This window comes from Eucalyptus grandis, chromosome 1 (assembly GCF_016545825.1).
Source record: "Eucalyptus grandis isolate ANBG69807.140 chromosome 1, ASM1654582v1, whole genome shotgun sequence".
NCBI classification, from domain to species: Eukaryota; Viridiplantae; Streptophyta; class Magnoliopsida; order Myrtales; family Myrtaceae; genus Eucalyptus; species Eucalyptus grandis.
Window position 1 is genome coordinate 52753465 of NC_052612.1, and position 137596 is coordinate 52891060.

Below are 137596 nucleotides of genomic sequence, written 5' to 3' on the forward strand. Positions count from 1 at the left end.
TTGAATTAACCTCAAAATTGTAGCACATTTGATCCCACGAAAATCGCAAACAGCAGTGTTCAGTAACCAGATCTGTAGAAAAATCCACTAGATTAAACTAAACCACCCTCATTGGTGCTAATCTAACCAACTAGATTAACACTAATTCATATTAAGGCTAATATAACCAAAATAGATTAACACTAATACATCTTAAGACTAATCTAACTTAAAACTAATCTAATCAAGTTAATTAACACTAATCTAACCCATAAGCATAATTAACAATCTGATCAAGGATTAACGAGTTAACTCACCGAATTAGGACAGCGGCGGGCTCACAGCGACAGTAACGTGAAGGCGGTGAGATCCCGAGATTACCGCGTCTCCGACGGAGTTCAAACGGCGAAGGAAAACAGCCTTACAAGGGCTTGGTCAAGGGGCTCGGTTCTGTCCTGTGGTTGTTGGTCTGGGCTGCTGGTAGTTGGTCGGTGCGGGGACGGCAGCTGGAACGGACGGCTGAGGTGAGGACGGCAACAACGGAGGGGAAGCTGGAGACGCTAGGGTGCTGCTGGTCAGGACGTTGCAAGCGTGGAGATGGGCGTGTGGTGGCAGCTTACGGAGGTGGGGCTGGACTTTAGAGGTGATGATGAAGATGTGTGGAGTCTGGCGGACGTGGGGTTTGGATGGTGCGGCAGCAACACAAATGGGAAAAACCAAACCAGTGGGAGACAAGGGGAGGTTGGCGGCAGAACCAGAGAAGAGAAATGAGGGGGAGAGATGCAGGCGTGAGGAAGGAGTGGGTGTGCGTGAGAGAGGGGGAGGGTTGGTCGGCTGAAGAAAAAAAGGGGGGAAAAGAAAGTCAATGAGCTAGCCAAACCAATGAGGAGTTTAGACAAATATCTCAAACACTCATTGCTTTGGCCTTCAAAGTCTTCGTCCCCACAAGTTAAGGGCTCCTCCAATCCTAAATTAGCCTTCAATTTCCCTAAAATAATCCATCTTGATAGCCAAATTAGCTCAAACACCCTCTCATCCGCATTTCCATTTCTTTTCTGATTTGTCCGAAATTGATTCTCCACAAAAATTCTGGACTCAATGAAATTTCTCCGAAAGATGAAACGACGTCCTAATAATTAATCGTGACATGCTTGAACGTCCAATTCTTGAAACCGAATTCAATTTCGTGGTTAAAATCGACCGAACGTGATTTTAGTATAACCTAACCTACCGGGTAGCTTTTAGGGATTCTAGTGCGTTTGACCCGTGGTCAATAATTTTCAATCTACATTTGTGCATCTCCGACTCGTAGGCGACTCTCAGTTGTCATAAAATCGCGATGATTCAATTACGAGTCCCGAGTGCACTATCAATAGAAAATTAGGTTATAATTGTTCGACGCGAATATCGTAATCGTGTGGAAACACCTACAATTCGACTACGTGATTCTATCGAATTGACCTATATCTGTTCGCTAATTGATTTATAACGGTGTCGTATTGACCCTTGTCGATTATTATGGTCGAGCGGTCGATTTCCGATCGAATTCCCGAGTTTGTCGCGTTTATATCCCTTAATGGCTTCACTTGATAGATTAGTTAACTCATGAGGAGCCAACTCAGAGTAAAATGACCATAGGCACGTTGACGAAACAACCATTTCTATATCCAAATCGGGATCGAATTTTAAGATGTCACATATCAAAAAATTGAAAAGTTGAGTTATTATGATTATGCAACTCCATATGCTGGTACTTCAACTTGCGTCGCACGAGGAGAAGTTAAGACTATCATCCAACTATATTCATCTCATGTCCATCTAGGACAACTTCAATTCGATTCCTGAGTATCCATATATTAGAATTATCTCTAATTGAATTGCCATTCTTCTGTTTTAGTTGTTTCTAGATCCTTAATATTATTTCATTTTTGTTCTGCAACTGTGTTAATGTCCTCTTTGTTGCTTCACTTTTTTAGCTAAATTAAATTGAACCATCACAGTAATATTTAAGACGGTAATGCAGAGCTTATTATAAATGTAATTTAGATTGAAGCTGTAAAAACTCCTGTACTACTTGATTTAAATAACGGCATAGCTAATGAGAAATTGCTTCTTCTTTTTTTAATTTAAAAATGTACTGACAGAGGAATACGCATAATAATTATTTTAGTCAAAATTCTACGAGTTCTATGACTGGGGAAATCACTAGTTTCAAACCCGTGACTATTTTGCGTTATTATTCTTGAGCCATATTAATTAATAACTAACAACAATTTAAAAAGTAATAAGTTTTAATAACTTGATTCATGCCCTATACTAAATTGTAGTCATTAATAAGTAATGTCATAATTGCATTAATTACATACTAATTGTTTTTTTTTTTTTTTTTTTTTTTTTGTGCTGGAGGAACCGGCTTGCAGCCGACAGCCGCACCGTAAACCCTCAGGTGACACTTAAGCAGGAGGAGCCACCACCCTTAAGTCACACTTAATACACCTAGCGCCTCCCCTGGGTTTTGAACCATTCACCTCTTCGTTGAGGATCAGTAGAGTCTTAGCCAGTGGAGCCACCGCGGCCGGTGGTATTACATACTAATTGTTCTTCATGTGATAATCGAGATTATCATTGATTAGACGATTTGACTATAAGTAATTTGATATAGATAATGACAACACATCGTAAATTAACCCAACTACCGAGTTGAAGACAATCGATAAAGGTCGAAAAGAATTGCACAAATCTGAGCCGCAATCTACTCGCCCTCACGTCACTCCAATGAGATCAAAACACAGAAAATCATTGAATCCTCAGTTTGGCTTTTGGGATTCAAAACAGAGAAATCATTTGTGGCAATTGTTTCAAACAGGAGCTTTTGGTTGTTTATGCTGTCACTCAGAAGTTCACATGTCACAGTGCTTCTCATGTTCCAACTGTTGCAACCCACCCTCGTATATGGATCCCTCATGAAGGCAATACATCAATGTGCATCACGAGGACTAGAAAAGTGTCATAAAAGAGAGTGAACACAGCAAAGAACCTGTAGAGAACCTATAAAGAAGTAAAGAGCTATGGTATGCTTGTGCATAGTAAGAATACACTATTTGCTTGCAGCTTTTCTTTTGTGCTTCTGAAAGGTAATTACTTTATTTTGGCTTTTGTTTCGGTGAAGCAACTTTTGCTTGCTTCTCAATTAATTTATTATTCCTTCGTCGTAGGAGTCTGCGGGAAGATAGGTTAGCATTCATTTTATACTTTCCAGCATTTGTTTTGAAAGTGATCAATACACTTCACAGAATAAGTATTCTTTTCTTACGCTTGCTGTGTAAATCAGTGAGTGCTCACTTTATAAGCAAAGCAAAATGTCACCTTATCTTTTTCAAGAATCTTTTTAGGATTTTCGAGAGCGCGATTAGTTGTTTCAAAAAAATTTAGGAAGTATAAACATCTCATATAGAGTTCCTGTCACTCCCGTCAGTGCAACTTATAGAATGGTGAGAACCTGAAAGGAGTGACATGTTGTAAGACCATATATATTTCTAGCCTTCTCTTCTGCAATGTTTAGGAGACCATGAAGCCAATTATTCCAAACACTTAAATTATTATGTTCCATGAAACTTGATTAATAGGAAGAAAATATCATATTCAATGCTCAATTAAAACATAAACACTAGACGAAAGTGGCTTCAATACCATCTCAAAGGATCAAGCCAAAATTTCGACGTTGTATCAAAAAGCTGAATTTTTCTTTTTCACCAATCTAAAAAATGTGATTTGGAAAGCTACAGTCTGCATTTCCTCTCTATTTTGCGGTTTGATTATACAAATAGGATGATTGCTGGATATTTGGAAATAAGGTTTTTAACTAAACCCTATTTTCAACTTGACTAATTTGCACTCATGCATGGATAGAAGAAATATCATATTGGTTCCAAGCGTTTTATCACTCAACCAATTCCTTGGACTTTCATAGTAAGTTCATTGATCATGCCATTCCAATTCAATATATTGTATGCCGTCAGATGAAGAAATTCATTATGTACTAAACAGGGTACTAATTGCAAAACCACAAAGTTAGATATACTAAGAAATCTAATTGAAACTCTTTTAATAATTGATGTGGCAATAGTCTATTGAGTGCTTGAACCAGCTAATTGTTTAATTTATGGATCTCAATTACTTCAACATCCAATAAAAAATCATCACATCAGTTAGTAAAAGAGTTTTACTAAAATTTTGTGGTAAATAAAAAATTTATCATGGCAAAATTTGTTGAGAGTTGTCATATATATGAGGGTGAAAGGGTAGATCTTTAAATTAAAAGGTGCAAAGCACAATTGAAGCAAGGAATCAGAAGTTTTTAATGATATTTTCAAGTTATTTCTCATCTTCTAAATGTATTTCTACTATTAAGTACAATTTTTTTGTTCGTTTTTAAATAAAGTTGTAAGTTTAAATTACAAACAATGGTTTAAAATTCATTTAGAAGATGAGAAATAACTTGAAAATATCATTGAACAGTATGTATTATCGTGAACAGTATGTATTTTCGTGTTATATTAGAATCATCCATAAGAACAAAGAGGGTCATTCCGATCTCACAAGGAAGTGCACTTTATTTGATTGAAAATTCAGGCAAAAAACTAATACAGTCAATAGGAAGAAAAATTGGTCTGACCTTCTTTTGAGAGATTACCAGGCACCAATAATCCCTAATTTACATATATTTTCAGTAGAATTTCCGAAAAGAAGCTAAATAACTGCAACAAATGAATCAAATACAACCCAAGACTCTTCTTTTTTTGTGTCATGGCTTGCATCGTTAATAAGAGACTACTCATACTATTTGCCTCAAATGCACGGCAAGACCGCATTTCCATGCATTGGACTCAGATCCTAGCCTTAGCCGTCATGCCTCTAGTTCAAGCTCGAACATCGGGTGAGAGACCAAGCAGAGATCGGCAAAAATCATATCATCGGTCTCTGTGCCACAGCTGAAATCATGGCACTCGAAGTGCGTCTTTACTTCATCTGGGAAGCTGACGCACTGAGGCAACTCGGACTCCCGTGATGACGATGAACAGTCGACAGCAGATGTCATCTCCATCATCTCTTTGAATTTGGATGACTGAAGCAGAAGCCCTGGGGCTGACGTGGCATTAGCTCGGTGCGGCTGAGTTGGCAATGTTTCTAAACTTTCGATGGGCACATCTGTGTGTTGGTTTTGGAAGTAGCTTATCCCAAGTTGATGAGAGCTTGCAGGTAAACTGGAATTAACAAGGCTAAGGCTAGGGTTAAGGTCAGCGTTCGTGCTTGTTTGACTTTGGATGAGGTTGTTATTATCATTGGGTTCAAGCCCTTTGATGTAACGGCTCGGGTCGAAATTGGTGACAGCGTCAAGTCCGCGGTACTCTATGGCTGCCATGTCATATGCAATGGCAGCTTCTTCTTGGGTAGCTGCAAAGTTGAAAGAAAAGAAAACATCACAATCATGGGATGGCGAAATTGATGAATGTCTGATGAACATTGGCCACCACATTATGCATTCATACAGAACTAAGTGTCAATTATTAAGGTACGTTTTAACAATTTTTTTCCATATGGATGAAGAGCTTTCATAAGGTTTTCATCTGTAGTTGTTTGTTGCAGCTGTACCTTTCTAGCATTCATACGACCGGCAAATTTCTTCTTCTTCTTCTTCTTCCTCCTCTTTCTATTGTTCTTGTGCAAAGAAATTGTCATTATATCCATATATGAGTGATTTTTCTTTGTTTTATCCATGAAACCTTTGTGATTCTCATGATCCTTGATGGGTTTTGCCATCTTCTGAGCTCTATATTCAATCATTGATTTTTTAGACACATTCAGTTGACAGTTACCAAACTAACTACAGAATTTCATGTATTTGTCATTTAAGTTAGTTACTACCTTTGGCCAACCGTTGGAAAGGATATCTACCTGTGTCTGTTTCTGTGTGTATTATAGTGGAAGGACTACTCTTTGACTGGTTATCACGTATAAATCTCTTTAGAAAGCAAAAGTCTTGTCTTCTCCATCGTCTGCGGATAAGATATGGACTGCTTTAAGATTTTCTAACAGGAAACAACAAGCAACATTTTGATGCTGCGATGTCCCAACTGTTAAATTAAAAAGCTTGGACAGAGTCAAATGAGAATGTAAGAAAGGGACGCTAAGCGAAATATACAGACATCTGGCCTCTTTCAATTTGCACTTACTCGATGGTCTAATTAAGTATAAGTAAGAAACAATATGCCAATAGTCCAAAATTTGTTTCCTTTTGTTCTTTAATCCTTGAGCAGTACGATGAGATGAAGTAGATGCATATAGTAATACTATATACTACAAGAGCAAGAGGAGATGGCAAAGTACCATATGTTCCGAGGTAGAGGTATTTATTTCCGAAAACTCTGCCGATTCGAGCTTCCCATCTTCCATTGTGATGATGTCTGCTCATTCATATGTTGAAAGTTAAAGTCAAATTCAACATATTATAGATCAGAACTCGCAAATTACTACAAGCATACAATTTAGAAAATTGTGTTAAGATCTCTGATGAGTATCACTGTAAAGAAAGGGCCGATTCCTGATCTTTGTTTGAGCAGATCAGATGCTTAAGTACCTCGCAACACCTCTGTATTTTGAAACTCCACGAGAGAAACCATTGCTTTTCCTGCAATTTTAAACCCGTAATTCAATGAATATCATTCTTCAAAGAAGGCCTCAAACTGGTAGACCCATACTTCATTCATAACTGGTAAATTGGTTAAACCTCAATGCATGCAAATATGACCTTGTACCTTCTCAATGTACCAATGTACTCTTCACGAGACTGTCCCTCCATTTCTTTCAGTTCCTTCTCATATGTGGATAGCTGCATCGTAATCGTACTTAATTTTCTGTAATCTTTTCTCACAAAGTGTGAGCGTGCACATAGTGACAAATGACAAAGAAATACCGGAAAATTGAGAATGGTTCCTTCACCCCAGTATTTCAGTGCAGCTAGGTCATAAGCACGGGCAGCTGTTTCTTCATCATCATAGGCACCTGCAAAGATCACATGAAGCATATCTAATGAATGAGATTAACATCATTTGACATGGGAAGCAAATGTAGAAAATTGTCGCAATCTTTCTTGGGTACGTAGAGATCAGTATTTCTTTCCATATTACTAATTCTGTGTTTCTGGGGCAACTGTGTGTGAAAGAGAGTAGAAAAGTAGATCGCGAAACGTACCAAGATAAACTGCATTTTGCAACCAGATTCCACAAAAACAAACGAACAAATCATGAGAAAAAGAGAGAACACATCAGTAGCATGAAAAATTGCAAGCTTCACAAATCTTAAGAAAAGTAAAGAAATAAGATGGCTTTGATGAATAAAAATGATCAAATACCTTGGCGTCCCTTCTTGTTCTGCGATTCATTCCAGCAATTCTTGTCCCACAAATGCGCTTCATATCTTCCGGTCCACCGATGCCTAAAACGAGCATCACGTCATGCACCCAACAAGCATTAAAAAATGCACAAAACTTCAAGATAAATGCCTAGGAGGAAAAAAAAAAGATTACGAGAGAAATATTGCAAGAAGGGAAATAAGTAGTGTTACACACACCTAGTGACTCCACGATAGATCGAGCTACGTTGAGGAGGAGATTCTCTGGGAACACTCCTCCTTGTTCTTTTCACTTTTGTCACACCACCGTTATTGCCTCTAACATTCTCATTTCTCTTGTTGTTATTCACATTGTTTCTCTGGTTTTGCTGTGATAGCTTCGCCATGGAAGTTGCACCAATGAAATGCAACCAAATTGTCAATTTACTTGAATAAAGAATAATGAAGAAGTTGAAGATGGCGGAACAAGAAATGGAGAGACTATGACTGAGTCTTACAATGAAGAGGGTTATAAAGGAATGACACTGAGCAACAGTTTGGAAGAGTGTGAACTGGCTATTACGTGTAGCCGGCGGCGAAACAGTTTCAATCGTGGCCGTCTCTAAACTGCTTCTATTGTCTATTCCCTCGTCTTCGCATAAATCTCTAGGCCATGTTCTGTTCTAATTATATCTCATTTCCTACATCTGTACTAGCTCCAAACATTGCTTATGGCATCTACACAATGTGAATTTGTTGGCTTGCGCCCCTTCATAATAATCCTCTGAACTTTTTCTTTCCTATTGAACTGTAGTGCACAACTGAACTACTCCAAAAATTGGAAAAGGTGAAGGAAGTAGTGCTCATAAATTGAAGATCAATGACATAACCCAACAAATAGCAACTTAATCTTTTGGGGGTTGAAAGGTTCGGAGGGAAGATTGGTTTGTCCAAGAATTGTTTGCATTTAGAAGCAATCTGGCAACCCTTTTCCCCTGTGGCTAAGGCACCCTCCTAACGTTCACAGATACTCATGGGCACCCCCATAGTTTCTCTGGTAAGACGCTTCAAACCAACGGCAACAGAACAAGACTTCCATTGATATGGAGGGAAAAAAGTTCCATGCTTAGGCAAGACATCAGATCATATTAGCTGCTTTAATTTGATCCAACAAGACCTAAAAATGCGCAAGATCTGCATAAATCAATTTTTAAAAAGTGTTAAAATATGTCTCGAGTTTGAGCACATCGAATAAATATAGTCCAAGTTAAATCGAAAAATTTTGAAGAACCTCTTTTAACTTTGTTTGTTCGTGCTTTAATTACTATGCACATGCCTCGTTCAAGAATGAAGAATGTGGCCAGAAGGAAGCCTGCAGCCGCTAGAGGGACAGTCCAGAATTGCTGCTTTTATTTAATGCAAATAGAAGCTCTTTGTCTTTTGTTTATTCTGCTGAAGTGCCAAGGGAGAATAGTGCTTAGGTTGAAGAGCTTAGGTTGGACTTCTTCAAGAAAGCTTGGGAGTTGGCGTGCATGAAGAAAAGCGCAATGATAGCATTCATTGCATGGGTCAAATAAAGAGGAAAGAAAGGTTGCACATGCATGCACGCCCATGGATTATGGTGGGCTTGTTTTGTCTTTTCTTTCATATCAGGAGTGACTCCCTCATGCCAAGTCAAAAAAAGAGGTAGCCACGTGAAGCCCATCTTAATTTACGAATTACCGACAATTTCTAAGAGCCTTTCTGTCATATCACACACTTCAATGCGTGTCTGACACTTTTGAACATTCTCCGACATTCAATTAACACGTGTCGAAAAATCCGATACTCGGTCAACTTTCTCGACACTCGAGTCAAAATTTCGACATATGAATTTCTAATACATGATTCCGATATCAAGGTCAATTTTATAAATTTTCAATAAATGAAATGTCAAAATATATATATAAAAAAATAAAACACAATAATAAAAATAATAAATAGAGAGAGAAGAAAAACATAGTCTTTTTTTCTCTTCTAACTTCCATTTCTTGTGATCCACAATTTACCTCTTAAGTTTTTTTTTTTTTTTTTTTTTCTCCTCTTCCGACATATCTAACATACGAGTACAGAATGTGGATTGCTTGTTTTTTCTCCAAGTTTTATATCAAATTGAAATAATGAATGATATTAATAAATGGTGGATTAATGTTTTTAGTATAAATTCATTCTAGGCTTATTTATTTATTTGTGAATTTGAATCTAATTAATTTGATTAAAATAATCATAAAAATGATAATTTATTATGTATATATGAAAATATATATTTAATATATATCATATCTTAACGTGTCAAAATTCTTTATTTTCTTTATTTTTTTAGAAACGACATGTTGGCGTGTCATGTCATGTCGCATGTTGTATGTCATCGGTACTACTTAGATCTTAACATATGCAACATTGAGATGGATTCTCTATAAAAGGCAAAGGAGCAAAGGAGAAGAAGGCGCCAAGTTTCGGTGGCCGAGAGAGAGAACTCTGAGACTGTAGAAGAGTGTAGAGAATTCTCGTAGGTGAGGGATTTTCTCGTTGTAAATTATACCATAATGTTTTAGCCAGTTAAATTATTGTGAGTGGAATTTGTTTAATTCATTGAGTGAGGTTTCACTATAAATCATGATGGACTAAACATTGTGTAAGTTATTTTGGTGTAATTTTGGGGTTAGGAAACACTAAAACTGTGTTTAAGTGTTCGAGTGATTGTAATCTCTAGTATATCTTGTAATCTCCGGTATATCGCTTATTTCTATAGTGGAATTTTGTACTGCTTTTCCCGTGAACGTAGGTTCCAATATTCTGACCGAACCACATAAATCTGGTGTTTGATTCCCTTTCCTTCATTCCAACTATTTTATCCGATTCGCTTGTCCATATTCTGCAACAAAAAGAAAGGAAAATCTAAAAAAGACCTAGCTTTCTCTTCAATGGATGCAACTAGTGGTAACAGGAGAAATAACCAATAAATTGAAACATAATATCAAAACTTTTGCACAAAATTGACTGGGCTCACTCGCCAAATATCACAATGAATTTCTCTAATGGATGGGAACATCGAGAATTAAATAAAGAAAATGATAATTTTGAAGTTTTGTTAATCTGACAACTTGTACATAAAGTGTCAATGGAATTTTTACTGAAATAAAATTATCACACATAAAAGCTGTAAAGCACAACTATTTGGATGGCCTAATCGACAATGCCACATAAATTCATCCACAACCTTGTTTCTCTGAGAGAAGAATGTCGCGGATTGCAGGTCCTTTCTAGTGTATACTTCTTGATGACTAGTTCTTGTCAGTGACACCCGATATGTCCTACTGTCTTTGATAGAAAAACCATAGGCATGAAACTCAAAATTGCAAGAATAGTCTGTCATCGATTGAGAAAAAGATAAAAGGGTTTTCATATGTGTAACGACCAGAGCATTATGAAGTGAAAAGTGAAAGGTCTCATTTCCTAAGTGACCAGTTCCGACATGAGAAGTCAGAACTCAGCAGTGATGTACCATTCCCAACTATCATATTATCATGGCCATGGTAAGAAACTATGTTGACAAGATTACCTGCATTATCTGTCATTTGAGCATTACTACCAGTGCCCATCTATCATTCTTCATCTCGTGAGTTTGAGATATGAAGAGCAGTCAAGCCGCGGAGTGTATTATTACTCTGATAACTGTGGTCCAAACGATACTAGCAATATAATGTATCATCCCCCTTCTTCTTTCAAACCTGACAGATGAGAGGTAGTAGTCCTGAGTTTGAACTTGGCGGGGCAATGACGATTTTGATTTGATGAGTAGTATTTTACTTTCATGAAAAGTGCCAATTTTTGTTTGAGAAAAGCCACAACCCCTATAATTAAATATGGATCCCCTACCTCAATTTCTGGGGTTATTCTTGATCCCTCCATATTGTCCCTGTGAGATCAATGTCGTGGAAGTGTTCGGGAGTACAGTTGAACTTCGCTTGTTTTGTAACCCATAGCTCTGAAGTTGTGCAACACGTCAATATGACATAGAAGAGGAGGCCTAAACACAGTCGTTTTAATTAACTTTTGGCTATCATAAAATCCTTCAAATAATCTAAGGACTTTATTAGCTCTTGACACAGATTTACCAATGAAATACAATTGATCACAAATAAATTTAAACTTGGGAAGATAAACAAACGATGGCTTATTTTCTTTCCTAATGAGTTGAAGTTGGCCAAGGAAGTCAAGTTCACAAGTTACCGAGCTTTGCTTGAAATGTCGATCTTCTACTGATGTTCGAAGTCCAACAGCATGTCCAAGAACTTCTGAGAGTATGCCCATGATCCAAGATTTTACAAGACAGTCGCTATGCATCCATGACATATATTTTGGATTATCGACTCGGGCTCCATTTTCTGATGTCTTAGTCTATGGTTCAGCTATTTCTCTAATGAGGATACAAAATAGGTCCTTACTTTCAATCAAAGACAATACCTTTGTTTCCAAAGCAAAGAGTTGTTTTCATTGAGCTTCCAATAATTGATATCTGAAGGAAAAGAGAATTTGGGGATTGAAGAAAGAGACGACATGGTTGTATTGAATTTTTTTATTTTTTATCTTTACAAGAAAAGATCGGTGTGCCCTTGCATGGCTGATAGCCTGATACCATAAAAATAAACAGAGAATTGAATAAATAAAGCATACTAATTTCATTGATAGTTTGTACAATATAAATAGAGAGATATCATTCCATTTTGAGAGAGTTGAAAAAGCACTATCTCGTTGAAAGGTTCTATACATCTGTCCTTTCTCACATTTTTTTTATTTTTTTATTATTTGAGGTGAATTCGAAATTAGAGAAAAATATTGTCACCTATACTTATGTTAGAATATGAATATAAAGATAAGAAATCTATCTATATGGAAATTTATAAAACTGAATCGAGGAATAATTTCCAAATGGATGCTCTGCTTGATGTATTGTCTTCATGCTAATTTGTAGAAGATTATATTCTATAACCATGCTGATATCTTGCTACTTGACTTATTACTTCAATAGGGTTACATTGTTCAGCTTTATCTTCAAGTCATCAAATTTCGAGGAATAAAGAGTTGATCTTATAAAAAAAAAAAGACCGGCTACGAACATGTCATCAAATCTCCAGGCATAAGCTCCGATCGTAATTTAAGCATAGCAGGAGAAGCCTGCAACATAGTTGCTGGTCATACTGCCACCAAACTTTTGAGATCGAAGAGCCACCTCTTTCACCCTCTTAATAACTGCTATCATTTCAGATGAGCTGTTTAGCTACGTGGATAGAAAAGCAGCAAAAGAGAAGCAGTTGTAGATGCATTAAAATTTATGTTGTGCAGTGAACTTTTCTTACAAACAGGATGAACTAGATATTATTAGTGCAGACCATCGCAGTCTTCATTGCTCAAACCATTACTGGCAGAGCTCCTGTAGAGTACAAATTTCCAAGGTTCTTCCCGTTCTCAACTACAACAAAAATTACAAGGACCAAAGACAGATTGAAAAACAATAAAGTTGATAGGAATTAGTTACCAATGAGCCACTTGATACATCCTTCTCGTAATGTCTCATATCCTCATTTCATCAGCCTATGCACAGTATTTTGTCATCAGATTCTTCTCTGATGCTGTGATAACCCAACGTCAAAAAGCTTCAGGAATTGCCAGCGTTCACTGTCATTTACAACACATTCAGTAGAAGAAGCAACATCTCCGGTTCACCCTGCACAGCGGCATTGCTGGATTGCTTCTACTGACTCAGCTCAAGACATCACAGAGCAGAGCCTCGAATGGGTGAATGTGTAGGAAAAAGGTTATTAGTAGCATTTAACTCGAAACCTTAATCATCTCCACTTCACCGTCACTGTAATCCCCCCAACATTTGATGGGTTTCTCATGATCGATTGCTATGTCGTTGCCCATCTCTTTGGTCTTCACAGAATCTTGAGTATCTGAGATATCATCTTTAGTCTTTCCCTCAGTCTCATGAGGAGTGTCCTCATGGCATGGCAAGTGATTTTCTGGCGCTGTTTCTTCAGTGGAGTGCTTCTCAACTACTACTTCTGCAGATGACTGTTCCACCGTAACAACTTCAACTTTATTTTCACCAACCGCCTCAGCAGCCATATCTATTGGTGATTCCACCGGACTAACTGCAGATGCAATGGAGTCATTTTGAGCAGTGACTGGAAGACCAGTGGCTGATGCTGGATATCCATTTGGAGGCGAGGGAATACCATTTGGTGACAGAGGAAAACCGTTAGGAGACAGTGGGATACCATTTGTTGAAGAAACCATATACCCATTAGGGGATACTGGATAGCCATTGGGAACCCAGGGTTGGCCAGGCACAAACTCAGCTGCATGTGGGTTCATTATTCTTGGAGGACTAAAGTGGTTCCCATCTCCAGCATGTTCGCCATTATGGAAGCCAGGTTTGTTACGGGAGACCCGATTTCCAGACCTATTATAGCCACCAGATAGCCTAGGACCATATGGGACCCTTGCTGTTGCGGAGTGATGAGGTGACCTACGGACAGGAGTGAGTATCGGAGGAACATTCAATGGTGGAGGCAAGATTCCTCCATGATCTTTGAGCCCCTGAACCGAAACAGAGCCAAAAAGTGGAGCAGTAGAAGGATTAAAGGGTGGTGCAGATGCAGAGAGTTTCTTGGTCATCTCCTTTCCAGTATCAGTTTCATCTTGCTTTCCTGCTTCAGCTGCTGAGGGCTTACCACTTATATCACCATTCGGACAATCATGCGGGTTTTTGTTTTCCTCAACCACCACTTCTTTGGTAGTGGATGCACTTTTCTCTTGCGATGAGCATGCATTTTCAACAGGAACTTGTGAAAGATCTACATCAGAGGAAGTAGTTGGGCCATCAGGTACTATTCGTGATGCATCATTTTTTAAACCAATCGCATCTGAATCTGTTGAGCTATCAGCTGCATCAGTTTCTGAAGCCAGAACACTGCTACCTTGTTGATGTTCTAGATAAGCGGCACCTTCAACCTCCACTGCCACAGCCTTTTCAACTGTTTGTGGAATGGTGGTATCCATGGCTTCCTCTGTGGCTCCTTCCTCTAATTTTTCTTTCTCTTCATTTGAAGCATTTTTTGTTATCTCAGCATCTAGACACTTATTCTCTGCAGCTTCTTTTTTAAGTTCCTGATCATCTACATCTTGAGATACAGGTGCCTCATTTAGAGCCAACTCTGCTGCAGCTGTGTCTTCGGAATTCTTTTCTTTGGGCAACTGTTCTGCAACTGCCTTCACTATAGATCCAGGTGGAGCCAGAGCAACTTCCTTATAGGAGAAAAGCTTCCCAGTAGCCTGAACACTGATTGGACAAGATAAGGAAGACGTCTTAGTAGCTTGTTCACCTGGGGCTGGGCTAGCAGGTGCAGACTTGGGGTTGGGAGTCCAACTGGATGAGGCGGTAGAACTATTGACCTTCGGACTGAAGCTTGCACTTTTCGCAAACTTCTTTGTAGCAGGCATGGATGGCACAATTGAGGTGGCCGATTCATTAGTGCTGATTTTTGATGGTGCAGTATTATTGGATTTCACACGGTATTTTGAAGACTGTGATACATTTGTGAAGTTAGTGTTCAGTTTTGCCAGGCTTGGCCTTCTCGAACTAGAAGACCTACGAGCGCCGGGTGAGCGGCCTTTAGGGATGGCCTCCTGCCACCCTTCATCTGAAGTGTCGTCGTGTACTGGTTCATTACTGATGCCCATTATCAATTGACCTGGTAAAGAAGGATCTTCCTTCTCATTTGTAGCCTTGGGATGTTCAGCTTTGTTTTCCTTATCACTTGAGTTCTCTACATGAGGATCATTCGGCGATAAGGTTTCATCTGTCTGATAATCCTCTGATGCATCCCAGTTCTGGTCAACTTTTTTCACCTGCAGCAAAATTATCAATTAAACCAAGAGTAGCAAAGACATTTATGGGAGAGTAGATATATAAAAGCTGGTTCTGACCTTAGCACGAGCCTTTTTCTGGGCATCCCTCGCTTTCATGTCTGCATCTGGAGCTATGAAATCAAGGAGGTCTGACACACTGAGTCAAAAGAGAGAACATCACATTATTGCTTTATCATACAATACTGGCAGCATCATAAAGAAGAAGCTATAAATTCTAGAGTTCTTTGACTCGACATTTAGACATATATCTCACATTGTATTCTATAGCTTAATCTTTTGGAGTAACCGGTCAAGCAGATAACTTTATCTTGGTATCAGAGCCAAAGATCTTGAGTTTAATTCCTCACATCCCCTTGTATCCTTTCTTGGATTTTCCCTCCATTATGCACAGTGGGCTTAAATAACTCTTCTACTTACACATACCGTGTTTGCATTCTTGAGGCCTTTGTGTGAGGAGTGACCAGACTTCATGCCATACTCTAATAGCTTAAACTTTGGTAATATACAGTCGGGCACAGAACTTTCATGCGAAATGGAAAGTCAGCAAATTATAAAGGAAAAACCATGGACACAGATTAGGTTATCAACATTATGAATTTCAAAAGGGGAAGCAAAATCATTTCAGGTTAAAAATGGGGAACCATAGATTTTAAAAGAAAACAATGCCAATCACATTTTATGAGCATCTATTCATTCAGCACTAATAAGTTTTGGCCAGAACAGTGATCAGTATACTCACAAAAGAACAGTGAAAAGAATAGCGAGGCCATGTGCTTGGTTATAGGGAAGACATAAATTTTCCACACAATTTTACCAACACAAACTTTATCACTTCTCTTATCTGGTCAGAAAAAAGATGAGAAGTATAGGATGGACACAGATGCAAGAGGTTGATACCTCAAATGACCTTTACTGGAGATTGAGGCATCCGGCTTTGGTGTACCATTGCGAGCAGCTTCTTGCTGCTCTAGAGCCTTCGATTCAAAATACTCAAGCCATGCAGCCGCATCCTAGAATTTCATTGATTTATCAACTCAACAACTACGAATATCAAATAATACAAGACAGGGATTTCTCATTATAAAGTTGGCGGTACCTGTGTACGTAGATCCTCTGATCCAAGTTTGGCCTGCAGTATCTGTAAGGTAGTTTGTTCATGCTGAACACTCAAGGAGTAGGCCTCCATCAGAGAGAGAGCAATTGCAATGGCGTGATAGCTAGCAGCAGTCTGGAAGGGAAATAACAAAGGCAAAAAAGGACGGTCATGTTATTGTCACAATCTGCCAAAACTTTCCTGTTGAAACGAATTTTCAATGGGTTACTGGACAAGCTCATTAACACTGATGATAGAGAGATTAGTGGTGAGTTGGTTCGGCATAGCAGTTTTAAACCTTCTGCTCCTAATACTACAGCACACAACTATTGCTAGAAGACCTTGTCAATGTTGACCGCCCAAGTGTCAACTACAATGATTTGTTCATTAAGAAGGTCCAAAATTGGAGTCCAAGTAGAAACTAAAATCTTCACCCCCATTCTTTCAAGGGATGAGCACACTATAAGTCTTAAAACTTGTCATGAAAATGCAATTGAGTCTTAAAACTTTCAAAAGTGCAATTAAATCCTAAAACTTGTCATAAAAGTGTAATTGAGTCATAAAACTTTCAAAAAGTGGGATCGAGTCCTATAACATGTCATGAAAGTGCAATCGAATCCTAAAATTTTCAAAAAGTGCAATCAACGGAAGGACTTGATTGAATTAATTTGATAAGTTTCAGGACTTGATTGCACTTTTTAAAAGTTCTAGAACTCAATGGACTTAATTGTACTTTTTGAAAGTTTTAAGACTCAATTGCACTTTTATGACAAGTTTTAGAACTTCCAATACATTTATCCCTTCTTCCAATAAAATAAAGTTTTTCCCAAAATGCCACTAGCAAGTGAATTTCAAATTATTTATCGAGGGAGTTGGGTGGCACGGGGGCAGGGGGAGGGTGGGAAGAGAGAGAGAGACCTGTATATGATCAGCTCCAAGAAGTCTTTGGTTGCACTTTAGAGCCTCATGGAGGTACCTAAGGGCAACGTGAACATTTCCCAGACCTTCTTCCATCATTGCTACGTTGATGTAGGTGGCGGCAGTATTTGGATGAGATGGACCGCAGGTTAAGTGCAACAGATACAAAGCACGATTCACGTACCTAGAGTAATGAAGGTTCGACTCAAAAGTTATAACATTAACTTTAACATAGTCAGACAATGGTCATATGGTTTCATTTAAATGGATTCTCTCCGGCGTCCATTATTCTAAGGAAAATATATCTTATTGCAGAGGAATGGGAAAGGAAAAAGAGATAAAGCCCTTAACTAAAGCTTATCTTGTTTAGAATGTAGGTTAGATATTCTGGGAAAAGAAAGTAGAAGCATACTTCAAAGCCAACTCTGTGTGTTGAAGCCGATAGTAGAACACAGCGAGGTCCCCATAACTCTTCATGGTATCAGGATGATCAAGACCGAGCTCCCTCTCATTAATATCCAATGCTTTCTGTTGATAGATGGTTGCCTATTCAAGGTAGAAGATTGATAAGTTCATAAGAAACGACATGCTATTAAAGCAATCTATTAGACAAGAATCAAACCTTCCACCACAGACAGTATGTCTCATCTCAAAAAAGTATTACTAAGTGAAGAAAAAAAATGTAGAGAGTATAGGTAGCAATTATCAAATCTTTGTAGTAGCAAATTCTTACAGAAAAAACTAATCCTCTTTCACCCGAACAGCGATCAGATTTACATCTTTTAAATCCAAACAGTTAAAAGTACAAGGTCTCGGAAAGAAATAAATGAAATATCTGTCAGTTTGTTACCTAGCCAAAAAGTCTCTTTCCATCAATTACCACCTTATTCAACATATTGAAAGAATCTCTCTTTTTTCCCTTTGTCAATGTCTAGTAAAGCAGTGGGACTTCAAACAGATCAGTGCCCTCACCAAAATTTAGCTCTGTTTTTTTTCCCAGAACCACTTTCAATACTTTCATACCAAACTTGAAATCTATTTGATTCTTGACTGTAAGATAGATGCAAAATGTGTAACCAAGAATGCTGCACAGTAACTCAAGATGTCAACAATAACTCACTAGAATGAAGGTGATTGTTATGCTGTCGATTTAGCTGTTTCTGTGTGGAATGTTCATTCACTTGAATAAATGAGTAGTTGGTTCTGATGAGAATCCGCCTAACTAAGATGAAGTGTGGATAGTCTAAATTTGATGCATAATTATTCGATAACAATATTGATATCCCAGTTTGTGATGACGTGGTTCATATCAGATCATAGATATCTAGAGGTGAACTCTTCATCTGGTTGGGTACTTAATAATGCACATACCTGATTAAAATCACCAGTATGGTAGAGCACCACAGCCAGAAGACTATACGCTCCTGCTGTCATTCGATGATAAGGACCACATACAGACACCAGCTTCGACAGTGCCTTCATTTTTCAATTAAAAAATCGTCAGCTCCAATGCAGATAAGTTTACAATATGATGCCAGAAAAAGAGCAGTCACTCACCTTAGTACCATAATTGACAGCATCCTCCAGTTTTCCTTTGTCCAAGGAAGTCTTGGATGATTCTAGCAGAGTCCGTCCATCCGCAGATGAACAAGCAACATGCTGCAGGAACCAGTCAAAATCCAAATAAGATCCTAAAAATAATTACCAATTAATCTTGAATGAAAAAAAAACTACTTGTTTGTCACCTTATAAACAGGAACCATGCTTATGATATCCGATATCCTAAATGGCAAAGGTGACTCCACATCATAGTCCCTTGGAACAAGCTCTAGTCCAACCTGTTGCAAGATTGCTTCAATTACATACGTGCACGAGCAATACCATGAGATCCAAAAGAAACTTGAGTAAGAGGGCATGTTATCATACTTTGTGGCACAATCCACGAAGAATAGCAAACTTCCTGAGATCCTGGCAGCTCTCTTGTTTCCATCGCCAGTTAAACCTTTTAAAAAGGAAGCCTTCCACCCATTTCCATTTTAGCTCATCATCACTGAGAGTGTCTGTGTCAGCATTTTCACTTGATGGTGAGCCTAGCAGTATATTTAGACATGAAGCAACTGAAGTAGCCACATCAGCAACATTTTCAACGGCGGCCACAACGGCTTGTAGGATATGCTTGTATGCTCGAACAACCATCTCATGTATACAGAGTGACTGCACATGAGGAAGCTTATCGGCAAGTTCAACCTAGCACGATGCAGGAAATGAATCAGAGTGTTAGGCTCCACAGTGTAAGTTCTCCAACAGCTTTCGTTTATGTAAAACATGCACAATCAGTCAGTAAAACCTTCATGTCCTTTTTTGGGCCAGAAGGTAAAGCCAGATTGACTGGGGTAACTTAGATAGAAAACGTTCCTATCCATTCAGCTAATTAAATAACATGACATCAAAAGATAGCAAATTTTGAAGTGTCTCTCGATCCCTTGCACATAGAAAAAAAAAAAAAATCTACAGGACTTCTGTCGAGGACATTTGTTAAATGAGCATAAGATGTAAACGTGAATTTACAAAAAAAAATTAAAAGAATGGTATTGATTTGGTTACCACACGGCCCAAGGAGCACATTTGCAATCCTCTGGTGTGCATAAAATCAGTCAATGTCCTCCCATCGACTGGTGAAAGCTCAAGGGAACCAAAATCTGCCACCTAAGAAAATAGAGAGATACCAATCAACCATTATGAATATGTTTATATATATATTGAAGAATTCCAGTCCAGAAAGCAATTTACCAGCTTTGGAAGGGCAGTATCAGCATAATATTTGTGTGCCATTTCAATCAACTCATCTGGCGACTGCAAGAATAACCACAGAAAAATTGAATGCACGTGTATAAGGTGAAGGAGATGAAGCTTTTTCACCATGCACATGTATTAGAGGATGGCACGGCTTGACACATAAAGCATTTCAGATTATCTGGTCTTCAGGGAATAAATTGGACAAAAGAGCTGAAAAAAAGTCGGACACGTTAAATAGAACGGTCCTTGCATTAAACAAACCTTAAGGTGCAGACCAGTTTCTGATTCTTTAAGACGCAAATATGCTGCCTCAGGAAGCAGCCTTTTCCACATAATTTCTTTTTCTTCCTCTTGTTTCTCTAGTTCCTTCGGATTGATGCTGTTTGATTTGTTGTCGGTGTCATTGTTGCTGCTAATAGGAGCTTCCTTTCCAAGTTCAGAGTTGCTGGTCCTGACATCAGTCTTTTTCTTTATTTCCTTAAGCAGGCCACCCTGCTTACCTAGACCTTTAACTGCTGGCTCAAGCTTAGCTTCTTCGGTGCTTTTAGCATCATTTTTTCCAGAAGCCTGATTTTGCAAATGTTGAACCCAACATGCCCCTAATTCCCATCTGATAGATCTGGTGCATTTAGTGGGCTCTTCCTGCAACTTCAACAAACTTTCCCTTAAGACCTTCCTTACCAGAGACCTTGCAGAGCGTAAATTTTCAGAATCTGAACTTTGTGTCCGTAGAACAGTGCTGGATGACTGAGGTGAGGATGACTTGTGCAGAAGCATCCGCAGGCTGATGGTCAAAGTTGAAATGAGCACCCCGGTCAATAACTGAGAAAACTATCAAGATGTTTAAGCAGTACACAACAAAAATTATGTACTGACCTATTGACATTTAAGGCATTTGCCCCTCCTTCAGGATGGTCTTCAATGTCAATGTCCTGAGGAATTGCGTTTCCCTCCCAATCTACCTCAGCTGAGACTTTAACAATTGCTGTATAGCCACAATGCCTAACCACCACAACACCTAAAGTAGAAGTGTCCTACAAAAAAAAAAAAAAAAAAAAAGACTTGCAAATTAATATATGATCCACTACATAAAGAAATTACATTTTCAAATTGCATGCCCCATGTCAGAGGAAACATTCAGCTACTCACATGTACTGTAGCACTCTCATCAGCAGTTATGCCCTTAAGTAAGTTTCTCTGAGCAAGGTCGTCTTGAGATATGCCAAGGACCTGACTCCCATCATTTTTACAGTCCAGCTTCAAACTTGCATCAGGGATGTCCTTAGTCACCTTAATAACTAAATCCCCAACTTTTTCTTCATGCGACATTGAAACAATCGGATCAGATGTGAAGCAATTATTTGCATCAATGAGGTGCTTGATTGCCGTGACGGCTTTAAAAACAGAAATGTCGACAAAGAGACTATGAAGCAAAAATGCTTTGCGATCACGGATTTGCCTCTCCTCTGATGTTTTACAGGGCATTGCCGCCAAAATGGCAAACTCTTTTCCCCAGGGTCTGTAATCATGTCTGCCATCTCGTCCATGACCACCACCATTTCCTCCCCAATTTTCATCTTCCACGGGAAGCGCTGGGAAGACTGAAGGATTATCAGCAACAACTGGAGGAACGACCCACGTGTTTGCTCGGAATCCATATGGAAGATTTCCAAACTAATATTGAACTCAGGTGAGTTTATTGTCTTGCGATGTCAATAATTACCAGAATTGCAAATTCAATACAATCAGATGTACGCACCTTATTGTGCTCTGTGAAAGCCTTCATGAGAGCTTTGTATGCCTGCAAGCATAGTATAATAAAAATGCTAAATAGGTGATGGCTACTTGCAAGTTTCTATGATCTGAGATGTTGAGTAACACCATAAGAAATGAGAAGAAAAACCAAATAATTAGAATATCAAAGAGGGCCAAACTGAGGGCAGAAAACAAAATTGACAGCAGAACACAGGCGCAAGATAGTTCATATGATTTCTAAGGCTTACCGCATCAAAAATCCTGCTATTCTGTTGAAGCAGACCAACCAAAGTATGACTTATAAGAATGCGTTTTCCGGCAGGATAAAACCCTTTCTTTGAAGCTACAACAGTCATTGGCTTCCCGCTGCAAATCCGCACCTGCATACACAGTTACAGCCAGAAATTCACTCCCAAGGAACGGAAATCTCAGAAGCTTATCGGCATAATCCATATATGATAGAAGTGGTGGAGTACAAGATAACTGGAAAGGAGTGAGGTCCTCACATCTATCTGGAAGAAATCATCTTCTGTCTTATCATCAAGGAATGGACGCGTTGATCTCCGGATGTCTACAGAAGAAGCCAAAGAAAATTATCAAAGAAAGCATCATCTACTTCAACGAGAACACGCAATTTCATCAAACCAAAGGGAAGAACTGGAAGACAAAATTAGAAAAGCTGAGACCACCAATGTCCCCCTCTCTTACTCAATAGTACTACATGACACCAAAAGACACCAAAACAAAGCACAAAGCATCATCCAGCCCCATCTCATTACCGAAAAGTTAAAGAGAAACACAGCGAAAAAAGAAAACTCACATTGAACCGGAGGCGTGAGATGTGAGACTGAGAAGAAATCATAGAACTGCCCAAGCCGGGGCGGCGGGCAGAGTGAGACCGCCGTATCCCCCTTGTCAGCCACCGCTGCCACTGCACCAGTTGGGTCGGTCTTCTTCTCGCCTCCCAGTTTGAGGCTCGGGTCGCAGCCGGCCGCTTCTCTCTCACCGACGTCGGGCCCAGGACCCTGAGACGCCGCGCCATCGCCCGGGTTGTTCGGCTTGGAGGCGGGGTCTTTGGCGGCGGGTCGAGCTTGGGCTTTCGGGGACGATGATGAAGAGGAGGAGGAGGAGGAGCCGAAGAAGGTGGTGCAGGCGACGATGTCGAGGAGCCTGCGGATGTGGGAGATCGCGAGCTCTTCGGTGTAGTCCTCTGCGAAGATTTCCAAAGAGACGAAGGGGAAAGGCGAGAGTGAGTGGGAAATTTTTGAATTCGCCAGCTTTTATAGTGGGCTCCCAATTTTTGCAATTTTCTTTTTTTTTTTTTAATCTTTTCTTGGTTCGAAATTGATTATTGCAATTTATTATCTAGAAAAAAATTTGCATTTGGAGAATCCAATAGTTAATCAGCATCAGGCTTTCTTCCCCTTATATAATTTTTAGAAAAATTGACAATCATTTTTTAAGTGTAATTATGATTTGGTTTATGCAATTTTCGAAATAAGGTTTTTTTTTTTTTCCGATTTCTCTATTTAAAAAAATCGATTTGTTGTGTTATAACGAAATGTTGTGTCCAAAGATAAACGACTTAAATGATCTATAGCTTGCTCTCGGCAATTTTTCGCTTTTTGCTTGTAATTTTCCAATTCAATTTTATAAAGCCAAAAAATTTACAGGAAAAAAGAATATGATCGTATGTGTTAGTTTTTCTATACTTTTGTAAGTATCAAGTGCTCCCCACTATATTAAAATAAATTTCTGAGTATTTGCAAAAATATGCAAAAAAAAAAAAAAGTGAAAAATAAAAGTCATTCGATTTAGCGTTACCTTCAACAATGGTAAGATGACAAGGCTTGAGGGGAAGAATGTCGGCCGAGTCCTTGAGCCTGGGCCCTCGAACCTGTATATATGATTGAAAATACTCATTAACACTCAAATAATTTATCTCATGGGGTTCATATAGTGTAAGTTAAATTCTAATTCTCAATATTTGATGTTTGACTAGTAACAAGTTTTGAAAAATACATAAATATCTTAAATATTGATTTTTTTTCGGGAAGCTAAACAAAACCCCCCAAAAGATAATTTTTTTTTTTCTAAACACATATGGTCTACTATCACCAAAAAAAAGAAGTTGCTCTTTTTTATTTTTTTTTAACTTCCAGCCAAAAAAATGGGGGAATGCAGACATGCTAACCCTAAAACCTAAGGAAAAAAACACAGCATGTGGCGACATTATTGTAATAAATGGCAAATGGAACCCACCTCAAAAACCTAAAAATTGTTCAGAAGCAGACGAAAGAAGACGAGGCGCAGAGAAGAAGAGAGCGCTTGGCTGTAATGCAATGGAACGTACCTCGTGAGATAGGGAGAAATTGGTCAGATGACACGTCTCGACGTGAACCGCTAAAAGCTTGCGCACGTCCAGGATCCTGTCCGTAGATATGCCCTGTCGTCAATCCAACGAGAGTCCAACGTTAGTTTTCGGTTCATTTGCTTAGCTTTCCACATGAAGAAAGCCATGCCCGTACCCCACTTATTGAACTGTTCACTCGGGCTAAAAAATAAAACATCCTTGCACAAGCTGCTGCTGCTGCTGCAGACCAGTCACTGTAAAACTGTACAATGATGATGACAACATGGGTCCCGTTTCGCCGAACTTGCTTTTTGTGATTCTTGAATCGTGATTAGTTTCGTTACGCTAAGACGGGGCAAGAAATGCTATTATGCTTGCCGATGGAATATAGCTTTCATCTTACTAAGAGAAGTTTACTTTGTTTCGAAGCAAATTATCGAAGAACTTAGCTTATCTTGAGCAAGTAGCAAAAGTTTCGTGTCGAAGTATCGCCTCTCGCACTTATCGTTGTGTTTTAGGTACGTGCGCATATAAGTGAGGTCGCTGAATTAGGCATATGGTGGCGACTGATGTCGCATCGCTGTCAGAAACCACGACAGTCTCCCACGTTACCAAAGACAGTGGCGTTGACGCTTTGCTAATTAGGACACAGCAGCGTGAGGAAAAGTTCAGACCTTGAGCGTCACTTGCGAGTCATCTGGTGTCTCCACAGTAATCTCCACCACAGTGGGCAAAACTGCACAGTTTAGTACCGCAGAATCATTTAAAGTTGCTGAATCAAACGGGTATCTAAAAGACTCGCAAGCAGACAAAGCTGGGTTAGGAAGGGAGCTAGGAAAACATTTTCTTTTGAACAATTTTCTAGAAGTCCAAGTAAGGTTGACATGCCAGAATCTTAATTGAGCTCACTGCTCACAATCGGGGTACTAAGTTAGCCTCGGTTGGAAGTAATACCGTAAGGTGTGCTATACCTGCCTACCCGAAGTAGCCAGAATCAAAATCCTGACTGATGTCTACCTTCCTTCACTACTATAAGACTCCTTAATTTTATGTTTATTTTTGTCTTCCCGAGAAAGAGAGAAGAAATATAAAAGTGACATTGCGGGATCTCCCAGATGGATCTCCCGCGCCTATTTCTTCCCATAAGCCTTTTAAAGACTTGCCCAACATTAAACTTTAGTGCTGAAATAATCTTGTTTTACTTCTCTCTTTCAGGCAGTTGCTAAACTATGTGATGAAGTGGAAAATATATTTAAAAAATAAAAGAATCAAGTATCAAAAGAACGAGGAAATGAAATGCAGAGTAGATAGGGGGTAATAGAACAGAAAGTAACAATGCAAAACGGACCTTTCTCTTCCTTCTTCTTCTTCTCTCCTTTGGCTTTGTGTGGTCTTGCTCTGCCTGCTTTGGGAGCCATTTCGCATCCGGGGGGAGATTGAATTCACTGCTGGACTGGTTCTAGGACTTTCCTCCAATCGGTCCTCCCGAGCGACGGTGATAACTATGGAATTCAGATTGAACTTATCGTATCCACAGCTCCAAGCTGCATGCGAAAGGAGCTCGAAGGAAGAGAAGAGAAAAGAAAAGAATCTCTGCCCGAAAATCTCGGACGCTATTCGCTTCTGCTAAAGAAAGAGGAACGGGAATCCGCTCTCTCTTTGCGCTCCAAAGTCCCAATTCAAGAACTCTGTTTTCTGGGGAATACAGCTCGAACCCAGGTACCGATTCCAATGCAAATAACAAAAGAGAGGGACAAAACAGAACTTTTTTTTTTATCTCAGCAGCTCGAAGGAAGCAGGAGGAACGGATACAGAAGAAAGAACCCAGTCAAGTAGCCATATTTCTTGTATTTGCCTCGGTGCAGCAAGCGCCTTTACATGTGAAAGAAGACATGGATGGCTAGAGAAAGTGACGCCGCATTGAGTAGAATTGGAATGAATTGAATGAAGTGCGGGAGGTGGGCGACGATGTCCTTCGAAGGGTGTGTGTGTGTGTTTTAAAGACCGCGAAAGAGAAAAGCTGGGGACAGGGTACGAGATATAGAGAGAGAGAGAGTTACGAGAGGGAGCGAAGATGTTGTCTCGCAGGAGGATTATAGAGAGAGAGAGAGAGAGAGAGAGAGATGGGGGATAGGATAAGGTGAGCCAAAGGCCAAGGAGAGCTCGCATGAGCAACGCGCGCGCACGGAACGAGAGAGAAGACGCTCAGCGATTTGAGGCCTCTCGTTTCTTTGCTTTCTTCACCCTCGACGACGCCTCATCGCCTCCTCCTCTCCCCCTCTATCTTCTGCCAGATTTGTAGGCCTGTCATTGGAAAGCAGAACCGATGATGACCTCGGCTTGGATTTGCTCTCCGGGCCCTCTCTAGCCACCTCACACGTGGCCTCCGATACTACCGTTCGGTGATTTCCCAGTCTTACCCGGAGGTAAGTGTCGTCTAAACCCCTCTCGACTTACGGTAGCATGACCGACAAAAGTACCTTAGTCTATGCGAAGAAAATAGCCCTCCGGCACGATGATAAAAGTCTTTATAGACCTCCCTACCCCAGAAGGAGAGGGGTCCCGAACATGGCCCCTTGCCGCCTAATTCATCGCACCGTTTATGACACCGGCTTCGCGGCGGTACCTTCATCTCGAGATTCATCCCTCCATGTGCGTTTCTGTAATTAGCATGTGTTTGTACTGGACAGAGGTTAAAAAGATCGTTACCTAGTGTTTGGTATTCCACAAATAAAAAAAAAAGAAGGGAGAATTCAATCACCTATGAACAATCGTCCTGGACCTAAGCATGTCCTTAAAAGGGAGATATTTTTTTTTGTTTGAACTCTAAGATGTAAAATTTCGGGGAGATATTATCACCTATGCAAATTCCCACCCATGCAAAGAAGAAAAAATTAATCTTAGGGAGGAAGGTAGACTCTCCGTCTCTTCTTGGTAAGAGGCTACCATTGAGTAGGTAGGTATAATAGTTTCGCCTGCCTATAGAGATGAGGTGGAATTCGAAAGAATTCTTGCTGGGTCGACCTATATTTCGCATAATATCAATTTAACCGATTTGTCAACTCAATATGCTCAGTTGAGTTGACATTGTGTTCTCATTATGTTTTCATTAAGGAGCTTCTGCTATGAATATTGAGTACTTTTACCAATCACCTGAATAGAAATGTTTAACACGTTTGTGTTATTTTTTGAACACGCCCAAAAAAAAAAACGTTTTTGATTTTTTATTTATTTTCATCTAGGTGGTGGGCGATTAAATTTTTAATTTTTTTTTCCCCAGTAGTGCTTGCAATAAGTGTCCTCTCCAAAAGACCCCTTACTGTGGTGGGGGGGTGACGTACATGCCACCTTCTCTTCTGTGCATCTCCAAAAACGCAGCACTCTTGTCTGAAAATATGGAACGTGTGGGGACTCGGCACTTTCCGGGCACACACTCGATTTACCGTACAATCTTTACGACGTGTGGTAAGGCGTCGTCAGAAATGGTGACGGGATTACGACGCTCCGGTCCATCGGCGATCGAGTCCAGGGCGTCGTAGCGTCGTGAATGTGTGGTACAATCATACGTTGAAAATCTCTTCGCTCGTGATTCTGAAGAGAGATACTTGGGAGGGTGTTTTCATGCCGGTGTGCTCTGTTCCGTTGATTATGTCTAAGAAATTGAAGACTTGTATTGATTTTTTTTTTCAACTCCGCAAAATCTTACGGAAATTTTTCGAGGAGATTTATAATATGTATAAAATAATCCGATTGTGACGATTTAATACGTTTGGATTGCTCCATATGCATGAAGTACATACACATGTGAAACGAGACAACAAATTTTATTAGGTCCATCTAATAATACTAGAAAGTAAGCGGCTACTATTAGTCTCGGATCATTATATTGGGAGAGAATTCAATTACATAATTAGCTCAAAGCCCAAGTATCCCCGTCTATCTAGGGATGTTTGGCTCTCGATCCAATCCAATCCCATCTAGGAATCGAGAATCAGACCACTTGATCCTAGAACTAGTAGACACCGAGCTTGTCAGCCACGGGAGGGTTTGGTTGGGAGGCCAACCACTAGGCGAGGGGGAGGCGGAGGGCCGAAGCGACCGACCGATGTCGCAAACGTTGTTTACGCTAGACGAGAGTTTGGGGTGAGGAGGGAAGGGAAGGACGAGGGTCTGGTCGGAGGTATGAGTGGGGCGGGAGAGGGTTAAGGAGAGGGATGTTCTTGGGAGTGATCAACACGGCGAGGGCGAATCCTTAGAGGGAGGAGCTGGTGGGTGAGGTCCAGGTGCAAAAGCATGTGGCCCTGTGCTAGGAAGGGGAATGGCAGTACAATGTGGAAGTGGAGACTCCACGGACATGAAGAAGATGAAGAAAAGATGTTCATCTTGATTTCTTTATAAAAAAAATCGATTCAGTCATATTCTCACTCTGAAATTGGGAATCAAACTACCCTTCACTGGTTCCAATTTTATGGAATCAAGAACCGAATCGATGCCTTTGATAATCGTCTAGAAACCGATCGGTTCAGTCTAGTTTGGGTGGTGTTCTCGTTGCACACCCCTATATCCATCAACAATGGTATATTAATTATTTATACACCTTCAATGGACTTAATAAAAAAAAATTTGCATCCCATTCTTTGAGGATTTTCCAATAAGAGTGAAAGGAAAAAGAGGATAATTTCCAACAACGCCTAATAACTCATTCAATTTTCCTGGGAAAGAAAAGGCAAATCTCACTTTTCCTTTGATGTTCAAAGGCAAGTTGAATAATTATCTTAAGTTATGACGAATAATGAGAGGAATTACAAACGAAAGTATATGTCACTATTTGTATGGATAAGTGCACTTAAAGTATTAAAACTTGTTATAAAAGTGTAATTGAGTCATAAAACTTTTTAAAAGTGTGATCAAATTATAAAACTTGTTATGAAAATGCAATTAAATTCTAAAACTTTCAAAAAGTGTTATCAATAGAAGAATTTGATTTGATCAATTTGATAAATTTTAAGACTTTGATGGAACTTTTTGAAAATTTTAGGATTTTATTGCACTTTTGTAACAAATTTTAAGAGTTAATTACACTTTCCGAAAGTATTAGAACTAAATTGCAATTTTATGACAAGTTTTAGGACTTCTATTGTACTTATCATATATTTGTATATTTGAAAAGAGTCTCGTGTTACAAATCAAGTGAAGTCAAATTACTCAAACCGTAAAATTTGGAAAAAAAAAAAAAGGATAGAAAAAGGGAACCTAGAAAAGGAAAACCATAACCGAATAAAGCACCGGCAAACATATTTTTATCTTCCACAATATGTCAAGCGAGGCATCAAGCATTGTCACATGATGCATCATACCACGAGCCCGGTCTCATGAAAATCTTAATGGAAGAGTACTTGTGCGCCTTTTATACCTGTTTTGAGAAAAATATTTTCCACGAATTTACTGAATATATTTACTCGAGTGACTATGGAGTATGAGTTATATAGCTCGTTCCATGTGCGTGCACTCTATCTGAGGATGCTTTTTCAACAACAAAATACCTGCCGACAAACTTATATGACATGAGCAACATGATATGGTTTGGTCTCTCTATATTTTTTGTGCTGTCATTTCAATGTCAGTAGATTCCTAACTCAAGCATCACTGACCAAATGTCTTCTTAAATTCCTAAAATTGTGAATAGTGCTAATCACAGTAACTTTCTCTAGCGCATCTCCCTTTATTAAATTTTAATAAAGGTCCATAGATCAGGACCAAAAGAAATCAAGATCAGAAGTGGGAGGTTCTACACTAGCTTTCACCAGCGTGCCGGTCCTAGTTGTCGAGAAATCACCTCTTTTAGAATACCCATGATTCATCAATTTCCAACTAGAGGTTTCTCGGCCGAACAACGTGTCGCCTCCAACAAAACTACCATTCTCAAGCTTGAAAGGGAGTAAGTATCAATAAAGTATTTAATATATCGTATTTGTGACAATTCAATCATAAACCTTTTATTTGTGCTAATTTAATCCAAATTCTTTTGATTTAGAGTCAATTTAGTCATTTCGACTAATCTTGATTGAACATTGCTAGCATGGACATCGGACGTCTTACATGACACGGTCGACACTTACGTGAACTTTTCTAATAATATTTTAATTATTTTTGAACTTTTTTCTTTCTTTCTTTCGCTTTTCTCTCTTTTTTCTCCTCTTTCCTCCGAATGAGCATTGGTCAGCAAGGACTGGCCTTGCTTGGGCAAGAATGAGCATTCATGAGACTGCTCTCGTTGGATCTAGCAAGGCCAAGCGCACACCCAACAAGGATCAACCTCACCAGATTTGGCAAGTTGCCTTGGCCTATATGAGGTTTGGCCTAGCTAGTCCTCACCCAAGCCGGTGCAAAGCCCGATGAGGCTATCCTCACCTAGGCAACGCTTGACCTAACAAGATTTGGCAAGGAAAAAAAAAGAAAGAAAGGAAAATTATTAAAAAATTAAAAATAAATAAAATATTTCTAAAAACTTGTCCATGCTAGCATTAGCCATGCCACGTAGGCCAGTTAAAGAACACGTCAGCAGTATTCAGTTAAAATTAGTCCAAAAGACTAGATTGATTTTGGGTCAAAAGATTTACGATTAAATTAACACAATTAAAATATTTATGACAAAATTGTCATTAATGTTATAAGTTTAAGACATTTTTTACGGATTTCCCAGCTTGATAGACATATAGAGAGTGGTGCTTCTACTATCGTCAATATGGTTAAGCGGATATATTTAACCTGTCCGCGATTAGTATCGTAATTAGATGCTTGGACTTTCCGCTTCAAGAAGCGAGATCCCCAATTTGTAACTCCCACCCTCGTCAAATTTCTTGGGTCCATTCACTGGACTCACAGAATTATACGAGTTTTTCTAATGCAAAGGAAGGATCTTTTAATTGCATCACTTGCAAAACAAAAGGATTTGAAAAGAAACGTACCCTTTTACTATATACATCATGCAACATCACTTAGAATAATCACATGCATCATTATGTATATTCATCAACGGGAACAGGAAGTATCGATGCGAAGAAGTGTTATATTAAAATGGGTCATTTCGAAAAAATTGTGCAAGAATGGGACTACTAGCCTTTCTGAATCTTTACATACTCAAAAGGTGAATACATGTGGCCAAGGGCATGAACGAACACGATGGTCCACAACCAAATTCCATATGCTTGGCTCATTTTATCAAATGTGTAGACTTTCACTCAGCCGAGGTGTAATAATGCCATCTCCTCAACCAATTCGACTTGCAAGGAAAATGTGAAAAGGCCCCCCTTTCCTATCGCTGTCGACAATACGTTTGAGGGTAGATTTTCATCGCTTGAAGTGAGACAACCTTTCAGTCCTCCATTTGTCCTCATCTTTCAATTCGAAAAAGGGCAAAAGAAGACAACAAAAAAAGCTAGCACTTTTCCCACCGCTTCGAAGCCAAGCTACTTCTCCATAGGGCCGCCGTAGAGATCACCTCATCTCGGACTCGACGGCCGGCCCGTCCACGATTCCGGCGGGCTCGGACAAGAATTGGGTCTTCCTTGAATGGCCCAAATGCAATAGCTACTAACTAGCTATTTTATTCATGTGACATCCTTGCCAATCGACCACCCTGCTAGTGCTCTTGCATTGTTCCTTTCCCTTGACTTGCTTCATTCTCTTGGAAATGCTTCTTATGGATTACCGTTGACATTCTCCCTTGAACAGTCAAAACCACATTGGTTTGTCGGCTTGTGAGGCAATCCAGTGGGAATGGGAATTTGACTGTGCATTACGGAAAAACAATGATTCAACGTTATCCACATGTTGGCCCACGTAGATAAGAATCATGATAATAAAAGGCAACATTTATCCACGTGAGGGAAAAGAAAATTATTAGGTGATTTGTCTTTTTCGCCCCAAAAAAAAAAGAAAGGATACACAATTAATTGAGTACAATTTACTGCCATGATGCTATAATCCCCTAAAAGAGAAACGCATATTCTAATTAATCATGATAATAAGCTCTACACTTACCTCTACATGGAAACTATGCATCAAAGATATGCTATTATAAGGTAAATCTGTGGTGTGAATAAAAAAAAATTAAAAAGGAATATTGTGGTTAAAAGACAATCCCTTTAAAAAGCTAGAAAAGTCAAGCGTACAATTTAAGAAAGGATACACGATCAATTGAATGCAATTTACCACCATACTGAAGGGAATCTCCGATAAATATAAACCTCAATTAATACAATAAAAAAGAAAAAACAAGCAAAGGAAACATATGTCCCAATCATCTCTACATGGAAACTATACATCAGAGTTCTGCCATCATAAGGTAAATTCATGATGTGAATCAAAATATTCGAAAAGAAATCCATTAACAAGTTAGGAAAGCCCAATACGTAAAATGACACACTCGCCATAAATTTTTATCTTTGTTTCCATTTGTGGCATCACTTATTGCGTTGAATTTATATATCGATCTTTAATATATCCAACGTTTTCCATATCTATATCTCTTGGGAGAATAATTCGATTTGACCATCTTTATCTTAGATAAGAAATTCCCTAAGTTTGGCAGGGTACCATATCCAAATCCCACCCCAAAAAAGACAAAAAAAAAAAAAAAGAAGAAGGGAAAATTAAATTACGAGGGGCCAGCTCATCCTCAATTTCAACAGTCTTACAAGTCGGCGGCTTCCCCCCCCCCACCACCCCAGATCGGCCGCCACGTGTCGAGTCAAAACCAACCACCGCGCTGTCATCTAACGTCGGGGGCCGCGGGCCCCGCCAGGGCCCATATTATCCACCAAAACGAGTCACGCGCCAGGACACGCGCGACGCGGTTTGCGCATGCCGTGTACGCGAATTCCAAAAATAGCCCCCCATTCCCGCTATTTAGCCCCCTCGCCCCGCCCCGTTTCGGTCAATTCCCCCACCCCCCACCCCCGCGGGAAAACGACAAAGCGAACAGTCCACGCACGTGCCGGGAGCCGTTCGGCACGTGCGCGATCCCATTCTTCTCTCTCTCTCTCTCTCCATCGCGATCGACAAAAGCGCCCATTTCTAGGGTTTCTTTCCTTCATTCGCCGAGCTCGCGATCCGTGCCTGGGCGCGTCGAAGCGATCCTCGTTCCTCGGGTTGTTGACTTTTTTCTGCTCTGGTTCGGTTCGATTCCATGGTGCAGTTGATGAAATCTGGGGATTTCGGAGCGGATCGCGGGGCGGCGCCTTGCGGCGGCGGCGGCGGCGGCGGCGGCGGCGGCGGAGGAGGCGGCGAGAAGAAGCTCCCGGTGAAGCTCGAGATCGTGGAGGATCCGCTGGAAGAGGAGTTCGGGCCGCTCAGCAAGCGATCGAAGGGATCGTCCGGTTTGGAGCAGGTGAGGTTTCCGGGCGTTCGCCTTGGTTTGTTTTGGCCCTCAAAAATCGACGGCGAAGAAGAGAGACGAATATGGAATAACGAAAAGAAAGAACTTTTTTTTTTCTTGGCGAAAAAGCTTCTTTTTTTTGTGTGTGTTCGGAGTAGATTGGGAGCATAGGAATTGGGGGTAGGATCTTCAGATGAGTTGTGTTTCATCATTATTTTGGGGATTGGAGATTGAGATGATTGGAGGGGTTGACTTGTTTGGATTGCACAAGCAGTAGCACTTCCTGTAGTTTAGTAAAATTGGGCATATGCCTAGGCCTCCTTTGGAAGCTGCCCCGTGATCAGACACCGCCCTCGCCTCCAAAATTTGTCGACTGTCCCCGGAACGCCGGAACTGGCGTTGCTGCGATTTTTTATAGGAATCACGGCGGTGTCAGTGCAGGGGATCAGGGGTGTTTGTGCGGTCTTGGAAAATTAGGGAATATCTGCGGTATGCCGTATGTCAGTTTAGAGAAGATATTTGCTGTGGAGGTTTTGTCGATATTTCATTGTATACTCTGCAAAAAATTACTAACTCTGGAGTCTAATTAATTCTTTTAATAAGTGACTTTTGACTCTTTTATGGCTCTTGCGGTTTGGATTTGTGGATTCTGCAACTAAAGAAAGATGATGTTAGCTAAACCTGCACTTGTTCTGCATTTCAATTGATTGCATAATTTCCTTGTGAATGAGCAAAAAGAATTAAGGAGGATGTTAGTTGAGGCTGAGATTTTTTTTTTTTTTTCGGCTTTCGAGAATGGTTGGACTCTTGATCTCACTACTTGTCTGCGTGATCATTTATTTTCAGCTATGGGGTGCGGGTGCCAATGCATTTCCAGTTCAGCCTTCTGAGTACAATCCCCTTGACGAGCCGAGCCCTTTGGGTTTGAGACTAAGGAAGAGTCCTTCGTTGTTGGATTTGATTCAAATGAAGCTTTCTCAGGGCACTTGTAACTTGGCAACCACTCAGAGCGACAATCTTGTTCACGAGACTAATAAAGATGGTAAAAGTAATGCCTCCTCTAGTACAACTGACAAGATGAAGGCTTCAAATTTCCCAGCTTCGCATTTGAGGATTGGAAGATGGGAGGTACTTGTTATGGTTTGACTTTTGAATATCTCTTATAGGACTGACTATCAGACTTTAATTGGCTCGGCTTTTTGAGGAAAATTTGTTTTGTTTGGTTGCTAGTATAAGTCGAGATATGAAGGTGATCTAGTAGCCAAGTGTTACTTCGCAAAGCATAAGTTGGTCTGGGAAGTCCTTGAGGGTGGTCTGAAGAGTAAAATTGAAATCCAGTGGTCAGATATAATGGCCTTAAAGGCGAATTGCCCAGATGATGGACCTAGTACATTGAAAGTTGTGGTAAATCTCTCTCTCGTCTCTGGTGTGCACTCGTACACCAGTTTAATCATGTGGCTATGTAATCTTTACTGTTTATAGAAATAGTGATTTTTCGCTCTCTTTTTTTATATATATATTTTTTGGCCTTTGTTGCAGCTTGCCAGACAGCCCCTTTTCTACCGCGAGACCAACCCACAACCGAGAAAGCACACTTTGTGGCAGGCAACCTCTGATTTCACTGATGGACAAGCGAGCACTCACAGGTGAACAAAGTTTCCTCCAAACACCTTTCTTTAGTTCCCTTAGCTCTAAGATAAGTTTCCATCATTAGATTGAGTTCTTTTTTTCTTCTTGTGATTACTTGTGATGCCAAAAGTTCTGTGATCCTCTTGTTATTTGAACAATATCCTCTGGGATCAAAAGCGTATTTCTTTTTATATTGCAGACGTGCATTTTTGCCATATGTACTTAGTATGAATTTGTTCTTGCAAACTCCCGCTTGTTACATATGCTGTTTACCTTATGGTATATGTGTTACTTCAGATAGTTATGTCCCACAGTTTTAAGGGCAGATTGCATAAGTTCATTCGTCTCTTACTGAAGCGCAGACTGTTGTTATAAGTCATTGGTTTAGTGTGCTGATCTTTTTTCTTTGGTGGGCAAACAGGCAACACTTTCTGCAGTTTCAACCTGGTCTTCTATACAAGCACTTCGAAAAGCTTATCCAATGTGACGTGCGGCTCAATTTTTTAAGTCAGCAGCCCGAGGTAGTCTTGGAATCACCTTTGTTTGACACACGACCATCTATTTTTGAGGATCTAGAAGAAACCAAAGGCTGTGGTTTTGATAATGGCACAAAAGATGAAGAATCAGGAATATCCGACTTGCATGCTTCATCAGCAGCACAGTCATCCTCTGTGAAGACAGAGATACGGGAACGCGTTGGCATAATGTCAGAACATATGTCCAGAGAAGCTCCTTCTCCCAGTTCAGGTACATAGTAATCTATTCATTTGCCTTTGATAGGTCATGATTCATTCACTGTTCCAAGAAAATATAGCACTCTGGTTTTAGGGGAAAAAGGCATATTTCTATCTCTTGGATATTTCCTTACTTGCGGCAATGAATCTCAAATGGCTTGGAGAAAGTTCTTGTGGGTGTTGCACATGATGAGAAGTGACTGAAAACTAAATTGCAGCCTTTGAATTTAGTGGTTTTATCCTGAAGGTGGCTATTCTGATCCTTTCATATTTTTTTTGTCCCTTTCTAGTGATGGATGCTCGTGTGATTGAAGGAAATGGAACTCGTGATGGACTGGAAATAAAGGCCATGAGAAATTGGGACCAGATAAAAGTGCCCGGTTTACATCCATCGATGTCAATGAGCGATCTAATGAACCATATTGGAAACTGTATCACTGAGCAGATGGGTTCTGGCAATACTTCTAATGATGGATCAGGATGCCCGGAGATACTGGAGGACATTGCACAGTACCTGCTGAGTGACACCCAGTCAACTATGGCGTCCGATGAAAAATCCCTCATGGCAAGGGTGAATTCTCTCTGCTGCCTCTTGCAGAAGGATACTACCCCCGTTCAGAACCTGGCTGGTGGAGAAAGCTGCGAGGACAAGCCTAAAGACACGAAGGATGCTGCTCCTTCTGGGGTTAATAGCAACCCCCTTGCTAACTTTAAGGCTCTGGAAGAAGAATCAAAACCAGCAGGGATGTCAAGGAAAGACTCATTTGGGGAGCTTCTGCTCCATCTTCCTCGGATCGCTTCCCTTCCGAATTTCTTGTTCAACATTTCAGAAGAAGACAGTGACAGTAATTCTAGATAGTCAAGGTTATGTATATTCTCTAGAAGTTTCGGTATCTGCAAAATCAGATGACCGCCCCAGTATTTGCGGAAAGATGTTTGTTGACTGTGTGTGGTGCCTTGTTAGGGAAATGCATCCTTCTGCTTTATCTTGTTCGGCAGTATTGGGATTCTGAAATTAGAATTTGATGAAGAGTCCTGGTAACCGTCCGTTGTAAAAAGTTATGCATTAGTTTCTAGTGGTATTGTTCTCCTGTGAAAGACCCTGTGATCCAATGGGATCTGTAAAACTTACGGCTTCTCAAGGACGCATATGCTTTGGTACTTTTGCCTAAAGCTAAGTAAAATCAAAGGATCAGAAGCCACATTTTTCTGGCTTCACTCCACACGCGTGCTCTCTCCAAGGAGAGGGAACTAACCGTAAGATGTTCATCATAAGTCCTAATTCAGAGAGAACCGACTTGTTTAGGCAAGGAATAACCTTCCTTCTAAAAAAGTCAACAGCGCTTTTAAAGGAGAACCTACTCAATAATAAATCGTGCAAACACATATGCGAACTGACGATGGAATAATTTACCCATGAGCTCACAACTGCTGAAGCGTGGGGACTGTTTGCCTGATATTCACATCTACCTATAAAGAAACCTAAGGAATAATCTTTATGTACAAATGGGAGATTCGAACTCAATCAATTCTTCGGCTGTACAGAAAACTAATCAAGTTAAACAACTCCCACCAAGAGAAATTCCACTTTGACCAATAGAAACAATCAAACCCCTTATGTACACTTATTTTCTTCCATCATGTCTGTCTCTGTCTGCAGCAGGGATCAGGAAGTGGGTGCTGAATGAATGGCAGTATCAGGTAACATGGCTATGGTCACTACGAAGTATTCACAGCCAACAGGGAGACCATATGGATTCGCAGTCGACCCTGAAACATTTAAGGCAAGCCGGTCAGTCTCTGCGTCAGAAGTCAGTTGATCTACTACAGGGTCTGCCCTACTATGCTCCGGTCGGTGTGGAGAAGGCAAGGGCTTCACAATTTGGCGCTCAATGTGTACGATCAGCCCAACAATGTAACTTGGTTGGCTTGGGAGATGGTCCACAAACAACGCCACGGACTCAGCAGACAAATAGTAATTCAAGCAATTCCTATTTATAGCCTCGTAGTGCCCAGCTGAGTTGAGCACAAACGCAGCTATCTCATGGACCTCCAGGCGGCCAAATGATATCTTTTCCTTGTTTGCCTGTTGAAAAACCACGCATTCATTATTAGCCTAAGCAGAAAAAATAGAAAAATTATCGACGTGTTATCAACAAGAATTACACAACCAAATCCTCACAAAGGACTAACCATCAAGTTAAACGCAGGAAGTTTAGGGGATACGCAACAAAACGTATTTCTGAATCAATAGGCAAGTAGGTAACATGGATCACACACTGAAAGTCTCCTATTTAAGCGTAGCAAAGTCACTGTCTTAAAAAATCCTCCTGTTTCCCTATTTTCTCTAAGTCACTAGCTAAAATATCATCAAGAAACCTATGTGCTAGGTCCCAGAAATGAGCCAAAGACAACAACTGTGAACCAAAGATCTAGATCTTTCCCGAATGCATTATTCCTCCCCATTCCTCTGTCTAGATTCACTTACAGGCACACACGACCGCATGCACATGTACACCCGCCCATTCATAAGGAGAAAATCAAGAAAATAAACCACTAAACAGTCCCTTTAGATGGTTGAGAAGGGGGGGGCGCTGCAATTGGACCCTAGTATCTTTCATCACATCAGACACTGTCCAAAAGAGTTGGAGGAACCACCACAAGTTGAAGAGGAATTACCTGTTTCTCAAGCTGATGCTTTTTATACAGTGTCTTAACTTGCTCCTCCTTTTCTTCCAACTCCTTCCTCAGCTGCTCATTAGCAGCTTCGATTTTTTTTATCTTATCAAGCAGCTCTTCATGGTGCTTAGATAGGAAACCAACTCTATCTGCAAGGACCCTGATACACTTTCGGAAGTTCGCAGTACCCTCATCTTCATTTTCAATTGCAGAACTGGAAAAGGTAATTTAAGCAATTTTTATTGTTATGGTACCACAAAAATAAAAGCAAAGACAATCTAAAACATGGGGAAAAAAAAAGTCTGCCATCTAAAATAACGTGAGAAGTGAATGTAATCTTATGGACAAGCGGAACATTATCTGATGAGAGCTTTTTCCAAGAAACTCACTTGGCCAAGGATTGTGCCAAGGCACGCAAGGAATTAGCAAAGGCAGGGACACCTCCAGAAACATATACACATGTCCTCAGCCTTTCAAAGAGACCGCCCATTTTCACAGCAGATGCACGAAGGGCGTTGTACTCTGAAGCTCTCCTATCAGCAGCACAAAGATGGGTTTGGGCTTCTTCTCTTGCTTCATGCAAGCAATTCTCCAGGTGAGCACAATTCATCTAAATCAAATTCACCAAATGAAAGGGGATTAGCTAGAGAATATGAAGATCAATGATAGAACAGACTGCAAGGGACAACAAATATGAGTGAAGATGGTTTAGCAAGTGGACCACCCAAAGTTAAGACAGAAGTCAAGATTCCTAAAACTGAAATACCAGAGTCAAAATTTAATGAAACACCATTCTCCATATTTAGGAGCCCTTATTGTCAGCATCAAATCAAAAAGCATAAGGAAACCCAAGAATCTTTCCACAAGACTTTATGTTGCATCTTAGTCATATAAAGCCCGTTTAAAGAGCTCTATGCACGTAAGAGTGGCGACTACCAGTTCAATCACTTCAATTAAGAGAGACAAATGGAGGATTACATGTCATATCCTAAAAATACACAAAAGAAGCTCAACATCTCTGCAAGTGCACAAAGACACAAGCATACACATATGCATGGGTATATCATTATCAGCAAGTGCTAGTTCCTTAGCTGGAAACTTTCTATACCACGTTTACAGAAGGGAATGTCAAGTTTAGAGATAGAAATGGAAGTGAATAAATCCAGAGACAGAAAAAAAAAAATAAACAATGCAACAAGAAATAGCTAAGCAGTTATTCACTAGATATTACCTGAGACTCATCAAGAAGTTTCTGTCTCGCCTCCAGTTCTCTCCTTAGCACAACTAATTCATCCATTACAGCTTTTAGTCTATCTTCTGTTTCATTCACTAGGTTTGACTTGTCAGCCAGAGCACTCCGTAATTCTAGTACGAGATCATTATACTCATTAGCATTTAAACCTGCCTCAGCAACTGCATCACGAGACAAGACATTCAGAGGCTCATGCATACTTTCAGCAGCACAACTGTTTGTCGATGACATGCCTAAAGGTCCAAGCATTTTATCCTTCTCATCATTATCAATGACATGCAGTTCTTCTCGGTGTGGCTCCTGCATTGATGAATCCAAATGCATTTGAAGCAAGCCAGATGAATCCATCATATTCTCATCCACTCCTTCTCGAGCTTTGCCTGATTGCCTAGTAAAAATTCCCAGCTTTGTATTAAGTGAATTCGAAATGCAGGAGACCTCATCCATAGAATCAGCGGCAGATGTGCACGGCATGTGAACTTCACCGCTGCCTATCGTGTCAAGCTTGCATCCTTCAGCCCTTGCACCCGCAGAATTTTCATACTCAAAGGCATCCTTGCCAGTTGAAAGCTTCTGCTCTATTGAATATCGATCAGATAATTTCTGCTCCAACTCCTGAATTCGTTTCTCATAGGAGGAACACTGCAATTGTTTCTCTCTAAGTACAGATTCAAGATGTTTGTGATACTCATCTTTTTGATGCAAGGCTTCGGCTGTCTTTTCGGAAGCAGTCTTTAGTAGCATGTCGCGACTATTTTCATTAAGAGACTCAAACTCGATATCATGCCGGAGTGAGCATATCGTAGCAATTGCAGAAGCAAGGTCTGCCTTCAACCTCACATTCTCAACTTCCGTCTTGCTCGTCCCAGCAATCTCTACCAGCTCACTGCCCTCAGGAAAATCCTCTGAACTTTGAGGGAATTCTGTGGAAAATGATTCTGCAGAATTCAAACTATCATTGGACATGGAAAATGAACCTTTCATGTTTCCGTGCTTCTCGCCCCTAGAAAGACCTCCCGCTAAATACTCAGGAGCATATCGATCAAGATCCGAGATGTCAATATTCAGCAAACCAGCATCAAAGGGCATGATATTCACATCACACTGGTTTGGCATATCATATAGTCCCATAGAGTATAATACTTCTTTAGGTAGATATGAACTTTGTGCTTTCGAAAATTCTTCTCGTCTCCTAACCTCAGCATCCCTCTTTGTCGCAAGTCTTTCAGCTAACTGTCCAGCCATGCCCATGTAAAGTTTCCCAGAAGCCTTTCTTCTGACAACTTCAGCAAGGCAGGCTCTATATGCAGGGCCAATCCCACGAACTACCTTCAAGTCCTTAAATAGATCTTCCTGGCGCGCCATTGCCTCCTTGAAAACAGGAAACTGCAACTTTATATCTTTTATGAAGTAAGATATGTAGGTAATCCGCTGCATATAGCTATGTACAAAGGAGTTCATCTCATTCTTGTTCTTTTTGCATAATTCAAGCAGCATATGGATCGATTTGTCACAAGCTTGCATTTTTGGAAGATGATTTTTGTCATGGACATCATACATGGGACCCAAAGCTGAAACAGCATCATGAGGACGAAGAGAAGAAGATAATTGGCAAGACAAGCAATCATCCACCAGCTTCTTGACAGTATTCACATCTTTGCTGCACAAATTTTCATGTTTTTTCATAGGTTAGCGCCATTAAAAATATATAAAGAATGCAATGAAAATGGCATAGTCAGGGCACAAAAGTGCCTACATTATGATAGACAACCCTTTTTCTTTTTAATATAAAAGATAACTAGAAAATAAGAATGAAATATATTCAAGTATCTTCATCATATAGATGTGATACGATAGTGCAGAAATACAAACATCATCATCACCAGAAAACTTAAACACAGTGCCTATCAACATGACGCCAGCCCTAACAAAAAGGTTCATCACAACAGAATCAGTAAAGAATGGTGAGAACAGTGACATCCTTCCAATCTACTCCTTGAAATCTTTCGAAGAAACCATGTTCAAGCATCGCAAGCATATACGTTAAAGACCATACATATAGCTACCTTTTCCAATCAAATCAATGTAATCAATTATAACAGAAAATGATGCTCATTGTAGATAGTACCACGAGTCTAGGAACTTTATTCCAATACATTCGGAAAATTACTTTGGCAGGAATGACCAAAAGCATAGAAAACCTCGGCACTGCAATCTACGGATAACAAAATTAATTTGCCGTAGTATACTAATAAGGACATCATTAGAAGAGCAAACAGGGGAAAGAAGAGGGAGAGAAGGGGGAGGTTGTGGAGGAAGTCGTCAATCAGAAACCAACGAAAACAGCCGGTAAACCAAAATGATTAGAAAAAACAAAGATGATGCTACAAAGGCTGTTGATGTAAAGAAATTCAAACCTCAAAGACTGCATTATGCTCTTCTCTTCATTTATGTAACGTTGGTGCTCCTTAATCCTCTGTTCCAAGTTCCTGACAGGAAGGGAGGCTCTGCTAGAAAACAAGTCTTCGACCTTGCCCTTCATTTCCTGAAACATCTGCTTGAATTGAGAAACTCTATTCTCAAACTGCCTGTGAGAATTGCTACAGTTCTCTGCCATCTTCCGCAAATGATCCTCCTTCACGAAATCCAGTAAGCATTTACGTGTTGGTGTCAGCAGTTGAGGGTGAAGTTTGATTGACCTCAGTCTATCTAAATCCCTCTCGAAATTCGCCAAAAGATCAGAATGGACTCGCTGCTGCTGCAAATAACGCTTCATGAATTCCAAGTAATTCTGGTTAATTACCCTATAGTACTGTTCCAAATTGCTTCTCGCGACCTCCAGCGCCCTTTCTTGCACCTTCTGCTCCCTCGAGAACCTCCAACAGATCTCATTTTTTGCCTGCGTTTGTCTATATATGGTGTTCCCACAATTGTAATGATATCTAAATCGCCGCTCATACGAAGGAAGAGCCTTCAGAGCAGGATCAGAAGCATTGTCCAGAGGATGGTGGTCATCCGAGGAAGACAGCATTGCAGGGTCTGTGATTTCGACGATGTCCACTTGCTCCGGTGGAGGAGGTAAAGAATTAGTAAGCAGCCTTGCTTTGTTGAATATGAACACCTCTCGTCCATCCGAGGGAAGCTTGTAAGATGAAAGCAATCTCTGTGGCTCAAGCTTCGTGTCCAAGCAGAGGACAAGCTGGTCATTGAAGTTTACCCCGGAGACAGATTCGATGAACTCCATAACCGCCCCAACAGCAGTGTTTCCATTGCAATCAAGCTCAAAGGAGCGCCCATTTTCAGCAATATGCACAAGCAGCTTGCCTTCATGAACTGCAACCTCGGTGACACTCGAACTCATCTTTTTATGGAAAACAGAGACTCTACACCACACGGGCTCCAATTAAAGCAACTCAACTACCGATGCTATAATCCCAAGATAAGGAACGCAGCAAACGGAGCTGACGGGTCACCAGCTCGAACTGGCGTCCGAATCGCCTGAAAAGGAAACCCTAGCCAGAGAGGGCAAAGTTCGACTCCAGCTTTATGAGAAAACGATTAAAGCGACGGCTCCCAGATCAAGTATCCAAACAATACTCCTCCACGGAGAGACACAGAGAGAGAGAGGAACGCATCCGACCCAATTTTCAGATACAGCACCAGGAAAGGAATTGCTATCCGACTAGCATGCCATCATCAAAAAGATTCGGAATTGCGGCATACCCAACATCCGAAACCCTCCAAAGAAGCGAAAATTTCGAACCTTTACAATCCTCGGAACACCGTCAGTGGAATCCCTAACCAAACACCAATCAAACCCTCGTACGCCCACAAGACCACACGATTCCCCCCCGAAATCACGACCACTTTTTCCGGCGGACCGAGATCCGACCAGCTTCAGCGAACCCCGAAACCGATCACGAGCAATCGCACCGCCACGCCACCACCCCCACAAGAAAAAATCGAACTTGATGAGCAAGAGGAACGACCAGATCAAAACCGCAAAAGGGTCGTCGACAATGGAGAAGAAGGTTACAGAGGAGGAGGAGGTTCCTTTCGGAGATGGGCGATTACGTGCGGATTTGGATTGAAGTGGGAATGGAATTATCCTTATGGCTAAGAGAGCACCAGGTTTTGTACACGAAACCCCTCTTGTGTATTCTGGTCGATTGCTTTGTCTATTTATCCATCGAAAAGAAAAGAAAAAGAAAACCAACGAGGAAGGGCCTTAAAAAAATCGAATTTTGATTCGTGGGTTGTTTCAATTGTTGCTTATGGAGGGACTACGTGTGCTGCAGCATCTCTGCAGATGAACAGGAGAAGGATTAGGAGACGAAGACGATTTGCTTCAGCAGCTCTAGTCGTTTTCTCTCTCTTTCCCTTATTTGGTGGGGATTTCCGGGAAGGGAATATAAATAAAATATGGATGAAAGAGAAGGCTTCAACGGGAAGTCACGATAAAGTTTCGAAGTATACTTCTGCGGGCACAGCTCATCTCTCTCTCTCTCTCTCTCTCTCTCTCTGTTGATGATCCAAGATGTGGGAAGAGCTCGGGGGAAAGACAAGCCAACGCTGCCCTTTTTCCCCTCTTGATAATTTTCCTCCTCTTTTTCAGGATGGACAGGTTGATTATTGAATTTACCATAATTTCTTCTTTGCTCTCTTTCTTTCTCTCTTTCCCATGTCGTTTGGGTTCTTAGGGCCGGCTAGAAAGTCTGCATTTTTAACGCTCTGCTTCGCTTGCTAGTTATTCGGCTGTCAACCCGACCTCGGGGGGTCGGGGTTCAGGATCCCGGCCTCCATATGGGTCGAATCAAGATCTGTCCATCTCACTCGTGGATCACATACACACGAAAGTTCTTTATTCGAAATACGGTATAGAGAAGTAAGATGGTTTATATTGAATTCACGATTAGTGTAATCTATTCGATGGAAATTGAATGAATAATTACATGATCTTTAAATATTTTTGTAGATAAATATGAAGTTAAGGTATTTTCGCATTTTTCTTCAATTTACCGTTGTATTCACTTTTGTTTATACCTCAACACTCAATAGTAATGATTCTCTTTGAAAAAAGCACAACTAATTGAAATTGAAATCGGATCGTTAAATTAGTTTAGATTTCGATTCTTAAAGTACTGTTGATTTATTATATTACTGGGAAACTCTCACATGGCTGAACTCATATTGTACATTCATAGCTCAAATAGTACATGACTCATCATTCATTTTTAAGGAAATTAGTTTCATCACTTTTTTTTTTTATGCATCTCTACCAAGTTACTTTCTTTGAGAAATTTTGATTTCTAAGGTCATTCATGGTACTATTCGAATTCATCCATGTTTATGTCAACTCTAATGACGTGTTAATCCCGGGGGAGCATGATGGAAATTGCTGATGAAGAAAGAATGGGGCAATGGCCCATGGGGACACCATGTTGACATTTTATTGCATGATAAAAATCTACGATTGAAATTGCCACACGAGAGTTACATCGTTCATCATATTTGTCTTTTTCTAATGATTAGGCTATTTAATTAATCTGGGGACCATCAGATTCTCCACCTCCTTCCACCAATCGTCCGTCATTACGAACTAAATTACATTAAGATGTGCACGTAGTTTCCCAAAGGAATTAAAATATCTCCATGTCATTCTTTATGTGATTTAGCTAGTGCAGATTGGGTTTAAATATTTAATCTTATAAAGTCAATGTTGAGAGAACGTGACTAGGATCATCACATCCAACTTTCAATGGTACATATTGATGAAGCCGATTTTCTAGTAATCGCATCTTTGAGTTGATGGATTCGATAGTACCAATCTTCATGAAAATGTTGTAATTGATTATTAAACTTTTTTTTAATCATTAACGACTTGTTTGTTTGAGTTTAAGCGAAGGTGGAAAGGTGCTCTTGCTTCTTTTCCACCAAAATTCATAATATTAATTAAATTTTAAAAAATGAAGAAAATATAAGTGCCTTTATCTGTCAACATTTGCATTTTGTAAAATTTTCAAGAATTTCAGCTTTCAAAATTATCGGAATATGTAGGTCGCAAAATTTTGATTAAGTGAAAAGTGAAGATTAAAAGTCAATCCAAAAGTAAGGGAGCCGATGACCTTAAAAGGAGAACGGTGAAGCAAAAAATCAATCCTACTTGGGGAAAGTGGCCTTTTTTGAGAATAAATTATCTTTGAAAAATTATAAATAGATACGATTAAAAGGTAAAGCACCATTCAGAAGAATTTAATCTCCTTAATCTCTGTATACAATAAATCAAATTTCTTATTTCTAACTTGTTGAAATAACTATTGACAATAGGAAATAATTTCTTTAAATTCATTGCATTATAACAAGAATCATTAGATCATGATGTGAATGAAAACAAAGGCCTACTAATGAAAAGACATCTATTAGCTGAATTTTCTTTTAAGAAAAAGAATTGGAGTTGCGATTTTTAAAGTCTCGACACGAAGGTCCTATCTTCAATGGGTTCAAAGGGCGAATTTACGACCATATCGATCTTGAAAATTGGAAAAAAAAACCCAAAGTGGGGAAATGAAATTATATCGTACAATTTGCCGACTGAACCGTGAACATGAGGAGGCCGACAGGAACGGATTCGAGAGTGAAACAACCCAGAAATTCGCAGAAGACCAATTGGAAGTCGTGGAAGATCAAAGCTAACTAGTGGCAAGAGAAAAAGACAACCTAGCAGTTGTACTACCGCTACCACGGTCCATATCACATCGCTATCGCCGACGACGTGCGTTCTCAAACCGAACCGGGGATTTTGTCCCGGTTTGCGCGGCCAATAACGTGACGAGAAGCTTTCATGGCCTCGTGCATGCATGTGACTGAATCACTGTGCTGCTGCAGGAGAGAGAAGAAGAAGGGAGAAGAAGAAGATGATGATGATGATGATGATGATGAAGAACGAACGGTGGAGTTGAGCGTGGGGTCTCTGTGTGGGGTTGGCACTCGGTCGTTTTCTTGTGAGTTTCCTGGTAATTTCTATGGCTGCTGCTTCGCTAGTGAATTTGACTCTGAGCAGAAGCGCATGTAGATTGTTGGCGGCGAACCTGCGGAAGATTCGTTACCGTGTGTGTTCGGAATGCCCTGCCTGCACCGGCAACCAAGTCGTGTCGCCCATTGTGGTAAATAAGATAGGGTGTCGTAGCGAAGGACATCTACTAAAGGACCTCTTTAGTAGATGTGTCGTTTGAGGATGGACTATGGTAGGTCCTAACCGGTCCGAAGATGGTGGAGAATGGACACCGAGGTGGCCCCATCAATCTAAATCGCCTACATATTAGTTGGCCATCGTGGTCAAGTTCCAAGCACCATCATTTGAAACTCTCTCTCCCTCTCTTACTCTTATTGATTGAGAAAATTCAAATGCCTTGGCATTTCTGTTTGGCACGAGGGTTTGATCATGAAAATCGAATGAGTCAGAAGAAGTAGTTGTAACGACAAAAAAAGTTGGAATGATCGAAAAACACGGTGCGAAAAATCAAGAGGGACAAAATTAGACTCGTTCGCATCGGTCACTACCTTGCAAGTTGCAAGTAGAGCTGACCAAAGTCTCATGCACAGTCATAGAAACCAAAAGCAAATTTCGATTTGGGAATTGTCCAACCATGACACGGGAAATGGGTTAAAACTAACTCCTTCCTAGAAGCTGTCGCTCTTTTGAACCGGCCGTCGCCATAAACATCGGATGGAATCTATCGAAGAGCCAATCGAAATCAAGTCATCAACAATTCTGGAAGCGTCAGCAGTGCATTAATTAATTTCTGTACGTTTTGCAGGCGGCCTTTACCTAACGTCCGCACGCCAAACTCGTGTAAAATTCTCGTCCCCATGACATAATTCGCGGAGAATAATTGACAATTGATCTTTTCTCGTTCACATGGGCATAATTCCCTGAACTTTTCGAGGACAAAAAGTTTTGGCAGGTGCCGACCGACCACATGGTTTGACATCTGCAGTAAGTCTAGTTGAACAAAAGCCACACGCAAGCCCGCTAAGCGGCAGATTAAATCAAAGAACAAAGAGATTGGATTGGTTTGATTTTCAGGAATCGATGGTTTTCCTCTTTTAATTTATTAACTGGCCGACTTGCCGTACAAGAATATCTGCTGGAGTTTGGCAAATCTGAAGGGACAATCTTACCGTCAAAAGCAGAAACGACAAGGAAGCCCAACGAAATGGTACGAAAACACTCGAGAGTTAATTCCTTCCCCGCAGCAATCAAACGGCAAATTCCTTGAAACACACAGCCTTTAAAATTCCTTTGCCAATGTGCCCCCAAACGAATATACCACAAATTAGACTCTCGAATGGATGCATAAGAAACCTTCACGGCGAAATTTATCACTATCTCCTCTTAAAACTTATATTGATCAATTATATTTTATTTTTCTTATTATTATCTAAGCAACTTGAACTATCATACAAGTTTCACCTTTTTCAATATACCAACAACCCTTTGAATTTATAGTACTTAAGAAAATCACATCATTTTTCAATACATAAACATACTTCATTATAATCAATATCCTTACGATATCATTATGCATTCTAATTTTGACGTTGTCAACACCCAAAACATCGTATGAAAAAATTACTCAATCAGTTCGTAATTTGGTTTGAATCTACCCCCTTAATTGTTCTTAAAGCTAACCAGAAGTCACTCTCTATCTAAACCTCTCACTTCGGCGATCACTCTTGCCCCTCGTCAGATACATTTCAACAAATTGGCCATCGTCATTTTACTACGGTCATAATCCAAATCACGACTTTTCTTCAACGCCACTATTTGTAACTCTCTCTCACACGCACAATTGCTTTTGCATTTCTCTTAGACATGAGAGGTTGATGACAGAAATCAAGTGAGTTAGGAGATTTTTACGTGCTAAATGAAAATATAATATAAAAATAAAAGTAATAATAAAGTAACACAATTAGACTCATCCATTTGCATCTACCTATGCCTACCAAATAGAACAGCGCAAGTCTCGTGCATTATCATAACCTAAAACCAAACTTTCATAGGGGAATGTCCATCCGTGATATGGGATGACATCATAGCTTCCTCACCCCAGACGGTGAGATGGATAACTAATTCCTTCATGGAAGTTTCATCCTTTGAATTGGCCTTCGCAATTACATCCGATAGAAATCAATCAAAGAGCCAATCGAAATTAAGTCAACAACAATTTCGGGAGTCGTCGTCAAATGCGTTTTGCTAATTTTTCTATGTTTCGATGGGCGGCCTTTGCCTAATATCTACACGCAACACTCACGTATGTACATACTCAATCACACGTTTTAAGTCATATACAACAATTGACTAACTACCCACGGTCGCTCTCGTGCCATAATTAATTCAACGAACACGTAAATGTTCACTGAATCTTCGGAGGGCGAAGCCATTGGCAAGTACCGACCGACTACATGTTGACATCTACATTCGAGTCTCGTTGTTCCAAAGCTACACGCGAGCCCACTAATTGGTAGATAAAATTAGAGAATAAAGAGATTAGATTGGTTTAATTTTATGGTTTCGATTTCGATAATTTAGTCTTAGCTGGCCGCTTATCGTACAAGTATATCTGGTGGACTTTGGCAAATTTAGAGGACAAACTTACTGTCAAAAGCAGAAACAACAAGGAAGCTCTAGGAAGGGTTCGCGCGCACTTAAGCTAATTAATGAATCAATCAAATAATTTTCACGGTTAATTTTCAGATTTCTTATCCATAAGAGCCTAAACTTAATTCCTGTTAATGGTCAAAAAGATGATTTTTTTATAATGGGGAATTTCTTCTTCTTCTTTTTCTGTGGAATCCACGTGACTTATAAAAGGTTTTCCAAGTAAGAGCATTTTAGCAGCCTTGCTGCAAAGGTCAAAGCAGATTTTACGCCGCTCCTTTTCCCATAAAGCAGAATTTATGCCTTGACTTTATTTCCTTTTTTTTTTTTTTTCCTACTAAAGATCTGATACCTCGACTTTTCATGTGTCCTTTCTACCTGAAATAGATCGAGTGCAAGATCCATTTTAAGATGATAGGCCCAAATGGATTTTACAAGAACATGGAAAAGGCCCATTTCATTAGTTTTCTGGTTTGGGCAGTAAAGGCCCATTTCATTATAATTAGGCTTCATTCCCAAATGCAAAACAAATGACAAGAAAATTTCGTGAAAAAAATTAACTTAGTTAACAACTCAAATGAGAATTAGTAGTCCATACTGGTGATAAATTGATGAGAGAAAAAAAAAAGTAGGCTAATCATGCTAGTTTAGGCTTGTAATCTCTAAAATTGAATAAATAAATGCAAGGGGTTTCTAATCAAAATAGATAAAAGTTGATAACTTAAGGAAGTAAGTATCAAACAAAGACAACTAGGCATTGGTGAGTAATTAAAATAAGAATTCGTCAATCAATACTAATTGGTATTTCGATCTAATAAAAGTTGATAAGTTACTATGATTTTGGTCTGTCGTTTCATGCAAGAATTATTAAATTCGAAACATTAAATGCAAAAAAAGTAAAACAAACCATTCATAAACCATAAAAAAAAAGAGTTGGCACTTTCATGAAAGTGTTGTTATGTTACCAATGAATTATCCGGACAAAGGTATTGTTATATTTTCTTACCAACAGTTCCTTATACTTACCAATACTTGTTGAAATTTACTAGTGCAGAAAATGTTCGTACTTTAGTTGGGTACCGCATGTACTTTGACCTCGTTTCCGTCAAATCAACATTTGTTCAAATCCGTCATTAATTAATTGGGCACTAAACCAGCTCAAATACCATCCTTAGTCATATTTGACTTATTGTAACCATAGTGTGTACTTCATAACCCCATGCCGACGACGTTACGAAAAATCATTTCATTCGGGTTGCAGAGAGAGAGAGAGTAACATCAATTTTGAAAATGTCGAATGCCACTTTCGTTTGTAGTTTTTGGGAGCATGAGCATCTGCGTTCTCAGCTTCCAATGCTCGGAAAGTTATTTAGAGTGCGTTTGGTTGGACTTTTGTGGAAAGCCTTTGGAAAAATGCAAAGGACTTTAGGTTAAAAAAGTTTTCCAAAATGCAAATTGTGTTTGTTAAATTGTAGTTTGAAAGTCCATCGTGAAATACCTTTATGTAAAATAGTGTTTGGAGAGATTAAATTTACAAAGGACTTTGGTGATTAATAAAAATGATAAAATATAAAATAAAAAGTTAGCCTCGGGCAGATCCCTGGCCTCGAAGATGACCGGCAAGAGCCGCCTGGGGTCGGGCGACCCCTGGCGGCCATTCACAAAGGTCACCCGACCCAGATCTAGGTTCGCCCGAGGTCGCGCGACCTTAGCGGCGACCAGATTTGGGTCACGCCTGAGGTCGCGCGACCTTCGACACCGACGCAACTAGATTGCATGGTCTAGATACTCACCGAAGGTCGCATAACCCATTGGCGACGGTCACCGTGACCATCACTAGCCTCTCGCTAGTCCGTCGCCCACCCTCAGTAGCCTTGCGCAATCCGAACGTCTACCTCAATGAAAAGATGAACAATAGAAACAAGAGCAGAAACAAAGGCAAAGACAATGCTGAAAGCCTAAGGCACCCCAAGGTGCCTTGAGCTTTTAGCCTTCAGAAGGCTGGCTTTCCTTTAATGGGGTTTCCAAAAATTTTCCCAGATACCTAATATTTTGGCCAAAAGACCTTTAAGTATCCAAAGATCCTTGGGAAAACAGTTCCCAAACTCAGCCTTAATCATGTCGATGTCGATGCATATGGTTAATTTAATATCACTATAGGCAAAATGGCCGAAAGCTTTGACGTATGGACAAGAGCAACTTGTGATTTTCCTGAAAAAGAGAGATGCACTTTTCAACGTTGTCAGCGAAATCTTTTCAACGTTGTCAGCAAAATGTTGTTGAAGAACGAAGTCGACCCCTGAAAGCATCCACTTGGATCGTTTTCCCATGAATTTCATGTTGACACATTAATAATATAAAGTTCACCTAGGAAAATTCTTGCTTTGTCGGAAATGAACTGAAAACAACATAATGCGAAACTTGACCAGTTAGGTCTACGCTACTAGTATTACTCTAATTTTTAAGCAAGAACTAGGCTTTGAGTCACATTACTTGGTAGTAAGGTGAACTAGAGTATTTGGCAGAAATCTGTAGCAACAACAAGACTATGATATTCTTAAAAATAAAGAAATCATTGTCTAAAAAGTCTTAAATCTATTATAGGGCGACCAATTTAATCTTAAACTTTTAAATTATGCCGATTCAATCATAAACTTATTGAATGGTTGTCAATTTAGTCTTAAATATTCATACACATTTTTACAATTTGCTAGTATAGTCTTTCCAAAAATCTTGTAATTGTACAAATTTAATCCTAAACCTTTTAATGATTTGCCAATATAGTTTTTCCGGATAATTTTGGCCGGAAATCGCCAAAGGACTATATTGGCAAACTATCAAAGGTTTATGACTAAATTGATAAATTGTTAATATGTTTATGACTAAATTAACACAATTAAAAGGTATATGATTAAATTAACACATATGAAAGGTTTAGGACTTAATTAGCCATCGCATAATTAGTCTATGACTAAATTAATACAATTAAAAAGTTTAGAACTGAATTGGCTGCTGTACAATAGGTTTTATGATTTTTGGACAATTTTTTCCAGAAACCAAGCTACACATGGGATTGATTCATCCTTATTTCTTCATACAATACCATGCCATTTGAAAGTCAGAATATGAGAAACAGACGTTGACAAGGAGATTGCAGAATAAGTTGAAGATAACACAAGATCCAAATAGTCGACATCACAGGGATTTGTCACCGCTATTTCACGCTTAGTTAAGTTGACATCATTTTCCTGGACCACGTGCACTTTCTTTAATCGCAGACGCGAGAGGAAACATTATAAAATTTCGCCTGGCTCGAATTCTCTGGATCTTAGCACTATCGCTTTTTTATTAAACTACAGTCGATTTGGTATGCACAGACAACCAGGGCAAAAGCATGGACTTTACATGCCGTCATCACACTAGGCCTCCATATATGAGGGATATACTAACAGCCCACTTGACCACATAAGATTTGCAAGTTGATGCTATTGAACTGGAACATCACATAGACCATTGAGCACCATCTCTGAAGTCGTCGACCAAGCCTAAAGACATCATTATGTGCATCACGGTTCAATTCGAACGTGTCCCATTGGTGATTATGTGTTCTATTGCGACATTAATTTAATCGATTCTCCTAGATTAACTTTCCATCATTGTTATTGGAAGATTTGGTTTGGTTATGTAGGCAGATTCACAAATTCCTATAAACTACAATCGATTTGGTATGCACAAACAACTAGGGCAAAAAGCATAGACCTTACATGCGGTCATCATGTTTAGAGATGAGCATGGTCTGGGCGGGCGGTTCTCACTTTGGAACCGGGAACCACCCACTAAAGACCGGTTTTGAAAAATTGAAATCGAGACCCATCTGTTGGTTCCATAGATCTATTTGGGAACCGGACCGTTTGTCCGGTCTAGTTTTCAAGTGGATCCATGGAATTGATTCCAACCCCTACAAAGCCTATTCGCTTTTATATTTGAGTTGAGTTATGAGCCATTGATTTTGATTAAGGATTGCAAATAGTTAGCTAAGAATTTAATTTCTTCGAAAGTTATAGTGTGGTCCTCATAAGGTTTCTAACATCGAAAAAATGTGGAGAATTAGGGTGCATTTGGTAACCATTAATGTTCCCGAGAACAATTTATAATAAAAAATTATTATTTTTTATTTTGTTCTCGAGAATAATTTCTAAACATGTTGAGGTGCTTGGTAACTACCCAAAATTTCTATTCCCAGAATAGAATTGCGTTTGGCATCGTCTTCAAAATTTATACTCCAAATCATTTTCGTTTATTTTTTTAATAATTTTATCACTTTTTTTCTTTTCTTTCCCTTATTCTTCTTCAAGCTTTGGCTGATTGCCGGTTGCCAGCCTTGGAAGGCTGGCAATCAGCCAAACAAGGGTCGATGACCTCGCCGGAGCATCATTGGCTCTCGACAAGGCCGCGCCTCGTTGGCTAAGCCATCGCAAGGTTAGCCTCACCTTGGTTGGGCGACACCGACCTCATAGTGGCCTAGCAAGGTCGAGCCCCGCTGACAATTGGGCAAGCTTGGCTAAGCTCGGCCACTGCCCGGCCAGGCGAGGCTCGCCGATGGCTAGGTGGGCCTCGCCCAAGCCTCCCTTGGCCACAGTTGGGCGAGCCTCCAGTGAGCTCGCCGGATCTTACCTTGGCCCGACGAGGTCGCCGGACCTCAGCCAACTAGCTATCGATGACCGGTAGTAGTGGATGGCGGCAGCGGCGGCAATGAAATAAGAAGAGAGAAGGAAGAAGAACAAGAAGAAAATAAGAGAAAAGATTTTTTTAAAAAAAAAAAAAAAAAAGAGGGTTGGCTTGATTCTAAAATTATTTCCGAGAACAAATAATCAATTTTTTTACTTCTTGATTCTACTCCAAATCTATTCATGGGAACAAATTTGTTCCCAAGAACAAAAAATTTACTAAACGGATTTATGTTTCAAATCTACTCTCGAGAACCAAATAATAGAAATTTTCATTATTTGGTCAGTTGCCAAGCATGCCCTTAGATTCCACGTTAAGAGTCCTAACCTCCACAGAAGTTAAAAACTTAATCGTTTGATTCATATTTTTTCAACATCAACCTAATTTAATCATGGAAATAACTAATGAGAGATCTAATTATACTTTTAAATTATGGACATCTCCTATCGGTTCTCTCTTTCATTTACGTATGTTTATTTTGTTTTGATTGAAAAATCAAGTAAATGGGTTATTAGAATGACAAGAAAAAAGTAGGAGATTAATCTTATCACACACTCAAGAGACAAAATTAGTCAATAGTATACAATAACTACAAATATCCATATATGTACATATATATTTGGTCAAAAAACTATAAAATAATTAAATAATGGAGATGAATTTTTTTTTTTAATATATATATACCGATCTAATCTTGATGGGTGGGTGGGCGATTCCATGCCTTGAATTGGAAACCGGATCAATACTCACTGGTTCCGCTAAATTGAAACTAAGGACCAAACTAGCCCCCATGGGAACCCTCAGTTCAGCCCAATTGTAGGTGGTTCAAGTAGTTCTAGGTTATTTTGCACACCTCTAATCATGCTAGGCCTCCATATATGAGATATATACTAACAACCCACTTGACTATATAAGATTTGCAAGTTGATTCTATTGAACTAGACATCACATAGACCATCGAGCATCATTTTTGAAGACGCCGACATGCCTAATGATATCATTATGTGCCTCAGGGTTCAATTCGAACTTGTCCCATTGGTGATTAAGTGTTCGACCCTCTATCGCGACATTAATTTAATCGATTTCTCCTAGATTAACTTTCCATCATTGTTGGTAGAGGATTTGGTTTGGTTATGCAGGCAGATTCACAGATTCCTATAAACTACAATTGATTTGGTATGCACAAACAACCAGGGCAAAAAGCATAGACTTTACATGCGGTCATCACGCTAGGCCTCCATGTATGAGATATATACTAACAACCCACTTGACTATATAAGATTTGCAAGTTGATAGTATTGAACTGGACATCACATAGACCACCGAGCACCATGTTTGAAGATGTTGACCATGCATAATAATATCATTATGTGCCTCATGGTTCAATTCGAATGTGTCCCATTGGTGATTAAGTGTTCGACTCTCTATTGCAACGGATTAATTTAATTGATTTCTCCTATATTAACTTTCCGTCATTCTTATTGGAGGATTTGGTTTGGTGATGCAGGTAGATTCACATTACAAGTTAATAGCATGATGATATATATAGATATAACAACTAGGGCAAAAAGCATAGACTTTACATGCGGTCATCACGCTAGGCCTCCATGTTTGAGATATATACTAACAACCCACTTAACTATATAAGATTTGCAAGTTGATAGTATTGAACTGGACATCACATAGACCATCGAGCACCATGTTTGAAGACATTGACCATGCCTAATGATATCATCGTGTGCCTCATGGTTCAATTTGAACGTGTCCCATTGGTAATTAAGTGTTCGACTCTCTATCACGACGGATTAATTTAATTGATTTCTCCTATGTTAACTTTCCGTCATTGTTATTGGAGGAATTGGTTTGGTAATGCAGGTAGATTCACATTATAAGTTAATAGCATGGTGATATATATGATCAAACGGGCAGATGCTTATATAGTCATATATATGCAAATATGTATCCAAAAAAGAAAAAAAAAGGTCGGTCCTGCACTTAGCAAGTGGACATTACTCTAATTCATAGTGCTGGTCTTTAAACGAAAAGAAGATTTCCTTTTTTCTTTTCTCCTTTTTCTGTTTTCCATTGGAAGAAAAGACATGGAAAATAGTGGCTACCGATCGCTCTAGCAATAAAGACTACAGCAATACCGGTATGTGCATGCTTTTTGATACACAAGAGCTCAGAGCACATAAATGATCAGATCATGTAGATCTCAAACAAGGCCAGCTGACAATTCAACAGCTGAGATCGACTGGGGTCGTGGGCATCGAGCTCGTGGCGTTTGTACAGTCGACTAATGTTCCATGGAGGCTAAACTCACGAGTCCTACAGAAGCACTCGATCACGATTCTAAGTGTGATTCAATTTGTCGATACGGGGACCCTTATAATTTCTATACCGAAACAGAGAAACGATCAATTGGGTGTGTAGGCAAGCCCTAACTCAAGATGGGGACCGACTGACAAGATGATGCAAACGTCACGTAGTGGAGTACTCTCGATTTCAGAAGGTAGTGTTCATTTTTGTTGGTTTTTTTCTTCTGGTTTTTTTTCAATTGGTGCTTTCGAGTGTATCGGCCTAACCCCTCCACTAACAAACAATGCTTCCTTTCGATATCGAGACGAAGATGGAAGAAAAGCTCAAAGCACTTTTGGGCCTTCGGGCATGGAAAGGAAAAAAAAATACCAATATCTGCAAGTTAAATTTGCAGCCATAGAACCATACTTTTCTTGGTCATTTTCTCTAAAAATGCATTTTGCTCGTACTCATTAAATCCCCACTATAAAAATGTCCACTTCAAGCAAAACAGAATGACTGGACGTCTAGAACACCATCGATGTCTCTATTCTCAATCTTATCTATCCATCCACATATCCATCCACTTCAGAAATCACCACAGTGACTTTATGTGCAAGTTGTCGCACGGAGGGGTTCAAGTTTCACTTGTTTCTTTGCTAGGTAGACAAACTATTTATTTTCTCGTGTAATATGTAAATCTTTTGGATAATACCACCAAAAATCCTAAATTGGTAATACACATGTCATATTTTTCACGTAGTAATGCTCAATTTTGAGGTTGCTTTCATGAGAGAAGACATTACACTCTTTTTTTTTATAGGCATGGAAGTCGGTCACAGTTAGTTGATGAAAAAGTGTGAAGGAGGTTTCTATGAGTCCTCGAGAATTAGATCTACGGAAAGGTCCTTGTCATTGGATGACGATGTGCGCAAATCTCACTCATCGATAATAAATCTTTTAAGATCTTGTCATTTACCACACTCTATAGAAGGATTACAACTCAACACACGTGATTGCAACGGAATCATGACAGTAAATCTCAGGGCACCATATAAGCTCCCATGACCTATTTTGAATTTTATAATAACCACATCCTCACTAGTTTTCCTCATATGCGTGTATTCCCACCACACTAGAGGATATTATCATATTACTTTTATATACGATCTTGATACAATTTTTTTTCTTTTATCTTCTTAAAGACTATCAAAATGTGTGAATGATGTGTTCATATATTTTTGTATCATATATTTATAGGATACACTATTCTCACGAGTTACTACATTTATCCAAGTGATCCGTAAATGATGAAGATCTCCCTTTGCTCCATCTGAAATATTAGGACAAACTCCTTACAACTTCATTCTTCATTTCATGGCCTTACGCCATATGGTAGCGAAAATAAGAATACAAACAAAAGGTATCTTAAATATCTTTGCAAGGTGAATAAACATTCCACCCATTTTTTCGAGATGAATTAGAAATTTTCTATCACAACTCGCTGTCAATGCCAAAATAGAAGTGGAGCCTTCCATACATGAAGGAGAGGCATTTTGCCGATATAGTAACCGGATCGTCTTGTAACACGATGAAATACTATTTCCGACCTCGCTACAAGACCAAAAAGGAGTCACTATAATCTATTGGCACTTCTTTATCGAGCTAAAAAAGCGTCCGCAAATGGCAATTTTTTTTTTGGCCATACATCAGGTATGCTGACCCTAACCTTTGTCTATGTAAAACATCAGATTAAATATAGGACAAAGTCTACCTAATAACAAGAGGTTAATTAGTAGTAAGTTCCGTGCACACGCATGCAACTAATGTATCAGCCGACAAATATACCAAAATCCCACGAAAAAAAAACTTGCCCCGTCACCCTCCTAGGCGTGCCTATTAACTTAGATTATCCCATCCTTAAACAACGCATCCTCCACTAAATTTCAGCCTAAAACCCACAAGCAAATCGAAATATATAAAAAAAGGGAGAGAGATAAAAAGAGTTAGGCCTCGCAGGTGGTGTGGTGACATGTACACCACTTCGCAGCCCGTACGGCTCCCCGACGCCGGCTGCCGTGTCGCGCCTCGGGTTCCCACGTGGTCCTCTGCCATTGGTTGACCTCGTGAAGTCAAAGTTCATCGGCGCCAAACGTTGCGCTCTCTCCCGTCGACGGCAGTTAGGCACGACCCTTAGGACACATCGCATGAATTCTTTGGTTAGTTTATTACGTTACTTCCTGGTATAGCATATCCTCGTGGCTCGTGGTTCTCCTTTAATTAAGACGCACCGCGCCATGCATAGTAATGCACTTCCCCCTCATACAACACCAACAAGCTCGTTTGTTTCTCTCTCTCCCTCTCTCTGTCCCCTTCGCATCCGCGATCATTTTCTTCGAAAGTTTTAGTTCGGAGAAGACAATTTCATGAAAACAAAAGATGGGTCGTTTCAAATTGTTCACTTTGTATGTTAGTGTCCTTTTCTTGCTCACTGCCTTTCGCGCTGTTGTTTCTGGAGACCGCGCTGGCGACAGTCAAATCGTGAGCGATAGAGCATCGCTTGTGTCGTTCATGTCAGGCATCGTTTCGGACCCACGAAACGCCTTGCAAAGCTGGAATTCTAGCGACGTCCATGTCTGCAACTGGACAGGAGTTACGTGCAACAGTGCAAGAAGTGCAATAGTAACGCTTGACCTGTCTGGAAGGTCACTAGGAGGCACTATCTCTCCTGCAATTGCTGGTCTCTCTAAGCTAATTATTCTTGATCTGTCCAGGAACTTCTTTGGAGGTCGCATACCGCCCGAGATGGGCTCTCTTGTTGAGCTCCAACAGTTGAGCCTCACATGGAATTTCCTTGAAGGGACAATCCCTTCAGAGCTTGGTTCTCTTCGCAAATTAGTGTACCTCAATTTGGGAATTAACAAGCTTTCAGGTGACATTCCGGAAGAAATTTTCTGTAATGGGTCGTCTGTTTTGGAATACGTGGACCTGTCTGACAATACTCTAACCGGGAAAATACCCTTGAGAGATGAGTGTGAGCTTGGGGCGTTGAAGTATCTTTTGCTGTGGTCCAATAGGCTTGTGGGTCCGGTCCCTCCAGCATTGGCCAACTCTACGAGGCTAATGTGGCTTGACTTAGAGTCGAACATGCTGAGTGGGGAGTTGCCCTCTGGCATTGTCCACAAATTGCCACGCTTGCAGTATCTTTATCTCTCCTACAATAATTTCGTGAGTCACGACGGTAACACCAACCTCGGACCTTTTTTTTCAGCTTTAGCCAATTCATCTAACTTGCAAGAGCTTGAATTGGGAGCCAATAAACTCGGTGGAGAGCTACCTGCTAACATCGGCAATCTTCCTCGTACTCTGCGGCAGTTTCATCTGGCCGAGAATCTCATCCATGGTTCAATCCCTCCACAAATTTCGAACCTTATTAATCTCACTCTATTGAACTTGTCTAGCAATTTCTTGAATGGGACCATTCCAACCGAGCTATGCCGAATGCAAGGGCTGGAAAGAGTGTATTTGTCGAACAATTCGTTATCTGGTGAGATTCCCTCAGCTCTGGGTGATCTTCCTCACCTTGGTCTCTTGGACCTGTCGAGAAACAAGCTATCAGGTTTGATTCCAGATAGTTTTGCCAACATTTCTCAATTAAGAAGGCTCTTCCTATACAAGAACCAGCTCTCCGGAATGATTCCTCCAAGTCTAGCAAAATGCGTGAATTTGGAGATACTAGACCTTTCTCACAACAGACTTTCCGGGACAATTCCTGATGAAGTGGCGGGTATGAGGAGCTTGAAGATATACTTGAATCTGTCTAGTAATTATTTACACGGTGCTCTACCACTGGAGCTGAGTAAAATGGACATGGTCCTGGCAATTGATTTATCGTCAAACAATCTCTCTGGGACCATACCATCGCAACTCGGAAGCTGCATTGCACTCGAGTTCCTCAATCTTTCTGGCAACATGTTGGAAGGTCCCCTTCCTTTTCAATAGGGCAGTTGCCTTATCTTCGAGCACTCGACGTATCTTCCAACCATTTGATTGGAGCGATTCCGCAATCTCTCCAGGCATCTCCAACTCTAAAGCAGCTCAACTTCTCTTTCAACGGTTTCTCTGGAAATGTATCGGATGACGGTGCATTTGCTGCCCTGACGGAGGATTCTTTCCTGGGAAACAGTGGCCTCTGTGGATCAATCAAGGGCATGAAAGCTTGTAAGAAGAGGCGACACTATCACTTGATTATTGTGCCAATTCTCCTTTCATTGGTTGTCACTCCCATATTCTGCGTATTTGGATACCCTCTCACACTCAGGTCCAAAATCAGACAGAAGCTCGCAAGTTTTAGTAAGAGTGACATGGTAGTTGAAGAAAAGCAAGAAAGCAAAGAGCACAGGTACCCAAAAATTTCGTATCGGCAACTCATGGAGGCCACTGGTGGATTCAACCCTTCCAGCCTGATTGGTTCGGGCCAGTTCGGGCATGTTTATAAAGGGGTTCTCCAAGATAACACAAGAATCGCCGTGAAGGTTTTGGATTCGAAGACTGCTGGAGAAATCCCAGGAGCTTCAAAAGAGAGTGCCAAATACTAAAGAGGACCAGGCACAGGAATCTGATTAGGATCATAACCATATGCAGTAGGCCGGATTTTAAGGCTCTGGTTCTTCCGTTGATGTCAAATGGGAGCCTGGAGAGGCATCTGTACCCAAGCCACAAGCTGGACCAAGGGCTGGATTTGGTTCAGTTGGTCAGCATTTGTAGCGATGTGGCCGAGGCTGTTGCATATCTACACCATTACTCTCCTGTTAGAGTTGTTCACTGTGATCTAAAACCGAGCAACATACTTCTGGATGACGATATGACAGCTTTGGTCACTGATTTTGGGATATCAAGATTGGTAAAAGGAGATGACCAAGACGTTCCGCCATATGATTTGGCATCATTCTGCTCGACAGATGGATTATTATGCGGTTCAGTCGGCTATATTGCTCCTGGTATGTTGCAGTTGCAGTCTCATTAAATTGAATTGCCACTAATCATTGTGCACACTTTAATGTCAACTGAATTGTGGTCACTCCATGTTTGCACAAGTTTTAGGTCGCTCATGAGTTAGGAAATTTGTATCTGCATATAAATCATAAATCATTACACTTCCACTAGTTCTTCGACACGAAGCTATTTTTCTCTATGATCATATGTCAAAAACCTGACTATTTGACCTCCTCTAGTAGTAAAAGCCTAACCTTCCAACACGACTGTTCTGAGAAAATGCAGAGTACGGGATGGGGAAAAGGGCTTCAACTCAAGGAGATGTCTACAGTTTTGGGGTTCTTCTGCTAGAGATCGTGACGGGAGTACGCCCGACAGATGTCCTATTTGATGAATGTTCAAGCTTGCATGAATGGGTCAAAAGTCACTATCCCCACAATCTCGATCCCATTGTGCAACCAGCGCTATCCCGGTGCAGCACGTCGTCAATGTCCGAGTACTTGAGGAAGGCATGTTGCGAGGTGATAGTGGAGCTAATTGAGCTCGGTCTCATGTGCACACAGTATGCTCCTTCAACAAGGCCTAGCATGATGGATATGGCTCATGAAATGAGCACACTGAAGCAGTATCTCTCTGATTCTTCCTCACAAGAGATGGAAGCAACTTCTTCTAAACGCTGAGATTTTACAGACAAAAGTTTCGAAAGTTTGTTGTGTAATAATTGCATCAGCTTACTCCATTGTTTCTTGACAAAGATGCTCCAATGGCTCAACCAAGTTTTTCTAACGCATTTGTTCACCCCCTACCGCAATTTTCTTGGTGAGGGGAACTTCATGTTGGTCAGATATGTCAAAGGAGAACCAATTTTCAATGTCAACTAGCACACCCTTAGATTATTTTATTTTTCCAGAACCATTCATCTATCTGGATTGTGAACATGATTCAGACGTCAACTATTCGATGAGCAGTCACAGTTTGATTTTCTGTCTAAAGATTAATTGATATTTTTGGTGAACAACATTAGTACGACCTCCACAACTGTAATTGCACTCAATCCCTCTTTTGGCCTACCACTAATGAGGCATTTTCTATTACAAGTAGCAAGTGGAGCTATCGACAAATCGTCCAATTCCTGAAAAGTCCAGGTTTAAGTGCTTCGATATGATTACCTCAACCATCAGGAAGCATGCTAATGTACGTCTCAGTCATGGTGAAAAGCCATTCTAAAATGTGAAATCATCTGGAAGCCTTCTTCCATATTTTCCAATTAAAATGATTAAGCACGCATCATGATTTTCAAAGGAAGCTATTAATTGCTCCATCCAAATAATTCGTATAAAACCACACATCAAAAGCAAATTACAGCTAATAAGGGATAAGTCACAGTGAAAGCACTCGAAATACATGATGAATCTTGGATGGTATGTATGCTCTTCAATAGAATTCGATCAGCATGCCTACCCATGGCTTTTGGAGAATACTTTGTGAAGTTTCTTTGTCATGTTTATGTAGTTATCCTCTCAGTCAGTACAACTTCCAAATTCTTCGCCCCAAATTGGAAAAGTTCCTTCTTGACATTGTGATCTGTTCCGGTTCACTGAGTTGGAAGATAGAGTTGGGGTGGGATCTATGATATGATAATAAAGTATGACCCGGCTGATGTTCTACGGAGCATCAGTTCAATTCAAACAGTAGCTTTCAGAACCATTATGCTACAGCAGGCCGTATGCTGTAACAGGAATTTTAAGGCGCAATGTATTCACAAGATCTTAGCTTTACCAACCTCAGAACTTGGGGTCTGATTATATAGATACTTAAAGGTTTCAGAGAAGATGCTTTTGTCACTCCCATGATCAAATAGATGCTTTCAAAACATTATCAGCAAAAAGACCATGTTTCCCCTAGCTAAATTCTACAGCCGAAATTTTGCCACAGCCAGGATCATCTGCGGATCATTTTGGATCATGCTTATAGGGACAGTGAAGTACACATGGCTTCCAGACACCAGTTCTGAGGGTCGTGCTAAAGACTCTTTGTCACGTTGTCCACTCTAGGAGCCGAAAGTTAAAGTGAGTAGGATTAGTGATTGCTTTCAAATTTGCAACTGCAGGATCATTTTCATCACTTAACACCCACCTACATGGTCCCTCCTCAATAAATCCTACCGGCCAGAGATCCTGGTGAGAGAGCTTTAAAGCAAATTCCTAGCTTTCCTTGCGTGAAGATATGGAACACTATTCCTCGCTGCTAATTCCTTGAAAGCGCGGCAATGTTTTTAACAGGTAACATTTTTGGAAGTTACCAACAGTCTTAAGGATGCAACCTTAATTATCCAATCATTAACGCATCGATAAGTTACCGAAAGGTTTGTAGAAGTGCCATAAGTTATTTGCTTGTTTTAAATTATCGACCATCTCTATAAGTTACCAATACTTGCGTAATTTATCATTGTCCACGTATTAGAGAAACTAACTTTTAAAGAAAATTACCAACTCCGTGATTGCTTCAAAATTACCAATTGTGTTAAGAATTTATCAATATTTATTTGTTACAGAGCTAAGGGAAATACCAAAAAAGTTTTAAACCTATTACATTGGTACCAATTCAGTTATAAACTTTTAATTAGACCAATTTAGTTATAAACTTTTTTCAATTGGTACAAATTCAGTTCATTCAACTATCTAGGGTGGAAATTGCTGATGTAGACGTCAACCATCGGCACGGTAGCCGTAAACATTTTAATATTTAGATTTTTTTATTTTCCTATTTCTTATTTTTCCTATTTTTTTTTTTAATTCTATTCTTTCTTGTTTGCATTGTGGCCTATCCCAACCATGGCCGATGACCAGCCACAACCGAAGGCCAATGAGGGCATCGTGGTCCTCACTGGCCACATGCAATAGTCACCCTTGCCGAATCTAGTGAGGGCACGACCCTTGTGGCTTGGGCGAGGGCGGCCTTTTCTGACCATGGCCAATACCGGCTATAGGGCAAAGGAGAAAGAATAAAAACAAAAAAATAAGAAAAATAAGAAAAAAGGAAAAAAGAAAAAAAAATCTAAAAATGTCAACGTTAGCGTTAGCCGTGCCACAAAAGACTGCCGGCGTCCATGTCAGCGATTTCTAGTCTAAATTGGCAATATGAACTGAATTTGTGCAAATATGAAAATGTTTAAAAATCAATTAATCAAATTAAAAGGTTTATGACTAAATTTATACAAATGCAATAAGTTTATGACTTTCTTGGTACTTTACCTACAGAATTACCATAGTACTAAAGTTACCAACTCTTACAACAAACTACTTATACTGGGTTGAGTAATTAATCAACTCTTTTAATTTAACATCTAAAATTCTAACTTTACTTCCTCTTATTTGATCGAGTACAAGGGTCTATTTGAATGTTTCAAAAAATTTATCTATTTTGAAAATTTGCAGATGTGTGTTGAGTCAAAAGAGTAACCGGAATACCAGATCAAACACAGCTGACATGGGAGAGAGTGCTTCATCGCCCGTCACCATCAAGAGATATATTTGGAGACGGATTAGATTCCCCTTCCCATGAGGAAATTACTAATTGGTGGAATACTAGGCAATCCGAAACTTTTTTGACTGATATTCAAGAAAAGAGTATTCTAGAAAAATTCATCAAATTATTTATGGATTTTATATGTATGTTAAAGTTATCGGCTCTTACTGAGAAACCTACTTGAGTCCTCTTGCCAATGTTTATTTGACTGTAACTTTAACACATTGGAAATCTCTCTGAACAAATGTAGGTATGTTATTGGAATAGTTAGTACTTTTTGAACAATCGAATAAAAGTTAATACTTTCATTTAGAAATCGATAACTTAACCACCGCATTTAAATGTTGGTATTTGACTGGAATGTAATGGATAATTTCGGACAAAAATTGATAATTTTATAGAAGAGCAGTAATTTTAACATGTTAGAGAACTCTCCAATTTTTTTTGGGTCAAAGATTTCTCCAAATTAATTTGGTATATATTGAAACAATTGGTACTTCTTAAAAAAATCAAATAAATATTAGTAACTAACTAAATAAAAGTTGATAACTTCTTAAAAGAATCATCAACATTTTTTTATTTTTTAATTGTAAGTTGCCATTGAAGTTAGTGAATAATAGTAAAAGTGGGTAGTTTTAAAAAAAATCAGATTAAATTTAGTAACTAACTCAATTAGCGATTAGCAGTTTCATGAAAGAGTCGGTAAATTGAGCTCTACAAGTAAATGTCACTAAATTAGTGGAGTAGTTGCTAACTTTGAAATTAGTTATAAATTTTGTGTTAGAGTTGATAACTTTAACAAATCAATGTTTGTAAATTATAAGAAGGGTTGGTTATTTGAAAAAAAAAATTATAGACTCTACTAATCAAATAGTAGTTGATAATTTGCGTAGAAGAGTTGGTGACTCGAATTAGTCACTAAGCCGTGCAAACAAACGTAGTAAGATATTGGAACGGTTGGTGATTTCGAAACAATCGAGCAAAGCCTATTATAATCACTTTGTTTTTCCGAATTGGATTGGCGAAGAAAGGTAGAAAAGGAAAGTCTACGTTCACTTTAATTCCTTTCTGATTCGGTCGCTTTGCTTTGACCAACTCCAAGTTTGGACTTCTTTCTGGCGGTGGATATAGGTCTTCATTGTTCGGAAGCAGGAGGTGATCAAGCGACATATTGGTTTTGGATTGAATATTTCGTGATTTACATCCTACGGTCATACATCTTCTTATGAATTATATTTAGGCATGTGTTCGAGCAATTAAATCTTGTGATAAAATTTGTGAATTATTTTGTGAGAAATTATGATGCTAAACACCGCAGGAGTTATTAGTGTAATTTGAGACCGGGAAACATTGAAAGTTTTATAGTAACTCGAGTGTGGTTATAATCTTCTTTGTAACACTGGATCTATGGATGAATTCTATATTGGTTCTCCCGGTGGATGTAAGTCACATTGACCAAATCACACAAATTTTTGTTGATTTACTTTCTTGTTGTATTTATTTTATTGCTTAGTCGCTTGTTTCCACAACTAGAGCCATGCTAAGTTGAATTGAAGTAAATTGATGTCAATTGAAGAACAAAAACTGAGAATTGACATATTTGATAGGAAGGATTTGAATTATGAAAGATGCAAATTGAAAATATCTATACTAGAAGAATTTGCACATAATCCTATCTTGGAAGAAGCTGAAGTTGATGAAGCAAAGTTGCAACCGTACAAAGCGGTGTCAACACGACGACGACAAGTACTATATGTGGGATTTTTCTAACTATTTTAATGCCCAAAACGCCCTCAAGAACCTCCTCTCTTTTTTTTTTTTTTGTTGGAGATGCGTTGTTATGAGGTCTTTCGTGGCCGGTTATGATATGTACTTTCTCTCTCTTCTTTCATTCCACCTTTATCTTCACCCGTCGTTCTTTGTTTCCTTTCTCAGTATCTTCTAGGATTTTTAAAATTCCAGATTTGGATTTTCCTCTCCTAGGCATATTAATTTTTAACTCATTTATTGTGCCGATTACGCCACTCCATCGTCCTCCCCTTCCTCCTCTCCCTCTCTCTCTCTCTCTCACCAAAAAAGCCATTTATTTTTCTCTCATTTATGTGTGAATCATTTATATATAAAAATATACAGTTAATATATAACGTTTCCTAACTTATCGGAATTCTCTACTTTTAAAGAAATTAAATGTCGGCATGTCATATCGTGTCATGTCGCATGCCAATGTTGATTTTACATAAATAGTTACAATTGTTTGTCTAGGACCCAAACTTACTATACAAGTATATTACTAATGAGACATTAGTATAACCTCCACAACTGTAATTGCACTCAATCCCTATTTTAGTCTACCACTAATGAGACATTTTCTATTATAAGTAGCAAGTGGAGATATCTGCAAATCGTCCAATTGCTGAAAAGTCCAGGTTAAGTGCTTCAATATGATCACCTCAACCATCAGGAAGCATGCTAATTTGCGTCGAAAAGCCATTCTAAAAGGTGAAATCATCTGGAAGCCTTCTTCCATCTTTTCCAATTTGAAATGATTAAGCACGCATCACGATTTTCAGAGGTTGCTATTACTTGCTCCATCCAAATAATTCATATACAACGACACATCAGAAGCTAATTACAGCTAATAAGGGATAATTCACGGTGAAAGCACCGGATATACTTTTTGAAGTTTCTTTGTAATCAAACCTGTGGGTGGGCATATTGATGAATCTTGAATTGAAAGTATGTTCTTCAATAGAATTCGATCAACATGCCTACCCACGGGTCTTGGAGAATACTTTGTGAAGTTCTCGGTCAGTACAACTTCCAAATTCTTCGGCCCGAATTGGAAAAGTTCATTCTTGACATCGTGATCTGCTGATGTTCTGCGAAGCATCAGTTCAATTTAAACAGTAGCTTTCAGAACCATTATGCTACAGCAGGCCATATGCAGTAACATGAATTTTAAGGCACAATGTATTCACAAGATCTTAGCTTCACCAACTTCAGAATTTGGGTCTGATTATATAGATACTTAAAGGGGCAGAGAAGATGCTTTTTCACTCCCAGGATCAAATAGATCCTTTCGAAACATTATAAGCAAAAATACCATGTTTCCCCAGCTAGATTTTGCAGCCGAAATTCTGCCACAGCCAGGATCATCTGCGGATCATTTTGGATCATGCTTGGAGGGACAGTGAATTACACAAGGCTTCCAGACACCAGTTCTGTGGATCGTGCTAAAGACCCTTTGTCACATTCTCCACTCTAGAAGCCGAAAGTTAAAATAAGTAGGATTAGTGATTGCTTTCAAATTTGAAAACTGCAGGATCATTTTCATCACTTAACAGCCGCCCACGGGGTCCCTCCTGAGTAAACCGACCGGCCAGAAATCCTGGTAAGAGCTTTAAAGCAAATTCCTAGCTTTCCTTGCGTGAAGATATGGAACACTATTCCTCGCTGGTAATTCCTCGAAAGCCCCGCACGTATTTAGCCGGCAACGTGTTAGTCATTTACCATCAGTCGTAGCAATGCACCCGTAATTATCCAATCTCTAACGTGTTACTAAGTTACCGAAAGGCTTGCGGAAGTGCCATAAGTTATTCGATTGTTTTATATTACCGACCATCTCTATAAATTGTATCACATTGACCAAATCACATAAATCTAGTGTTCGATTTACTTTCTTGTTATGTTTATTTTATTGTTCAATCGTTCATTTCTACAATGAGAGTCAAGCTTAACTAAGTTGAAGCGAATCAATATTGATAGAAGAAGAAAAAGTGAGAATCGACCAATTTAATAGAAAGGATTTTCAATTATGGAATATGCATATTGAGAATTATCTGTACCAAAGGAATTTTCACATACCCCTAACTAGGAAGAAGCCGGAGTTGATGAAGCAAGCTAACTCTGAATTGCTAGATAGACAAGCGTTGGTGTTATTCAACTAATGTTGGCTCGCAAATTTATGTTTAACATCGAGATAAAAAGACCATTGGTTGATGAAATCTCTACAAACAAAAAAGTCTATTTAATGAGACATGTGTTGAACTTAAAAATGGATGAAGGTACATCACTTATTGAGCATATCAATGAAGTCAATGTGGTCGATAATCAGTTGAGTTCAATTGAGATAAACTTTAAGTTGAAGAACGACAAAAGGTTAGGGAATTAGAGTTGAGTCTATTAATGATATTGCCGCAATGATTAATAATACTTCAAATGATATTGATTATGTGTTGTATATCACTAATAATTCATCAATTAATGGATGTATTATGGATTCTAGTTGTTTGATTCATGCTACACCGAATAAGAATTGGTCTACTAATTAATATATGGATAGTAGTAAAGTGCAATTGGAGAACAATGTTGAGTACAATGTTGTGGGTGTTGGTGATATACGAATCAAAATGCATGATAGTGTTGTAATGACATTGACTAGAGTAAGCCACGTTTCAAAAAGAAGAATTTAATTTACTTGAGTGCCCTAACTTCATCTAGGTGTCAATATTGTTCAAAATGTGGAGTTTTGAAAGTTGTTTGAGATGCCTTGGTGATAATGATGAATGAAGCATAGTGGCCTTTATAAGCTTTGCGTGAGACAATGACGAATTTCTCCATGGAGATATCGGATGCATCTCATGGTATATATGTTTGGGGTACATTGGCGAGAGAAGTTTGAAGGTTCTAAGTAAAAAGAATCAAATTGTGTGGTTACATATATGAGAAACTGAATTTATATAGGTGTTGTGACTTAGGCAAACATTAAAAATTACGATTTAGTGAATGTCAAAGAGACCTCAAAGATTGCAGAATCAATTCACTTAGATGTTCGCAAGTTGTCACCAATTCCTTCAAGAAATTGATAAATAGAACATTACTAGATAAGGCTCACAAAATGCTCTCTAGTGCTAGTATCGTTAAGAAATTCCTGTCGATAATGTTTAGAATGGCTAGCCACCTGGTGAATAGATTTCCATCAACTACAATTGGGTGTCTGACTCTCGGAGAAGTATGGTCAAGTAATAATGCTAATTATTTTGTTCTCAAAATATTTACTCAGTCGTGTTATATTTGAGTAAATGACTGGAATCTCGATCTATGGGCAAGAAAGTGCTAAGTGGGGCTATCAATTGTAGTGCTCGAAATTAAATTAATTCCTTGTCAACAGAGAAGTTATATATGACGAGTCTCTAATACTTCAAGTAAGAGTAATTATAGCAGCGTTTATATAGATATGGATGATGTTTAGCTTGAAGCAAAGTTACAGTAAGAAACTCTTGAGGTAATGGATACTAATACGGTAATCGATATAAATAGCACTTGTAATAAGGCCAAGCCTGTAAGGCAATAGTTGTTGTGGCTGTTGAATTTGATAAGGTGCATGTTTGATTTCTTGATATATATAGATGCAACAATGGTTTTATTTTATATGTGACAAAAGAGGTTGTATCGGAAAATCTTTATGGAGTAGTTAAAGGTATTTATAAAGTTGGCATTTTGGTGTGATCCACGGTTATGGCGAAGTTCAAGCAAGGCTTGGACTTGAAAAATGTATGTGACGATTGAGCTCATGAGGGATTGTGGGAGAGTAGCAGCAAAATCTAGATTTCGACAAAGCGAATGTGACTTAGCTCAAAGCTCGGGTCAATGTAGAAATTGTTAGAAATATATCTCGTGCTTACCCTTGAAAAGGAAACTTTCCTAATTTGAAGAGGTATGCATGAGTGGTAACCTTGTTTGAATATGTTTTCTATTTTGGATCCAACTCTTGTCTATATATAAGAAGTGTTTTTACCATGATTAACATCAAAGAGGCTGCTTCTTTCATGAATCACACCTTGAAGCAATTGAAGAGTGTTGAAGTTAATAAATGTTGTATTAAGATTTGTAGATTATTTCGTGAGGAATTATGGGGTAAAACACTATTGGTATAATAAAAGGCTGGAAAAGTGTTATATTGCTTGATCTAGAGTGGAATTATGTGCTCCTCCTCCATGGATATAGGTCACTCCAACCAAACCATATAAATCTAGTGTTTGATTTATTTTCTAATTCTAGTTATATTATTGTTCAATCAATTGTTTCCGCAGCAATAATAGTATATTATTGGAACAGTCAATAATTTCCAACAATCAAATAAATATTGATAAAATGAGTCAAGTAGGAGTTGATAATTTTTTTACGAGTTAAGCTATGTGATTAAATATTAATAAATTACCGAAATGGTTGTTGAATAAGAACAATCCATTGATTGTTGTTACTTTGGTAAAAGTATCATAATTTACCAACTCATTATAGACTAAATAGGTTGTCAATCATAATTTTATCACCGACATATTTTGATAGTTATCGACGCTTTTCACGTTAACTAACACCAAACAGGGTTTGGATTTTTACCCTACGGAACAACAAAATCGTCCTGGCGATAACATTTCAGGGTAGAGTCATGTTATTCTCATTAATCTACAATTGATATCATCTACTCCGCGTGGAGCCCTAAAGATAAAGTCGAGGCAAACTCAGCATGGTGCTTCGGATCGGCAGCCTGCGTAAGTGGAAAAGGCCCACCCAATGATTCGATGCTACGCACATATGAGAAGGAGGATGATCAAAACTAGTAACATATCTCACCAGATGGTGTGTTTTACATAAGTAACAATATCGATCGTCAATGAATGAAAATATGCTGTTTGTATAATTTCTTAACCACCGATATTAACCAAATTTGTTGATTTGAGTTTAAACTAGGAAGAACGTTCTTATTAGTTAATGAGGATTCTGATTAATGGTTAATATCACGAAAAATTCCAAACTGGTATATTTGTGATAAATTTACTCCAAACTAATTTTTTAATCACCAAAAACCTCAAACTGATACGTTTTTGATAAATTTACCATAAATCGGTACATTTGTAATAAATTAACCTATATTAATTTCCATTAAATTTTATCGTCAAATTGTTAAGTTGAATAACACGTGATAATGGACTCATGTATCGATTTGGGATTTTACTCTCCGTTGTTATAGTTGTACTAGTTTTGCGATTTTTTGTGATATTAATCCAATTTTACGGATAGTATATTTGTCACAAAATGTACCAATTTGAGGTTTTTGGCAATTAAAAAATTAATTTTGAGTAAATTTTACTAGTTCCGGATTTTTTTTATTATCAAATGGGGAAATAAGAGTATAATTTTGAGGTTTTTCATGATTAAAAAATTAATTTTTGATAAATTTGTCACAAATATGTCAATAGTTTTTATTTTTCCTTTTGATTAATGACATCATTGTTCCTTAGGTATACCCATAAAAGATGGGGAAACTAATTTGAGTTAATATCACAAAAATCCCGACCACATGTGACAAATTTATTATAAACTAATTTTTTTACTATCAAAAACTTAAAAATGATACATTTGTGACGAATTTACCTTCCATTAGTTTTCATTAAATTTTATTAATATCACGAAAAACACAAATTGGTTATACCTATGACAAACAAAGGCTAACACCCTAAATTAGTACACTCATCGATTGCCACATGTCATCTAATTCGGCAATTTAATAATAAAATTTCATGAAAACTAACATATGATAAATTTGTTATAGATATACTCAATTAATTTTTCAATCTCTCCCTTTAAGGTAGAGGTGGCAAAATGGGTCATTTATTTTTTGAAGAAACTAGTTAAATGGGTTTAACAATTAAATACTTAATATAGGTGAGTCTTAAATGGGTCGTAAATGGGTTGGATTTAGTATCCATTTTCAACTAAAATCTCACAACCTCTCTCTTCCCTCTTTAACTTTACACGGATTTTTTTTTATTTATAAAAATTGAAATTATAATTATTTTTAATTTTAATTTTCTTTTCTTTTTCCTTTTTTCTTTCTTTTTTTTTTTTTCTTTCTTCTTCCTCCTTTTAGTGGCCGGCATGGCGATGGCTGGCGACCAGCCAGGCTAGCCTCGAGCCTTGCCGGATCCGGCGAGGGGGCGAGCTCGAGCCTCGTCGATCTAGTGAGCGAGGCCTCACAAACGTTCGGCGAGGCTCAAGCCTTTGCGGGCGTTCGGCGAGGCTCGAGCCTCGCCAATCTGGCTAGCCTCGAGCCTTGCCGATCTAGTGAGCCTTGAGCTCACCAGCATCGGTGAGTCAAGTGAGCTCGAGGCTTGCCTGTAGCCGATCGCCGGTTGTCATCATGGCTGGCGGCGGCCAAAGAAGAAGAAGAGCAAAAATATAACCCAAAACTGCTTTATGTGAAATCTCGTGTAAAACAACTAGAGGGAACTCTCTTAGCAAAGAAAAAGATACAAGGAAAATCAGGAATGTGAGGAACATGAGTAAATTTATTATAAATGTATTAATTTGAAGTTTTTCTCCATTTTGACCCAACTAATTTTCCTTATCTGTTCCTCAGAGGAAGAAAACAGAAACGGCTGAGATCAAATGCGGTTGCAATCTGTGGTCGCAAACCTGCAAGGACCGTTGAAAGACGACCCGCCCTTCATCATCGGATTTCACCTCGTTCCTGCTTCTTCTCCGACAAGTTCATCGGACCCTTCAACTCCATCCTCGAATTTCGCAGTCCTTGGTTTCCATGGGTGAGAATTGAGTCAAAGGTGGTCGTCTCGGTGGCTGCCTCGAACCATGGCCTCGCTGAAGCTGTCCGTCTCCGTCGACGCTCGGGATTCGAGGAGGGTCGGTTTCTCCGTGAACCCAGTTCCATCATCCGACCGTGCCGCCGCCTCCGTTTTAGCCATCGCTGGTTCTGTACATGTAAGTGGAGCCTCAGCAATCAGTCCTTTCAGTAGGTTCAGGCACTGTAAGGTCTCTCGTGTTGATGCTGAACCGTCGCATTGTCCTGCTCCCAAGTTGGAAATTGATGGCGTCGAGCCTCCGGAAGGAAATTCTGTCGGCGAGACATTGTTTATGCAAAACCCACTTGCTGGATGTGAGAAAAATCCGAACTTTGACGGTCCAAAGATAGGAAACAGGCGAGATAGGAAGTGGAAATCCAGTTTCCGGAGGTCTGGCGGTGGGAAAAAAGATGTGGGTTTTGTGCAGGATTATAGTAGATTAGATGTGAATGACATTGCGTCTGATTTAAGCGTGGAAGAGTGTAATGGGATCTTGAGAGAGCTCGAGAAATGCAGTGATAGCAAGACTCTAGAGTTTTTCGAGTGGATGAGAAGTAATGGGAAATTGGAACGAAATATCGGCGCTTATAATTTGGTCCTCAGGGTGTTTGGTAGGAGAGAAGATTGGGATGCGGCAGAGAAATTGATTAGCCAGCTGAGTGTAGATCCTGAGTGTGGCTTAAATTATCAGGTCTTTAACACTTTAATTTTTGCGTGTTACAAAGCGGGGAGAGTTGAAATGGGGGGGAAGTGGTTCAGGATGATGTTGGGATATGGAGTTCAGCCTAACATTGCAACATTTGGAATGCTCATGAGTCTTTACCAGAAGGGTTGGAAGGTTGAGGAGGCGGAATTTGCATTTAGCCAGATGAGAGATTGTGGAATCAAATGTCAATCAGCATATGCTGCAATGATCACGATCTATACACGTTTGAGGTTGTATGAGAAAGCTGAGGAAATAATTGACTTATTGAGAGATGACGATGTGATTCTGAAGGTGGAAAATTGGTTGGCAATACTTAATGCATATTGCCAGCAAGGTAAGCTAGAGGAAGCTGAGAAGACATTGGTTTCCATGCAAGAAGCCGGATTGCCACCGAATATCGTTGCCTACAACACTTTGATAACTGGATATGGAAAAGTGTCCAATATGGATGCTGCACAAAGAATTTTTCAGAGGCTACAGGATATTGGAATAGCGCCTGATGAGACAACTTATAGGTCCATGATTGAAGGATGGGGGCGAGCAAACAATTATCAAGAGGGAGCCTGGTACTGCAAAGAACTCAAGAGGTTAGGGCTGAAGCCTAATTCATCCAATTTGTACACACTGATAAATTTGCAGGCAAAATATGGGGATGAAGATGGTGCCACCAAAACTCTAAATGATATGGCAGAGATGGGTTGCCAATATTCGTCAATCTTGGGTATTCTTTTGCAAGCATATGAAAGGGCTGGAAGAATTGATAAAGTGCCTCTCCTTGTAAAAGATTCCTTTTATCAACATGTTTTGGTCAACCAGACCTCATGCTCCACTTTGGTCATGGCTTATGTGAAAAATGGATTGGTGGACAGTGCCATAAAGGTGATGCAGGATAAACGGTGGACAGATGCAGCTTTTGAAGAATATCTGTACCATCTCTTGATCTGCTCGTGTAAAGAGTTGGGCCATTTTGAAAATGCAATCAAAATATACACGAGTATGCCTAAAACTGAATGCAGAGAGAACATGCATATCTTATGCACGATGATTGATACGTACAGTTGCTCAGGCCAATTTACAGAAGCTGAGGAACTGTATATGAAGCTAAAATCTTCTGGAGTTCGGTTAGATGCGATTGCTTTCAGCATTGTTGTGAGAATGTATGTTAAAGCTGGATCCCTAAAAGAGGCTTTGCTGTTCTTGAGATGATGGAGAAACAGAAAAATCTCATGCCTGATGTTTTTCTGTTTCGAGACATGTTCCGCATTTACCAGCGCTGTGGTATGCAGGAAAAATTAGAAAAGCTCTACTATAAATTTTTGAGGAGCGGCATCAGTTGGGATCAGGAAATGTATAATTGTGTTATAAACTGTTGTTCTCGTGCTCTGCCTGTTGATGAGCTCTCCCGGGTTTTTGAGGAGATGCTTCAGTGTGGATTTTCTCCTAATACAATTACCTTCAATGTCATGCTTGATGTTTATGGAAAAGCTAAGCTTTTCAAAAAGATGAGGAAGTTGTTTTTGATGGCTAGAAAGCAAGGGCTGGCTGATACTATTACGTACAACACCATCATAGCATTGTATGGGCAAAACAGGGACTTCACAAACATGTCATCAGCTATTCAAGAAATGCAGTTTGATGGCTTTTCAGTTTCTCTCGAAGTGTACAATTGCATGCTGGATGCTTATGGGAAAGAAGGCCAAATGGAGAGTTTTAGAAAAGTCTTGCAGAGACTGAAGGATTCAGCTCGTTCTCCTGATTGCTACACATACAATATCATGATGAACATTTACGGAGAGCGCGGATGGATTGATGAAGTTGCTGACATATTGAAAGAACTTAAAGATTGTCGTCTAGGACCTGACTTGTGCAGCTATAACACACTGATAAAGGCATATGGAATTGCAGGAATGGTTGAGGAAGCTGTGGCCTTGATAAAGGAAATGAGGGAGAAAGCGATAGAGCCTGACAAGGTCACCTACATAAATTTGATCAATGCACTACGGAAGAATGACAAGTTTTTGGAGGCTGTTAGATGGTCCCTGTGGATGAAGCAGATGGGTTTAGGATGAACTTTTGTTGTCACTCAGATGGCTTTTGGCCTCTTTAACATCCACTGCAGAGAAGTCGATTTAAATGAGGAATCAATTTCCGAACCATGAATATGCATGGTGGCATTCTCCGGGAAATGGCTGTTCAGAGACTGCGCTGAAAGCTCAAGGACACCCCCAATCCGTTCTATGGCATATTGGTATAGTTTAATCAATTCTCCCTGTATATCGATATTAATCAGCTATTCTTTGCAATGTATAGCCGGCAAACGTTTAGATAATGACCTTTTACAGTCAAGCTTTTTGCCGATGCAGCAATCATGTAGTGGTGAATTACAGCATCCTGGCTTATGTGGAATTGGCTTCCACCTTATGAAAGAGAAGGGTGAGTGACCATGAGGGATCTCTCAGGTGTGGACCAAAAAATGAGCTTTGTAAATGATCGGCCTTGTCAATGATCGTTATCTCATCATGTCTTATTGCAGAACTCTTGGGTTCAATGACCTTTTATTCAGACCTCAAGATCATTGCCGACGGCCATATTATGTTTAATGATACCAAAATTTTGCTTCTCTGGTTTTGATTTTCACCTTTGAAAAAAAAATTCCAAAAATTATCCATATCAGCATATAAATGGTTGACTCCATATTAGTTGTTTCTGACCAAAATTAGCCAGTTGGAGCACATTGGTAAATTGTCAAAAGGTGTAAAATTAAATTAGCCAAATTCAAAGATTTAAGGACTAAATTGACATAAGTGTAATAAATTTAGAATTTTCTTACTAATTTCTCCACTTAAGTATAAGACAATAGGACTCATATGATGTAAAATGCTATCCTCCAGATTTAGTATATTTGTTCAACCTATGAATTGATAGTTTTTCTTGCTCGTCGCAGTTTCGTCAATCACACACAAGTTTGGTCACCTTGCCGGTAACATTCCTTAAACATCCATATGTAATGTTACTATACAACACCAATTTTATAGATAACCGATTTCCCTTTTGCAAACTAGTCCGACTGCCACCGCCTTTTCTCCTTTTATCCAACTGTGCAAGTTGAATGCAGGATCAGTCCCTTAGAAACACTTACAGGACCATAGAACTTGCCGGACCAGAGAGCCTCCCGCCATCATTCCCAGTTTTTCCGCTTCCGAATGGATTTCATCAAATAGTATTTGCTACCTGTCAAATGAATACATAAACATCAGAGTCAATATTGGAGCACCTCAAAGTGAGCTTCCCAGGCCTAACTCCCTGAAGGAAGGAGTGATGGAGTTGGTAATAAGAAGGAAATCTAGAAGCCAAAGGAGAAAAATGAAATGCAAAATCAAGAACATCCAAAATGTCACCTCTTCCTGCCTAGGAATCCAGTTATTCGCACGCAAATCAAGAACATCTTCAACCATGAACCTCAACCATGGAGCCAGCTGAGCGTTGGTTGTCAATTCTTTCAACCGGTTGAAATATAAATCATTTATACGCCGTGATTTTGGGCCCTCGTCAAGCTGCTTTCCAATGGTGTTTAAAAACTGGCAAATAGCCTCAACATTGTCCTCGGCAGGACATGTCTTATTATCAGGTCCTAGAAGCTCCTGGCTCATTGAGCGGACCATGAGTAACCTCAATTCAATTATAAAAATTAAAAGGAGAACTGGACAAGTAATGCGATTTATCGAAACCTGAATGATGTGGTGCACGATCTTTTCAGGGACCATCCTCTGCTTCAGAAGCTCCCCAATGAATCTGATGTTTCCCAACGTTCGAAGTTTGACCATCCTCTCCTTTTCTCTTTGCTCAAGCTCTTGCTCAGGGGCAGTCAGTTGTCTTGCCTCTTCCCTTAGATTTCAGCACCTTCAAATGCCTCCTGGCATTTGTTTAGAAGTACTTGCCTGAAAGAGATATACGTAAATTGGGGCAGCTTTATATGGAGATCAGAGCACAGACGAGCATACAAGGGGCAAAATGTGGGCTCCAGCACTGCTTTTTCATATATAAGCTGTACTATTCCCTGTATTGGGAGAAAATTTAAGCTGTCAAAATAAATAGAAATACAAACACGAAATGGAGAAAAGAAAATGCAGCAACCTCCAAAACATCCGCTGTGGCTATTCCAGAGCCAATGAGCTGACCCTCGAGCACATCAAACTTCGTGGGAGTCAGCTTGTTCAGAATTCTGAAAATAAAGTACTATCCATTCTAAGAGTCAATCCTGACTGAATACAAGTCTAACATAACCAATTCAATTGCATCAACTAATCTCTATTAGGAATGCAAAACAGGACCTCGTAAGGTGGCATGTCAAGAAACATAAGTAAAAAGTTGATGCATGGATTAGTCAGATCACATACTCAAGCATGGCAAGATAGAACATGGTAAGGGAAGATAACAAACTGGAACCCCAATCTGATCTCCGCTAATAACATATTGCATATGAATCAAAATTAATTGTCAACACCACCACAAGCCTGAAAAAATGAGGTTGATGCATAGAAAATCTCACACTAGAAAAGAAAAAAAAATTATGCACAAGGAAACTTCGTAACAATGATGCTCAAAAGAGAATATCAAGATTAATCAATCATATGTAAAGCAACTGGGCATAGGAAGTTCACGAAAAAGAACAGTAATTCTCATTGATATTATTTTGGAGTACCTGTACTGATAGATGGGCACAAAGGACTTAAACATTATGTTAAAGAAGCAAAAATATGAGAAGCCAAGGTATGAAATCGCATGCTTATGAATTAAAAACACAAAAATGTGATGCTCATTCTAAATATCATGAAATGCAGATGAGTTGCAAAAAGATAATGCTGAGTTGTCAGTCATGATAAAAAAAAACCTATGACCAAATCACTCAAGAGTTTGATAATGCAACTCAAAACTCTGCAAGTAAAATGTCCAGACTACAATATCAACCATCCATAAGTATATTCAATATTTTCAGCTTTCTAGAATCCCCAAGGTTCAGGAGTTTAAAGCACGCTGAGAAGGTAACCGCACCAAACTTCAGCAACCAAAATTGACACTTCAGTAAAAATAAAGCTGTACCATGCATATATCAAACATACTAAAAAGAACAAATTTGTAAAACCGGAATTACCCATTTACAGTCCTCAGCACACGGTCTTTTTCCGACAGATTACCCCTTCTAGCTGACCAAGGCACTTCGGCCTTAACAAGAGCAGCAACTGGTTCTCCCTGATCAACCAATCAAAATAAATGAAGCCAAATGAGACATTACATAGCCAGAAACACATTTTAATAGACAGGTGAAGTATTCATCGGTGCATTTAACAAAGGCATATTCTGATCTTAGAAAGTGCAACATTTGTTCTGCAATATGCAGTATACTACACAACACTCCAGGCTTCAAAAACGCTCCCCAAACCCAAGGATGAAAAGTGGGGAAAAAGGGAAACACAGAACTTGCACATATGCATGTACGCATGGAGAAAAGATGCAAGCTTGATCCCACTATCTTCATAAGATTTGACCAATATTATCAACTGAATATTAAAACAATATTTCTTCTGACAAACCCTGACAATCAACAAGGAATCATTAGAAACTCCATCATAATTACTAAAAGGTGACTAGAAAATGTATGCAACATATCACTGTGGCCAAGAAACAATAACTTTCGTGAACCACAACTTCTCTGGCTATAAGATAAGAACAACTAAAATACTCTTCAAGAAGGCGAGTTAACATTTATGTGTGAAAAAGATATGTCAGTCTAGCCAGAAATGAATGACACCTGATTAGAAGGGATCTGTGCTCCAGCAAACTGGGAGCTGAGTTCCTCCAAGTGATTAAATTGGTTCAGTTGCTGCTGCGTGGAGCCAGATCGGCCACCAAACTCCCTGTTTTCCCTGATATTCTCCCAGGACCTATCCTCTACTACGGCAGCAGGAACCTGGGGATTCTGACCACGGCGGTCACGATCGTTTGGCTCTGAAAAAAGATTGTGCATTTGATGTGGCTCCTGTTGGGGAAAGAATATATTGTCATACGGGGGAACTAGCATAATTATCACTCGATCACTTAAGCTATAGTAACACTGAGCACCAGACTTAGAATTTTCCAGCATGAAACCATTAAAACACCATTAGGAGATCACTTAAGCCAAAGTAACGCCGGAGCGATGCCATATGGTCAGGACCATATAGGACCATGCCATTTCAGGTGGGTCGTCGCAGAAGTCCCACTATCGAAAGGCCTCGACATATCTTTCTTTCAAAAACCTGCTTCAACAAACTAGAGGCAAACCTCTCTTGTTGCAGTTCACTCTACAAAAGTCTCCGGATCGCCTATACTCTTTCAATAATAGAACGTCAGCTCAACAACACCGACGACGACGACGACGACAATGGAAAATATAAACGTAAAAACGAGCACAAATGGAACCAAACAAACCCCAGATCGCATAACTAGCACAGGAAACAGTGTGAAAAGCAGCAGCGACTTTATTCAGAAACTGTAGAACACCTGATCACGGCCCCCGGGAATCGGTAACTCCATCGGCGACGAGATGTCCGTTGCCTTGGTCCCTTCGCACTAAGCTCGACACGGGACTCGATGAGCGAGCGCCGCCGAGAGAGGAGGAGGAGGAGGACGGACGGCAGCGGCAGCAAGCGGTGGCGGTGACTCGGTGCGCGGTAGCGACGACGAGGGGGAGAGAGAGAGAGTGGCAAAAGGCTCCATGTCCTAATCAAAACTGTCACCCGTCAACTTTAGTCCTTTCCGACCAAAAAAAAAAACAAAATTCAGTCCTTGCCATTTTCTTATTCTGCTTTCAAGAAAATTTTGGCAAATCCTTTTATCTAATTATTTAGATAATTAAATACATTTTTTTTTTTTTTCAAAAAAAAGAAGAATATATCTCATTCAAAAGAAGAAGAATATATCTCATTCGTCAAGTATTTTTTCCATACTGATAAAATTTAACATCACTAAATGTACTGTCCATATTTTATCACCTAATAAAACACAAAATAAATTTATTTGAGGTAATTAAAAAATTAGTATCCAAGTGCTCGTCATTTCAATATTAGCCAATTAATACAGCGATTTTTTTACTTTAAAAATTATGTTATACTTTAAACTCAAAGCCAAAACACCCCAATCTTTAGACATGTCTAAGCAAAGCAGCGCCGACAATGGCTTTGGAATCAACTTCTGTAATGGAAACGTAAAAGTCTCGTCCACTTAAAAAGAAAGACTTGTAGAAGAAGAAAATTATCCTCGGTCAGGAGTCAGGACCTCTTTCAAGAGGCTCGACACTCCAAATACTATTTATAGGGACTTCTCTAGAATTTGGGCGAGGAACACGTTTACATTTTATTGACCAACTTAGCACACTTAAATATTATTAATTTAGATAAATAGCCTTGAGCCATTCGCTAATAAGATCCTTAACATAAATTTTGTAATTTTTTCATAAGATAAAGATCCCACCAGGAGACACCATAAGAGTTGCCTTTCTGGCTTGGCAAAGTTCTATAGGAAGAGAGAGAGAGTAGAAAAATGCTTCATATGTCGTGGTCGTGGATAGCCAATGCAATTCATTTTGGAAATATTTTTCTTTAAATATGTTCTTCATCAATGATGTAATTTTGAGTTAAGCAATGCAACTTTTTATTCAGCTAAAATTATAGAATATTAAAATATAATATGACAATTATAAATAGAGAAAATCGGTTAGTAAAGAATTACACAAAAAGTAAAGCAAAAAAAGGCTTCTATTATAAATAAATGCACTATTTTAAATTTAGACTGTAAGATATTTTATTCAAATACAAAGATTCAAAACATTAAAAAAAGGGCGAGTGGAGAAATTTATCAAATTTGATATTTGGTTATGCACGAAGAATATTATTGAGCTTTTAACTTTTGTGGTAACGAATAAAAATAATTTGTGATCGCTCCACTTTGTCTCTATGATTTTGTTGTGCAAGATGCGTGTGTCACTTCGTCTACATTCGGCCAATAGCGAGATTATTTTATTTATCTGTCACGTACAAACTTTATAGATTTTTAACCACCGGCCATGGTGGCTCCGCTGTGAATCTTTGTGAGGAATGTGAGGAGTTCAAAACCTCGGAATTACTTGTGACTTAAATGTGATGCCGAGGGTGGTGGATCCTTCCGCTTACGTAGCACCTTGTGTTTACGCCTCAGCTATCGGCTGAGGCGGTTTCTCCAGCACCAAAAAGAAAAAAAAAACTTTATAGATTTTAAACTCCAACTATTAGATAAATAGAAGTATTTCGAATGAATTCTATTGTTACATTTGTTTTGAACTTAATTTCTTTAAAAAGGCCATAATGATGTAATTTTTCATTTAATGAAGTAGTTCAAATGGTGTTGGTTGTTTATATTAGGGAAAATGACAAAAGTAGCCACTTAACTTTAGCCTAATATGCGGTATCATCTTTAAACTTTTAATTTTGTTCGATGTGATTCATGAATTTTTAGTAAATATTTAATTTAGTTTCTGAATCATATGAAAATGTTAGATGTTGTCCATTAACTTGAATTAACGGAATAATAATATTAGATATTTTCATATAGTTCAGGAGCTAATTGAACATTCACATAAACAATCGGATTTAGCAAAACTTATCAAACTTAGAATAAAGGGAAAAAAATCTTCAAAGATACAATTTGTTTTTCCAATGAAATAAGTGACATAATTCATTTATGTAAATGAAACTTATCCAATTATGTAAGTTGGCCTGACTTGATTTTGTGAGTTTTATGCTCATGCTTAGAAATATTTGATTGACTCAATCTCAAATAATTGCTTTGCAATGTTTTGCAAACCAACTTTGTAATGCAAAACATCTTAAATGATTGGCAAATCAATCTCAAGACAAGTTACTTTTTAAGACTAGTTGTATGGGCGATCAGAATATAGTGGAGATTCAAATTTTATCACTTAACGACTACCTAATCTTTTGATACATATCTGTCTAACAGGTGGATTGGAAGATGATCTCTAGAGACTGTGTCCAACAACTAAATTGGAAGTAAAGGAGTATAAAAGGAGACTAAGGGCACATTTGATAATTATTATGTTTCTGAGAAAAAAATTTGTTCATAAATGATTTTTTTTGTTTTATTTCTATGAATAATTTTTGAGCATTTGAAGACACTTGGTAAAATCCTTAAAACTTCTATTTCTAAAATAGAAATGCTTTTGGTAAAACCTTTCAAATTTCTAGTCTAAACCATTTTCTTTTAATCTTTTAACAATTTTATTAAATTTTCTTTTTTCATTTTTTTTTCCTTTTCTGTTTTCATCTTCTCCTTCCATGGCCGGCGATGCCAAGCCATGGTGAGGAAGAAGAGGAAACAAATTATGTTCTTGGGAATAAAAAATTTACCAAACAGATTTCTTTCTTTTTTTATTTCAGAGAACAAAATAATATAATTAGACACTATTTGGAATGTTACCAAACAGACCTAAGGAGTCATGAAGAAAGTAAAAGATAAAGTCCAGAATCAAGAATTCCAAAGTCCAAATGAATTTTGGAATTCTTGATTCTACATACTTGTCTTTATTGAGTTATAAATCTCGAGAGAAATATTAAAATAGTGATTGAGTGAGATGGTGATACACTGAGTGTCATTACCCATTATTGTAATCTCTTATTATTATTTAGTGAAATCTAGCCAACATATTATCAATGTGGGAGAATAGACATAGGTTTGATTTAAGCTAACCCCCTATAAGTCTCGTGTGCAAATTCTCTTAACCCTAAACTCTTGTTGGTTATTATCATAGTTTATTGCACACTAGCAAAACTACTTCTGAAGTTCGCTTAGATTATGAACTTTGCACTCTAAATCCAGGTTCAGATTGTGACCTTTTCATTTCCACTTTTGTCAAGATTTACAGAATCACTTATTCACCCCATCCAGGTGATACTTGCTAGTGACAATAAGTTTAACCTAATGTCCAAGAAGGACAAACGAACTATCAGATTGGATCGTCAAGGCACAGCCAAAAAGGATCTTCCCCCAAGTTGGCTGTTTTATCCAGCCTATGTTGGATATCTTAGTTTCCTATGTAAAATGGGCTTTTGCAAAATTCATGAAATTTCAAGCATTATTATATAAACTTTAGAATCCACAAATTTGTTCGATCCATGAGTCGGTGATTTTCCTCATGCAGACAGCGTCCCGCCAATTTTCCTAGTGGTGCCACTCTTTGGAAGCAGCCGACGACAATTGCAAACGCCAACAGGGGACGAGGAGCAAAAACAAGCGTAGAGGCAAAGCTCTGTCGTCGCCATTTCGCCGAGCAGATGAACCTCAGAACCGCCCTGCCCGCCGCGCTCGAGCGCAACCGCAACTTCTTCCTGTCGCTCCTCAATGCGTCCACCACGCTCTCCCACCTCGCCCAGGCCCACGCCCAGATCATCGTCGGCGGCTACCGCAACGACATCTCCACCGTCACCAAGCTCACCCACAAGCTCTGCGACCTCCGGGCCATCGGCTACGCCCGCGACCTCTTCCTTTCGGTCTCGAAGCCCGACCTCTTCCTCTTCAACGTCGTCATCAAGGGGTATTCCACCAACGGCTCGCCTCGGTCGTCCATGTCTCTGTTCGCCCACTTGCGGAAGAACACCGGCCTGCGGCCCGATAACTTCACTTATTTCTTCGCCGTCTCGGCTTCCGCGGGCTTTCGCGACGAAAAGGTCGGGACTGTGCTGCATTCGCAGGCTATCGTTGATGGGTTCGGGTTCGATTTGTTTATCGGGTCCGCTTTGGTGGATCTTTACTTGAAGTTCTCGAAACTGGAGCTTGCGAAGAAGCTGTTTGATGAGATGCCTGAGAGGGACACTGTGTTGTGGAACACCATGATCTCTGGGTTGGTGAAGAATTGTTGTTTTGAGGATTCGGTTTTGGTGTTTAAGGATATGGTCGCCGATGCCGAGATCAGGCTGGATTCAACGTCTCTTGCAGCTGTGCTTCCGGCTGCAGGGGAGTTGCACCAATTGAAGGTAGGTATGGGGATTCAATCTCTGGCTACGAAACTGGGACTGCATTCTCATGTGCATATACTTACAGGACTAATATCATTTTATTCCAAATGCGGGGACACTGGGACAGCTACTTTGTTGTTTGACCAGATTGACCGGCCGGATTTGGTATCTTATAATGCGATGATTTCTGGGTACACGTGCAATAATGAAACCGACTCTTCCCTGAGGTTATTCAAGGAATTGCTTGCACTTGGGGAAAGAGCAAATTCAAGCACGATTGTGGGATTGATTCCTGTGTTCTTTCCCTTTGGTCATTTGGGCCTGACGCTCTGTATTCATTGTTTCTGTGTAAAATCTGGTATGGTTTCAAATCCTGCCATTTCAACTGCGTTAACCACTGTGTACAGTAGGTTGAATGAAATTGAACTTGCACGGCAGGTTTTTGATGAATCCATCGAGAAAAGTTTAGCATCCTGGAATGCCATGATTTCAGGTTATGCGCAGAATGGGTTAACGGATGCAGCTATTCATCTTTTCCAAAATATGCAGACGTCCAAGGTCCAGCCAAATCCAGTGACAGTGACTAGCATTCTCTCTGCCTGTGCCCAACTAGGAGCTCTAAGTCTAGGAAAATGGGTCCACGACCTAGTTAAACGAGAGGGATTCCATTCAAACATTTATGTTATGACTGCTCTGATAGACATGTATGCAAAATGTGGGAGCATTGTGGAGGCACGGAGAATATTTGACTCGATGCAGGAGAAGAATGTAGTCACTTGGAACTCTATGATTTGTGGATATGGTCTTCATGGACATGGAAAAGAAGCCCTGGATCTCTTCACCAAGATGTTGCAATCTGGAGTTTCACCATCTGGAGTTACGTTCCTTTCTGCCTTGTATGCTTGCAGTCATGCTGGCTTGGTGACAGAAGGAGATAGGATTTTCCATTCCATGGTACATGATCACGGCGTTGAGCCCTTAGCTGAACATTACGCCTGTATGGTTGACATTTTCGGCCGAGCTGGAAAGCTAGAGAAGGCATTGGAATTTATAGAGAGAATGCCAGTGGAGCCGGGGCCTGCTATCTGGGGTGCACTGCTAGGAGCCTGCATGATTCACAAGGACACAAGACTAGCACATCTGGCCTCTAAAAGGCTATTTGAGTTGGACCCTGAAAATGTTGGATATTATGTCTTACTCTCGAATATATGCTCTGTTGACAAGAATTATCCGCAAGCAGCTTCCATACGACAAGTAGTTCGACGCAGGAGCTTGGCAAAAACCCCTGGCTGCACTTTGATAGAAGTTGGTGGGTTACCACATGTCTTTACCTCTGGAGACCGTTCTCATCCTCAAACCAAAGCAATCTATGCAAAGCTGGAAAATTTAATGGGGAAGATGACGGAGGCTGGATTTCAGGTAGAGACTGTCACTGCTTTGCATGATGTGGAAGATGAAGAGAAGGAGCTAATGGTGAAGGTTCATAGCGAGAAACTTGCTATTGCTTTTGGCCTTATTTCTACTGAGCCTGGAAGTGAGATCAGGATCATCAAGAATCTTCGGGTTTGTATAGACTGCCACACTGCCACAAAATTCATATCGAAGATCACTGGGAGAGACATTGTTGTTAGAGATGCTAATCGTTTCCATCATTTCAAGGATGGGATTTGTTCTTGTGGAGACTACTGGTAAAAAGGAAAAAGTCCTCTTGCTGCTTGTTTTGCTTGTGATCGCAGCTGCATTCGGCCTTTCATTCTGTCAGCCCATCCGGTAAGGATATCTACTGTGCCACCTCATTGCATCAATTTACATGCATCCACAAAGGTTGACAAGTATATTAAAAAATGTGCTGCAGAATAGTCGCAACTCCCTTGTTCTGGTCTTATGACCAATTTGTTCTCTCTTTACCTATTATGGCAAACTAATTAATAAGTAGTTGCACAGTGAACCATTCTTTTCACCCCCGTATACACATAAGCATGCTTATCATTTTGTGCAGTTTCATTTGCCTTTTGCTCATATAGCTGTGACCATCAAATCTTTGTCTCTTAGCGAACCTTAGGCTGTCAAATATATGGCTTCCTTGCCTTGTCATATGGATGTATCTATCTCCTGCAGCAGGAGGTGATTAGGATACACTTCGTTTTCACTTGGTGCAGTGCGGAGGTGGAATGATAGTGGTTTGTGTTGGTGAGCAGAAACCAGTGCTTATGGCTTCAGTTATTAGTTATCAAGATGCAACATATTTCTTTTCCAACTTCCAATTGATTTGTTCACTGATGATGTTTTGATGAGAGAGGGATGATTATTTATCTCACCCTTTCCTTTGCTTTTGATGCACATCAGATGCTATTCTTGAGTAATACCCGTCTTTGTTAGTTGTGTTCTTTTTCTACTTTCACTTAAAACAATCGATTCTAGACTCGGGCACTTGAAGTTGTCTTTGCACATATATTATTTTGAATGTGATGAGAATTCCCATTGGAAAATAAACTGTTAGGTTTGATCATTTGGAATCAGAGATTGCAAATACAGAACTTCCTAGAAGCAAACCATGCAGCCTAGTACGACCCACTTAGGATTTCTTCAGTCTGGGCAATTAAGACAATGAATAGTCTGCAACAACGAAAAGTTGGTTTTTTGTAAGAAGACCTTCATTCACTTATGAAAATGGGCATTTTTGCTTTGTACTTCGCAAAATACACACTCTATCTTTATTCAATCTCAGCACTTCTGTGCTGTGGATTTGTACACTAAGTTCATCTGGACGAAATGTCCTTGTACTTCAGGAGATGCACACACTGAAGCAGGAATTTTGAGATTTAGCAATTATTTCCACATTGCTTAGTATCAGGTCCCCCAGTCTTTAGCACAAACGGATCAATTTTGACCCACAGCAAGGAGAATATAGAAGCCAGTAGTATTGACCATATTACCACTATGGTTGGTGTTCGGTTCTGTCGCCCCATCAGCCCTTTGAGGAAGGGATAGAGATGGGCAATCACCCAAAAGGAGAAGAATAGTTTACCAAGCAGCAGTCCCATTGCTTGGTTCCCATTGTTAATGGCATCAGTGAATCCAGCGACTATTCCGACTAGGTTTATAATCAATATTGTTGTGGGAGGGATTAACAAGGCCGTCCATTTGAATGCGTACAGGTCTCCAAATTCTTCATCATGGGCTGCTTTAGATGTCACTGTGAAATCAGTGTCTACTTTAGCCAAAATCTTCAGGAGACCCAGGACAACAGCAAACAGGTGAGCCGACACACCACCAATGATTGAGAATTGCTCATTTCTCCACCATTCCTCAATGCCCACTCCACTCCACCTTGATTCAAGAATGCTCGTCGCGAACATTGAGATAAAAAGACCAATGAAGAAAAGACTGGCAAAAGTGCTAATCTGTAAAATGCAAAAGTAAGTTGAGAAGATAAGCTAAAAATCTGACAAGTTCAACTCATATAGATTGTTACATCTTTATATGTCTTTGTATACTTACAGGTGGCATGATGAACTTGTCTGTGAGCAAGCAAATGGCCGGTAGAGTACAGTAGACAACGAGTGGTAAAGAGGTGAAAGGATATATGGTTGTGTGAACATATGCAAACCGTTGAAGCCACCTAAGCTTCCCTCCTTTGTAACCATACCAGACTGGACAATGGTGGCTTAAAAATATCTCAACAGAGCCATGTGCCCAACGAAGCACTTGACTGAGCCGATCCGAAAGATTGATTGGAGCAGATCCCTTGAATGCTGGTCTCTTTGGCATACAATATATGGACCTCCAACCACGGCAATGCATCTTGAAGCCTGTTAGGATATCCTCTGTGATAGAACCGTAAATCCAGCCCAGCTGCAAGCAGAAATTTCAGAGTTATCAAGTTTCAGTAAGAATTTGTAAATGCTGAGCCAAGGTATCAACCATGTTTTCAAGGATTGAAAAGATAGACAGTAGCTTTTTCAAAATGCATCTGTTTTTAGAACTGTGACAGCTTAGGACAATTGCAATATCACCAATTGGAGCACTAACTAATATATGCAGCAAATCCATAAAATTTACTATTGCAACAAGGTTGCAAAGCTCTGTATTCTGTAATGGTGGAGATGTTCTTTTTTTCTGGTAATAGCTTGATACCCCTATAAAGACTGACAAGAGTGGGTTTAGATTCCTAGAAATTGATATTACCTCAGTGCCCCATTCAGTTTTATCTTCGTACCCACAACTGATAACATGGATGGCTTCTTTCAGCAGGGCTGCTGGACTTGAAGAGGGGGGTACACCACCCTGGTCCATCAAAGTTGAAGTTGTGAATATCGCTGACTGCCCAAACTTCTCGAAATTTATCTGGGACTTCAATAGCTCCTTGTCATCATCCACTCCTATTCAAGAGGTCAAGAAGGGTTCTAGTTTAGTGATGGAGGAAATTACGAGCAAAGATGGAAGGATTTTGGCATGCAGGTACCATATGTGCTGGTAAAAAAAGAAACAATTTCAAAACCTTGCAGATTTGCAGCTTCCCCACTGGCACCATGCTTGGAATACTGTGGGAGTTTTTTCCGGTGGCCAAAGCATGGGCAGCAGTCACAGCTTACCATCTTTGGACGCTTAGGATCCTTGGGGGGTTTGTAGCCATATAATGCTTTTCTTCGGAAGACACATCCAGTGCCCACATAGACTGGGCCCTGGATTCCATCTAGACCTTTCATGTTGATCTGCACATATAGAGAAGGCAAACCCGATTCATTTCTTACTGAGGGAACGTTGGCATATGAATGTATTTTCTGACCACTCTCAAGAAGGGCTTACATCAAAGAAAACTGTGTTTTTGTTGGCATATCGGTCATGCCTATCAATGCCATCAAATCTTTGAGGGAATTGGACAAAGCAAACTTTCTTTCCTATCTTAGGGTCCATCAAGAAGCACATTGCCTCGCGTACAGCTTTGCTGTTATTTATGTAGTGGTCACAGTCCAAGTTCAGCATGAAAGGAGCATTTGTAAGCACGCCGGAGACACGAACCTTAGGAATGGGAGGCATTATTAGGAAGCCAGACTAAGAAAAGGCTGATTCAGTTTTGAGTAGAAGTTGGGATCATTTACCAAGGCATTCATGGCACCAGCTTTCTTGTGATGTAGGAAGCCAGGCCTCCTCTCACGAGACACATAAACAAGGTGAGGGAGCTCATTTCCTTCTGCATCAAGATCTCCATTGTGTCCAAGGAAAACTTGAATCATACCTGGACGATCCTGTGTGTTGTTTCCTGGCCATGGTGTCCCATCTTGCATGGTCCATCCCTCTGGGGGTACAATCGAAGCTTTAGCAACCAAGGCATTGATCCGCACTTTGAATTCTTCATATTCCCTCTGCCAAATGAAAAGCACAATTAGATCTCGATTGTAATGGTAGGATTTACTCTATCTGTCATTTTGAGAAGCTATCTAGAAACCTTCATTGCTCGCCGCTCTTTGACAAAGGTTGGCTGGACTTTGTCTTGGAGATAATCAATCTTCAAATTGAAGTACATTTCCGGGGCTCGAGGCTCTATAGAGAACTTTTTGCAGAAGGGTACCCATTTTCGAGCAAACTCCGCAGTTTCGGACAAAGATTCAAAGGTGAGCATGGAAGCTCCATCATCATGAACATAGCAGGAGATCTTATCCACTGGATAGTCCATAGCCAATATCGATAGAGCTGTGTTTGCAGTCACAAGTGGAGGCTCCTTCATAGGATCTACTGTAGTCACAAAAATGTCTACTGGGGAAAGCATACTAGGTTCACCTTCCTTTCAAATCTGCAGCATAGGCAAAATAATTATACTGCAAGGAAAAGATACATCTACTTTCTATAATTCTGGCAATTAAGCTAAGTGCCTCGTATCATAAGATCAAGCACCAGGAGGATAAGGTTAGGTAGAAAGGCTGCTTTCAAGGACCGATCCCGTAATATACATTTTGATATGCTTACTTTTTTCAAAATGACACTCTTCTGTCCGCTTCTTAGACATTTGAGAATACTTCATTTTACTTTAAGCAATACAATGTACAGTGTACAGGAGATGTATTATATCTTTGACCACTGAGATGTACTTGTTGTTTCTTATTTCACAGTGAATGTTCTTGTAAAAACCTTTTAGTAAAGGTTGCCTCTTGTGAGCTGTTATGTCCAGGATTTGACTATTTTACGTGTCTACAATATTATGAATATCAAATATTTATATCTGAATCTAGAACTTTTATGCTCATCTCATCCGAGAAGTGGAAATTTTTTGGCTATTGCCTACCTGAGAGAAAGGCGATCGAGATAGGTCTCGCGATCAATTGGGAACCATTTTGGGAACTGATCCAGGATCCATGATAAAGTGAACCATATCTCACAGAGTATGGATGTTAGCCAGAGACCAATTGCATCGTGCACTGGATTCGAAATTCTGTACTGCAATAAGAAGACCATTACAACAAGTCGAACGACTATTAGCATCCGATAGGGGTTGATCTTGCTAGGTGCAATAGGAACTTTCCTAGAAAGTGGCTGCCTAGCCTCGTCTATCCTGCATTCAATTCGATAGGGGTTGATCTTGTTAGTCCTGGAAATCTATTTGCTTTAATCACTTCGCCTTTTGCAGTAAATCAATAGAAGACATACGCTGCCATGTCTGGGTCATTGATGTCATTATGGCCTAGGTTGCCTTGCTGCAGTTTCCAGTCATCCATCCTTTTTTTCCACCCTCTCTCGTTCTTTTCATCCCATCCTTCACTTCCTGCTTGCCACAAGATCATTGCAATGCAGAAAAAGGTCATGGAAGGCAGAGAATTTTTAAGAAAGAACTTTTTGCTGAAGCATGATTTAACTGTGAAAGGTCATTGGAGATTTCAGTAATGGTTAACTTGGAATAAAAAAGGGGTTAAATTCATAATTACTAGGTTCAGAAATTGGATCTGGATGAACTCGTTTATGAAGGGAAGAAGGCATCATCTGCTCTCCTTGACCATAAGATGAGACTGGGAACTCTCCATTTACCTGCACGAATGCTTGCTTAAAGATAGATAAACTTGAACGGGAAAGAAGAGACTTGAAACTGAATACATTAGATGCAATTAGAAAAGGTGTTCTTTTGAAAGCTAACGAGAAAGTGGTCCTCACCGGTTGGGATCTGACACCAGCTATAACTGGTGGGAATTGAGCATTGTCGTCATCATGAGGTCCTCTTCCATAGCTCATCTTCCCATGAAGCATAGCTTCTGCAAGGTGCTTGTGCTTGTTCTGTTCAACTTCAACATTGAATTCGTGCTCAATATCGTCGATATCTTCTTCATCTTCATCACCCTCCACTCTTGCGCTTCCTTTGACAGTTTTTAACCATAAAATATGTTATCGCATATTCAAAATAATCTTGTCATCTATAAGTAAATATTGATACTCCTCATATCGCAAGCGCATCTCAAATGCATGGCTAAATAGTGGTTATCTAGCTCTTGGCCATGCTTCTCATGATCACATGCAGTGTCCCATATATTGTGAACCAAGAAGAACGTTGCCGACAACTTACATGTTTCGTTTATATTCTGTTTCTGTAGTCCTGTTTTGTGAATCGAATCGCTTATCAGTTACATGACTTTATCTTTACAACGGTTCATCCGAAAGTACATATTTCCATTGAATTAACTGGCCTTTTGCTACCTTTCAGACGCTGGTATCGAGTCTTGCACTGAGGGCACAATTGGGTCCCTTCTCTCCTCTCATACTCATAGCAAGGCCTACACGCCGGAAATCCACACTCATGGCATGCCACAAACAAATCTCCATCGACCGTGAGCCCAACCTCATCACCGCATATCTCGCACACTTGCCCATCCAATTTCTTCGAGTTCGAAGGCTTTGGCTGCACCTGAGAGAAAGATAATCATTACTCTAACATACAAGAACATCATCAAAAATCTAACTTGTTTCGTTCTTAATTGTTATGGCTTGAAGTTTTGTCATTCTTGTTTTGTATATTCACCTCTTCATGGCTGAGAATGACGACGACCTCATTGGGGTTGTGAGAACCGGCCACAAGTCCGGTGCTAGCTTCCATGGAAGATGTAAGGATGCTGGTGGCAGCGGCAGTGGTGTTGTGAGAACGGGCGGAGCTCAAGGTGGTGATGATGGAGGGAGAAAGGCTCTTTTAAATGGAGAAAAGGTAGGAAATAGCATTTCAAACCTCAAAGCTGAGCTCACCTAATGTGTTACACACAAACCCACATAGCACTAGTTTTGGTTGCAAAGTCCCCATTGCCTTGAAGTTAAGCTTCGTCCATCTCACCTAATGTGAGGAGAAACGAATGCTTATGGCTAAAGTTTGTAGTTATTAAGGTGCACCATGTTTCTTTTCCGGACTTATTATCAATTCGAGCACCCATAATTGTGAGGAGCAAGGGAGGCTTATTTATCTCACCATTTCTCTTTGCTTTCGATGTATCAGATGCAATTCTTGCATAATAGAAATCTCTGTTAGTTAAGTTATTTTTCTAGTTTCAGTTGAATAAGTAAATTCTAGACTCAACTACTCAAGGTTCCTCTCGACATGAATATGAAATGAGAACTCCTTTTGAGAAATGTAGGATTGATTTTTTTTAGTATGAAATAGGATATTGTAAATACTTAATTTCTCGGAAGAAAACGCTTATAGCCTAGTATGATCCACTTGGGATTTCTCCAATCTTATCAGAGGACATATCATTCAATTACAAAAATGGACATTCTTGCCTTGTGATACACAAAAAATTGCACTCTATCCTTATTCAATCTCAAGCACTTCTGTGCTGCATATCTGTACACTAAATTCATCTGGACGAAATATCCTTGTACTTGAGGAGATGCACACACTGAAGCATGAAATTTGAGAATTAACAATTGATTCCACATTTCTTGGTATCAGGCCCCTTGGTCTTTAGCACGAACGGATCAATTCGGACCCACAGCAAGGAGAATATGGAAGCCAGGAGTACTGACCATATGACCACTATTGTTGGTGTACGGTTCTGTCTCCCCATCAGCCCTTTCAGGAAGGGATAGAGATGGAGAATCACCCAGAAGGCGAAGAACAATTTCCCAAACAGAGGTCCCCATGCTTGGTATCCATTATTAATAGCATCAGAGATTCCGGCAACTACTCCAACTAGGTTGATGATCAATATAGTAGTTGGAGGGATTAACAACGTTGTCCATTTGAATGCGTACAGTTCGCCAAAGTCTTCGTCATCAGACGCTTTGGATGTCACTGTGAAATTAGTGTCTATTCCAGCCAATACCTTCAGGAGACCTTGTACAACAGCAAACAAGTGAGCTGACACACCACCAATGACCCAGAATTGCTCATTTCTCCACCATTCCTCAATGCTCACTCCACTCCACCTCAGTTCAAGAATGCCGGTTGCAAAGATTGACATAAAAAGAGCAATGAAGAAAAGACTGGCAAAAGTGCTAATCTGCAAAGGGCAGAAGTAAGTTGAGAAGATAAGCAAAATATCTGACAAACATAACTCATATAAATCAGTCCGTCCTCGTGTTTTTCTATACTTACTGCTGGCATGATGAACTTGTCTGTCAGCAAGCAAATGGCCGGAAGAGTACAGTAGGCAAGGAGTGGTAAGGAGGTAAAAGGATAGATGGTTGTGTTGACATATGCAAACCGTTCGAGCCATTTAAGCTTCCCCCCTTTGTATCCATACCAGACTGGACTGTGGTGGCTAAAAAAGATCTCAACAGAACCAAGTGCCCAACGAAGCACTTGATTGAGCCTATCTGAAAGATTAATTGGAGCAGATCCCTTGAATGCTGGTCTCTTTGGCATACAATAAATGGACCTCCAACCACGGCAATGCATCTTAAAGCCTGTTAGGATATCCTCTGTGATAGAACCATAAATCCAGCCCAACTGCAAGCACACATTTAGTGGTCATCAAGTTTCATGTCAGCAATTGTAAATGCCTGACGCCAAGGTATCTACTATGTGTCTTGGGATTGAAAATACGTTCATTATCTGGATATGCATCTGTTTGTAGAGCTATGATAGCTTATAAGGACATTATCGGGTGTTGGAAAAAATAATTAATAAATGCAGCAAAATCGTATCAATTATATTTTAAGCAACAAGGTAGCAAAGCTCTGGGTATTCTATATTGGTGGAGATGTTTCTCTTTTGTAGGTAACGGCTAAGTGGGTGCCTCTATAGAAGACAGAGAGTGATTTTACTTCCTTGGAAATTAATATTACCTCGGTGCCCCATTCAGTTTTATCTTCATACCCACAACTGATAACATGGATGGCTTCTTTCAGCAGTGCTGCTGGACTTGAAGAAGGGGGTACGCCACCCTGTTCCATCAAAGTTGAGGTAACAAAAATTGCCGACTGCCCAAACTTCTTCTCAAAATTCATCTCGGACATCAATAGCTCCTTGTCATCATCCATTCCTAATTAAGAAGTGAAGATGGAGTTTAGTTAAGTGAAAGAGCAAATTACAAGCAGATATTAGCATGAATATACTCTATATGCTATTGCAAAAAAAAAAAAAAAAAAAATGAAAAACCTTGCAGATCTGCAGCATCCCCATTGGCACTATGCTTAGAATACTTCGGGAGTTTTGCGGCGGCCAAAGCATGGGCAGCAATCACAGCTGACCATCTTAGGACGCTTAGGACCCTTGGGGGTTCATAGCCATATAATGCCTGTCTCCGGAAGACACATCCAGTGCCCACATATACTGGGCCCTGGATTCCATCTAGACCTTTCATGTTGATCTGCAGAAACAATGAAAGTTAGCCTGATTCATTTCTTACTGAAGGAATGGTAGTCAATAAACATTTTCTCTGATCACTCTCAAGTAAGACTTACATCAAAGAAAACTGTGTTCCTGTTGGCGTACCGATCATTCGTATCAATGCCATCAAATCTTTGAGGGAATTGGACGTAACAAACCTTTCTTCCTATCTGAGGGTCCATCAAGAAGCACATGGCCTCGCGGACGGCCTTGCTGTTATTTATGTAGTGGTCACAATCCAAGTTCAGCATGAAAGGAGCATTTGTAAGCACACCAGAGACACGAACCTAAAAAGTAGTAGGCATTAAAGCATGAGTTGTCACTAATCCAGACTAAGGAAAAGGCTGATTCAACTTCAAGTCAAAGTTGAGATCAATTACCAAGGCATTCATGGCACCAGCTTTCTTGTGGTGTTGGAAGCCAGGCCTCTTCTCACGAGATACATAAACAAGGCGAGGGAGCTCATTTCCGTCTGCATCAAGACCTCCGCTGTGTCCAAGAAAGACTTGAATCATGCCTGGATGATCCTTTGTGTTGTTTCCTGGCCATGGTGTACCGTCTTGCATGATCCATCCCTCTGGAGGTACCTTCGCAGCTTTAGCAACCAACGCATTGATCCGCACTTTGAATTCTTCATATTCTCTCTGCCATATGAGAAGCATAATTAGATGCAGATTACTCGTGGTAGAAACTCACTCCATCTATTTTTCTGAGAAGCTTTGTAGAAACCTTCATTGCTCGCCGCTCTTTGACGAAGGTTGGCTGGACTTTGTCTTTGAGATAATCAATCTTCAAAGTGAAGTACATTTCAGGGGCTCGGGGCTCTATAGAGAACTTTTTGCAGAAGGGTACCCATTTTCGAGCAAATTCGGCGGTTTCAGACAAAGATTCAAAGGTGAGCATTGAAGCTCCATCATCAGAAACGTAGCAGGAAATCTTATCGACTGGATAGTCCATAGCCAATATTGACAGAACTGTGTTTCCTGTCACAAGTGGGGGCTCTTTCATAGGATCCACTGTGCTGACAAAGACATCTACTGGAGAAAGCATATTAGGTTCACCTTCCCTTTCATATCTGCAGCATATTCAAAACAATTTTACTCCTAGGGAAAAGATTCAAAGATTCATGTAGAATTCTGGCAAAAATTATGCTTTAGGGTCCTGAATTTTAAATATTGGGCTGTAGGAAGATAAAGTTGGATGATATGCTTTCTTTTCAGGTGACATAGCCTTTTGTCTGCTTATTGGAAGATATGAAGATAAGTTCATTGTACACAAAATGATAGAGCGTATGAGCGAACAGCTTATAAAGTTATATTATTTATCACTGAGAAGAAGTTCCCGCTTCTTCTTTTTTTTTGCAATGATTGTCTTCGCACCATTTAGTGAAAGCTACCTCTTGTTGATCTTTCAGTTGCAACATTTGACTTCTTCACATGCATCTGGTTTATGGTGAGAATAAAAATCTAATGATGAATATAGTTGATTTTCCTTTGACTTAGAATGCTTATCCTTTTCAGAAGGGTAAAATTTTCAGTTCGTAACTACCTGAGAGAGAGGCGATCAAGATAGGTCTCACGATCAATAGGGAACCATTTGGGAAACTGATCCAGGATCCAGGAGAAAGCGAACCATATCTCACAGATGATGGATGTTAACCAAAGACCAAATGCATCATGTACTGGGTTCAATATCCTGTATCGAAGGAAGAAAGCCAATATGGCAAGCCGAGCAACTATCACCATCCGGTATGGGTTGATCTTGCTCGATGCAATTGGTACTTTCCTGGAGAGTGGCTGCCTTGCCTCATCTATCCTGCATTCATTCACAGTTTTATGACGTGTTATGATAGCATCTTGGAAAACTATCTATCTTCTTTAATCATTTTGCCTCTAGCTGTCAATCAGTAGATTCTTACATTGCCATGTCCGGGTCATTGATGTCATCAGGTTCAGGGCCGAGGTTGCCCTGCTGCAGCTTCCAGTCGTCCATTCTTTCTTTCCACCCTCCCTCTTTCTTTTCATCCCATCTTTCACTTCCTGCTTCAACAAGACCAGTGCAACGTAAAAGGTCATGCAAGATTATATTTGCAGAGAGTTTTTCGAGTGGAACTTTTAGCTGAAGCATGCATGATTCGTGATGAAAGGTTACAGAAGTTTTTTGTCGACGGTTAACTTGGAATAAATTGTGGTGGATTCATAGTTACCGGGTTCAGAAATTGGATATGGATGAACTCGTTTGTGAAGGGAAGAGGGCATCTCTCCGTGACCATAAGATGATATTGGGAACTCGCCACTAACCTGCACGAGTGCATGCTTTAACATTATTAAACTTGAATGGAAAGAAGAGATTTGAAGCGAAATACGTGAGATGTAATAAGGAAATATGTTTCGTTGAAAATTCGGGACAAAGTTTTGCTCACAGGTCGGGATCTGCCACCAGCTATAACTGATGGAAATTGAGCGTTATCGTCATCCTCAGGACCTCTTCCATAGCTCATCTTCCCATGAAGCATAGCTTCTGCCATGTACTTGTGCTTGTTCTGCTCATCTTCAATGTTGAATTCGTGCTCGAGATCATCAATGTCTTCTTCATCATCATCACCCTCCACTCTTGGGCTCCCTTTGACATTTTAAAACATACAATGTGAAATCACTCATTCACAATATCATCTTCAAGTAAATAATCATTGCTTCTGATATTTCATCTGCATGGCAGATGCATGCTAAATAGTGGTTTTGGTTGGTGGATCTTGAAGTTGCTAGTTTCTCATTATCAGATGTCTAGTGTAATCTGAACTAAGAAGAATGCTGCGAATAACAGATACGTGAACTTTTGTTTACTTTCTGTTTTCCATGTCCCGTCGTGCGAGTCTTGGTTAGCTATGAAAAAGTTATAATAATGTCTAGTTCATCTGCTACGTGCATATTTTACGCTGCATTAACCAGCTTTTTCGTTACCTTTGAGACGCTTGTATCGAGTCTTGCACTGAGGGCACAACTGGCTCCCTTCTCTCCTCTCATACTCATAGCAAGGCCGACAAACCGGAAATCCGCACTCGTTGCATGCCACGAACAAATCTCCATCAACCGTGAGCCCAACCTCATCCCCACAGATCTCACACACTTGCCCATCCAAGTTCTTCAAAGGCTTCGACTGCAGCGGAAGAAAAAGAGAAGAAAACAAAAGATGATAACCATGACCATATTATACACAGAATATCATCAAACGTCGAAGTTGTCGCGTTCTTTCTTGATATGGCCTAAATTCTTTTTGATTCTTGTTACAGATATTCACCTCCTCATGGCCGTGAATCACAACGAGCTCGTTGCGGTTGTGAGAACCGGCGACAAGTCCAGCTCCGGCTTCCATGGGAGGAGGAGGAGGAGGAGGAGGAGGAGGAGGATGGCGGTGGTGCTAGAACAGGAATTAGCTCAGGGTGGTGGTGGTGCAATGGAGGGAAAAAGGTTCTTTTAAATGAGAGAAAGTAGGACACAGCATTTCAAACCTCTAAGCCGATCTCACCTAATGTCCACAACGCACTCGCACGCACATGGTACAAAAGCGTCGGTTGCAAAGTCCCCATTGCCTTGAAGCTAAGCTTCGTCCAAGATTTCCTTTCTCCAACCACCATCTGCCATCCCTCTACAGGCTTATCTGCAACGACCGGTCTTGACGCCCCTTGATGCTGAAATCCGAGCAGAGGCTCTTCTGCGTCCTACGGGTCCGATTGTGCTTGTATGACACTCCTAGGATCATTGAGTTTCACTCTTTTGACCTGTACAGTTTAAGAGGACTCCTGTTGGCAAGGCTCGAGCGAATTAAAATAGTCGTCGTCCGGTTTGATTAGCCGTTTCTCATGCCTTCGTAAGTTTAGCAGATGAACTGAAAGATCAAGCTAACCACGACCATCGTATAAACATGTATAAATTTCAGCACCGCTGATGTCCGCTCACTAGGTTTTAACACTACTGCGCATGATATTTTACACGTCCAAAATCATTCCTTTTGGGTATAGTCAGCTAATCGTGTCGAGGATTAAGTTGGACATGTAACACCGTATTCTCGATCCGCCCAAGAGTAAAAACAGAAGCAATTATCTTAAGAATTAGGACTGCGTATTAATTACATGAGATTCGGGCTCATGTATGGATCCGAATATCACATGAAGCATGCACAATTGAAGCGTTACGTGGAGGACGGGCCCGACGTCGTAGTCGACTGCACGAGCTTATTGCTCCATCTTACTTGGATTTGCTTTATCGCTCGATTTATAAGGAAATACGGGGCAAAACTAGCGTAAAATACATCGGATCTTGGAAGGATTGAAAGTAATTAGCACCAAAAGGAGATCCCATTTTCCGTGCAGCATTTAAGAAAATATCCCCAACCAAACATTTTAGCATTAATCTGTGCGAAAACATTGCTTTCCAACAGCGGTTGGCTGGTTGTGAAGGGAAACAGAGAGAGAGAGAGAGAGAGAGAGAGAGAGAGAGAGAGAGAGAGCTGGGTGAGTCATATTATGCTTGAGATCTAAGCACTCCAGCTTGAAATCCAAGTCAACAATTTTTTAAGTCGTTAGGTGAGTGAGTTGGGAGCTCTCCATCTCCGACAGGGCAGCCACTCCTACTCAGTGTGTATATCACGCCTGGAATGCTCCTTACGTCAGACATTTTACATATGTACCGATCAGGTTGACCAATCGTCCTCCCTTGAAACCGACAGTATACCCGCATTTTCTCATTCATATATCAGAAGAAAATTGCCCATAGTTCTGCAAATGACCCCATGGCGAAAAACAGATGAAGAGTGTAGCATAGTCGGCCAGCACAATAAGGTGGAATTGAGGAGTCCGTCTAGTATCCAACTCAAAAAGAGCGGTTACCAACAATAGGGATAATCGGTTTCATGGTAGGTAGGTTTCAAAATTGGAACTCAGAATCTGCCCTCTTATAACTGATTCTCAATTTTTGGATTATGAAGTCTATTTTGTCTTGAACAGGTTCTGAGACCTACTCTATTTTTTCGGTCTGGTTCTAAGGTCTACCTGAGCACTTGTTCTTTTCCCTTTTTTTGGTTCATTTTTTACAGCAAAATTATATGAGATTATAAGCAACAAAATGGTTCAAAGTAAAAATGAACAACTCAAATCCCAATCCACCAAAAACACAATTCATAAAATGAACACGTAGCCATGTACAACTACAAACAATAAAAAGTTTCAACACGTAAAATAAAACATAAATTATAAAACTCTACTCTTCATTCATCTATCAAAATTTAGAGGGAAAGGGAAGACTAGCGAGGAGTGCTGAAGAAGGACAAATGATAAAGGAGTGCAAAGGTTAAAATTTAGGGGAAAAAGAAATTAGGATTTGGGCTTTTCGGCTTATAAAACCGATTCCGAAACTAGTTCCAAAATAGGGCAGTCCGATTTGGTTCCTAAGTAAATATTCACTCGGAAGCTGCTTTTGGACCGGTTTCAACCAATTCCAAAAATTTGGAACTTGTATTCGAATCGGTTTCAATGGAGTTGGTTCCCAGGCCTCTTTTTTGGGCGGTCCGATCCGGATCTTGGGTGGAACCAATTCGGTTACACGTCTTTAACCAATAATAACGTTATTCAAGTAGCTGTCTATCTAATTTTTCATTTTAGATACATTAAAATTGATTTGTAAAGCCAATATTTTAAGTAATAATATGGCAAACTTGTGCTGATCGCCGCATGGTCGAACCCCGCGTATGGTTCGCCACATCATGTGATATATCGATCCGTCATCCGATATCAATACATCCATCATTGCTCCAACAACCAAGCTTGCATCGATCGATGGCTGTGGCTAGAAAACCAAACTAGTTTTGCCTTAAGGCAATTTATTCCTAGAAAAATTGGACTCTACGTTGACCCATACCCATTTTTCCAACCTCAGCCCACCTCAAAAGTTAGATGGGAGACTCCGGGCTACACAAGGCCCAGTTCAATCAATCCAGCCAAGCCCAACCCAATCCCAGATTTTCCCATCCCAATTCTTCTGTTGCTATAACTTTTTGCTAATAACAAGAATTCATAAGAAAATCATGATGATATTCCATAGTTTAGCATTTTGCAGCAAAATAAATAATAAAAAAAAAACCCTGTGAAAATTACTTCATATTTTTTTTTTCTAAAAGTGAAGCAAGTATCTAACTTTAAAATAGAGTCGGACCATAAGCTTTTCTTTTTTGGGCCAGAGCCATACAAGGCTCAAGAAAGAAGAAACCTAGTTCCTCATGTCTTTTTGGTAGCATGGAGGACTTTCAATCATTTTGGTAATGACCATCTGGCCACACACCCAAGAGGTGCCAACATTAGAGAAGATCACTTTAACACCTTTACCTAAAATTTAGCTCAATAAGCTCATGTCACATAAAAATAATCACCATTACCTTTGCACTCAATAAATTATTCTTCCACGGACAATACCTCTATCGTCTGTCGATGTTTTACAATTTTTTGAAGTAGAGTCATGATTCATTTAAGATATTAAGCATTTTAATGATGCCATATTTCTTTTTAGTTTCTCATAATGATTAATATTTCTATATGCTCAAGTGAGATTTTTTTTTTTATTCATCTATAGTTGTTCTTCCGAAAAAATAAAGAGAAAATTCAATTAATATAATTAATATACTAATCATAGATGAAATATACCCATAAGTCATTGAAGGGATAAGTGACGACCAATCAACCAGCTTCGCACCAATCGGCAAGTTTCGAGGAGCCAGATAGATACTTTGAATACATTATTTTGACCTTACAAATTCTCACAATTAATGAGAGAGAGAAATGCATGCGGAAAACAAAATCTAAGTGAAAATGCCATTATACTTTAAATTTCCTCCGATCCGACATGCTAGTAACGCTTCATGTAACGGATACCTATTGATTTTCAATAATTGCTACTTATGAAAAAAAAAATACAGGGCTCTCACAAGCACACGTCCATATTGATTCCTTCTCAATTTAAATCCATGCTCACATTCTATAAGAAGAATATCCATGGCAAGATGTCATTGTCAAAGGAACTTGGGGAAAACCCTAGATAATAATCACAATAGAGAGAGAGATGATTTCATCTGGAAAAAAAAAAATTAATTTAGGCAATAATCACCCAGAAAAAAAAAAAAGGAAATAATAATTGCAAAAAAAAAAAAAAAAAAAGAGGAAGAAAAGCGCAGGAGGGTTTCTATCTCCTTCCCTCTGTCGGCCGCACATAACAGTCTCTCCTTTGCTCTCTCCTCTCCGCAGAAGAGAGAAATACCCTAATCTCTCTCTCTCTCTCTCTCTCTCGAGATCTTTTCTCTCTACCTCTTCCATCTTCGATTCGGCGATTCCTCCGCCGCCGCCGCCGCCGGATCGGTTGGTATCGGCGCCTCGTCGGCCGATCTTTTTCGTTCCCCCTCCCCTCTTTCTTTTCTCTCTGTTGGGTTGGAGATCCTCTCCAGGGCGATAGATCTGAGTTATGCAGCAAGGTGATCCGACGGTCCTGAGCTTGAGACCTGGTGGCGGTCGAGGGAGCAGCCGACTTCTCGCGCCTCGCTTCGACTCCTCCTCCTCGTCGGCTTCCTCGGCTTCGTCGGCAGCGGGTGGCGCGGCTTCCGCCTTCGCCTTCGGCTCCCTCTCCTCCGATCTCCCCCTCCTGCGCCCCCATGGCGGGCTCTCCGCGAAGGTGCGCCTCGAATCTGCGGCCGCCGCCCCTCCCCGCGAGGGATTCCTCCCGCGTTTCGTGATGGCCGATTTGGTTGTTATGGATTGGGGATAGTTGATTTAGCTGGCTGCCGTGATTTTGCCTGATTTGGTTTGGATTCCGTGGGTGTTGTTATTGGTTCCGCGTGCATAAAGTTACGTGCTTGGGTATATCGTTGTTGTGGGATTTCGAGCCGCTTTGGTGGGTCCATCGAATTTCCGGTGCTTGAGTTAGATTATGAAAGATGATCCGCGTAATTTTGTAAAATATTGGATCTTTTTCATGAAAGTGAATTAATTTACGTGGGATTGTATCTCCTATTGGCCACACATGATGTCCGAGCAGAACGAGTTGCGCTTTTGTAATGGAACGGCTGCGAGAATGCGGTGTAGTTTGCTTTATTGTTATTTATTTGGGATACTTATTCTTGCCGAAAATGCGGGGGATTTCAGAACTTGGTTTTGGAATGATAATATAATTGCCTGAAAGGTTGTTCACGTGATTAATAGAGTAAGAGCTGAAATATTCGTCAGCTGCTTCAGACAAGAAACCATTTGAGCATCTGAAGCTTTTGCAATTTGTTAAAAGCGTGTTTTTTTTTGCTTTTCGTTGGTTGTTAATCACTTCTTTTGTGTTGTTGTATAACTTCCCCTGTGTCTCATATTTGGTTTTACTGGTGGGCGCCTATCATTTAAAGAGAAGAAAATTTTATGGGATGGTGGATATTTTCAATGTCCTAATTCTTGGTTGGGCACTCAATATGTGTACCTACTGTAAATATGGACAAAGAGAAATTTGTAGGCTTTTAGGTGGGCATGTGATGAGCTGTTATTGCCCATAAAGGACCTGCAGACATGTCAATCGGTAGTGAGGAACTTCAATTTCATATGCTGTAAAAAAATTTCGAACTTGTATTGTGTTTTGTATGTGTGGATCATGATGGGAAGATGGAAAATTTCCTGGGACGTGGTGGTGGTAGCAAGAAAATCATTTGTCAGTTTAAATCAACTCTGCTTTTCCTGCCTCATTTTCCAAAAGTATATATTCCAGTAAATTTTAGTTCTTCCTTATATGTGCTTGTTGGAGCCTTTTTATGTACATTCAAATGATTAATATGCTATATTAGCAATTTTTTTCCTAACTGCATCTTTTTGAACGATTAAAGGAACCCCTTCATCCATACTTTTGGTGTAAGATTACTGGAAGATGGAAACAAGAACTTTAAATTAATCAGATGCTCATTATTGGTGTTCTTGAGTTCTATCTTTCTAAATTTCAGTTTTGATTTGTTTGTGCCCTCTGCATTTGGTTGTCAAGTTTGGCAGCAGCTTTCTATGGCTTTACTCATTTTTAGTAGAAAAACTTGGATGATGTTTTGGGAGGCTTACTATCTTTTAGTGGGTTGGGTATGTTAACTGATATGAATGCTTGACTGCAATGTGCAGTTATTTGTAAACCTTATGTAAAAGTATAACAAGTCTTTCTTGGATTCTTTTAGTCCATGGAAGGTTTCCTGGCACATATAAATTTTCTACCTCTCTAATATTGAAAATTTTGTACATACGGCTCCCTAAGCACATGATTTTCTTTGCTTTCAGAGTGGAGACACAAGGTTTGAGAGTCGGGAGCGCATTCGTTATTCTCGAGACCAGCTTTTGCAGCTTAGGGAGGTAATAGTTTATCTATTGTTGAATAACCGTACTCATGCAAAGCTCATGTGGTAATTTTAATTGTGAAAAAATATATATATTTTTTTTCTCAAGCATTTTACAGGCTTTTCACTTTCACGATTGTTCTCTAACGCTTTTGTACACATTGAAAGTAATGGGAAGTGTTCTGCTCATGCATCGGATGTTCAAGTTATTTAATATCTTCTCTTCCCTTTTTGTTGGATCACCTGGGTTATTTACTGGAGTGGCTGTGTTCTGTAGGCTGTCGAGCCCCATGATGAGATCTTGAAAATAGAAAAGGAAATTGAGGCTGAAATTTTGGGTGATGATCAAAGCTGGGGCCGCGCAGAGACTATTGTGAGTTGCATTAGTTCATTCTAAACTTGGGTTGTACTTTTTTGTCGTTCTCTTTCTGGCTGCATTGGGGGAAGGATTACTTTGGCAGATGGAAAGTAGATCCATTTACTTTTCTCAATCTTTTTTCAAGAAGGTGCTTTTATGGTGTTATGCTATGAACTTGTCCCTTGTGAAGGTACTTGATTTCAGTGGTTTAATCATGGTAACAATCTGACAAAAACTGTTTATACCCTTTCGTATTGTACTTGCCAGGCACCAACCCAACCTCAGACTCAAACTCGTTTTTCTGAGCCAGACAATCGTGATTGGCGTGGTCGTTCTGCCCAGCTTCCTACCTCTGGGGAGGAGAGGTCCTGGGATAATATCCGAGAAAACAGAGAAAACAGAGATTCAAGTGGCCGGTCTGACTTTAGACAGCAGGAAGGAAACCAAGTTAATCGCAAAGATCAACTCAACTCCCAGTTTTCAAGGGCACAGAACTCGTCACTCCAGGGGGTAATTGTTTTTTGCACCCCAAAGGAACTTAATTCTAAGTTTCATCAATGTTTGCCCTATGTTTTATGTGTTTATAACATTAAGCTTCTTTTTGTTTGAAGGCAGTTCCTGTAGTTGTGGTAATAAAGAAGAATGCAGTTCGTTTTGATTCTACGCGTGTGTATAGTTAAATACTCCTTTCTGCTTTCTGTTGATGTATCATTTTGAGATGATTTTTCATGCCATATTTTCGTTAGTGGTACACTGATAGGTGAAACCTTCTTAACTTGGTTTCCTTCCTGCGACCAAGTTCTTCCAATGTGACTAATCTCTTTTTTGGCACCCATATGCTCTTCAAAATAGGGAGGACCTGCTCCTGCTCTCATCAAGGCTGAGGTGCCATGGTCCACCAGAAGGGGTAATCTCTCAGATAAAGACCGTGTTTTGAAGACTGTCAAAGGGTAATGCAAAGATATACTAATTCAGTCAGTATTTGCCTTGGATTTAAATGTTCTAAGTTCTTCTTTTTGATGCTTCAATTAATTCCATCATGTGCAATCAGGAGAATGTTTTCTCCATAACTTTCGGGATTTCTTGTGGGAAACTAAATCTAATTCTGTATCATTTTCCTTATTGCCCATTGATGATGAAGATGAGACTGAAAACATCAGGCTTTAATCTGCATTTGGCAGTGCGATATAAGAAAGATCATGCAATAGTCATGGGAGGTTGTCAGTTCTCATAGTTGTATCCTTGACATATTTAACTAAGTATATATCGTGTACAATCAACATAGAGATGGCATGCTTATGTCACGTACAAGAATTATGTAAGTTTTTTAGAAGTGATGGGAAAATGCTATTCCTTTTGCCTTCCTAGCTCACCTTATTGTGCTTCATTTGTTTGCCTTCAACCTATTCTGGATGAATTCATATGTTAAGTAACTCCTGGACTTTCTCATTAGCAAGTGGTTTCGCCTAGCTTGACTCTATTTTTCCGTCTTAAGTGCCTTTCATGGCTCATGGCTCATGGCTGGAGTGGTGTTGCCAGACTTGTCAACATTCCAGAGTTGGTTGATACATCAAGTTTCACTTTCTGATTTTGTATGCAGGATACTGAACAAACTGACTCCAGAGAAGTTTGATCTACTCAAGGGCCAACTAATTGACTCTGGCATCACAACAGCGGATATTCTGAAGGTTTCAGCTTTACAGATTCTTATGTGCTATTATTAATGGGTTGACCATCTTGTTCTGTTGTTACATGATTCTTTGGGATGGTATGCAGGGGTTATTCAGCTGATTTTTGAAAAAGCTGTACTGGAACCCACATTCTGCCACATGTATGCTCTTCTGTGTTCTGATCTGAACGAAAAGCTGCCTCCATTTCCCTCTGAAGAACCCGATGGGAAGGAAATCACTTTCAAGCGGGTGCTCTTGAATATCTGCCAGGAGGCTTTTGAAGGAGCTGATAAACTAAGAGAAGAGTTAAGGCAAATGACATCCCCTGAACAGGAGCTCGAACGGAGAGACAAGGAAAGAATGGTCAAACTTCGAACTCTCGGTAACATTCGTTTGATTGGAGAGCTTTTGAAGCAGAGGATGGTACCTGAGAAGATTGTTCACCACATTGTGCAGGTTCTGACATGCACATTTCCTTTATTATGTTAGGGTCTTTTGAAATTACAGTTACGATTGTCTCTCATAGTCTTACTCCCGAAGCAGGAGCTTTTGGGACCTGATAATAAAGTTTGTCCTGCCGAGGAGAATGTTGAGGCTATTTGTCAGTTTTTCGTCACTATTGGAAAGCAGCTTGATGAGAGCCCTAAATCACGGCGGATAAATGATTTGTACTTCAGCCGGTTGAAGGAGCTGGCATCCAATACTCAACTAGCTCCAAGGTTGAGGTTCATGGTTCAAGATGTAATTGACCTGCGTTCTCATACTTGGGTTCCCAGACGAGAAGAGGTAAGATATTAGGTGTTTACAATTTTTTTTAAGTAATTTGAAACCTTATCTGCGTGCAGATGGAGGTTGCTGTTTTTCGGTTTCTGACATCTTCCTCTCGATATGTGGACCTTTGAAGGTAAAAGCCAAGACTATAACTGAAATCCATTCCGAGGCAGAAAAAAATCTTGGTTTACGTCCAGGTGCTACTGCGGGCATGAGGAATAGCCGTGGCATTGCTCCTGGTTCTCCTGCGAGTACGACTCCTGGAGGTTACCCAGTTACACGACCTGGTGCTGGGGGCATGATGCCTGGAATGCCGGGAACTAGGAAGATGCCTGGAATGCCGGGAATGGACAACGACAATTGGGAATTTCCTAGGAATCGGTCAATGCCGAGGGGTGATGGAGCTGGAATGCAACCTCCTGGGCGGCTCCAACCGCCATCGGCTGGAAAGTCACCCTCACTGAATGCAAGGCTGTTGCCTCAAGGCAGTGGTGGACTTATCAGTGGGAGGACCAGCGCGTTGCTACAAGGCAGTGGTGGGCTTCGTCCTTCCAGCACAGAGGCTCCATCTTCAGTTCCTTCTCCAGCACCAGTGAAAACTGTTCCTGTTGCACCAGTTTCACCCGTTCCTGAAAAGCCATTGGCACCTGCAGTGAAGTTGAATAATAAGGATGAGCTTACCAGAAAAACGAAGTCACTGCTTGAGGAGTATTTTAGTGTGCTGCTTTTGGATGAAGCATTGCAGTGTGTGGTGGAGCTGAATGCTCCAGCTTACTACCCTGAATTTGTGAAGGAAGCCATTTCTCTTGCGCTGGAGAAAAGCCCGCCGTGCTTTGAACCTGTTGGCAAGCTCCTGGGGTTCCTGTTGACCAAGAAAGTTATTTCATCCAGCGATGTAGGGACTGGATGTTTGCTGTTCGCCTCTATGTTGGATGATTTGGCCATTGATTTACCAAAAGCGCCGGTCCACTTTGGTGAAATTGTTGGAAAACTAGTTTTGGCTGGTGGATTGGATTTTAAGGTGATTAAGGAGATCCTGAAGAAGGTGGAAGATGACAGGTTCCAAAACGCCATACTTGATGCTGTAATGAAGATTGTGACCTCTGATGCTTCTGGTCAAGCGGTACTGAGTTCGCAGGCGTCAGATATCGAGGAGTGCAAGGGTCTGCTCCAGTGAGCGCATTCTATAATATCGCATGAGTAGTCCGGACCCTCTCACCCGGGTCAAATTTGGGTCTCCATATGCAGATTTGCAGGATGCTTTTTGGCAATTCTTTTTTGAGGCTAGCAACTTTGTACGAAGGCCATAAGGCAGAGCTGCAGAGGGCAAAAAGTTAATTTTTGAGTTGTATATTGAGGTCATAAAATCCATGTTTTATTTAGGAGGAAGTCGAAAAGATAATCTTACTTTCGATTGTGGTTGATCCCTTCCCTTGGATTCTCAAGACGACTAGCCCGTTTGCGGGATTAAAGTTTTGTATTCGATTAGTTTCCGACCATTTATCATCTTCTTGTTTTTCAGGAATTTTCAGGTCATTGTTATTTAGGATTTGTCATAAACGTGACGCCTCGAGAGTTACTGCTTAAGTTTGTTGTTATGCCCTCTTGTTTATTTTGTGTATCTTGCTCTTTTGAGTGGGACCTTTCAAGTGTGTTATCATGCTTAATTTGTTCATTTAGCTGGGGCCGGCTCGACCATTTTCTGAGCTGTGAACTGTGAACTGTGATCTACTACTGTTGAACGAGGTGGCTCTGCTCGTTGTCTCTTCCTGAAGATGTCTGTAGAATGGTCAGTGCACCCATCCATGAACATGTACTCTGAAAAGTAATCGAGGTGTGTGTTTTTTTTGGAAAATTCATGGTGGATTATTTAGCGGAAAATGAATGATTTTATTTTTTCGAAAAATGATTTTGTATCTTTTGAAATAATTAGTAAGTGAAAATGTTTTATTACTGATTATATGCGACCGTAATGATGAAAATATTGTTTGTCTATTTATTTTTAAGTGATATAAACATTAATCTTTAATAAATTTTTTTTTTTTTTATGTGATCGTTGAATCTTTAATAAATGTTCAGTCTAGTTTCTAAATTATATTACAATATTCGATGTTATCCTTTCATTAATTTAAGTTCGGGAATATATTGAATATTTTTATATAATTTATAAACTATATTAATTAATTTAAAAATTTATGGACGATGTCACATATTGGTTAAAGTTTATGGATGATTTGTGACACTTTTCCTTACATTTTCAAAATTTTATGGCTTTCAGATGTCAACTCCTCTTTACATGATGACTTTCCTCAAGCTTCTTTTAGTTTCGTTTAACATTGAAGATTCGCAATTCTTCAAAAGATATAGCTATTAACATCTATAGAAAATTACATATTACCCTGATGTATGTTGTAACTTTCCATATTTTCTTTGTTATTATAAGTTACAATTTCACACGTTACTAAAACAATATATATAAATATATCGTCTTTTTTAAACTGGTAAATACTATAATTCGGAACATGCAATTTGATGGGATACATGTTACTCTTTTCAAAGGAAAATTAGGTTTTGGGGGACAAGCGCTCCCATAGAGGCAACGGTAGTTAATTGTTATCATATTTGGAAAGATCATCTTTAAAAAAAGTATTCAAATCGAGAAACCAATTGTTTTTCATTGATTAAAGTACATCACTCATGTCAAGAAAAAGGGTTTATATCACAAAAAATTATAAATTAATATACTTATAACAAATTTACCTTAAATAAATTTTTATCATTAAAAACTTTAAATCGATACATATGTGATAAATTTATTCCAAATTAATTTTTTGATCACAAAAGACCTTTAATTAGTACATTGATAAAAAAATTACCTTCAATTAATTTTATCTAAATTGGATTAATATCAAGAAAAATCATAAACCGATACACATGTCTATTGTCACGTCATCCAACTTAACTAATTGACGATAAAATTTAACGAAAATTAACGGAGAATAAATTTATCATGAGTACATCGGTTTGGGAAAGTTTGAGATAATTTTGTCACAACCGTAATAGATAGGGATTTTTCGCGGAATTAAGAAAAAAAGAACACAGAGAATAGTGAGATTTACTTTTCCGGCGCAATTATTAGCCCATTAGGACTAACCTCAGATATTGTTTATTCATAAAGCAAGAAAGAAAGAAAGAAAGACACACAAAATTATCACTCTCGGCTCTCAAACTCCCACTCGGGCTCGGACAAAAAGGGTCTATAAATCTCGTCCGCTGTCCGCTCCCGACAGCCCCTTCGCTCTCCTCCGTAGAGAGAGAAACCACTCTCTCTCTCTCTCTCTCTCTCTCTCTCTCTCTCTCGATCGAAAAATTCGATCTTGAATCTCGTTCCTCGCTCTTCTCCAATCCCAGATTCAGCGTGTGGGGCGCCGCAGATTCTTGTTCCGGCCAGTCGCAGCAGAGGTCGCGCGCGTGCGTTTGTTTCCGATCGATCAGAGAGACGGGTGTGATGCAGCAGAGTGATCCGGCGGTCCTGAGCTTGAGACCTGGTGGCGGTCGAGGGGGCAGCGGCAGAATTCTCCCGCCTCGCTTCTTCGATTCTTCATCGACAGCTTCTCTCGCCCTCGGCTCGCTCTCCTCCAATCTCCCCCTCTCCCGTCCTCATGGCGGCGGCGGCGCGGCGGCGAAGGTTGTCTTTCGGTGTTTCGACTTCCGTCCGTGTCTTGTCGTGTCGTTGTTTTTTTGGGTTTGTGATGATTGTGTTCTCTGTGGAGCCTTCGCATGATTCGGTCCTGACGTGACTGGATCAGGGAAAGTGATGCGTGGCGATGAGACGGGCGATGGAATTGGCAAGTTAATGGATCGTGTTGGGAAATTGTGAACTTTCTGGCTGGGGAACCATGGAAAAAATTTGTTTTTTCACTTGCTGGAATATCGGGTTGGGATGGTTATGTTCGTGTGTTGGTTTGTGCAATTGTCTTCGACTGTTTGACTTTCCAAGAAGAGTACAACGTTGTCTGAAATTGAATTATTGAACCCCGTGGTTGGTTAATTGTGGCCGTTGGGTCTTGTACTGAATTTCCTTAATGTCTGAGCTTTTTAAGTAGAGTGCCTGGTAGACAAGTTCTTGCGTTAGCAATTTTTGTTGTTCTTTTATTTGTTTTTCAATTGGTGTTATATTCGTTTTCAGAAACATAGTGAGATATCGCGAGCTAGTCGACGTAGCAGATCTTTCTTTTCGCTTTAGATCAGAGAGAAGTAATGAATTACCAGGGACGTATTATCATAGCTTCCATAATGAGTTCCTGCGCTTTTTTGTATGGCTTTGATTGTTTGTAAGCTGTTTCCTTATCAACCTGGCTCTTAGGGCCACTTTGTCTCTTTCTTGTGACGTGTAATACCATGCTTCGCTTTTGGAGTACTGGGATAGTGTAGTAAGTATTAGTTTTCATTTATGTCTTGAATTTGGTAAAGTATGGCGAAATGAGCTAAGGGATTAAGTCAATTCCGTACTTCCTTGTCAAGGTTGGAAGTTGTTATAGCTTTTGAGGAAGTTTGTTTAGGTCCTACTTTTTACCTCTCATATCGGTATGACGCAGCTTAGAAAATACTGTGGCTGGATTATGCAAAAGCTTCTTTTTTCCTTTTCTTTTTTTCTATCTATACTGTTTTGTCTTGATTGAGGTGCTTTTTATTACTACGTTGCTACCTTAATACATGTTAAGTTGCAAGTTTTCGATAAGTTTTACTATAACAAGCTCCTGAAAATTTATCCTCTGTCCCTGCCAGCCTGGAGACTCATGGCTTGAGGGTCAAGAACGTGTTAGATACACCCGAGACCAGCTGTTACAGCTAAGACAGGTACTGATCTATCTTTCCTTTTCAACTGTGTGTTTCCCTATGTTGATGGAGTCTTTTGTTTTGTCTTCCTAGGAGCAGTGTATATTTTCTGTTCATCTTAATTTAATTTTCCTCTGCCACGCGTATCGTTTTTCTTGAGGATGATGTCTAGACGTATTCATAATTTTTTATGTGCACTTTTACTAAAGCATTGGTGGAAGTCTCCTTTGGTGTCATGGTAAAAGCTATGAATAGTCATCAACTTCCACGATGATGTCGAGTCTCTATTTTTCCCCTTTCTGATTCAAGTTGAATATCGGACTAAGATCGTAATATACTCATATACTGTTACTCTGTGTACTTGTAGGCTATTGAGGTGTGTGATGATATTCTGAAGATACAAAGGGAAATTGAAGCTGAGTTTCTTGGCGAAGATCAAGACTGGGGAAGTAGGGAGAACAATGTAAGATTTCCTGCATATCTTTCGCTTTCTTTTGCCTTTTCCTTCCTTTCTTGGTGGTTATAAAGTGGACAAGCGATTTGTTTCTTTTCTGTCAATTGCATATCAAGGAGATCTCTTAATGGTATTTCAATGGTTTCATGCTGGAAAACTCTAAGTTTGGTATTTGGCGTTGCTTTAGCTTTAGTGATGGAGTCATAATTACATTGTTACCCCATATAACAATATGTTCTTTCCCCAACAGGTGCCAAATCAAATGCTTAATCGCTTTTCAGAGCCAGACAATCGTGACTGGCGTGGTCGGAATCCCCAGGTTCCTGCTGCTGTGGAGGAGAGGTCCTGGGAGAACATCAGGGAAAACAGAGAGTTTGGTGGCCGATCTGACTCTAAGCAGCAGCAACAGAACCAAAATAATCACTCGGAGCAACTCAACTCCCAGTTCACAAGAACACAGATCTCTTCTAATCAGGTAGCATTAGTTTCTGGCTAGACTCACGTATCTTTTTTACATGTAAATGTTAACTCACCTTCTTGAAGAGTATCTTAGCTCTTCTTATCTAATAGCCAGAGAAGTATGATTCACAAAAGCTGTCGTTTCTTGGCCACAGTGGTAGATTGCATGTGTTTTCTAGTCTCCCTTTAGTAATTATGATACGGTTCCTATTTGCTTGTGAAATTGAGATCTTTGTCAAGTTAATGTCGTGTTGTTATTTTAACTTCCTGTTTCTGCTATGATACCTTATAGAGTTTCAAAGCTAGAAGAAATATTCTTATGATAGTTGAAATATTGGTTAAGTCTTATGAGGATAGTGGGATCAAGCTTGCATCCCTTTTCCATTCATACATGCACCGCAAGTGGTGTGTTTCCTTTATTTCCTCATTTTATCCTTAAGTCGGGGGAGGGTTATAGAAGCCTGGAGTATTGTGCTAATATGAGGTACCACTTGCCAATAGAAGAACGATGCACCATCAAAGATCAGATCACGCCTTCATTAAATGCATCGACGAATGCTTCACCTGCCTATTAAAATGAATTTCTGGCTACTTAATGTCTCGTTTGGCTTCACTTATGTTGATCGGTTGCACAGGGAGGTCCTGTTCCGACTCTTGTTAAGGCTGAAGTGCCTTGGTCAGCTAGAAGGGGTACTCTGTCAGAAAAAGACCGTGTGCTGAAGACTGTAAAGGGGTAATGCATGTTTTACAATGTTTATCTAATGAATTGTTCTTTGCAGTGTACTTAATGTATATGTACGGTACAGCCTTATTTTAGCTGAAGTGTCATTTTTTGGTTGCTGATGTTTGGCATGGTTGCATTCTCAATGTGCTTAAGCTCCTGATCCTCGAAAAAAAAAGATAGATTTTCAAGTCCTCATTTCCTTGGACCAAAAAAAAAAAAAAAAAAAAAAAAAGTCCTCATTATAATAGTCTGTCAAATATTATTCTTGGCAGATTTTTGAGCCGCATTTTCAAATTAACTTTTTGAGTGATTTTATCATAGGAATTTTTTTCTTTTTTAAACATGACCCACGACTCGGCATCATTTTTTGCAAGTTATCTGCATTTCATGATCTACAAAAGGACCATCACATATATGCGTTTTGGATTCATAAGCATGCAAACTAATCTATGCACATTTATCTGTATTCGCACTCCAAGATAATGTCAATGAGAATAACTCTTCTTTTTTATGTACTTCCTATACCCAGTTGCTTTCTATGTGATTGACTGATCTTGATATTCTCTTTTGAGCATCTTTTTTTAAAACTTCCCTTGTGCATTAACATTTTCATTGCTAGTGTGGGAATTTCTATGCATCGACCTCATTTTTTTAAGGCTTATGGTGGTGTCGACAATTTTTGATTTGTGTGCAATATATTATTAGTGGTAATCAGATTGTGCTTCGTGTTTTGTTATCTCCCCTAACCATGTTCCATCTTTCCATGCTTGAGTGTGTGATCAAACTAATTTCACATATCAACTTTTTACTTTTGTTTCTTGACACACCACTTTATGAGGTCCTTTTTTGCATTCCTCATGGAGATTAGTCGATGCAATTGAATTGGTTGTGTTAGACTTGTATGCCAGTTAGGATTGACTCTTACGATGGATAGTACTTTCTTTTCAGGATTCTGAACAAGTTGACTCCTGAGAAGTTTGATGTACTCAAGGGTCAGCTTGTTGACTCTGGAATAACCACAGCAGATATTTTGAAGGTCACTGCATGTTCTCTTCTCCATTTACGTACTTTTATTTGTATTTATCGCAACAACTTAAGTTTTTTTCGCAATACAGGGCGTAATCCAGCTTATTTTCGAAAAAGCAGTGCTGGAGCCCACATTCTGCCCCATGTATGCTCTTCTATGCTCCGATCTCAATGAAAGGTTGCCCCCATTTCCCTCTGATGAACCGGACGGTAAGGATATTACTTTCAAGCGAGTGCTTCTAAATAACTGCCAGGAAGCATTTGAAGGTGCTGAAAATCTAAGGGAAGAGTTGAGACAACTGACTGCCCCTGAGCAAGAGCTTGAGCGAAGAGAAAAAGAGAGGATGGTCAAACTTCGAACGTTGGGAAACATCAAATTGATCGGGGAGCTTCTGAAGCAGAAGATGGTCACTGAAAAGATTGTTCACCACATTGTTCAGGTTTTGATAAAACACATCGTATATCCAGTTGTTTTTTAACTTTTATAATTGTATTGAGGTTACTCATTGCCTGCCCAATGAAACCAGGAGCTTCTAGGAACTGATAATAAGACGTGTCCTGCGGAGGAGAATGTTGAGGCTATTTGCCAGTTCTTCAAGACCATTGGGAAGCAGCTTGATGAGAGTACAAAAGCACGGCGTATAAATGATCTATATATTAATCGGTTGAAAGAATTGACAACCAACACTCAGCTGGCTCCAAGGTTGAGGTTCATGGTTAAAGATGTTCTTGATTTGCGTACGAATAGCTGGATTCCTAGGCGGGAAGAGGTGACATTTTGGATGTTAATTGCTGTTTTTTTTTTTTTTTTCCTTTAGTTGTTTAGATTTCTTTATTATTACCAACTCCATCACTCTTCCTTCAGAGAGTTAGGCCTGGGAAGCTTACTTGGAGGTTCTTTTTGAATAATTAACATGTCCGCCCAAATTTTTACTCTGTTGTTTCTGTATACTCTTGTACAGGTTAAAGCAAAGACTATTACTGAAATCCATTCAGAAGCAGAAAAAACTCTTGGTTTACGTCGAGGCGCTACTGCAAGCATGAGAAGTGGCCGTGGGGTTGCTTCTGAGTCGCCAGGGAGCACAAGTCCTGGGGCTTACCCAGGTCACCGACCTGGCGCTGGAGGGATGATGCCTGGCATGCCTGGAACCAGGAAGATGCCTGGAATGCCTGGCATAGACAGTGACAACTGGGAATTTCCTAGGACCCGGTCAATGCCTAGGGGCAATGGATCAGGCACACAACCTTCTGTGCGGATCAAGCCATCCGCTGGAATGTCGCCATCGCTGAACCCTCGATTATTGCCCCAAGGTAGTGGTGGCCTTATTAGTGGTAGGCCCAGTGCACTGTTACAAGGCAGTAGTGCCCCTCTTTCTCGTCCTTCAAATTTGGTCTATGGCACTGAAACTGCAGTTCAAGTCCCTGCACCTGTTAAATCTGTTCCCATTGCATCTACATCACCTGTTCTTGAGAAGCCAGTGGCTCCTGTTGCAGTGAAGTTGAACATGGACGATCTTAAGAGAAAAACATCATCTCTTCTTGAGGAGTACTTTAGCGTATTGATTTTGGATGAAGCGTTGCAGTGTGTGGAAGAACTCAATGCTCCAGCTTACTACCCTGAATTTGTGAAGGAAGCCATATCTCTTGCGCTGGAGAAAAGCCCGCCATGCTTTGAACCTGTTGGCAAGCTCCTGGGGTTCCTGTTGACCAAGAAAGTTATTTCATCCAGTGATGTAGGGACTGGGTGTTTGCTTTATGCCTCCATTCTGGATGACGTGGGGATTGACTTGCCTAAAGCACCATACCACTTTGGTGAAGTTATTGGAAAGTTAGCGTTGGTGGGTGGATTGGATTTTAAGGTGGTTCAGGAGATCCTTAAGAAGGTGGAAGATGACAGGTATCAGAAGGCCATTTTTGATGGTGCAATGAAAAATGTTGCTTCTACACCTTCTGGTCAATCTGTATTGGATTCACAGGCACAGTATATCGAGGGATGCAAGAGTCTACTCCAGTGAGAATAGTACCTTTCTCAAGCCAAGTGCCTGTGATTATAAAAAACTCGGGATGCTCCTGTTCACTCTTTTGAAAGCAAAAAGGCTGTACTACACTGTTGTAACTTGGTGCCATCGAGGATAGCCAATTCTCGAGTCGTATACTTTTTTTCTGGGGTTCATAATGTCTTGTTTCTCTAGGAAAGACACAGCATCACACCATGGATTTTGTTCTTGGGTGTGGCCAATTGTGCCATGATGCTTGAATAGGATGGCCCCTTTTGAGGGGTTCAGGTAGTTTTGTATTTGATTGATTTTGATATCATTCTTCGTGATTTTCAGGGATTTAAATTATTGTTAATGGGGATCCTCATAAATGCAAGGTCTTTACTTGTTACTCTTGGTAAAAAATGTGTGCTGTTTGCAATCCGTGAAACTCCCAACGTGCTTTTCCATGATCTGTTTTGAGATTGCTGACGTGCATTCTCGCAGGATCTCCTGTTGGAAATTAGAGCTTGCGTTTTGTTTACTGGCATTAGGTTGTTTTCTTATAGTGATGGTTGGATATAAATTGATTATGAAAGAGGAATGGTAGGGACAATGTCTCATCTCATGGGCTTGTCTTTTCGATCGATGTCTTGACTTTTTCCAAGTTCTTTGCCCCTATCTTGCATCTTCGCATTGCTTGCCAAGGAAGACACTCAATCAATGTGAGTAGTAGTTCTATAGGTGCTGCCTGCTGGCTGCTTATATGCTTTGCAATACCGTGTTGCGAACTTTCTTGATGGAGTAAACTCGATAATTGGCCCGCAAGAGTATGAGAAGCGTGAGATGAATGCATGTTCTTTGAGCTCTATTACAATATTTAAATATTCAATCAAACGCCTCAATTTAATCATTAAAGTCTTCAGATTTGCCAATAGTGATGTGTCCCAAAGGGGTCTACTATTTCTCATATGAAGACCACTTAGCCGTAGCAATTGCATAAGAGACTTATCAAAATGGGTCTATGATTCATTTTTTAAGATGGATTGAATTATATATGGTTTAGTTATGTTTAGTAAATGGGATTATAAGAAACCTTCCAAAAACAATAGGAGTGTTGAATGGGTTTCAAAGTTTATCCAAACTCAACTCACCTTTGTAACTCTTTCAACCATTTTTGAGAAAATATTACATTCTTTGAACTGTTCCAAGATGAGAGAAGTCCTGGTGGGTTAGTAAGATAGGGTCGATTTCGCCTATTATAAATATCAAGGGGTTTCTTTTTCTCCATTATTATTTTTTTATTAATTTTGTAAGTTTCGTCACTTAATTATTGGAGTATATCTTTCCTTGGTTGCATTTCACATTGTTATTTTTACATAATATTATTATCTTAGTTCTTGTTATTGTAGTCCATCGTTGGCATAAATAATCTTTTTCAATATTTTATGCTCTATTTAATTAAAATATCATTTCCTCCATGCTATTTGTCGCTGCAATTTTATATATTCACTTTAAGTATTAACTCTCTCTTATTCTTCATTTTGAATCAATGCAAAGATTGAAAATTCTTTGCAATGTTGCAAGCTAATTCTTTAGCATAGCAATTCATAGGTTTAATCAAATATGGAATTATTTTAATAAACATGTTAGGTTGAGTATAGGTCAGGTTGAGTATAAGTCACTAAATTTGTTTGCATGTAAATTGGTCAATTTAGATCGAGTCGTTTTTGACTCTACCCAATCCTAATCCACTCATTTGACGGTTTCATTACGTGTAGTTTTTAGCCATCAAGGTAGTCGAAGTTTTCGCTAACTCCGATTTAGTGCTCCCACCTTACGTCGCTGATCCAGCCAACTTGTGCTCCTTTCAGACACAGATATCTTCTTGCCCTTGCAAATATCAGAGCTCTATAAAAGACCAAGTAATTTTCTGGATCTGAGGACAAGAAGATATCTCCTCTTCATCGGCTATGGATGTTAAGAGATGGCTACTCATTCTCTCGCTTATCACACTTGCTTTGCTATTTCAATCTCCCGCAAGTTCTGCTCATGAAGTTCAAAAGGGTTATCTGGGAAAGTCACTCAGCCAGCATCGTGACCGCCAAGAGAGCAAGCTGATGAATAAGGACATCCTCATATCGTTTCGCAACAGGAAACTAATCAGCGTCCAAGTGAAGAAGGTTAAAGGTGTTCGACCAAGGGCCCGCGCCAAAACATCAGCAGCTGTTCAAGCTCATCAGATCCCATCTTGTCTTCGTAGTTTCTCTGTGTTTCTTGACTTCTATTGGATTGTTCATGCTTTAGTTTTGCTGGTTCTGAATGAGGTGTGTCAGGACCGGAAGTCCTTTTCTTGTACTAACTAATACGGGCTTGAGAGATAATTTCCCTAGGAAAGTACGATTTTGGTCTACTCATTCCAAGCATTCACCTAGTTGAAGTTGATATCGTAACAACTCCTACTTCGTTGTTCATAATATTGGAACACCAACTTCTTCTCTCTGGTAGTGGCCGTTGGATATATTATTAATATAATTCAAAATGATATATTCACATACAAGTCTAATAGGTGAAAGCATGATTATTTAGGTCCATATGGGCCGGAGCCCAATAACTTACATATAAAAACTCTAGGGTTTCCCTACGTTGAAGGTAACACTGTTGAGCGTTCCAAACTTGACGTCTCTTGGTATAATACTTCAAGCAACCGCTTGTTCTCTCTCAAACCTATAACCTCCAACAATCTTGAAGTATTATGTTTGTGTTGGATTTGAGCGAGTAAAGTGTCTTCTTGAAGATTTCGTCAATACAAATTCACTGGTATAATTTACTTTCAATTTCGGCGATGATATTAGCTGAGATCTGATTTTGAAGATTCAGATGACTGAAATCTTTTATTCAAAAACCCAAAAATTATAGCCAACAGTGGCACCATATGATGAACTACATATGCTTGAGTCTATGATCGTAAGTTTCGATTTTTCTTACGATTCTTGCAACACCATGTTGCACTCGTGCTTGTTGAATGAACTAGATGATCCATGTGTTTCCAGGAAAGAATTTGACTCTTTGATGTGCGATCGGTGTTAATTAATCCAGTGAAACTAGTGGATGAAAGTGATTCAAGTCATCGAACAATCATCAACCATATGGCATGGATATCGAGATCTATAAAGTACGATCATTGATAGCTGCGTAGTATCGACATCGATGAGTAGGTGTTCAGTTATGGAGCAAGCAAGAGCCATCTTGAAATTTAGCGTAGTTGGAAACAGGAGGAGAACACAAGGATCATGGTGTTCATTGAAGGCATGGATACCGAGCAACAGACAAGTGGCGGTGTGTGACGAGGGAAATCCACAAACACACGTTCCCAATGTATTTTTATCAGTTTATCGATATTATTGTCTTTTCACTTTCCATATTGTTTTTTTTTTCTTTTTTCTTTTTTTTTTGTGCTGGAGGAACCGGCTTGCAGCCGACAGCCGCGCCGTAAACCCCCAGGTGACACTTAAGCAGGAGGACCCACCACCCCTGAGTCACACTTAATACACCTAGCGCATCTCCTGGATTTTGAACCCTTCACCTCTGGACCGAGGATCAGCAGGGCCTTATCGAGTGGAGCCACCACGGCCGGTGGTTCACTTTCCATATTGTTTGTCATCATTTTCCGGTACTTTCCTTTCAAATTTACCATTCATTTTCAATGACGCAAATCCAAATGAATTATTGTCTAAATCATCATTGAACCCATTTCCTTTGATGAAAGATTTTTTACTATCAAGATAAATCACCCATTTCTGGTGAAATGATTATGAAGATGTGATCGATTCGACTTTAGGTCACCCACAATCCTTTTGGAGTTGAACAAGAACAAGTGAAGAGGTGTCAAAGAAAGTAGTTAAAGCATTCTCTTATGCACACGTCATAACTTCAGGGGAAAACAACATAAATGATCCTTAAATTTTGATCGAATATATAATATCATTTTTAAACTTTAACTTAATGTACAATGTGGTCCTTGAACTTATAGTTTATTCAATGTGGTTAATATAATCCTTAAATTATATGCTAATTTCAAATGTTGTCTTTCCATTAATTAAAATTTAGAGATAATATTAAAGATTTTTATATAATCTAGGGACTATATTAAATATGTACTAAAATTTTATAGATCATATTAGATCAATTAAAAATTTAGATACGATATGTTTATTGAATCATAATTGAGGGACCATTTGTGTAATTATCACTAATTCTAAGAAAGCGTACCAAAAGATGGGCTCCCATAATTGTAATATACTATTGTGAGTGGTTGAAAGGTTGTAAGCAACTCTCTCCCTTCCAATTGGTGGCCAAAAGAAAAGTCAAAGAAGAAATAAATAAAGCTCAACTTGCCAAGGACTTTGAATGAATCACGTCTTTTTTCTGATATTTTCCTTTTCTTATAGTTTCTTTTTCTTTTTTTCACATTGGGGATGACATTGATTAGTATGATACATTTGAGAGTGAACACTTTGGATCACAATCTACTAAGTCACAATTGGATTTGTATTTGGAGGAGAATAGGCTTGATAGAAAGAAGTTCCCGAATCTCAATGTCCTTGATTATTGGAAGACTCATTCTCATCTGAGTTATCCCTCATGGCACGTGATATATTGAGCATTCCTATCACTACCGTTGCCTCAGAATCAGCCTTCAGCATTGGAGAACGTATTTAAATAAATATCGTAGTTCTCTTTCCCCTGAAAGCGTAGAGGCTGAGCTGTGCACTATAAATTGGTTATTTGGAGTTCCGCCTTAGGAGGATTTGGATGAAGAGTCTCTCATCATTGACTTTCAAGACTATTTGCATTAAGTACTTTTTTTCATCTTATTCTTTTTGTTTGCTCATATGATTTCATACACTTGTCTTCATAATGATGTATTCTTTTCAGGTTCTAGACTAGTTGTTGGGTCTTAATTTGAAATTCCTTTTCCTCAGGTATCAAGTTGATACTGATGCCTTTTTGTTAGTGCTGGCGCTTCAACCTATTTTTGAAGATGGAATCAGTGCCTACCATTGTTGTGGGGCTTCCTTTTTTTTTCCTCTTTTACCCCAAATTGACGGTCAGAGACGATTGGATTGGTGGATTTTTTGTTCTGTGAGTGATGTTCATGGGGCGGTTTGTGGTGATTGCAAGTTGGGCTCCGATTCTTGTTTCTTTCTTTTTGCATTTTCGTTGGCTGATTGGTGGGCTTTTCTGTTTTGCAGATACTGAGCAGACAGCCATATGGACGAAGAAATTTACAATCAGCTGGTTCAGAAGGCTGAAGAAGAAGGGTATGGCGTGAACAAGTTCCACAAGACTCCACATAGCGACAGTCCACCGGAAGAAGAAGGACCCAAGGACACCAAAGGCGTTTGGTGGATCAAGTCCATTCTAGGAAGATAGGGGGAACTCGATTTCACAGCCAGCTTGATGAAGATGATGCAGCAGAGGCTTCATGGAGTTCTGAGTACATATGAGTTTTCATAAATAATCAGCATATGATGTACCCCTATTTTAAGTCAGATTGAAATCTTTTAGTCTCGAGATTACCATGCGTTCGTTTTGTTTGATGTATATTTTGCTTCTGCTGTGTGTAGATATTGTATCAGTGATGAGAGATTGGTAATGAATAGGAGCTGTTCAATTATGAGATCCTTTTGGGATTCCTTTCCGCTTGACAGAGTGTGGGTCAGTGGCAAATTTCAGTACTTGTGACCTCTTAAAATCAGTCTAGGCATAAAGGTGGCACCTGTAGAGAATGTTGCATCAAAGTTATTTGTTCAATGCTCTCAGCAAAAGGGGCTCATGAAGATCTATAGACACTTGCTCAACTATCAAAGTACTGCACTAATATTCCTTAAATTCTTACATCCATTGAGACACATTCCATCTATAAAAAAAAATTTCTTTAGAAAAATCAGTCACTTGGCCAATTGGAAAAATGATATTAGAGAAGGATAGATTGGTTTCTCTTTTTTCCATTGGTTTATTTCAGCCTCATAGTAAAATGAACAAATGCTTGTAAAGTAGAAAGAAAGCAACTTAGCTGTTCTCTTAACGTTGGAACCCTTGTGAGAATACTTACATAATTTGCTCGATCATATTGCAGAATATATATATCCTCTAGAGCTCTTCGAGCGAGCTTGAGGTTCGCTTGTGGCCAATTGCCGGCCGTTGTCGTGGCCGGCGGCCGGCCAAAGGAGAAGAACAAGAAAAAAATAAAAAATAAAAAGAAAAGTTATATTTAAAAAATAAAATAATAAAAAATTATTTTTAAAAAATAAAATAATTAAAATTCGATTTTTTTAAAATAATTATTTTACAAATTATAAAAATTGTCCATTAAATTTGTGTTGTATAAAATTATTTTAGCAATACCATTTTTAAATATATATATTTATCTATATATAATAATAAATTAAGTTTAGTTAAATGGGTTGGGTATGGGTCGAGTCGGGTATGGGTCAAAAATTTTGCATTACAATAAACGGGTCATAAATTGGTTAAATGGGTCGATTTGGGTCGAACCATTTATGACCCGACCCAAACTCGACCCGACCCACCCGTTTAACGGGTCTACTTGCCGGCCTTGGGCGAGGGACAACCCTGCTTGAGCCCGCGGGGGCCATGCTCCCTTGGGTCAGCAATGGCCACCTTTTGTTAGGGGTGGCAAGGGCAGCCTCCCTTGAGGCCAACAAACTGCTGGCCATTGTCGAGTCTTGGTAAGGGAAAAAAGAAAAAAAAAGAAAGAAATGATATGAAAAGAAAAATTAAAAAAAAAAAAACATTAAAAAATTAAAAATTTTGCTGACATCAAGGTTGATCAAGTCACGTAGAACAACCAGCATGTATATTAGCAATTTCCAACCAAAATTAATCATATTGACTCAATTGATATAATTAAAAAGCTTATAATTAAATTGGTAAAAATATAATAGATTTAGGACGTAATTGACAATTTTCTCTCTCGAGGGCCAATGGTATCTTTTTCCACTTATAAGCTAAGATGGGACTAGCGTGCATGCTCCCAGTCATTGCATCTCTTTCTATGTCATCTCTCTTACTATTTCAGTCTTCTATAATTTCAAGTTTTGCTCATGAAGCTTTCATAGGTTTGGGCTATTTGTATTTTCTAGTCTCCCTTTAGCAATTATGGTACAGCTCCTATTTGCTTCTGAAATTGAGATCTTTCTAATTTTATGTCGTGTTGTTATTTTATGTGCCTTAAAAGAATTCTATTTCACCGATACCCTTCTACCCGAAAGTAGACATTCATACCCAAACAAATGGCCCCTCATCGTATCCAGACCAAGTTGGCTTTTTGGGATCCGTTCGTTAACATTTTCATTCTTTTGTTTCTTGAAATAGAAAAAGAATAAATTTCCATTTGGTAACGTCAAATAATTTTATTATTCTTCAAAATAGAAAAATGGCCGGAGAATAGACTTGGAACATAAACAAGAAGTAGGAAAAACTAATTTCATATTTTCAAAAACAATTTATAGAAATAAGTTTTTTTTTTTTCTTCTTCTTCCTTGTGGCTCGCGGCCAACCGCTGCCGACTGTTGTTGACCTCTGGCCGCCGCCACCCATCACCAAATTGTTAAAAATTAAAAGAAATACTACATTATAAAAAAAAAAATTATGATTCGTACCGAACGATTTCCTTTTCTTTTTCCATTTCGAAAATAGAAATTTTGTTTAATTACCAAACGCATTCTTTTACTCATAAATTATTTGAGGGAATATAAATAATAATAATAATAATAATAATAATAATAATAATAATAATAATAATAATAATAAAAAGACTACTTCAAAAAAGAAATTAATCCCCAGAACAAAAGTATTCCTTAAGTGCCAAATTTTTTTTTTTGTTTATATTTTACTCTTATTTTAACTTTCGGTCTCAGACTTTTACTTGTCTCATTGTAGAAGTTGAGAGTTGAAATCCACACATGATGTTAAATTGTCTTGAAACCCCACCTCCCCCTTTTTATGTGGGAAGAGTGGCCATTGAGGCAAATTCTACCAGTTAAAATTGCCAAATTCAATTGCTACATAATGTACCCTTAATTCAACGCTTGCTTAGTCAATGCTTATGTCTTTTTCTTACCAAATATCTCTCTATTCAATGGTCCTTCATGTGGAACTTTTTCTTCGTTGAAAACATGTGCTTCCAATCAATGCGAAATCGAAGAAACAGCTCTATCATCATCTATATCACGACGATTAAAAAAAAAAAAAAAAAACATTGCGAGGGACCGAACCAACATCTTTGCAGTTGCAGATCGGCATGCCGTTGAAGGCGATTGGCTGCGGATCAAACAACTTGAAGGCTTGCGGTGTCTCGAGGTCTCGACGTGCGCGAAAAGAAAATCGAAACGAAACACCGGGCGAAATTAGAATTATAATAATAATCAAACGATGCCTATTAAAAAGATTTCACCAATGACACTAAAAAAAAAAAAATAGAATTTGGAAAATTCTAGTGTCCCTCTAGTAATTATGATATCTTGATTGTCAAAGTTCGAGAAATATTGTTTTGATACCTGAAATATTGGTCTAGTCATGGTGGGATCAAGCTTGCATCCCTCTTCCATGCGTACATGCAAATGTGCAAGTCTCGTGTTTCATTTTCCCCCCCTTTTAATCCTTGGGTCAGGGGAGGGTTAGTATTGTCTAATATGAGGTTCCACTTGCCTATGGAAGAACAATGTTGTCACACCCCAATTCCTACCGGATTTGGGGCGGAAGAATAGCCCAAGTGCCATAACTTGGCATGGGAGGACACTTAAGTGTCATAACTTCAAAATGATACACTTGAATGCCAGTTTTGAAGTTAAACGGAACACTTAAGTGCCACTCCGCGAAAATCCGGCCAAATGACTTACGTGGCAACTTTACGGCGAGTTTGGTCCAAAATGGTGTCGTTTTGTACGTTGACGTGGTAGAGAAAATGCAAAAACGACGCCGTTTCGTGTCTGACATGTAAATAATAATATAAAAATTAATTAAATTAGATTTAAAATTAATTTTATTTAAAATATTCAAAAAATTAAAAAAATTAAGAAAAATTTTAAAATTTTAAAAAATTAAGAAAAATTAAAAAAAAAAAAAAGGGGGCGGAGGTCAAACGGGCGGGCCGAGGGCCGAGCCCTCGCTACGCCCGCCTCCTCGCCGTCGCCGGGAAGGGTCGGCGACGGAGGGGAGGGTCGGTCGGGGTCGCCGGCCCCGCCGATCGACGGCGAGGGCTGCGAGCCCTTGCCGGATCGCGGCGAGGGCCGTGACCTCGCCCGGATCCGGGCGAGGGTTCGCAGCCCTCGCCGCCGGTCGGCCGGCCTCGTCGACCCCGGCCGGGGCCCGGCGACCCGGCCGACCCTCCCCACTCCGTCACCGGCCCTTCCCGGCGGCGGCGGGAGGCGGCGAGGGCCCGCGACCCTCGCCCCCACGCAAGCCGTCCCCCAGATCCGGGGCGAGACCCTTGCCCAAATCCGGCGAGGGCTCACGAGCCCTCGCCACCTCCCCGCCACCGCCGGAAGGGGGCGACGGCGGGGAGGGCTCAACCCTTAGCCACCCTGTTTGACCTCCCCTTTTAAAAAAAAAAAAATCTTAATTTTTTAAATTTTTTTTTTTTTAAATTTTTAAATTTTTTTTTTAAATTTTTCTTAATTTTTTGAATATTTTAAATAAAATTAATTTTAAATGTAATTTAATTAATTTTTATATTATTATTTACACGCCAAACACAAAAACGACGTCGTTTTTGCATTTTCTCCGCCACGTCGCCGTGCAAAACGACGCCTTTTGGACCAAACTGCTGGAAAATTGCCACGTCAGCCATTTGGTCGGATTTTCGCTGAAGTGGCACTTAAGTGTCCCATTTTACTCCGATATTGGCACTTAAGTGTACCATTTTAAAGTTATGGTACTAAGTGTCCCTCGGTGCCAAGTTATGGCACTTCAAGTGTCCCAACCTCCAGATTTGGGGAATGAAACAACTGTTGTTCTTCCTCCCAAATGACCCAACCTCAAATCAAACTCCAAAATGAACTCCCATTAGTCCCCGTCTAAAGCGCTCTTGCACTTCTTACGGTTTGTTGAAGAACCTAAAAGGCAAGCAACATGAAATGAATGAGCTACCACAGCTCCATGAGTAATACATTTATTCGAACAATCACTATGCACATTTAAAATACAAGCATAACTCCCTTCAACAAATCCGAAATTTAACAAACCTTTTTATGTAACAAAAATGCTATTTCTGAACTCATAATATATTCAATCCATATCATTTTTTGAAACGTGAGTTCGCACAAAGAAAAGATGGTATCAGTTATCTGCAAAAAGATGAAAACCAACCTATGGTAATTACTTGAGCCAATGCACTCTCATTTCTATCAATTAATCAAAAAACGATATAAAAAATTGAGTAATACACACTCTAATAAAAGACTCGACTAAACGATGTTTAACTGGTGATAAAACAATTTCTATGCACTAACAAGTAACCTCATTTATAGCACGTTCATTATTTTCTTTATGTGTATTATTAGTTACGCGAAATTTGCACGCGAATTTTAGAATCTCTTTTCAATCAACCCCTTACTTCGGAATTGATTTTTGTCAAATCCCACCACTCCACAATGTCTTAAAGTATCATTGCCACAAAAAACCATAGCTTGATAATTCCTCAATCGAAACCTGTAGTTCAAAATCAGCACGACTTCAAACTCATGCCCTTAATGGGAAAATTATTCCAGTTAAACGAATAGTTGACTTGAATACTCACCAAGCGCTGCGATTGCGATTTGCAGTTGAATCAGCTTGTTAGGACGTTTGGATCGATTACGCAGGAGACATTTTATATTTTTCCTTCGTCTTTTCTCTCCCACAGGCATCTTCTATTCTCTTTGTTCTCGTTCTTTCCGCCACTCTATCATTCAACGTGACTATTCTAGAGAAAGAAAAATGAAAGATGGGCTAAGCTTTGGGCTTTTCAAAAGGGAATGGGATGGGCTAGGCCCATCGTTACAAATGGTGCTCTGTCAAAATCAGATTATGCCTTCATTAAAGGCATCAATGAACGCTTCACCTGCCTATTAAAATGAGTTTCTGGCTGTATAATGTCTGATTTGGCTTCACCTACGTTGATCGGTTGACCAGGGAGGTCCCGTTCCTGCTCTTGTTGAGGCTGACGTGCCTTGGTCAGCTAGAAGGGGTAAAACCGTGTGCTGCAGACTGTAAAGGGATAATTCATGTTTTACAATGTTTATCTAATGATTTGTTCTTTGCAGGGTACTTAATGTATACTTACTGTGCCGCTTTATTCTTGCTGGAGTGTCATTTTAGTTGCTGATGTTTGGCGTGGTCGCATTCTCAATGTGCTTAAGTTCCTGATCCTCGAGGTTTGCAAGTAGCCAAAAAGATAGATTTTGAAGTCCTCATATTTATACCGGACGCAAAATCAATTCTTTTCACGGTCAGTAAGTAGATTAAAAAAGATGATTGCGGCTTGTAGATTTCACAATAGAAAAGTTTTGCTCTCGTTTTGTCGAGCCTGTTTCTACCGCCATGGTAGTCTGTTATGTCTTCTTTAAACCCTAACTTCCCTAATTCTCTATCTCTGCCTTTGTAATGGCGATTTCCCCTGCGTTACCTTCCATTCCATCCCATCGCAATTCTCTTTACTCCACTTTCAGCTACAAAATCCATGTTCTGCTTCGCATTGGTGGCCTTTCTTCCATCCGTCTATTCCCTCATGTTCTCCATGCAATTACAGTCCTTTCTCTATGAATTTCTCTAGCCATATCTAGAACATGCAATTACAGTCCTTTCTCTATGAATTTCTCTAGCCATATCTATCTTTCACGCTATATCTTCCCCTTCCGCTTTATACTCCTTGCATGCATGGACTATCTGCTTCCTATCTCATCATCCATAGCGCAATTTAGCTCAATTTCACTTTTTTACCATCATCGCAGCCAGTGCTTTCTTCTTCAGTGTTTGCATGTCGCCACAACTCATCGCAACCAATAATTCCCATGGCCGACTCTACTCACCAAGATGATGCTCGGGTTGCTGCTCTTTGCCATTGACTTGGCCGACTCTGGCCTGACCAAGGCGTTGACATTTGGGAAGCTAAAGTACCGCCAGAGAAACCGCAAGAATGTAAATTTACATTAATTGGTAAAATTCTGTCCAATCCTACTATCAACTTTCCTGCTTTTCAGAGCACCTTAAGAAGAGTCTGGCGCAATGACTATGTTGAAATCTCTACACGTGAAGATGGATTCTATATCTTTAAATTCAATACTGAAGGTGAAAAGCAGCGCATCCTAGACAATGGCCATTGGTTGTTTGGCCATCACCTAATTATTCTCAAACCTTGGTTGCCCAATACCCCTTTGCACTGCTACGACTTTACAACTTGTGTGTTTTGGGTACAAATTTATGGTCTTCCTCTAGAACGCTCCACAGAAAATATGATTACAAGAGTTGTCCGACAACTAGGCACAGTCTAGGAGGTGAGAATTGAAGGTAATGACAGTTCTTCAGCTAAATCAGTGCGGGTTAAGGTTGAACTCAATTTAAAAGAACCTCTGCAATCTGGTAAACTCATTAGGGTGGACGGGAAACACATATGGCTCGACTTCAGATATGAACGTTTATCACATTATTGTTATTCATGTGGTCTTCTTGGCCATTATGCCATGTACTGCAATGATATCCCTTATGATGTAGCAAAACTTGAAGGAACTGACAACTTGTCTTATGGTAAATGGTTGAGGGCAGAGGTCAATCAACATAGTCCATTTTGGTCTGCGTTTTACAAGCAATATCCGAATCAAGAAGATGTTGAAGAAATAGTACCAGAAACTCAACAGCAGATAGCTCCATTACCCCTTCCAGCTCATCCGCTTCCTCAGCAGCCTTCGGCAACAGTGGTAAACAGAGCAGAACAATCATCAACTATGCCGCGGCCTTCTCCTCCTGCTAACCTAAAACAGAAATCTCCTATGTTCAACCAGCCGATGTTATCACACAGTGCAGTAGAGGATTCCTCCATCTACAAGAAAATCAAAACTCCACGATCAGTCTCCAAATCTAGTCCACTAAAAAAAACCAAAAGATACAATCCTTATGGGATTTCTTCTAATGTCAACGCAATTCTTGATGACTCAACTCTCCTAGATACCCCTATCTTTTCCACTGAAGGGGTTGGAACATGGGCTGAGGTGGCTTGCCTAAAAAAGCCACCATAGGACAAATGAGGATTATAAGTTGGAATTGTCAAGGGCTGGGCAATCCCCTGACAATTCAAGCATTAAGAGCCCTTGTGGCCAGTGAAAGGCCTAATATTGTTTTTTTGATGGAAACGAAAAATCAAGACATGATGATAGAGCGTCTCAAGAGAAAGCTAAAGTTTTCAAGTTCTTTTATAGTCAATCCTATGGGTGTGGCTGGAGGTTTGGTAATCTTTTGGAATGACCATAAGGTGACGTTAACTGTCGAGCATTCTACTTGCCACTATTTGTACCAAGAATCAGACTGCTAAAACCATGAGACTTACCTGTCTTCATGCGCCTTCGATATACCATCATAGACAGCAAGTCTGGGCAGATATCAGACAGATTCGGACTTCAAGTTCCTTTCCATGGGTGTATATAGGTGATTATAATGATATCCTTTATCACTGGGAAAAGCAAGGAAAAAAGATTATCGAGTCATATAGATTAAATTCCTTTCGAGAGTTTGTGAATGATTGCATGTTTATGGACATTGAAAGTAAAGGATGCTTTTATACATGGGTAAACAAAAGAGATGGTGATGAAGCCATTAAAGAAAGGCTAGACAGGGCCCTGTGCACAATTGACTGGCGATTATCTTACCCGGGGGCAGAAGTCTTTGCTTTCCTTGCTTTAGCCTCTGATCATAGTCCTCTACTCTTACTCACTGAACCGCACTCTTTTAAAAGGAAGAAAACTTTCTGCTTTGAAGCTTTCTGGCTGCAAGAGAGAGACTGTAAATCGATCATAAATACTGTATGGACTTCATCAGCAATGCAACCTCAATCATTGACCAGCAAGCTTCAACGTACTTCATTTGCTCTTGCCAAGTGGAGTAAATCCCTTCTCAACAACAACCAGCAACAAGTCTACCTGTTACAACAGCAGATTCATAATCACATTAATCAACCAGGTCCTACCTACGACAAAGCACTTGTATCTAGCCTACAAGATGAAATTCACAAAATATGGCAGAGGGAAGAAACATATTGGGCAGTGCGTTCTCGGATCCAATGGCTACGGGAGGGTGACAACAATACAAAGTTTTTTCATGCAACTACAATCCAACGTCGACAACGAAATCGCATCAGCATGTTAAAAGATGAGCACCTTGGCTGGATTCGTGATTCTACTCAGCTTAAGTGTATAACACAAACCTATTTTGAACAACTCTATCGCTCAATTGGCTTTAGAGATTATCAGCCTGTTCTTACACAATGCCATCAGGTCATCACAGCAGACATGAATGCAATTTTAACAACAGTTGTTACTAGAGAGGAAGTTAAGCAAGCTGCTTTCCAGCTTGGAGCCAACAAAGCCCCTGGTTCGGATGGTTTTAACGGGTTATTCTTTCACAACCACTGGGATATTATTCACGATGACATATATACATCAGTCAGCAATTTTTTCAATTCGGGAGTGATGCCCCTCTTTGCATCAACGGGACTCTAATTTATCTTATCCCTAAGGTGCCACATCGGGAAAGGTTAGAACAGTATCGCCCTATTAGTCTATGCAATTTCACATACAAAATCATTTCTAAAATGTTGGCCAACCATTTAAAGCAATTTCTTCCAGAACTAATCTTAACAGAACATAGTGCTTATGTCACAGATAGACAGATTCAAGACAATATTATGGTTGTGCAAGAGGTTTTGCATCATTTAAATCACAGCAAAAGAAAGAAACATTTTCAAGCGGTTTTAAAGCTCGACATGCAGAAAGCTTATGATCGGATTGAGTGGGATTTTTTAGAGGACTATCTTAAACAACTGGGCTTCCATGTTCAATGGGTTCGGTGGGTGATGCAATGTGTCACCACCACCACATTGTGTTAAATTTAATGGTGAATTATTGGATTACTTCCATCCTACAAGGGGTCTTAGACAGGGGATCCACTATCTCCATATTTATTTATCCTTGTAGCCAATCTCTTATCTACTCTCATGCATCAAGCTGTCCAATCAGGCACTCTCAAAGGAATCAAACTGAATAGGTACTGCCCTACTCTTTCCCATTTATTTTTCGCGGATGATGCAATCTTTTTCTTGACTGGAACTACCCTAGAAAGTCAGAATCTAGCCAATGTTTTACATCAGTATTGTCTAGCGACTGGCCAAGCTATCAACGAAATAAATCGGCTTATTCGTGGTAAGGGCTGTCCTCGATTTTACAACAAAACCTTGCTGCGAGTTAAGAGTTTTTGTTATATCTAAGATAGGCAAGTATTTGGGTATTCCATCTGGCGGGGTACATCTAAGAAGGATATGTTTGCATGGATTTTGGGTCGGGTTTGTGCTAAACTTGATGGCTAGAAAGAGCACTTTCTTTCTAAAGGAGGGAAGGAAATCTTGTTAAAGATGGTAGTGCAGGCTCTCCCGCAATATGCAATGTCTATTTTTAAACTTCCAGTTTCTATCTGTAAATCCATTGAGCAAAGAATCGCTAAATTCTAGTGGCAAACAAGCAGTACTACAACTGGTATTCATTGGAGAGCATAGGATATTCTAAAACAGAGAAAGATAGCAGGTGGCCTTGGCTTTCGTGATCTATTAACCTTTAATAAAGCCCTCTTAGGGAGACAAGCCTGGAGACTATTTCAAAACCTATCCTCACTTTGGGCTAGACTTTTCAAAGGCCTATATTATCATTCTACCAATTTTTGGCATGCAAGGAATAAGACCAACTCCTCTTGGGGATGAAAAAGTTTACTCTTAGGTCGAGATACAATTCTTCCTAAGCTTCAGTGGTCTGTTGGAGATGGACATCAAATAAATATTCAAGATGATAAATGGCTTACCTCAGGCATAATAGGTGGACCAGCCCCTCGAGTAGAATCTAAACTGGTTGCTGGTTTCATAATCCCTCCTGCTCAGGTTTGGAATATCTCTCTTCTCCAACAACACTTTGACTAGCATATCGTTGAGGAGATACTTACTATCCCATTAAGTCGTGCTCCTTCAGCTGATCATCTTATCTGGACAAGAACACAATCGGGTCAGTATTAAGTTAAATCGGCCTACAACTTCCTCAGACAATTAGCCCACCCTTCGAACCCCGATCTTCCCTCATCCTCTTATCAGCCATTAGCCCATCTTTGGCGATCTATCTGGCATCTCAACACCCCTCCTAGGATTAAAGTTTTTATCTGGTCATTGTGTCATAATGCTCTCCCTACCAAATTTAATCTCTTCCGAAGACACATCTTACTAGACCCTCTCTGTCAACTCTGTTCTATGCACACCCCTGAAACTACCGAACACATTCTGTTATTTTGCCCATGGACATCAAAGATTTGGTCTCATCAAAGAGTACAACTTTCTCATTCAGCCTACAATAGAAATCGAATGGATGCGTGGCTTGAGGAAGTTTTTGAAAGTCAGGCGGGTTTACCTTCCAAAGAGATCGTTGCTTCCATCCTCTGGCATATATGGAAGGCGCGCAATCATTTTATTTTTCGGCAGCAGCGAACAGCTCCTAATCAACTTGTAGATGTGGCCTTTGCAGACGCAACGCTATACCGAAACTCACTGCAGCAATCGGCCATTACGGACTCTGCTCTACTCAACCCTAATCGGCTTTGGACTCCACCGGACCAAGGCAATTTTAAGGCGAATATTGATGGGGCTTTTACCTACGATACCCCACCGGGTGCAATCGCATGTGTCCTCGGGGATTACACTTGGTATTTTGATCGGCGGATGTAGCAGTTCTGTTTGTGCGTCTTCAGCCCTGCAATGCGAAGCTCAAGCCCTAATTTCCACTCTCACTTATTTGCTAGAAGAGGGTAAGGAAGAAGATCACCTCATCATCGAATCTGACTGCCTGACCCTTGTGGAAACCCTCAATGATTGCTGTTCGTCACCATGGGGATTCGAGCTTTTGTTGCAGATGCTTCTATGCTGCGTCTCTCCTTTCCTCGCTTGCGGATTCAACACTGCTGAAGAGAAGCTAATGCTGCAGCTGATTGGGCCGCTAAGGCCCAATCACGCAATTCTCTCTCACTTTCTTGGCCCAACTTTCCTCTCGCACCGTTAATGACTTTGCTATGTATCGACGCCCTATCTACGGGTTGTAATTTTTGTCCTCCTTGAATACTAATATCATTGTTTCTGTCAAAAAAAAAGAAGTCCTCATATTTTTTTTTTTGACCGAAAAAAAGTCTTCAGTTCTTGAATATAAGCCTAGATAGTTAGTATAACAGTCTGTCAAATATTTTGTTTGGCAAATTTTCTAGCTACATTTTCAAAATAACTCTCTGAACGATTTTATCATAGAATCGTTTTTATCGTGACTCACAACTCGGCATTATTTTTTGCAAGTTATCTGCTATTCATGATGTTTAGAAGGACCATCTCATATATGCATTTTTGATTCATAAGCATGCAAATTCTTATCTCGCCTTCTCAGTATTTTTACTTTTGTATCTTAATGTTAAATGTTAAATTTAATAATAGAATGTGGATTGCTTTTTTTTTTCTTCTAAGTTTTATGCATTATTGGAATGAAATGTAGTTGCATTTGTCAAATTGAAGCAATGAATGATATTAACAAATTGTGAGTTAATATTTTTAGTGTAAATTTATGGATTATTGGAATGAAATGTAGTTGCACTTGTCAAATTGAAGCAATGAATGATATTAACAAATTGTGGGTTAATATTTTTAGTGTAAATTTATACTATCTTGCATCTTCGCATTGCTTGCCAAGGAAGACACTCAAAACCAATGTGAGTAGTAGTTCTATAGGTGCTGGCTGCTTATATGCTTTGCAATACCGTGTCGCAAACTTTCTTGATGGAGTAAACTCGATAATTGGCCCGCAAAGAATATGAGAAGCGTGAGATGAATGCATGTTCGTTGAGCTCTATTACAATATTTAAATATTCAATCAAATGCCTCAATTTAATCATTTAAGTCTTTAGATTTGTCGATAGTGGTGTGTCCCAAAGGGGTCTACTATTCTCATATGAAGACCACTTAGCCGTAGCAATTGCATGGTAGACTTATCAAAATGGGTCTATGATTCATTTTTTAACTCATATCTGATGGATTGAATTATATATGGCTTAGTTATGTTTAGTAAATGGGATTATAAGAAACCTTCCAAAATAAAAATAAAAATAAGGGTGTTAAATGGGTTTCAAAGTTTATCCAAACTCAACTCACCTTTGTAACTCTTTTCACCATTTTTCAGAAAATATTACATTTTTTGAACTGTTCCAAGATGAGAGAAGTCCTGGTGGGTTAGTTAAAAAAAATATCAAGTGGTTTCTTTATCTCCATTATTTTTTTTTTTATTAATTTTGTAAGTTTCTTCTCTTAATTATTGGAGTATATGTTTCCTTGGTTGCATTTCGCATTGTTATTTTTACATAATATTATTATCTTAGTTCTTGTTATTGTAGTCCATTGTTGGCATAAATCATCTTTTTCAATATTTTATGCTCTTTTTAATTTAAATTTCATTTCCTCCGTGCTATTTGTTGCTGCAGTTTTATAAATTCACTCTTTAAGTATTAACTTTCTCTTATTCTTCATTGTGAATCAATGCAAAGATTGAAAATTCTTTGCAATGTTGTAAGCTAATTCTTTAGCATAGCAATTCATAGGTTTAATCAAATATGGAAGTATTTTAATAAACTGGGGTCGGGTAAGTCACTAAATTTATTTGCATGTAAATGGGTCAATTTAGATCAAGACATTTTTTATTCTATCAAATCCTAATCCACTCATTTGATGGTCCTATCACGTGGACAAGGTAGTCGAAGTTTTTGCTCACTCCCATTTAGTGCTCCCACCTAACGTCACTGATCCAACCAACTTGTGCTCCTTTCAGACACAGATATCTTCTTGCCCTTGCAAATATCAGAGCTCTATGAAAGACCACGTAATTTTCTGGATCTGAGGACAAGAAGATATCTCCTCTTCATCGGCTATGGATGTTAAGAGATGGCAACTCATTCTCTCGCTTATCACACTCGCTTTGCTATTTCAATCTCCCGCAAGTTCTGCTCATGAAGTTCAAAAGGGTTATCTGGGAAAGTCACTCAGCCAGCATCGTGACCGCCAAGAGAGTAAGCTGATGAATAAGGACATCCTCATATCGTTTCGCAACAGGAAACTAATCGGCGTCCAAGTGAAGAAGGTTAAAGGTGTTCAACCAAGGGCCCGCGTCAAAACATCAGCAGCTGTTCAAGCTCATCAGATCCCATCTTTCTTTGTAGTTTCTCTGTGTTTCTTGACTTTGATTGGATTGTTCATGCTTTAGTTTTGCTGGTTA

At 39.6% G+C, this 137596-nt stretch overlaps 11 protein-coding genes, 1 long non-coding RNA gene, 1 other non-coding gene and 1 pseudogene across 15 annotated transcripts; 8 read left to right on the plus strand and 6 right to left on the minus strand.

The window, feature by feature from the left end:
• Nucleotides 1-4885: 4885 nt before the first annotated feature.
• LOC104438773 (AP2-like ethylene-responsive transcription factor At1g16060) lies at nucleotides 4886-7775 on the minus strand. The gene is made up of 8 exons (XM_039300510.1): nucleotides 7637-7775; nucleotides 7391-7447; nucleotides 7231-7239; nucleotides 6953-7041; nucleotides 6795-6868; nucleotides 6617-6667; nucleotides 6367-6443; nucleotides 4886-5433 (listed from the first exon to the last, which is right to left on the minus strand). The coding sequence occupies exons 1-8, from the start codon at nucleotides 7773-7775 to the stop codon at nucleotides 4886-4888; spliced, it is 1044 nt and encodes a 347-aa protein (XP_039156444.1).
• Nucleotides 7776-12708: 4933 nt separating this feature from the next.
• LOC104436015 (protein TSS) lies at nucleotides 12709-26499 on the minus strand. Its single transcript, XM_010048750.3, has 23 exons — nucleotides 25609-26499; nucleotides 24935-24996; nucleotides 24261-24353; nucleotides 23732-23804; nucleotides 22728-23117; nucleotides 22414-22478; nucleotides 22156-22287; nucleotides 21912-21953; nucleotides 21302-21826; nucleotides 21029-21186; nucleotides 20414-20936; nucleotides 20147-20209; nucleotides 19961-20062; nucleotides 19283-19603; nucleotides 19102-19194; nucleotides 18914-19015; nucleotides 18728-18832; nucleotides 17769-17902; nucleotides 17357-17540; nucleotides 16442-16573; nucleotides 16243-16355; nucleotides 15403-15481; nucleotides 12709-15324 (listed from the first exon to the last, which is right to left on the minus strand). Exons 1-23 carry the CDS (start codon nucleotides 25676-25678, stop codon nucleotides 13240-13242), a joined length of 5646 nt encoding a protein of 1881 aa, XP_010047052.2. The 5' UTR covers nucleotides 25679-26499; the 3' UTR covers nucleotides 12709-13239.
• Nucleotides 26500-33314: 6815 nt separating this feature from the next.
• Nucleotides 33315-37163, plus strand: LOC104436016. Of its 2 annotated transcripts, none has more exons than XM_039301856.1 (6): nucleotides 33315-33651; nucleotides 34486-34767; nucleotides 34870-35043; nucleotides 35179-35285; nucleotides 35690-36015; nucleotides 36317-37163. In XM_039301856.1, exons 1-6 carry the CDS (start codon nucleotides 33451-33453, stop codon nucleotides 36859-36861), a joined length of 1635 nt encoding a protein of 544 aa, XP_039157790.1. In that variant the 5' UTR covers nucleotides 33315-33450; the 3' UTR covers nucleotides 36862-37163. The 2 variants fall into 2 exon arrangements, with proteins under 2 accessions (XP_039157790.1, XP_010047053.2); XM_010048751.3 differs by having other exon boundaries at nucleotides 33317-33651; nucleotides 36293-37163.
• Nucleotides 37164-37346: 183 nt separating this feature from the next.
• On the minus strand, nucleotides 37347-44239 carry LOC104436017 (autophagy-related protein 11). The gene is made up of 5 exons (XM_010048752.3): nucleotides 42351-44239; nucleotides 39913-41593; nucleotides 39071-39291; nucleotides 38682-38895; nucleotides 37347-38088 (listed from the first exon to the last, which is right to left on the minus strand). Exons 1-5 carry the CDS (start codon nucleotides 43292-43294, stop codon nucleotides 37669-37671), a joined length of 3480 nt encoding a protein of 1159 aa, XP_010047054.2. The 5' UTR covers nucleotides 43295-44239; the 3' UTR covers nucleotides 37347-37668.
• On the plus strand, nucleotides 43932-44596 carry LOC120288234. Its single transcript, XR_005546550.1, has 2 exons — nucleotides 43932-44064; nucleotides 44232-44596. It is a non-coding gene; the product is annotated as an uncharacterized LOC120288234 (long non-coding RNA).
• A 14334-nt stretch (nucleotides 44597-58930) lies between these two features.
• On the plus strand, nucleotides 58931-62511 carry LOC104436018 (putative leucine-rich repeat receptor-like serine/threonine-protein kinase At2g24130). Its single transcript, XM_010048753.2, is given in 4 exon segments — nucleotides 58931-60611; nucleotides 60614-61183; nucleotides 61186-61620; nucleotides 61901-62511. Coding segments are annotated over 4 exon segments (2952 nt in total). The 5' UTR covers nucleotides 58931-59059; the 3' UTR covers nucleotides 62296-62511.
• Nucleotides 62512-73580: 11069 nt separating this feature from the next.
• On the plus strand, nucleotides 73581-77106 carry LOC104436019 (pentatricopeptide repeat-containing protein At4g30825, chloroplastic). Its single transcript, XM_010048755.3, is given in 3 exon segments — nucleotides 73581-75674; nucleotides 75677-76736; nucleotides 76852-77106. Coding segments are annotated over 2 exon segments (2763 nt in total). The 5' UTR covers nucleotides 73581-73792; the 3' UTR covers nucleotides 76558-76736; nucleotides 76852-77106.
• Nucleotides 77107-77356: 250 nt separating this feature from the next.
• Nucleotides 77357-81249, minus strand: LOC104436020 (eukaryotic translation initiation factor). Its single transcript, XM_039301871.1, is given in 8 exon segments — nucleotides 77357-77719; nucleotides 77887-78129; nucleotides 78217-78380; nucleotides 78383-78545; nucleotides 78623-78710; nucleotides 79641-79738; nucleotides 80298-80525; nucleotides 81029-81249. Coding segments are annotated over 8 exon segments (1035 nt in total). The 5' UTR covers nucleotides 81062-81249; the 3' UTR covers nucleotides 77357-77701.
• A 3477-nt stretch (nucleotides 81250-84726) lies between these two features.
• LOC104436024 (pentatricopeptide repeat-containing protein At4g30700) lies at nucleotides 84727-87376 on the plus strand. The gene has a single exon (XM_039301882.1). It carries the CDS (start codon nucleotides 84853-84855, stop codon nucleotides 87223-87225), a length of 2373 nt encoding a protein of 790 aa, XP_039157816.1. The 5' UTR covers nucleotides 84727-84852; the 3' UTR covers nucleotides 87226-87376.
• Nucleotides 87377-88165: 789 nt separating this feature from the next.
• On the minus strand, nucleotides 88166-93695 carry LOC104436023 (annotated as a pseudogene). Its single transcript, XR_005546554.1, has 13 exons — nucleotides 93536-93695; nucleotides 93214-93421; nucleotides 92677-92876; nucleotides 92454-92553; nucleotides 92179-92293; nucleotides 91807-92083; nucleotides 90983-91318; nucleotides 90636-90899; nucleotides 90343-90555; nucleotides 90035-90248; nucleotides 89722-89915; nucleotides 89035-89388; nucleotides 88166-88937 (listed from the first exon to the last, which is right to left on the minus strand). The product of XR_005546554.1 is annotated as a cellulose synthase A catalytic subunit 7 [UDP-forming]-like (transcript).
• A 430-nt stretch (nucleotides 93696-94125) lies between these two features.
• LOC104436022 (cellulose synthase A catalytic subunit 7 [UDP-forming]) lies at nucleotides 94126-99739 on the minus strand. The gene is given in 15 exon segments (NM_001302715.1): nucleotides 94126-95003; nucleotides 95099-95452; nucleotides 95791-95987; nucleotides 96104-96155; nucleotides 96157-96219; nucleotides 96222-96314; nucleotides 96409-96621; nucleotides 96715-96978; nucleotides 97064-97409; nucleotides 97883-98149; nucleotides 98253-98373; nucleotides 98541-98634; nucleotides 98757-98956; nucleotides 99295-99490; nucleotides 99632-99739. Coding segments are annotated over 15 exon segments (3117 nt in total). The 5' UTR covers nucleotides 99707-99739; the 3' UTR covers nucleotides 94126-94421.
• Nucleotides 99740-103607: 3868 nt separating this feature from the next.
• LOC120288238 (eukaryotic translation initiation factor-like) lies at nucleotides 103608-110189 on the plus strand. The gene is made up of 9 exons (XM_039301878.1): nucleotides 103608-104043; nucleotides 105660-105731; nucleotides 105993-106088; nucleotides 106341-106583; nucleotides 106926-107023; nucleotides 107674-107762; nucleotides 107850-108199; nucleotides 108287-108529; nucleotides 108648-110189. Exons 1-9 carry the CDS (start codon nucleotides 103837-103839, stop codon nucleotides 109689-109691), a joined length of 2442 nt encoding a protein of 813 aa, XP_039157812.1. The 5' UTR covers nucleotides 103608-103836; the 3' UTR covers nucleotides 109692-110189.
• Nucleotides 104815-104919, plus strand: LOC120289172. The gene has a single exon (XR_005547083.1). It is a non-coding gene; the product is annotated as a small nucleolar RNA snoR103 (small nucleolar RNA).
• Nucleotides 110190-111705: 1516 nt separating the features above from the next.
• On the plus strand, nucleotides 111706-118418 carry LOC104436026 (eukaryotic translation initiation factor). Its single transcript, XM_010048761.2, has 9 exons — nucleotides 111706-112202; nucleotides 113303-113374; nucleotides 113721-113816; nucleotides 114058-114282; nucleotides 114902-114999; nucleotides 115939-116026; nucleotides 116106-116456; nucleotides 116544-116786; nucleotides 116979-118418. Exons 1-9 carry the CDS (start codon nucleotides 112023-112025, stop codon nucleotides 118029-118031), a joined length of 2406 nt encoding a protein of 801 aa, XP_010047063.2. The 5' UTR covers nucleotides 111706-112022; the 3' UTR covers nucleotides 118032-118418.
• The last annotated feature ends 19178 nt before the right edge of the window (nucleotides 118419-137596 follow it).

Bases quoted from the DNA above. Each gene is read 5' to 3' on its own strand.
- LOC104438773 (XM_039300510.1), bottom strand. From the start codon at position 7,775: ATGGCGAAGCTATCACAGCAAAACCAGAGAAACAATGTGAATAACAAC. The intron at 7,448-7,636 runs GTAGCTCGATCT...GAAGATATGAAG, and splicing joins CAGAGAATCTCCTCCTCAAC to CGCATTTGTGGGACAAGAAT. The intron at 6,444-6,616 runs GTACTTAAGCAT...ATGAATGAGCAG, and splicing joins AAATACAGAGGTGTTGCGAG to ACATCATCACAATGGAAGAT.
- LOC104436015 (XM_010048750.3), bottom strand. From the start codon at position 25,678: ATGGCTCCCAAAGCAGGCAGAGCAAGACCACACAAAGCCAAAGGAGAG. The intron at 22,288-22,413 runs GTGAGGACCTCA...CTGTGTATGCAG, and splicing joins ATGATTTCTTCCAGATAGAT to GTGCGGATTTGCAGCGGGAA. The intron at 21,954-22,155 runs GTAAGCCTTAGA...CTATGCTTGCAG, and splicing joins ATAGCAGGATTTTTGATGCG to GCATACAAAGCTCTCATGAA.
- LOC104436016 (XM_010048751.3), top strand. From the start codon at position 33,451: ATGGTGCAGTTGATGAAATCTGGGGATTTCGGAGCGGATCGCGGGGCG. The intron at 33,652-34,485 runs GTGAGGTTTCCG...ATTTATTTTCAG, and splicing joins GATCGTCCGGTTTGGAGCAG to CTATGGGGTGCGGGTGCCAA. The intron at 34,768-34,869 runs GTACTTGTTATG...TTTGGTTGCTAG, and splicing joins TGAGGATTGGAAGATGGGAG to TATAAGTCGAGATATGAAGG.
- LOC104436017 (XM_010048752.3), bottom strand. From the start codon at position 43,294: ATGAGTTCGAGTGTCACCGAGGTTGCAGTTCATGAAGGCAAGCTGCTT. The intron at 41,594-42,350 runs GTTTGAATTTCT...AAATTTGTGCAG, and splicing joins AGCATAATGCAGTCTTTGAG to CAAAGATGTGAATACTGTCA. The intron at 39,292-39,912 runs GTAATATCTAGT...AATTTGATTTAG, and splicing joins AACTTCTTGATGAGTCTCAG to ATGAATTGTGCTCACCTGGA.
- LOC104436024 (XM_039301882.1), top strand. From the start codon at position 84,853: ATGAACCTCAGAACCGCCCTGCCCGCCGCGCTCGAGCGCAACCGCAAC.
- LOC120288238 (XM_039301878.1), top strand. From the start codon at position 103,837: ATGCAGCAAGGTGATCCGACGGTCCTGAGCTTGAGACCTGGTGGCGGT. The intron at 104,044-105,659 runs GTGCGCCTCGAA...CTTTGCTTTCAG, and splicing joins ATGGCGGGCTCTCCGCGAAG to AGTGGAGACACAAGGTTTGA. The intron at 107,763-107,849 runs TTTCAGCTTTAC...GATGGTATGCAG, and splicing joins AACAGCGGATATTCTGAAGG to GGGTTATTCAGCTGATTTTT.
- LOC104436026 (XM_010048761.2), top strand. From the start codon at position 112,023: ATGCAGCAGAGTGATCCGGCGGTCCTGAGCTTGAGACCTGGTGGCGGT. The intron at 113,817-114,057 runs GTAAGATTTCCT...TTTCCCCAACAG, and splicing joins GGGGAAGTAGGGAGAACAAT to GTGCCAAATCAAATGCTTAA. The intron at 116,457-116,543 runs GTTTTGATAAAA...CAATGAAACCAG, and splicing joins TTGTTCACCACATTGTTCAG to GAGCTTCTAGGAACTGATAA.